Consider the following 103,457-nt stretch of genomic DNA (forward strand, 5'->3'; position numbering starts at 1 on the left):
AGGCACATTGGAGGTATGGTGTTTCAATGATGCATGCGTCCTAAGAGTCCAGAAGTTGTGCCAAAGCCATGCTCCAGCCCTTCAGGACTGGAGCGTGGCTTTGGTGTGGCTTCTGGACTCTTAGGACGCATGCATCATTGAAACACCATACCTCCACTGTGACTCGAAGCAGCTTTATTTTGGCTGTCTGTAACAGGCCATTGATTCAATAGATAGTCCTTCAGAACATTCTAAAAGGTTATACAGTTACTTTAAATTTGGAACTTCCATCTGACTTGAGATGACGTTATACTTTAAAGTCAATCTGAACAACAAGCTCACTAGCTGACCAGGCATTCACAGGTTTGCTTATTTTCTGCAGCTACATATTTTTGCTAGCTTGACAGTTTTCTCTTCAACATTCCTTTTTAAAATCTGATTTTTCAATGAAGGAAAAAAGCAGAATAAAATCACTGTTAAGTATTTTCTGTGCCTCTATTTATCATACAGAATGACAACTGGTGACACCATGCAAGTGGCATGCTCCTCTTATTCAAATTATTTTTACAATCATGGAACAGGAAATCGGTTCTCCAACTGAGCATTACTGCTTTCCCTCATAGAAAATAATCCCTTTGCTAATTCTAAGCAGACCATCAAATAGTATTTAAAGTTTGGTTAGCTGTAACTGACCATTATTATATGTCATCCTATTTTAAACACAAATTTAGGACTTTTGTTTAAAAAGCAACAGTTGGCATTCACATTTTAATAATCTAAGTAAGGTGCACTACAAGGGCTACAGGATCCAGCATAAGAAGGTATGTCTCCCCCCCCCCCCAAGAAGCCACTCACCCTGGCAAAGTGTGGTGAAAGATAACTATTAATCAATGCTGAAAGAAAATGTCCTGTATAAATCACACACAACAAAGAAAAAGAATAGCCTGTAAACATGTTAAAATTACAGTGTCCTTCTTAACTGTGGATTATACCCACTAGGAAACTACTTAAGAAGCCCTTCCTGAGCACATCTACACTTTGTTCATCTATGTGGTGGGAAATAGTACATAACCTTTATACTCGCTGTTTTTCCCTTTGGGCAAGAGCTTGACTTGGAGAAAGGTATTGCTCTTTTTGCTGCTGAATAATACCCCAGCATGCCTGGAATGGCACATAAGTCCCAGGGAACCTGGGCTTGCTTTTAAGTCCTCAAGGCTTCACCCCTGTGAGAAAGGACTTGCTAGAAAAGCAGCAATTTACAGCAACATTTCACTTTTCCAGGCTTTAGGCAGATCGATACGTACAGGTTATTTTGTTTGTTCATTCTGATTTTAAAAGGAAGGATGGACTAAAAGACAGTGGACAAAAATGACCATTATTGTATCAGCTGCCTAAATAAGAGACACCAAGAGGCTATTTGTAAACAGGCCCCTTTCAGGAGAATAATCCCTGCTAGTGGATTTTCCTAGCTTTTTATTTTCTTTTGACAAATTATTATTTAGAACACATATAATATCCTGATTATTCTGCTGGGATCTTTCATACATTAAGATCTGCTTGCTCAAAGGACATTATCAATTTGTCAAGTTTTCCAAATGCAATGTTGAGAGTAGGCAGTTCTCTAACTATGGTATTCTGAAGGGGGCTAACTATTAAGTCAGAACAGCCTTTCATCTTTCAATGTATGGACAAACATTTGTAGAGTGCAAAAACAGTGAGCAACAAGCTGGCACAATTGACATCATTTCTATGAAATGTCAACTATACATTTTAATTGCTCCACAAGGGCAAGATTATTCCCCTCCCTCCACAATACAAGTTTCACATGTCAAATTTTATGTTAAGGAGCTGGAGCAGAAGAAGAGTGATGGTTCTTCATTTTCTCTTATGGTGACAAAGTAAGGACTTTTCTTCACCAGAAGTGCGTTCATGTAGAGCTTCACAATCAGCCTTCAATTGAGGGAAAACGAAAGACCTGATAACAAACACAATGAACATAATGAATGTGAAATTAACTTCGCAGTAATATATACAAACATTTTATAAATATTTAATACATGTAATACATGTAATTTCTGAATGATGTTTCTGTTGTTCCAAACTGTTTTCTAGCAAGTCTCAGCATTAACTGCAACAATTTATTCCTACCCCCTGACTGGGTTAATTTTTAATTCCGAAATATATCAGAGGAAAAAAGTCTCTTTTTCCTCTCCTTTTTTATTTCCCCCCCTAAAATATCTTAAGTTACAGTGCATCACTGAAATTACACTTTTGCATTCTTACTCTATAACTCTTTAAAAAAAAACTTTTGAAAGTCCTACTCAGACCCAAGAAATTGCTGAGAACCCCCCCACCCCAAAGAATGGAATAGGTGGACACAGAGGTGAAAAGCCAAAAAACAAAACAAAACCTGAAGAACTCCAACATGTTATATCACGAGGATGCACACTTCTTCAGATCAATCTGTAAGAGTCCCATAAGTGCCATTTGTTAGGAAATGACATGTATGTGACCACAAGATAGAGCTGTGGTGGAACCTATTGCAGTTCTGGTGGCAGTTGACAGTTGACACTTGAATTATGGAATGTTGATGCTGCCAGTCCTTCTGAGGGAGAGTGTCAGATATGACAGTTGGTGTAAAAGTAACTGCCTCTCTGTTTTGTGGTTATGGTTGTTTGGTTGACAAAGTAACTTATTTATTAAAGCCTTCGTGTAGAGTGAAGGCTTGAAGTGCTCTTGTTGTTATTTCTCAAGCCAGGAACTCAAGGCCGTTTGCAGTGGTGAAGGAACATTTTCCTTCTTGGCCTGAATACCGTTGCAGATATCTCTTCAGATTCCTTCTCCCTGGCGTCCTATCGACATGGTTCAACTCTGCAGGTGGTCGTGGTGGACACAGCGAGGCTTTCCACACCCCAACACCATTTAACACCTCTGGGAAAATCATTTTGCAGATGAATCTTAAGATATTGCCAAAAGAAGGAACATTGCTTTTATATTTATCCTAAAAGCCATGTGCCAATCATGGCAGTGGTCTTGTTCACTCTGAAACTCATCAGTTGACATGCATTCGCTACTGAGCCTCATGAGTAGAGGAAATCTCCCACATCTTTACCCCCAACAAAAATTGCCTCATGGTGGAAAAGTAGTTGAAATAAATGAAAATCTTGGCCAGCGAAGGTAGATAAGCATGGAAGTGAAGTCCACATTTTATATATGTGGCACCTGAAAGACCCCTATTAACCGCGTAGCAATGTATGGCAGTGATTAAGATGAGCTGGAGCTCATCTGCTATCTCATGCAGAACAGACCAAGAGCTTCTTATTGTAGGCATCAATATATATGGACCCAAATATTGCAATGGAATAAAAAGACAGACTCAGGAAAACTTCAAGTAACAGACAAGAGTTTTATGAAGCTGCTATCAATACTTAGTGATGTCCAATCATTTGAATATAAATAACCAAGACTACACATATGTGTCATGAGAGGACAGTAGAATTTCTAACATTAGATTCCTTTTCTATGAGAATATTCGTATTTTCACCAAGAGACCTAAAAACCCATTTGTCAAGAATTAACAGTGTTTCAGCTTTAACCCATCCTTTTCATACTTACAGTTGCGTAATACCACTCTTGTTTCTTAGGTTCCAATTCTGCAAGTGAAACCACAAGAATATTTTTCCCTGTGTAAGAAGAGATTAAATAGCAATTAAAGTTGTACACTGGAAGCCTTCAAGAAGGCATTGAAAACCTATCTCTTCCGGTTAGCATACCCTCCCGTAGTATTCCCCAACTAGATTAAGACACTTACCCACAACTGATAGTCTTCACTGTTTTAATTACTGTTTTTAAAATTATTCCTTATTGAATTGTTTGTAATTGTTCTTATATCGTATCTGACATGTGTTATATAGTTTTACTGTATGTAAACCACTTTGATCTGGAGGAAAAGCGGTATATAAATAAAAGTTGTTGTTGTTGTTGTTGTTATTATTATTATTATTGCAGCTCATTGCCAACATGTGAAAAATCATACTAGATAACAAAAAGCAAATTTAAGAATTTTCCGAGAACTGTCTGTTAGGGTGTATTGCAAAACATCACAGCAGAGTCATGGAGCCAACAATAATACACAACAGAGTGTAAAGCAAAAAAGACAGAGCAAAAACTAAGCAATATGGCTAGACACAAATACATACAATGCAAAAAATAAATCAGCATAGCATAACTTCTTACATACTAGCAGTACTACAACTCCCTAGCAAGGAGAGAAAACATACTTCCCAGAGATGAGGAGAGCAACAGGCTCCTGGCCAGCATGGAGTGCAATAAGCTCTCAAAAGACCAAGCAGATTCCCAAGGCAGTTATACTCTGCTAAGTGGCTATCATAACGACCTGGCCTAATTGGCTGATTTCATGACCAATTACCAGTGCAGGCTTACCATCATGGACTTCACCTGCCACTTTGCTATACCCTCATCCAGTCACAACTTAGTATGCAAACTGACATACCCTGACACTGTCTGCCCCTTTTCTGGATGGAGAAGTTTCTAGTTACTGCTTTAGAATTGTGAGAATGAGCCTAACTGACAACAACACTTCAAAAAATATATATTTCTGTTCATTAGTACTCCAAAGAAAAAGATGAGGACCACTGATTTTTGCATCAGGCTTAAAGTCAAGTTTAAAGTAATAAAGAACATTCTGTAAAAATATATTTTAAAGATTTTAGTATGGTCTCTTTCACACAAGTTATCACATTTTGACACCACTCTAACTGCCATGCCTGCACCTTACAGAATCCTGGGATTTGTAGCTTGTTGAGGTATTAGTAGAGTACTCTAATAAATTGACCTATTGCTAACATATCAGTCATTTTTCATCAGGGGGAAGAGAAACTAACTGGAAATTAAACAGTTCCTCCATCCACCTCCTGTTAAGATTTCTGCTTCTTCTCCATACAGGGGATTTATCATTTTCTTGGCATGCTCTAACCAGATTAAAACACAACATGGGCCAAGATCCTGCAAAGCAGATCACAAAGGTTCTGCCAGCCATAGTTGAGTCCCCACCCATGATTGATTTACCTGTCTAAAAGCTGGGCACCCTTCCCCATGGCCAATCATTGACCAGGGAAGAATGGGAGGATGATGAGGGACAGCCAATATGCCACTTAGCTGTTACTGTAGCCATCTCCAGGAAGATGATGTCCTCTTCCCAGACATCTGGAGGATGCTTCCCACCCCACCCTTTCAAGCAACTGAAAAAACAACTGAATGGTTGCCTAGTTGCCTTTCATCCTTCCATGTTAATGGCTGTGAGGAGGGGCACCTAGCTACAGGCAAGTAGATGGTTTGGGGAAGGCCTTGTAGCAGATAAAGTTGGTGGACTCCTCTATCTACCAAAAAAGTACATACACAGACATAACGTTCCATTACACCTGTACATGTCACTAACAGGATGCCAGCCATAAACTCCATTCCAATAATGTCAACAAGCAGCAGGTCAAGCAATTCCATGGCAAGAAGACACTTACCTTTTTTCCCCATAGCTACACAGATCATTTTATCACCATAAAGTCTTGACAGTCACTTTCTGGTAGTGTAGTTTTCTTCTTCAGAATGTCAATCAATACGGTGCATGTCAATCAATACGGTGCATACACAGACCTGGGAGTGGGGAGGGACAAAAGAAGGGGGTAAAGTCTTAAGTTCAAACCATTTTATAAAAAAAGTTATTACTTTCTCCTACATCAAAACAACTGAAGAACTCCATACCAAACCATGATACTAGGCTCTGAGAATAGTAGGGAGAGCAGGATTATCAGCTCCTTGGTCTTTCCCACTGGCAAACCAAGTTTGGTTGGTTGTAGATTTTATTTTTACAATCTTCTGAGAAATTGAGGTTTTTAAAGAAAGGACTTTTAAGACCATGCTGTACTGTTTTGATTTACTGCTCTTAAATTGCTTTTAGTTGTTTTTAACAGGATGTCTTAAACTGGTTTTAATTCCATTTTTATGTTTCCTTTGTATGTATTAAAACATTTTAATTTGTAAGCAATCCTGAGCCCAAATTTTAGAGGAAAGTAGATTATAAGTAAAATTCAAAACAGTAACAACAACAACAACAATAATGATATTATACAATTTAAGTTATTACAACTTAAACATATGTCTCTGGCCATCTACTTCAGCCTTTTATTTTGCCTACTGAACACTTTAATTGTATACACCGTAACAATATAATCAATGAGATTCTTAGTCTTAGCATACACACTTTTTCTCCGTCTGTCACACAAAAGCAACCAGAAGCTTCTAATCATGGTCTGTGGCAAATCATAATTTGCATACCCCTCTCAATCTGGCCGTGGACACCACTATTCTCCTCAGTAAAACGTGCATCTGAAAGAGCCATGTGCACTCCCAAACCTCGGGCATGAACAAAAGACTTGCAGTTCGTCATGACTTCCTGCCACATTTCAACAAGACATATTGTTGGAGACATATTGGTCTTCATCCTCTTACCTCATCTTTAGAGTTGCAGGCCATAGAATCATAGAGTTGGAAGAGACCACAAGGGCCACCACATAAAGCAAGAAAATGCATTTAATATGAAGGCAAAAATCAGCAAAGTTCCTCGCTTAAGAATACCCAGAAACACAATGTTTAAATGAACGTATTTTTCATTCATATTCTGCTTTTGACTATTGGTAATCTCAAAATTGGGCAGCAAAGACGCCTACCATACATGGAGCAAGAAATCCCAGTGGTGTTAGCTGGATTCAGGAAAGGAAGAGGCACTAGGGATCACATCGCAAGCGGATAACGGACCATGCGAGAGAATTCCAAAAGAAAATCTACAAGTTTCATTACTACAGGAAAGCCTTTGACAGCAGATCATGGAAAGCTATGGAACTCTCTCAAGGAAATGGAGTACCACTACATTTTATTGTCCTGATGTTTAACCTGTACTCTGCAAAAGAGGCTGCAGTCAGAACTGAATACGGAGAAACAAAATGGTTCCCAGTCGGCCAAGGGGTCTGGCAAGGCTGCATTCTATCACCATATTTATTCAACCTATATACAGAACAAACTTAGACTCAGAAGCTGGAGGAGTGAAGACTGAAGTAAGGAACATTAACAGTTTAAATTATGCAGACAACACAATACTACCAGCAGAAACCAACAAAGACCTGAAGAAGGTCAGAGGGGAAAGTGCTGAGGTAGGCTTCATGTTAAACATCAAGAAAACAAAAATAATGACCATGGCGAATATACAAGAATTAATCCTAAATAATAAAAAACTTGAAACAGTCAAAGAATTCCCTTATTTGGAATGAAATATTGATTGGAATGTTGACTGTAATTAAAAAAGATTAGGATTGGGAAGAGCAGACATGAAAGATTTGGACAAGATCCTAAAGTGTAAAAGATATAATTCTGAACAGAAAAGTGAGGATCGTCCAAGCCAACCTATTCCTATGTATTGATGTGACAGTGAAGAAAGCCGATGGAAAGAAAATAAACTCATTTGAGATGTGGTGCTGGGGGAAAGTGCTGAGGCTACCATGGACAGGCAAGACAATAAACAAATGGATTCTAGAACAGATCAAGCCCAAACTCCTCCAGGAAACCAGGATGACTAAACCGAGGCCAACATACTTTGGCCACATCATAAGAAAGCATGAATCATTGGAAAAGGGCAGTAGAAACAGAGGAAGACCTCATTCTAGATGGTTAGACTCAAACAAAGAGGCCACAGGCTTGAGCCTGCAGGTTTAAAGCAGAGCACTGGAGAACAGGGGGTCTTGGAGGTGTCTCATCCATAGGGTTACCATGAGTCAAGGCCAACTCAAGGGCAGCTAACAACAACTTATTTATTTGCCACCTTTCTCCTAGCCTATTCAAGGCAACTTACAAAACTTAAGACTATGTAGAGTTATTGTAACACATCTGAGACTAACTGAAAGTAACAAGTTAGCAGCTTGACCTTTTGTAGACCACCAATGCATCTGAGGAAGTAGACTTAAGTCTACGAAAGCTTATGCTGCCAACTGCTTTCTTTCAGTTTGTCTCAAATGTGCAACAAGATCTCACTACACACTGAAACACAGCTATATATTTGCATTCTACACCTTAAAACAGCTACAGCTAAAAGTTTAACTCCTATAAAAGTTAAAATATAATTAAATTAAACATCAGTAGAATTAAAAGCAATTTTAAAACATGCCAATTTAAAAAAAAAAGGGGGGGGGGATTCCATGCAGTAGTACATTACTAAAGGCTGTTTCTTGATGAACAATGAGTCTTCAAAGGTTTGCAAGGCAGGAAAAAGTCTCCATCAATCTATGAAGGAAAACAAGGAGGGCTCCAACCTAAATAAAGGAGAGTTCCAGAGTCTGGGGCAGTCCCTAAGAAGGCACTCTCCTATGTTCCCACAAGAGGTACCTATGAAAGCGATGGGGCAGAACTGAAGCTCTCAAAACATGGGTAGGGTCATATGGGAGAAAACAGTCCTTCAGATAAGCTTCCAGCCTCAAGGCTGAATCCAGAAGTACATCCAAACTGCAAGCCCTCAAGGGAAGCGTAACTCCATCCAACATTTAAACCCATTTACCGTTATAAAAATGAATGCAGCCGTAAATGCAGAAAAGGATGACTTCTTATGCAACTGATGTCTGTCTCATCAAGTAATCTTAATTCTTGGTAAAAGAAGTAAATGTCTTCAGATTCATGTAATCAGGAAATCGGAGGGTTGATTTTTTTTCTTCAGCTCCACTGAAGGAGATGGAGTCAGGTCTCAAAGATGCAAAGCTGACAAACCCAGGAGCAGAATGATGGATGGCCTGCCTGCAAGTCCGCTTCATTATACAGTGCTTACACAATTAAAACACACACATCCCCAATATGTACAAGCTAGAGCATTCTGGTCCTTATTATCATGCTCCTGCAATGCGGAATTATCTTCAAAGGCAAGAGGGGAAATCAGCACACTCAGCAAGTCTTAGCTCTTTAGGTTTATTGCTCTTTCCAGCCAACACATATAGTGAAGCTTGTCCTTAAATTTTCACAACACCCTGCCCAGAGATTTTACATTTCAAATCAAATCGCACTGACTCCTGATTAAATGATTTTTAAAGCCAAGGTTGTACCACTTACAATTGCTTACAATTCCCATGATAAATTATTGTAACTGGATATTTCAGATACCTATTTAATGAAAGAGCAGCGAGGGAAGACTCACCAGGTACAAAACTTCTATTCTAGTCACCTTTACATCTCTTGAGATATTTACTTCTGAACAAAATTACACCTGATTTTCAATGGGACGAATACCAACAACTACCACCAAATAGCCACAGAAGGTGAAGGGTGCAAAGCAATTTTCAAACCAAATAACAGGATAGTAAGGAATCTTAAAAATCAGTCAACAGTGAAATTATTACAATAAACCTGATTAAGGCTTCCTACTCACTAGGTTTGTAACAGGACTCTTCAGTTCCTCCTTCTCCCAAGCAGCAAACAGTCTGATAGATTAACTAACTGTTACAATACAAACATGTTCTTGCATAAAGAACAGGACTATTTTGTAAAGCAAACTGATTTCCAGAATAGCTATGCTACATTTCCTGTTTTTTAAATTTGACATACAAAACCCCAGTACTATCAAGCCCAGCAACTCAACGGAGGCAGTGAGAGTGCCCCTTGCCCCTTTAACATCCAGGACCAAGGCAGCAGCACAGCTGGAGCGAGGAGGGTGTGTCCAAGCGGAGGACATATGAGGAGGACATAAAGACCACTCCCACCACCTTAACATTGGCTCCTGGAGCGTTGGCATGGCGGAGGCCTTAAAACCTCCGCCTTTGCCTTCCCCGCCACCCACACCACCAATCACCTGTGGCCCAGGCGGCGGAGAGATACTGAGACTTATCATCAGCCTGGAGAGGAGAATATGTTCCTGAAGTTTTGCTCCTTGTTCAGCACCAACAAGGGCCTTCTATGTGGCCCTAAGGAGACCCATAACCAGATTTTAGTACTCTTGATGCTCCCTCTAGAATCACCTCGCCATCACCCAAATAGAGGAGCATGGACATTGACATCTGCATTCCCGTGGAAGTCCACTGCGAGGCAGGCAGACGTGGAAACTAAGTTTGACTTTCTATTGAGCCTTGAACTAATTAGTTGTTTTTTTATTAATTACAAAGAATTGTATTTTATAATGTCTTTGAGGATACATGGACTATCGTCCTTGTTATAACTGTATTACTGTTGCTTGATATTTAGTATATTAAATAAATTAAAACAATATATATATATGTCCCCTTCTAGCTAGTCGATTATTGTTAGCTGATTATATGCTATGTTATACTTTAACTATTATTATGCTATGTATTTTGTAATTTGTATTTTTTCATACTTTCTTCCTTTTTATGTTAGTATTATGATATAATTTTAATTTAATTTAATAATTTATTTTATTTATATACCGCTATTCCAGAGATCATAGCGGTGAACAGCAAGTAAGCTAATTTGCAAGTAAGCTAATGTTTGTATTTTGTTTTAATTTATTTAATATTAGTTGAGTGGAGTTGTGCTGGGGAGGGAAGGGATTAATTATGACCTTTGTTGATTTGTAATGTATTATTTTCATATTGTTTGAATTGTGTGTTGGCGCAGTGGTTAAATGCCTGTACTGCAGCCACTCACTCACAAACACAAGGCTGCGAATTCAATACCAGCGAAAGGGCTCAAGCTCAACTCAGACTTGCATCCTTCTGAGGTGGCTAAAATGAGTCCCCAGACTGTTGGGGGCAATTAGTTTACACTTTGTAAACCGCTTAGGGAATGCCCGAGTGTACTGATAGGCAGTATAGAAATGTACTTGCTATTGCTATTGTACTCCTCAATTGTTGTAACCCACCCGGATTCCATATGATTGGGCGGGATATAAATAAATTTGTTTTATTATTATTATTAAAATAAAAACGAGACTCAAAAGATAAATTATCTTCCTACTCCGTATTATTTTTATATCAAGTACACTTCATATTATAGCCTACCAGATGAAAATATGACATGGTTGCTATTGTTCGGTGCCTCCAAATCAATTCAGGCTTTGGTGACTATCACAGGATTTTCTTGGCCAGGTTTCTTCAGGAGATTTGCCATTGCCTTCTTTAAAGGTTGAGGGAGTCTAAAATGCTCAAGAGACATGCAGTGAGCTTCCATGACTGAAGAGTGATTCAAACCCTGGTCCAACACTCAAATCATGAGTCTGGCTCTTTATTCATTTACATCTCACTTTCCCCCAATACTTGGACTCAAGGAGGCTTAGAAAATATTAATACCAATACAGTTTCAAATACAAAACTATTTGTATATAAAAGCTACTCCAAAATGCAAGTCCAGTAATCTACTAAATTAAAACAAATTATTTAACAATTCATTGAACAGAAGATGAAAACGAACAAGACAGAATATGATTAAAATTGCTGCAATTAATAACTAAAAGACTGTTAGAAGAGAAAACTTTTCAATTGCAAGGTGCAAGCATTTGGCACTGGGAGAGTGCCAAAATCTGGGAAAAGCCACCAAGAAGGCCTTTAAAGGGGTTTGTTCTGCTATTTATAGAGAGTAAACAACAGTGTGTAACTAAAGAGCTTCAAGAAGTGATAGAATTTACTTCACTCTCATTTTTTAAAAACCCACAGACATTGCAGTAGACTTGGACCTAAGCCCAGGCACAACAATACAGAAGCCATCATCTCTGTAAAATGTCATTTGTGCTCCTTTCCAAAGACAGGAAAAGAGAGATGGAAGCAGGATGGGATCAGCTCCTTTTTAAAGTAGATGGAACTAAATTCAGAAAAGCCAAAGAAAGGCTAACCAAACATATTTCTGTGGAAAAGTGGAAATGAAGAGTAGACCTAACATCAAGAAATACATGGGGTGTTTGTGTGTGCTAGGGTTGTCACCCAAGAGGAAAAGGGAGTGGTGGCCCAAAAAAGTTTTGGGACCATCGGTTTAAAGGCATCCTGGAATAGCAGCATTCAGTGACATCACACACACATACACCCCTCTACATTTTGTACTCTTTTTATTAGAGAAGTATAGTCAAGTACAGTTCTGTGTAATGTCATTAGAAGATACTCTTTCCAGGATGCCTTTACATAAATCATGGCACCCACATCTGCATACTTCTTATTAGCCCTTCTCTCATAAATCTTCAAAGGAATTGCCTAACAAGGACAAGAACTGGTGACTGGCCTTTCTTTTTGGCTTGGCCAGTAAAGTAATCTGGCATATAACACACTTTGAACAGGTCCTTTTATCTCTGCAGCTTTTCCTTCTCTATTCAAAGTCACTCTGGCAACTAAATTAACAGAATTCAGAAGTATGTGGTTTAATATTTCAGCAATATCGGCTTGAATAGATGCAGCTGCTCTGAGCATATAATAGTGAATACAGTATATTTGAATTAATACATTCAAAATGCTTTCCAGGGCCATCTGCTGAAGCTCACAAACAATTCTGCATTAGATCTGTCACTTCATTCATGCTAGATGTTTCAGTGCTCCCCACCCACAAGATGGTCTATTATATTGCACTGCAGATGGGTTGATACTTTGATTACCATTCTGGAAATGATGAAAAGGGGCATGTCTGTCTCCACATGCCTATACATAGGATACTTGGACCTGTCCCAGTCCCCTGGAAATCCTACATTCTCTTCCCAGGCTGGACAAGTGTTAAATCTTGAAGAACTAACAGAACATTCAGCTCCAAAAAGATAAAGGTATAAAAGGAGAGGACCAGACAACTTTCCTTGCTCAATTCAAGAAGGGGCAAAAGGTGGGACAGACAGCAATGGAATAAATATCCAAGCAGGAGGCAGAGAACTGCCCAGGAGCAAATAACGGGTGTGGTTTTTTAATGATTTCAAAAACATGTAGTTGATCAGGAAAGCTGGCATATCTTTTAATAATGCATTTGTGAAAGCAGGAAAGGGGTAGGAGCCTTCTCTGCAAACAGGAAGAGCAACAGATCACCCCCCACTTTTCAGGACTATGGCATTTCTGTAATACAGCGAGAGCAGCAAGAAAGGGCACTTTCCAGAAGGCATCAGATCACACAGCTATAGAGCTGGAAGGCGCCTCCTAAGCCATTACTCAGGGCAGGAACTCCAGCTAGAGTACACCAATAAAGAAGCTGCCCAGCTTCTGTTTGAGGGTGTCCAGACAAGGAGACCCCTCTCCCCTTTAGGCAAGTGGCTCAACGGCCAAACCACTCTTATCATTGAGACATTTCCTCTACTGTTCAGTTGAAATCTACCCTCCTGCAACATAGGTCCAAAACACACTGCAGAAATAATCCAGTTTGAGACCTCTTTAATTGCCCTGGCTCAGTGCTAGGGGATCATGGGAGCTGTAGAGCTCTCTGACTGAGAAGGGTAAATATCTCACCAAACTACAGTTCCCAGGGTTCCTCTCTCTGAGCCAGGGCAGTTGAAGCAGCCTCTTAAAGGAATCCTGGTCCTAGCGTCTGATGGAGCAGATAAGTTGGGGCTGTCCCAATCCCCTAAAAACCCTAAACTCTCTTTCTGGGCGAGACAAGTGTTAAATCTGGAAGAACTAACCTGCCTCCTCCTCTTTGGCAGCCCTTGGCGTCTTTACAGAGTGCGATCAGGGCGCTCCTCGCTCTTATTATTATTAACATTATACTTTATTTATATAGCGCTGTACCTGCAGACAACAAAATCGATAAAAATGAAACCTACCAATGGCACACATTCTACAAAATGCATATAAAACAATAGATGATAATAATAATAATAATACAAGGTAGAATTAGGGCCTGAACAGACAGGCCAAAATAAAGCTGCTTTGGGTCACTTTGGGGGTATGCTGTTTAGCCACCAACCAGCCTTCAGCCACCATCTTGAAGGGAGAGAGAGGCAGGCTAACTCCAACTGCCTGCCTGGAAGAAGACTAGCCCTCCCTTCAGCCTCCATCTTGAAGGGGAGAGAGGCAGTCTAGCTCCACCAGGCCTGCCTGGAAGAAGCAGAGCCCTCCCTCCGGTCCATCTGCCTTGGTCCAGGCCTCAGAGGGAGAGAAGAATGCTGGACCTGATCCCCTCCCCTCCTCACCATTCCCTTCTCCTTTTGTGTCGTGTCTTTTAGATTGTAAGCCTGCGGGCAGGGAACTGTCTGGTTAAAAATAATAATAAATGTAAGCTGCCCTGAGAGCCATTAGGGCTGAAGGGCGGGATATAAATACCTAAACAAACAAACAAACAAATAAATAAATGACACACGCATCTTAAAGAGGCCAGAAGCTGCACCAAAGCAGCACTCCAGTCCTTAGGTCTGGAGCATGGCTTTGGTGCGGCTTCTGGCCTCTTAGGAGGCATGCATCCTTTAAACAGCATACCTCCAAAGTGACCCGAAGCAGCTTTATTTTGGCCTGTCTGCTTGGGCCCTAATTCTGCCTTGTCGAAAGGTATTCTCCTTTGATTTTTCACCTTTCGTTATTCACTGATCTCTTTAAGGGACTTGTGGGGTCTTTTAGCCACAGACCTGCCTCTGGAAGGAGCTAAGACCCAGGAGCTCTCTAGGACCTGATTCCCACTACCTTTTAAACTGGATTGCAAATCGGTTTGAACCGGTTCAAATGACCCTGGTTCCCACTTGAAGCGATTCGGAGAGCAGGGAACACGCCAGACCCATTTAACCACATCTTTCTGACACTGATGTTCCCCGTGTCTTTTTCGATGAATCGATTCTGCGCAAGTGTGATCCACCAGCGGATCGGATTACGTCTCACAATTCAGTCTTAAATGGATCACTCCAGCGCAAGGGTCGGGAACCGGTTTATTATGAGATGCAGTAAAGCGGAAACAGGTGGAACAACCAATACTATTCAAACCGATTAGTTTCCCAGCGTGAGCCACAAGTGGGTTTAAGTGGGACCGATTCATGCGTGAAGGGGAACCACAAGTGGGTTGTTTTGAGGCGACTGCATGGCAGACAATGCGGCAAACGCAGCGGGAACCATGATCTGATCTGGGACTGATCCACTGATTTGGATTTCTCTGCAAGTGGGAATGAGGCCCAAGTTCCAAGATGTCTGCAGGACGGAGGCATGGAAGTTAAAGCAGCGTCCCTCAGAGGAGGCTAAGGGCCTCGCTGGAACTACAAGTCCCAGGATCCCCAGGATGCAGGCATAGAAGTTAAAAGGGTGAATGAAGACCTTGGCAAACTACAAGTCCCAAGGTCCCACAGATGGAGCCATGGCAGCTAAAGCAATGCCCTTGGAGAAAGTTAAGGACCTTGTATAACTACAGATCCCAAAGGATGGGGCCATGGCAGCTAAAGCGATGCTCTCAGAGAAGGCTAAGGGCCTTTCAAACTACAGATCCCAAGATCCCACAGGATGCAGGAATCGCAGTTACAGACCTTGCCAAACTACAAGTCCCGACATTCCATAGAGCGGAGCCATGGCGGTCAAAGCCGCGTGCCTCAGAGGAGGCTAAGGGCCTTATCAAACGCTACAGATCCCAAGGCCCCGCGGCGGTTAAATCGGTGCCAACCCGCATTATCCCCGCAGCGGAGACGCTCCCAGAGAACAAGGCGGGTCTTACAGGGTTCGGGAGGGAGGGAGGGAGGGATTCTGCGCCCAGGAAGGCCCTGGGAGAGGGTCCCGGAGAGTGCGCCCGAGAGAAGCCCTTCCTCCTGTCCCGCCCGACCGCCAGCGCTCACCTGAGAGGAGGCCTCTCGGGCCGCAGCCCTGGGCTCCCGCTCCGCTTCCTCCCCTCACGCCGCCATCTTCCCTCCTCGCTTCAGCCGCTCAACGGCCGCTTCCTCCCATTGGCTGCAGCGCCTGTCCTTCACCTCTCTCCTTTGGGCTCTCATTGGACGCCCGCTTTCCTCGGGGCTCCTGGAATCCGATTGGTCAATCTCGATGGGGAGGAGGGGACTGCGGGGAAACCACGCCCTCTCCCTGAGGAGCCACTCAGGTGATAGGAGAGGGGCGTGGCGATGAGGGGATTGGCGGGAGGAGCTGTCCGGAACGCCTCCTCCTCCTCCTCCTCCTCCTCCTCCTCCAGGGAGCCTGAGAGAGGAGAGGGGAGGGGAGGTTGGAAATCCCGGTGGATGGATCCAGTGTGAGGGAAGGGACGGGGGAAAAGGAAATCCAGGAGTCTGGATTCAGCGTGAGGGCGGAATGGGTAAATAGGATTATTATTATTATTATTATTATTATTATTATTATTATTATTATTATTATTATTATTATTATTATTATTATTATTATCATCGTCATCGTCATCGTTATTGTTATTATTATTATTAGGGCACTGCTTTAACTGACATGCCTCCATTAGATGGAATTACTTATTAATTGTATTTATACCCTGCTCTTTAGAAATGCTGTTTATTAGACAGTTCCCTGCCCTCAGGTTTACAATCTGGGAAGAAGGCATGTGTGCCCCTTTCCCAGGACAGGTCCTACATTCCCAACCCTCTCCAGGAGGAATCCCAAAGTCCCTTCCATTGTGAGCATGGCGAGGAAGCAGGGATTGGCCATTCTGAGGGGATTGGCCTTTTTTGGCGTAATGTCCTACATATTTTCCCCTGTGGCTTGCATCCATTGCTCCCTCTTCAATATGACATCCTTTCAAATATTTAAACAGGGCTATCATATCACCTCTTAACCTTCTTTTCTCCAGGCTAAACATCCCCAGCTCCCTGAGTCGTTCCTCATAGGGCATGGTTTCCAGACCCTTCACCATTTTTGTCGCCCTCCTTTGGACACATGGCTCCAGTTTCTCAATGTCCTTTTTGAATTGTGGTGCCCAGAACTGGACACAACATTCTAGGTGGGGCCTCACCAAATAGGAATAGAGTGGCACTGTTACTTCCCTTGCTCTAGACACTAAACTTTTATTGATGCAGCCTAAAATAGCATTGGCCTTTATAGCTGCCGCATCACACTGTTGACTCATGTTCAACTTGTGGTCTACTTGGACTCCCAGATCCCTTTCACATGTAGTTTCATTCAGCCAGGTGTCCCCCATAATCCTATATCTGTGCATTTTATTTTTTGCCCTAAGTGCAGTACCTTACATTTCTCCGTGTTGAATTTCATCTTGTTAGCTCTGGCCCAGCTTTCTAAGCTATTCAAGTCATTTTGAATCTTGATCCTGTCCTCTGGAGTATTAGCTATTCCTCCTAATTTGGTGTCATCTGCAAATTTGATAAGTATGCCCCCAATTTTGTCCTCCAAGTCATTGATAAAGATGTTGAATAGCACTGGGCCCAGGACAGAGCCCTGTGGGACCCCACTGGTCACTTCTCTCCAGGATGAAAAGGTGCCATTGTTCATCATATTAGATTTCTGGATCTGAGAGGCTGGAATATGAGAAGCCTATTTTAAGATGGGTTTTATTTGCTAAGTGAGTACAGTGGACCACATTAGCAGAATTCCCATTTTGTTAGCTTCGGCCCAAGTACCGAAGTACTTTGTAATTGATTAACTCAGCAGAGGGAGAGGCTATAGGGGGGCAAATCTTGCTTTTCCCTATAGTCTACTCAGGCAAAAGCAAACCGCTGCAGCCTCTCCTAGCTTGGCTGACCTTCCTCACTGATAGCCTTTGCCATCTTGACCAAACTATGATGTTGCTCGGTCTGTGAAATGTTGGAGAGTATGAACCAGTTCAGTCCAAACCAAAATCTACAGATGGATAAATAATTCATCCTTGATGAGAAGGTTGACCTAGTTTCTGTCACTGAAACATGAGTGGCAAAACTGGAAGAAAGGTAAGTCTCCCATAGCCTGGGTTTTTAATGCAGCATCAACTTAGGCTGGATAGTCAGAGTGGATGATAGAGTTACTTTTACCTCATGGAAGACTCTTTCATTCATTCAGGACAAGATGGGAATTCTGCTTATAAATTAATATCCACCATTCAGTTCAAGATTCTCAGATGGTTCCAGCAAAAATTTGGAAACGCTCCACAAAAAAAATATATGAAAATTCTCTAGGCAAAAAGCTTTCAAAACATTCCTAGAAATTACACAAAAAAGAAAACGTAGAAGAAAAAGTGACAGTAGTTCCTGATTGTAAAAGAACAAAACCTGGTACAGCGTACCCTTGTTATACGCTTGGGTTTGGTTCCAAGATCCCCGTGGATGACAAAATCCATGGATGCTCAAGTCCCATTAAATATAATGACAGAGCAAAATGGTGTCCCTTATAAAAAATGGAAAATCAAGGTTTGATATTTGAAATTTATAATTTTTTAACATTTTCAAACTGCTTGAATCCATGTATAAAAAATCACTGTATAAAAAGGACCGACTGTATTTCCTCATCTGGAGGCTCCTTTTCACCCCAACCCTGAAATAGTTCTCCTTTCCCCCCAGGATTGTCCGGTTTTAGAAAGAGCAGGCTCCTGTGAGTTTCCAAATCCTGCAGGACCTCCTAAGCCCATGGGAATGTTATGATGGCAGGTCAACAGCCATCTCCAAGTCATGTTTTTGGATTTCTTTCACTGCCAAGCTGAGCACATTGCTAGGTCTGGAGTGGGAAGCACAGGCACCAGTTATACTTGATACACACAAACACAGACATTTTGTATATAATACGGGGGCAGCATGTTTGACAGATACCAAGAAATATGGAATTTTTTCATGTCCTGTTTAACGCTCATAGAGGACAAGGTTTCTGGCCCTCAAGTAAGGGATGTCACTTACAATAGGCAACTTCTGGCCATCCTATTTGTTGGGTGTAGAACAAGTGATCTCTGTTAATGTTTAACCTGAGAAAAAACTTGAAAATTGGTAACAAATAGTCTTATCCTATCTACTCCAGCTGGGCTAAGTTTGGGCACCTATTGAGTCCAGATGGAGAGCCCCGCGAGTATGTTGTACTAAAAACAATCTTAAGGTTAAGATTAATAGACATCTTATTGCATAAGTTTTATATAAATTGGAGTTCACTTCATCTATAGCAGCCGTTCCCAAACTTTGGTCCTCCACATGTTTTGGACTTCAGCTCCCAGGATTCCTGACTGTTGGCCAAGTTGGCTGGAGCTTCTAGGAGTTGAAGTCAAAAACACCTAGAGGACTAAAGTTTGGGAATCACTGATCTAAAGCAAGTATGGCTATATACTGTGACATGATTTACATTTTTTTCTCAGTTTATATATTATGATTATGATTATTATATTTAATTGTACTCCACTTGCCCTCCCCAAAAAATGGGATTCAAAGCGGCTTACAGTCTAAAAACACAATACAATTAAAAACTTACAAAAGTGACAATTAAAAGGAATGAAACTATTACAATATTAATATTAATATTGTAATACAATATATACAAAGTAAAGCCCTGCCAACAAGCTGCCCTGTCTGCATCTGATTGATTTTTCTGTTAAAGGTTTATCAGCCATAATAAATCTCTTAGACCAGAACTCAGTTGAGGATTTAGGTCTTGGTAATTGGACTTATTATGACTTTGGGAAATAGAATTGAGCTGTTTTATAACATCCATATTCAGAAAGAGGATGCTGCAATGTTAACACTATATAGGGGAGACAAGAAAGCGACCAATGCGCAAATCTAGGCATTTAATATACATATGATTATGATAGCACATTATGATACTGCATATTATCAACTTTCATATCAGACACCATAAAATCATCTTTAATAACAGACAATATTTTATTGAACAATTCTATTTACAATACAAAAGGTTTAAAATGAAACACTACTGTTGATTTATTGCAGTTTGATGGCTCAGTTTTCAATTTGTACTCATATAAAATGCAAAATAATTTAACATTCAAGAAGGAAGCACAAATTTCCTTACTTGCTGAACCTATAATAGCATTTACAAATTAAACTTGAGAGTCCCAGAATGCAACCCACTGCATTTTATCAAGGTGTTTATACAGTACAAAATAAATTTTAAAAAACACCCCTTTAAGAGTTTCATCTTACCCCAAGGCATTAACCAAGGAGTACCGCTCTTGTTATACATGATCCAAACTATACAACTTCTATGTGTTTAGTGAATATGGCTAAACCAAAGTACCAGTGACCTTTCCCACAGATAACCATTTTCACCTTGTTCTATAAAACAGGTTGCTGAGGAAGGTTACCCACAGAGCAATACTAGATGTTTACATGACCTTTATGATGAAGCAAATATATATATATATATGGTAACAGATTTGTCAATGTCCTTTTGAGAAGCCTTTCAAATTCTACAAAGACTCTGACTTGGAAAATGTTGTGCAGGATCTACTTTAGATACTACAGGATATCTTGGAGTAACTAAAAACTTTTGATAATTGTGAGCACAGTTGGTGCCAGAATGAACTGAGAGGCTTCAAACAGTGGTTTTTTTCCATATCATGTCACATTTGAACAAGGCATTGAACTAGAAGTAAGCCATGTAATGTGCTACTTGTGTAGTCCACCTGTGAGGAAGGTACACAATTCTCCTGTTACTACAACTCGTTTCTAAGTGAGCAAAACAAGATGCCGGTATACTATCTTCTTGGCTTTAATCCACAAGGAAGAGAAAACAGAAACAGTAATGAACTCACCAGTAGTGCTGTCGTGCGCTGAGCACCCTCATTTTCTTCCAATATGAGAGCAAGAGGGAGAAAAAAGACTAGCGCCTTTCACAGTACATTTCTAGATAATAAGTATTGTACTAACAGCTGCTGTTCTGTGACCTTTCTCTTTTGAGCAGAAGATGGCCTGGGGATGCACAAGGAGCAGGGCTGCAGAGAGAACAGCAGAAGCTAGAAGATCATTCCACAAGAAGAAATTTTAAAATTTTCAGTTGCCTTAACTCAGACTTTTATATTTGGACTGAACGTATGTGCAATCTAGTACACGTAAATTTAAATATTGCTTCGTTGTGACAATGTTTGCATCTCAGTGAGTATGCTCTAGGGCAGGGGTAGGCAAACTGCAGCCCATGGGCTAGGGTGACCCCTGGGGTCATTTCTGTGTTCCCCCAGGGGAACAAAAACTATCCTGCAAATACTCCCTAGGGACCATAGAAGGAATTTTCACAGTATGGCAGGGGGGCTGAGACATTCTAAGCTCAGGAGAGACACTTTTTAGCAAACAGAAAGTGACTTCCAGTAACTTCTTGGGTATTTTTAAAAGGCTTCTCCTAGATGGCCCAGGGCAAGAGAATCATGGCCAAAATGTTCTCAACAGCCCCTACAATGTGTTCGGGGAAAAAATAATTAAAAAACATAGCTTCCCACACTTGCTTGTTCCTACTTTAGAGTATGTGACCAGACAAATAATCACCTGCCAACACTTGGAGCAAAAGATCTGGCCCCAGCAAATCCAAACTGGGACACTAAAGGGATGGGGAAGGGGAGAGAGCATCTTTTCTAAACACCTCTGGTGGTTTCAGCCTTTGCATCCCTAAAGCCATTTCTGTATGATCAGGAAGGGTCCAGAAACAGACGTTATAGGGACACAGGTTATTTACTGGAAGTTACCAATACGACTTTTTCTTTTCCCAGCAGAGATAGCAGCATCTGTCTTGAACAACCAGGAAAAAAGATAGCCAGGGATAGGCTGCCAAAATAAAGCTGCTTCGGGTCTCTTTGGAGGTATGCTATTTAAATGATGCATGGGTCCTAAGAGTCCGGAGGTCGCGCCAAAGCCACACTCCATTCCTAAGCACTGGAGTGCAGTTTTGGTGCAGCTTCCAGATTCTTAGGATGCATGCATCATTTAAACAGCATACCTCCAAAGAGACCCGAAGCAGCTTTATTTTAGTAGTCTGTAACAGGCCACAGTCAACAAGTTTTCCTCTAGGGTACAAGAGTAAGCATAATGGTGCTGGGATGGCCCACTGTCTCATCAATGGACTTGCTATTCTATTCAACTCCTGGTTACTTTAAAAGCAATTTTAATGTTCAAAATAATATATAATGAATATTTTGAAATAAAACCTATCTTAGGATGCCTGAAACCCCAAAGAGAGGAAGCTGCCTTATACCAAGTCAGACCTTTGACTCATCTAGCCAAGTACTATCCAATCTGAGTGGCAATATCTCGCCAGGGTTTCAAACCAGATTCTTTCCTAGATCTTCCTTGAGCTTATGGTACTTTTCCATCCAATTACTAACCAAATAAAGACCTGCTTAGCTTCAGAAATCAGATAAGATCAGGTGTGTTCAAAGTGGTATCATGGTGGGCACATTTACACCTGCAATTTGTAATGCAAAAAACCCAAAATTGAAATAAAATAAAAACCATGTTTTGTGATGTTCTAACAGTGTTTCCATTAGTATTATTTATCCTAAGCACTTGTGTGATGGCATAGCACATTAGATCATAATGTAACTGAAAATCATATTCAATACAAAATTTCTATTAAAACTGTTTTTATGCCATAGGCCAATGAAATCAAGTGATCACACACACTTTGGGAATTAATTCATCAGCTTCAAAGAGAACTTATTCCTGAGAAAGGGCCTTATAAATGTGACCCAAATTTTGGATACTCAACATGTAATGATGCACAGGAGTCAGAAATGCATACAATTTCAAATTGAAAAGATAGAAATGTAAACCCAACTCAGAACACATAAGAGCAATGATTCAGCTATGGTGCACTACAGAATCAATTTGCATTTTAAAGCAAATCAATTATATTGTGCATATGAAATAATTCATAGGGTGGCATTCATACATGCAGAACAGAAGTTACCCTTCCTCTTTCCTGCCCATCCATGCCCATTTTTACCAAATTGCTTCAGAAAGATTCATAACCCGTTATAGAATATTTTAGGGTAGCTATGGGGGCTGTGATGGGAATCTATTCTGCACTAGATGCAGATGGAGGGGAGACATTCTAGAATTATAGAGTTGGAAGAGACCGCAAGGGCCATCCAGTTCTAATAGGATACTGTCTACTTTTTAAACACTTGTATACTGTGTGATTCCACTGAAGCAGATTTCCAAGTTCTCAAACACAGAACTAATATTCTTTCATTCAAATGCAGCTTAAGCAATGAAACATAAGTAAAAAGGGGCCAAGACACATGAAGAATTCATGTATATCTGAATATAAATAATACTGAAAATTGAGAACATAGTTTAATTTCCACAGAAGCCAAATTGAATTTAATATATTGGACCATGGACATTTTAAAGCCCTAAATGTTGTTCATCACAACTTTCACTTTTAGGAACAGAAAACCGGAGAAAAGGTCTTCACTAATATTAGATTTCAAGTAGATTGCAATTAAATCAAAGTGAATGACTGAGATTTGGTAGCGAGTCCCATTTTAATGTAAAATGTGAAATTTTATTAAGAACTTTTGCTTATAGTACATGGGTACAAATATACAGAAATGACTATTTTGTATCTCTAATGACACCAGGGGTAAAAAGCTAAGAACCCAAGTACCATCTTTGTGCAAATTTTGTTTTGAGCTCCATGTGGATAAATTATTAAAACTGCATGAAAATAAGCCTGCTTTTCATGTTATAATTTGAGTTATTTTCATGCTGAATGTTCACATATTAGCATAGTCAAGCTTGAATATGACCTTAAATGTGCAGGCCTATTAGAAGTATTTTTTGGTGTTGTAGACACCAAAAGCAGTCCAGAATTAGTCTAAAACATTGTTTTAATGCAGAATAATTTAATACCTTAATACTTTTAGGCAACAGTGGTGGTGATGGTGTGTGTTTCTTTAGAAGTGATCCAACAAAATTAAGGCAGCAATCACATACCCATTTTCTTAGGAACAAGCCCCATTCAACTCAGTAGGATCTACTTCTGAGTTAAAATGTATAGGACTGTGCTGGAAATGGCCAAAACCCCATTAATATCTCACACACCATCACCATTCAGGTTTGGAAAATTTGTAAATCCATCCTAATGAATCCAAATCTCTGCAATATGAAAGAAAACACACACACACACACACACACACACACACACACAAAAAACCAACCAAGACTTCTTAACATGTTGCCTTTCATGAGAGTTATAGCTTCTGCAATGGTTTCTTTTCCAAAGAAAATTCACTGGGGCCTTTTGGGATTTGAATCCTCTGCCTTTACATATGCTATGTAAGGGGTGAGGAGATTAAAGCTTCACCTCTCAAGGCACGGTGCAAGTCATTCTTACAGGCAGTTTTGCAAAAGGAATTCCTGGAATTTGTTTTACCATGAGAATTGTGAACCAATAGATTTTATAAGAATCTTTAAGAATTAAAAGCAAGTGTTTCATTATGAAACTTGAGTGCTATCTTCTTATAGTGATACAATATGGGTATAAAGTTATGGTTCTGCCTGGTATTTTTATTCCTTATGTTTGGCAGTCTTGTGAGTCTTGTTTTCCCTCCTTTATCCTAACACCTTCAGTACAGGAAACCATATTTTAAAAGGTTATCAGCCACATTAACTGACAAAAATTAAAAGTTGTATGCTCCAAATTTCAGGGGCCTACCCAACATGAGCATTTATTGTTATGCCTCAAACTTTATGTTCAATATGACATACGGTATATATTCTAGTTCTCACTGCACATGAATTCTTTTCAGATCTTCTCTGTGCCTCAGGCTGTTGTTGTTTTTAAACGAAATTTAGTGCGTCCTATGTAGCTTAATTATTTGAATGTACTGTATTATCTGAATCTGAATTGTTCTTTGAATATGACTTAATTACATAGGCTTGGTATGAAAAAACCTTTTACAATACTGTAGCTGGGGTTTTTTTGAGTGCTGAATTTGAAAAACACAGTAAAAGCACATACAGTTTTTTTTCACAAATTCAGTATTTTATCAATTCAGATGTTACTCAGCTTCAAGCACGGATGCTGATTTTGCAGTGCAGTTTCTTTTAGTGCTTTTGAATTGATTGTGTTTGAATTAATGTATTTTGAAAGTCTATTAGAAAACTTTAACCCCTTGTTTACTCTGCAGGATCATTTCATTCAATCAAATATTACAGCACAGAACATCAAAGCAAGTTGTGTAAAAACTGTATGTGAGGGAACAAATCTGAGGTCGTTTTTCAGATTCAGTAATCCGTATACAAATTATGGATTAAAGTATTTTTTATTCATAAAATCAGGATACATTTTTAAAAAGTTTTTATGACCCTTAATTTGGAGCCTGCATTATTTTTGTTTGGGAATATCAGACTGAGAATGCTTTCATTCTTAATGCATGCCTGAACATCTTTACTAGGTCAAACTGTCCAGTTCTGACCTTTTGGTACATTCACCTGTTCTGTTTCCAAAGTACAAGCTACGCCAAAGCGCAAATAAGTAACCTCTACAAACAGGACTTAATTCTTCAAAATTATACAGCCAGTGACAGTTTATACATTTCATTTAAACTGTTTGTTTATAAGGGACAAAGTTCCTTTGAATATGCACAATCAGAAAAGAGCATATACCACTTTCATTTCTCTGTAGGGAAATAGTTACCACTCAGCATGAAAACTATTCAGTATGCTATTGCACACTGAACATACTACAGTGGGATTTCATGTGGGACCTTGTGGCTTCTAGATAACTGGTACTTTGGGGGCTTTAACACAGTTTTTCTGGATCCAAACTCTGCACAGTTCCTACTAACATTTGATTCTGACCCAAGTGTGCTTTGACCTGAACAAGGTCATAATTTTCTTTAGTAATTTCAAATTTCTTTATAATTAAGGCCAACAAGGGAAAAGCAAACTGATGCAGAATACTGTAGTGTTCCATCACACACTCCTCAAACTGAGAAGTCTTCTTACAGCATTTGATCAGGCACCTGTAAAAACAGATTATGCTGGTTAGTATTCTGCATTTGTGTTCCATATTGGAACTGAGATATGTAACAATTCTCAACATTAAAAAAACCCTTGCTTCACTGTATCATGAACCAAATCTAAGAGCCTATTTCCAAATATTAGTTTGTTTTCTTACTTAAACTCGAGGTGGACAGGCAATAAATGGAAGCTCACAACACAGGAAATATATAAATATATTCAAGTAATTCACCTGAACTCCCAACTAATCTACAGCCATATAATGATTTCTGAAACATTTAAGCATGAACCTATATGTTCATTTTGGTTCTTCCATGTTTGCTCAGTGCTATATTACACTTAATGATGTTTACACATGAACATACATGGGCTTCACCTCTTTTTAGTACATATATGTTCATAGCAACAAAGTAAACATGGAGGTAGTCTGACCCATCAGTGTAAAATTAAACAGAGTAATACAAGACAAATTTCCCCAGGTTATTTTTAAATAGTGGTAGAAAGAGATGAGACAGAGTAAACAAAGTAATCTTGCTAGTATGCAATCTGTTAAATGCTCTGCAGAAAAATCAAGAGTTTTGTGGCACCATACGTTCTTGTGGATCTAGTCTTCTTCAGATATAAAAACCACAAAAAGGTATGCCATAAAAATTCTATTATCCTGCAAGGTGCCACAAAACTTGGCTCTTTCTGCAACAGCTTTGCATGGCTGCCCCTCTGGGAATAAACAAAATCAGCACTCTGAAATTAAGTAGCTCAAGTGCTGAAGGAGACCAAAACTGGGGACCCAATATAAGACTTGCAATTGTGAATACACCATTAGAAGAAAGACCATGTCTGTACCAGGAGACTCTTTAAAAGAGTACTGCATCCCTACCGTGCAAAACACAGATATCCCACATTTAAGGATTAGATAACAGTTATTAACCTAGGAGTGTTAGAACCTTCTTAACTAATGAAGTCTGTGGAAAGTGATTAAAACCTCTAGCAATGATTTGGGTGTCATACTGGCTGGCAAAGCAACTTCCAAAGTGGCAAGCTTTCCAAATATACTCGACTATAAGTCAACCCAATTTATAAATCAAGGGCAGGTTTTGGGGCCAAAATTATGGATTTTGATATGACCCCTGGATAAGTCGAGGGTAAAACTTAGTGGCATGTAACAAAGGATGTAAAGGATGATGCAAAGGGAAATGATGCCAAAGAACTTAGAAAATTCTGGCAGGCATAACTGTTTGTGCTCATCCTAAAGGCTGGATGGATGAGAGAGTAGAGGGGATCCACGCTTCTTTTTGGTGCTCCCAGGATGGACTAAGCTCTTGCCTTTTATTCAGAGATAGGGGATAGCTCCTATATGTGTGTGTGTGTGTGTGTGTGTATCTCATACAGTATAGGACTTATATTGACCCACAGATAAGTCAACCCAGGTTTTTGGGGTCAATTTTTAAACTAAAATTTATAGACTTATATATGAGTATATACAATACATTACTAAAATGGGAAGAACTCAGCAAATGAACTGATTCTTGGCTAGCTAATAAAGGTATTGCTGTTCTATGGATTTTGTATTTTTGTTGTACAGTCGTCCCTTCCCTTATGCGGGGGATCCATTTCAGACCACCTCGCGTAAGGGAAATTCCATGTATGCTCGAGCCCCATTTAAACTAATGGGGGTTGTGGGCACACATGCCATTAGTCCTTCTAGCACGGCTTCCAGCGTATGACGCGGGCGTACTGTATTTTGCTGCATTGCCAACACAGTTACCCCTGAATATCAAGGCAGCCATATGCCACTACTACAGCCATGTTGTATTTCAATTTCACTCAATCAGGTAAAAAGCCAAAATAACAAGAGGTCTCTCCAAATTCCCTGACTGCTTTCCTAAAGCGAAGATGGTAAGTTAAGGCATTCTCCTTTGGAACCTTCATGAAAGGATGTAACCAAGGGAGCATAACTGCTCAATAGAGCAATGGTTTTGCCAGCACATCACAGCTGATGCAGCCAAAAGTATCTAAAAGCTCTAAGATCAACAAAATTATGTTTTAGTTTTCTGCCAAGCTCCTCAAGCAAAACCACAAACAAATGAGTCAAATTCTACAAAATTAAGATTTTGTTGTATTTGTCTACCTTAATCCTTCTGGATTCTTTACTCCTTAAATGGATGTTACTGCATTTCTTTTAAAGTCCTTCTGATATATGTTTGGGAGAGCTCATCTTATATTTTTTATATGTGAATCTAGTAATCTGTTAATATCATTGAACTTACTTTCATCATCTGAATCGAATCCAAAGAGTGTCCGACACTTCTTTTGTGCAAGGTGAAGCTGAAGTGCTTCTGAGTTACAGTAGGTGGTCAGGCATTTGCTGCATCTTAATCTCTCTGATTTGATACCAGTTTTATCTTGCTCTGAATGGGAATCTACTTTCTCAGTCAACATTTTTCTTCGTTTTGGCATGCTAATATATCGTTCATCAAGATAACTCGGAGGCAATGGTCTAACATAAGGTTTTGTTGAAATTAAGCCATATGAAGTATTCTCCAATAACTGATTTGGTTTCGAAGGCGACTGAGAAACTGTAGCGACACTGTTTGGTGGTATATCATTACAGTTCTGTAAAACAGGGGCAATGGATTCATTTTCTGTCCTTGTTTTGTCTGTGTTTGTCACCTTTTCCAAATCAGCATCCAGTGAAGTTGAAGTAGCCTGTTCCAGTTCACCATGCCCATTGACGAGTTGATCACTAACTTGACAGTTATCCAAATGTGGCTCTACTTCAGGTATCGTTTGGTCTATCAAGTTAACAACTGCAGGAGTATCATCACATGTATTTTCATTCCCATTCTGAATTAAAATGTTTATTTTTTTCTCGCTCTGGATGTAAGTCTTTGGTTCTGTAGAATCTTTCCTTGCTTTCCAAGTTGGAACTGGTGCATCTATGGGAGTATCCTTTTCATTACTACTACTTTCCTGTTCCTGGATGGGAACAAGATGGGATTCTAAAACTGTATCTGAAGAATTATTATCATGGATTTCTTCAGAATTAGTTACAGTGATTTTATCTGAATAATGTTGAGACTCATGCTCATATAACAATGAAACATCATCAAAAAGCTGACCACACTCTGCAAAGTTACACTGAGCTTTAAATTCACTGTGAATTTTAATATGCTCTGCAAGCTCGGTGGATAGCTTAAATCTCTGATTACAGTTAAAATGTAAACAATAGTATACATTTGGATAAACATGTTGCTTTAGATGATCAATAAAATGCTGAGAATCTGAGAATTTTCTCTGACAAAACCGACATTTTCCCTTATTCCACTTCATTATGTGCTCCTGCACTTTCAGATCAGTGGGATGAGCTTTTCGTGCATGTTTATTCAGAAACCCAATCTTTTTAAAAACTCGAATACATCCACTGGCTGGACACTTGAAGTTACCTGCTTGGTCCATAATGTCCCAGTCATTTTGAGAGCATAGCACGCCATTTACTTTAGGAGGTATAGGGAAATCTTTATTCAGGTTGCTATCACTTTCTGGCAATTCTTCTGTAGTTTCACAACCACCATTTTTAATAACATTAATATCCTGGCAACTAATGTGATTTTCAGTTACATCCAACATGGGTTCAGAATTCTGCATCTCCTGATCAGCAGCTGGAATGACTACCTCTACACTGTTTACTTCAGAGGTATCCAAGTCCCCATTTTCAGGAGAAACATCTGCATCAGAACAGCTTATTTCTTTTACATGACTGTTTTCCTGATCATGACAAGTAGCAGCAAGATGATGCCTTGTCAATTTCTTGATGTGATTCTTCAAGTGCTTAAGCATGAGTCCTTTTTGCCTGAACCTCCTGCGACACATTACACATGAAAAACTGCCTTTTTTTTGATGAGCTTGTGCATGCCTCACAATATGACCACCAAGAAATTCCTTGTTACATAGCACACAACGATGCCTGGGTACATTGTGATCAATTTTAGATGAACCAAGGGCTAAATGGTTCTTCTTCAAATTACTGTGGCATTTAAGTTGTACTCCACAAGGATCCTCATGGCCCATTTCTCCATTGTTTACATCAGCTATACAGGCATGTTCACCTCGTGATGCTTGCCGCGTCTTTGGTGCATTTGCTGAATGCTTCAGTGTATTTTCATTCTTTTCTACGGATGCCTTTTCTTTTAGTAGTGCTAAGCAATTCTGTTTGATCATCAAGAAATTCCAAAACTCAGGATCAAAAAACAACCCCTTTTTCAAAATTGGAAGCAACTCAAAACGTACACGATTCTGAACAGAACTGGTTTGATCATTGTATTCTTCATCCGCATATTTGTATAATCGTTCAACAGTGTTATATGACTCCAAGGTGCGCTCAAGAAAAAAGATAGAAAGAGCACATATTCGGACAATCTCCAAGTCATTTGGCAAAAAGTGAGCAATGGTTTTGTATATCAAACACTTCATTCTGGGATCATCACGAAGATCCAGTTGGAGAGCACTTCCACAAATTTCTACAGAAATCTGCAGGCCTTCCTTTCCAACCTGTGGGAAAGAAATATGTGACACAGTATATTCTGTCAATATATTTTAAGAATAAACTGAATTAGCTTTAGGGACAGAGAAATGTTCTTAAATCCTCCATTGTGACATGCACATCTGAGGTGTACCTACATTATAGTGCATTCAAATGAGTAATAAGATGTTATTTAAAATGATACTTTATACCATGGTAATGTAGAGCACTGACAATTAGTACTGTAGGAAAAGGTATTTTAAAATATTTATTCATCCCGTTGTACATGTACAGCACACAAGTACATATGAATCCCGTCCCAGAAGAAAGGTGGGGTATAAATTCAAGAAATGATAGAAAGATAGATAGATAGAATAAAACATACTCTATATACTAGATCCAGAATTTGCTTTCACTGACAGAAGAAGGGAGGCCACCTTTGTAATTTCCCCTTCCCACTGTAGCACCTTACACCTTCTGAAAATCTCCCTTGGAGGGCCGCAGAATCCTGCATTAGTGTGGGGTGATGCTTGAGATGCAGGCAAAAGTGCCATCACCAAACATTATCTCCCCACCTTTCCATTCTAAACCTCTGACAGGATATGAAGCCTTCATTTGATGGACAGAGCTTCCAGTCACAAAAAGTGAAATTCGTATCAAAATTCCTTGTATATACAGACTTCAAAGACATTTTAAAATACCAAGTGTTGCTATGATCCTATAAAGATTTAAGTACTACAAATCATGGTTATCAATTGGTTCCAGTTAAGGAAACCATCTTAAGAACCTGAGCCACGGTTAAGACCTGGCTACAGAACAGATACTAAATGATTATTTGTAATGGAATTACAAGATACTTTTCTTTATCTTTCTGCTTCCAAAATGGCAAGGAGGTATTACTGAACCATGATTACATAGTATACTTGGAACTTTGACCAGGAATCAGTTAATAAAATAATTATGATTAACCTGAACCATGGTTAAGCATAATGTCTGCAATGGTTCTATATATCAGAGGCACATAGCAAATTGTTATTATTTGCATTCCTGAGGCACCATCTTTTCCTGAATCAATAGAAGAAGCACAAATAGCTGCTATCATCCAATTTTTACTAGTGGCTTCTCTTTGCCAAATATTACCAAATGAGCTTTTAGAGTATTATTCGTCCCAGAGAACTGGATAAGCAATAGGACAAAAGAAGCAGAAGAAAAAAGAAAGAGTCCTACAGAGCACATACCAGTTGAAAAGAAGAGATAAAGTGCAAACCTCAGTAAAATCAGGTCCTGATTAGGGATATCTATATATATTTTGCATCTATACAATTGAATTAACAACACTATAATGTTTCTTGCTCTTTCCTCCCAATCCCTTCTATAGATCCTGTGTCTTCTAGACTATACATTTGAGGGCAGAGTGTCTATATTTTTATAAGCCATATTTGGAGGTGAAACAAGGGGTAAAATACTTTAAATCAATTTATTATTGCACCTTGATATTTAAATTCTGTGTTTTATTGTATATTTGTACTCCTTTTACAGTAGTAAACTGCAGAGGCAATGTAAAATGGAAGTAAAAGAAATGAAATACCACTACTTACTTCATCCCTAATGACTTTCATGAAAGGGAAAATAACTCGTATGTTTGTAGCTATCCTCAGAAGATGGTAGCATTGATCTACAAATACTTGCTTTGATGGATTAGATTTAAGCTGAAGTTTACTCCAAATAAAGATCAACTCCCTATAAAACATAAAGTGGATTATTAATGTAAAGCTTAAAACAGTGTGAAAGCAGGTTGTATTTATGTGACAGAATGAAGAACATTACTGTAATACATAATGCATTATGTATACTCCAATATTATAAGACTGACTTGAATAAACATGCTAATATTCTACTTTCCCTACACTTTGCTATTAGGTAAGGAGATCTGGTACACATAAATACAGCATGTCTAGATGGTTTTAAGTATTCCATACAATTTCCAGAACTACCTGGGTAGAAAAGAGTCTTCCTCAATACTTTAAGCTTACTTCAGAACCAAAGTGTATGGCTTTTCTGATACAAAAAAGTTTTATTCTAAGAGTTGTTTATAAAGTCACAAGTTTCACCACATTAAAATGTAAAGTAAAAGCCATGAATGATCCAGTAGGTAGTGCTCTGAGCATTGGACTATGACTCTATTGACCAGAGTTTGAATCCCTTCTCAGCCATAGAAACCCACTCGTGACTTGGGCAAATCACACTCTCTCAGCCTCAGAGGAAGACAAAGGAAAACTCCCTCTGAACAAATCTTGTCAGGAAAACAATGTGATAGGGTTGACATAAGTCAGAAATAACTTGAAGGCATACAACAACTTTTTAAGTTAGAACTTCTTGCTAAACAGCTTCAAAGTCTCCTTTCAAGGAGGAAGAAAATTATGGCCATTGGTTAATTATTTGAATGCAAATAGCTCTTGGAACTACAAGAAAATATAATCTGTTTTTTTAAAGATTTGTAACTGTCCCAAATCTTTTCTGTTTCTGATTTTCACTAGCATTAAGAAGCCAGTATTTATTAGTCAGTGAAAATGGCTCCAGAATTTGTAGGGAATCTTCAACATACATTGATCCTTAAAAATAAATACATTACTCATTAGCTAAAAGATGGAAGCTTTGCTAATTTTAACTACAAAAATTAAGAGTACATCTACCAGTTCTTGGAAGCAATATGAACCTGTAAATATTTCTGTATTACTAAAAAGAAAAAGAGTTTACCAGATGCAATACATTTCTCCTTTTTTGAGCTGTGGAATAAGAAATGATTCACAAAGATATAGAGCTAAGGCAGTCTTCCCTTCTTTTGCAATGTTGCAGATGATTTCAATGCCATTCTTGCAATCAGTCCGCAGCAGGTGCTATAAAATCAAAATGAGATCAATTAAGGCAAATCTAGTTACAGAAAAGTCAAACGGTTAACAATAATTTAATTTTTGATCTGTTGTTACAAGGTTATCATTGAAAAATATAAAGATCAAATTTCTTTTGGAATAGGACTGGAAGTGTTATGTAGATATTTATAATAGCAAGTGAAACTAAGTTATTACAATATTATATTACTCATTAAAAGAATAAAATACAGTTTAAAAAGGTAAGTGTTTAAAACAGTTTACTTTAAAACAATACAACACCAGCCCATTCTTTAAAAAACTTTATGTGAAATCTGATGTCAGTAAAATACACCACAACATCCCATGTGCAAGGGATATTATGTACTACCAACTGGCAGATAACAGAAGCTATCGACTCAAAGCATTAACCTGAAACTGTTTCAAAATATATGTATCTTTGTTCAGTCTAATAAGATGTACCAAGTGTAATTCCATTTAAATAGTTTAATAATGGAATGTTGGGGGAGGTAAATGGCATGAAGTATGATGGAAGTTTCTATGCAAATCTGGGGACTTAATGGAATTCGTTTTTGTACAAATAATAGTTCTTCAGGCAGCTGAAGCACTGTTTTGTAACCATCACTGCTTTTGGATGCAGCTATGGTTCAGTGGTTTTCTACCTCTGCTGTGAAATTCCAGCAGAAAACAGCAATAGAGTTGGTGTGGGGGGAAATATGACCTGCTGAAAGTTGTTCACTCCTGTTGTACCCAGTTGTAGTATTTACTACAGTGAGGATTTTTTTAAAAACAACAACAACATGTACTTTTCTTCAACAACACACAGGATACTGTAGGCAAGACAAATGTACAGCTACACAAAACAGTACCTCTTGAAACAGCTGATCTTCCAATGGTGACATATAAAGACACGTGAAGTATGCTTGATGGAAGTAAAGGTCTTTGCTAATATCAGGATGATTCATGCAAGATTTGATAAGAGCCATTGCCTCTGGGATGCGCTCACAGGCAATGAGGTATCTGGCACGTAATTCAAAGAACACTGGATTTTCAGAGCTTAAATATTTGTTAACTGGCAAAACAAGAAGACAAATAATTAGATTATAAAAAGGCCACCTGTACAATACTATTTAATTTAGATTAAAAATAAGTTTTGTAAAGGAAAATGAGAAGAGTTTCTGCTGAAAAAAATAAATTTTAAAAAATCTACAGCATTTGTTTTTGTAAAAGTCAGAACAAATAACTGAATGAGGTCAGTACAAAAGTTTGTATACCAACAGCTTCAAATGCTAGCAAATGCCTAACAGAAAATGGCACTCAGCCTCCACAATAAGATTCCCTCATCTTAAAGTAGCCCCTGTGATTGTTTAATGGAAACCATAATAGTGAATATTCAAAGACATAGCAGCGTTAATCTGAGTTAGTATGCAAAGGGATAGTGCAGCACCTTTGAGTCTAACTAGAGAGCCAAGCTTTTGAAGACTGGTGCTACATGCACACTGTAGAAACAATCCAGTTTGACACCATTTTAACTGTCATAGCTCAATGCTACAGAATTCTGGGATTTGTACTTTTGTGAGATATTTAACCTTCTCTGTCAGAGAGCTCCACAACAAACTACAAATCCCAGGATTCCATAGCACTGAGCCATGGCACTTAAAGTGGTGACAAACTGGATTATTTCTGCAGTGAGGATGCAGCCTGGTTCCACTTCAAAAGATGTAACAATGAATGTTTTTTAGAAATGTGTTCTTCAGTACATTTCCACTTCAAATTCACACAAAAGGAAAGGCTTACCAATTCGAACAGATATATATCTCTGGTTGATTATGTATTATTCTGCTACACACATCTGTGACTGTATTGTTTTTATCTAATTTGACTTGATTTTCAACTACCCTAGAGGTACCACTAATGAAGCGAGTAGATATTCCCTACATAAATAAAATGATAAATGTTAATATAACATTGATGATTCTAATCTAAAGCCAGTGGCAGATAAAACTCTGCAATGTGCAAATGTGTCTATAGGAAATTATGAGCAAATATCACAGTACAAAACAATTCACTATGCTACAATAGTAACATTAATAACAAAGGATTAGTACCTATCTCCTGAGAAACGGGCTTTGCTTTAAGAACAGCTTGTAAAACAGGATCCTCCCAAGGCCCTCCATCTCTGATAATTCGAGTCACCAACTCCAAGTTAACACTTCCATATCTGCTCAAGAGGTTCTGACATTCCTGAAAAGGAAGTATTTAAGCAACTTAAATACAGACTGGACTTTTTAATTTTATAAATTAAAAAATATAACTTTTGAGGAAAATTTTACATTTTCCTGCATTCTGCAAGTATTCAATGCTTATCTCTCATGTAAGCCTATTAGCATTCTTATTTTTTATACTTGCATGTCCATAAAATAAAATAAAGTAAATAGAGCCTCCCCTAGTTAATGAATGGATAATATCAAGAATAAGGTCTGAAAGCAGGCAACAAATATGAAAAGTATGCTGAAATAATGGCCCAATACAGACAGGCCAAAATAAAGCTGCTTCGGGTCACTTTGGAGGTATGCTGTTTAACTGATGCATGCCTACTAAGAGTCCGGAAGCCACGCCAAAGCTGCACTCCAGTTCTTAGGACTGGGTCATGGCTTTGGCGTGGCTTCCGGACTCTTAGTACACATGCTTCATTTAAACAGCATACCTCCAAAGTGACCCAAAGCAGCTTTATTTTGGCCTGTCTGTATGGGGCCAATGACACCTTATTGGTAATGGCTGACTGAATGCCTACCCACCATATCTCAACCAAGAGAACTGTTGCTCAGATGGGAGCAAAATCAGAGCAGGTCAGTATAGTAGCTCTCAGCTTGTCCTCCTTAATGCCTCCTCAGTGCTTCTGTCAAGTATTGCTCCACAGCAGCACAGTAAGAATTGGTGGTAGAAGTGGCACACCATAAGAGAGGTCCAAGGATATTCCTCAGCTAGCAATAAAACTTCAGGAAATTGAAGAGTTGCAAAAGGGCAAGAGATTCTTTTGCCCTACTTCCTAACTGGCCCTTCTCATTTAGTTCTAGATGGTAGCCTTCAACTTGCCCAGTAAGCTTACTGGGAAAGTGAGGATATAAACACTGACCACTGCAAGATCCAAAGTCACAGAGTGAAAAAAATGACTATCATCATTGTGCCAGAGGAATGTAGTGTTAAAGCTAATCATACTGCTTACATCAGGATAGTCAAATTGCTGCTCATGTGCAGAATGTAGCCCTTGGGTCCCCAAAATGCATCCCCTGAAACGACCCAAACTCCACATTTTTGTATTCGTTTTGGGGCAATTTTCTCCAGAATGCCTGCCGAGTCAACCTCAAACTGGCCACAAATTTGCCAGCTGTTTATTCCCTCCCCAGATCCAACCATAAAATGTTGGATATAATACTTAAATTTAAATTCTTTAAGAGCAGAGAGTATTTTTTTTCATGCATGGCACACAGCACCACAAACACTGATAACACTCAATAACTGGTATTTCCCAAATGTACAAACAATAGGCAGTTACCTGTATTGAACCTAGTATGTCTTTTAGAGGATCTTCATAGAATTCATCCTTTCCAAAGAACAGCAGCAATTCAAAAAAACTCCTAAAAAATAAAGCCACATCGTTTATAAACCACATCAAAAATGAAAGCGTATTATTAGTCAAAGTTTTCAAATTCAGAATCTCAGTTTGTATCAAACAAGCACCTTTAACTGCAGAAGAAGCTGTGGCATTGTATGTTATCGCTGAAGCACCCAATGCAAAAATCATTCTCTGCATCAGATGACACTTTCTGTCTTCAAACATAGCTCCAAAGTACTGCCATGTCTAACCTCAAAATTACTAAGTGCAAAGGCTTTTAATGATGGGATAGCTGAAATGATCATCACTTCAGGGATGAATCATAGGGCCTGAACACACAGGCCAAAATAAAGCTGCTTCGGATCACTTTGGAGGTATGCTGTTTAAATGACACATGCATCTTAAGAGGACAAGACCTTATAGGGCTGTTCAGGTCCTATGATTCAGGCCCAAAGCTGGGCTCCAGTCGTTAGGGCTAGAGCATGGCTTTGGCATGGTTTCCGGCCTCTCAGGATGCATGCATCATTTAAATAGCATACCTCCAAAGTGACCTGAAGCAGCTTTATTTTGGCCTGTCTGTTTGGGTGCTTAGAGACTCTTATAATGAAATCTGAGTGGTAACTAAAAGCTCAAATAGTTAGTGCCTGTATCCATCTCTCTTCACTTGCACAGCATAGGACTCACCCTTCAGCATTAATCCAACATTGTCAGGAGTCAACTTCTACCCATTTACAAGCAGACATGTCAAGTGTACAGACAAGCACCTTAATCCAGAGTACAAAGGATGTTACTATCCAATAATTGCCAGGCAAAAAAGCCATCCAAATCTGTAAGTGTAATCGCAGGTTTGGAGATCAAGAAAATCTTCAAAGTGGTCACAGGAAACTGTAAAACTATGAAGTCGAAGACTTTCATAACCGACATCCATAGATTTTTGTGATATTTTCAGGCTATGTAGCCATGTTCTAGAAGAGTTTATTGCTGACATTTCGCCAGCATCTGTGGCTGGCATCATCAGAGAATGAAGATGAAGATTCTCTGAAGATGCCAGCCACAGATGCTGACGAAACGTCAGGAATAAACTTGTCTAGAACATGGCCACATAGCCCAAAAAAAACAACAAAAAACAACTGTAAAACTATTCTCTTCAGAGGTTTAAAATTCCCTGAAGGTACTCAGAGCTTCAGGCTGCAGATTCCAACTTCACCCTTCAAAGCCAGAAAGGCAAGGGGATGAACTGCTTGTTTTAGTTCTGCATGGCAAAGCTCTTCAGCTCCATCCAGCTACCCAAGAACCCCCAGCCTTCTTCCTAATTTTGGAGCTGGTGAGTTGGCAAGAAGTTGTCAGGGCAGGTTTCCAAGCTAGAGGAAAAGCTAACTGATTGTCATGCTTGCCAGATTCACCATGGCAAGTGTAAGTACTGAAACCTGATTATCTCAGTAACTAGGAAAGCTGCATAAGCAATAGTAACACAGAGTAGCCTTTCCCAAACTTGGTGCTCTTCCAAAACCTTTAACTACAGTTCAATCTGTCCTTGCCACATAGCCAACGAGCAGAGATAGGAGTTGTAATATGAATCATCTGGAGGGCAACAAGTGGGGAGGGTAGCTGTAGATCTCACCAGCTATAGATATGCACTGAATTCCAATACACTTTTTATCTGTTATTATTTTATATTCTGCATTTCTGCCCCATTTTTCCACTAAAAAGAGCTCAATGTGGCTAACAATAATTGAAATACAAACTAAAAACAGGCTGGAACAAATTTTAAAACCATTAAGTTATAACAATTAAAATAAGTAGCAATTAATTACAAACAAGAAAAGGACACTTAAAAAAATGTGTTGTCAAAACATTTCTTAAAGTGTGTAAATGGATCCCAAATCTAAGGGGAGTATATTCTATACCCTGGAAGCAACCATAGGAAAAAGCCTTCTCCACTGGACCTATTAAATGGGTCTCTGCAAGCAACAGTATTCACAAGAGGAGTGTCCTGAAGATGTTAATATCCAAAAATAGCCATGTCGCAAGCCTTTTAGGTCTTTAAACATTGAAATTAACATCCTCAATTGGATGCAGAAAGAAAACAGAAACTAGCAGGGGTCTTTACTACTGGGGCAACATGATCTTAATACCGTTTATCACTAAGCAGAGGTGTGCAATCAATAAATGGGGTTGTGCAAGTGCACTCCTCACTACTGCTGCAATCTGGGGGTCCAGCTGACAAACTGCTTCTGTTAGCAGAACATGCAGCCTCAAAATTTACTCTAGAGGATTGAGAAATCCTTCTGATCTTAGGTGGGGGGGCAGTAGAGAAGAAGAAAAAACAGAAAAAAGGAAGAAGGGAAGGAGGGAGGCTGAGTCGTATTGCACAAGCATAATTGTAACCTCCACCCACAAAGCTTTTCATTTGCCCTAAGGAAGAGAGTGATTATCTAGGCAGCATCTATCCAAGTTTCTCATAACAAGTCTGCACCAACTAACAGATGCCAGCTCACTTTCACGGTCAAACAATACCGTTGTTAATGCTGATATTGGTTGACACATAATAAATAAATAAATAAATAAATAATACAAAATTTATTTATATCGCCCCGCCTCTCCCTACGGATCGAGGCGGGGTTACAACCTGATAAAAACATAGAATACAATCATAAAATCCGACAGTCAATTCAATAAATACATCAATGGATTATTTACACATATCCAATAGAGACACAGAAGGGAGTGGTGGGTAAGACATCATTATTATTTCAAAACAGAGTAAAGCTGAACACAACTGTCTACCAGAAGTGGCAGATAGGACAAGATGTTGTGTGCTCTCAAACTGTTTCCAGTTCATGGCAACCCTCAGTAAAACACATCACAAGATTTTCTTGGCAATGTTTGTTCAGAGAGGGTCACTTCTTATTAGGAAAAAAGGTCCTCTCCTGGACCTAGGGGAGGCCTAAAAACATAGAGGGCATTAGGGGGACGTTTGGGTTGACTTGGTTTGAATTGTTTTAACATTTTTACTGTATAAAGTTTTAAACTTTTATCTGTGAGCCAATTTAAACTTTCTGGGGAAAAGGCGGCATATAAATGAAACCAACAAACAAATAAAAATATTAGACTTCTCTGTGGTGGGGGAATGTGATAGTGGGGTGCAGTCCACCAAGGTCTCCTAGGGGTAATGTGGCTCCCTAGTTTCCCACAGTTGCCCAACCCTGTTATAGAATTAGTGTTACATCAAATTTGTTTTTGTATGTTTGGGAAACAGGGCAGGTTTAAGCATTTTGCAAATTATTAAAGAAATGTATAAAATTAAACAGTCATCAAAGTTCATTTGTTATTAAACAAGTTAGCACAGAAATCGAACAACTGGAAAAGCAAATGTTTACTTACAAAGCTAGGCTACTCAACACATACTGTACATGCTCACATTCGGCTGGAAATGATATGCATGCGGATGTGAAACAACAGAGTGCTGTCTGGAGCACTTGGAGCTGTGGCAGAGGAACCTGCCATCTTCCAGCATAGTCTTCAACAACCTAGTTGAAAGAAGAAAACAATAAATAAGCCAACAACAAAATGTATTGGAGGTACTTCACAGACACAACCTGCCTTGAGCTGTTTGGACAACAAAGTATGCAATGTCTCAGGAACAGTTTTCCATCAAAGGAGAAGAGACAATCTGTATTTGCTGAGAAATTATGGTAAGGACAAGACAACTGTATCCAAAATATATGCTGCATGTTTACCGACTGTCCTTTTTGACTGCTTACCTTACCCTTCTCTCTCTCATATATTCTTAGTCTTTGTGCCGTCCCTCACACATTTTTGACAGGTGTGGGCGAGTCTATACTATGGGATAAACAGGACATTATGTCCCTTATGGAGGGTTGTATTCTTTATCAAGGCATTATTCACCATTAAAAATGGTTTTTCAAAGGAAACTGCTGTGGAGTGGTTCAGAAATGCTAGATTTCCTTTGTCAGCCTTGGTGAAAGAGAGGTCAATATATGAAGCACTACATTTGGGTGACTCTGAAATGAAAGGGTCATAATTTAGTGACAGAACACAGATTTTGAATGAAAAAAGACACCTCTTTCAATCTCTGCCATCTCCAGATAGTATGGGGGAAAGCCCCTTATTTGAAATCTTGAAGAATCACTGCTATTATCTAAACTGCAATGAACTTGAATAACCAGTTGTATGATTTAGCATTCAGTTTGTTTGTTTTTGATTTTCAGGAGAACCTTTACTTTGGGAGATGCAATGGGCAGATAACTAAAACTAGCACATTAGATCTCAGTTGTCTAATATCAGGAATGCATCTCTGGGTGCTTCATGTGCTTTTTTAAAGAGCTTATCATGTGCTCCATTGTTCTGGTGCTGACTTTTAATTTTTAAAAAGTCCAACTTTTTGAAGGAATGGTTACTCCAGGGGTTGGAGAGGGCAGCAATTGGTGGGAGCAGTAGTTAACAGATGGGGCAACCCTGTGAAGTTGTATTTTCTAAGTACTATATACTAAGCACACAACAATAATTGAGTAATACTTGCCACAGAGCAGGACTGCTGCTGGCATAATTCTATCAAGGAAGACTAAACACACTTACTCCCATCTTTGCTAATGAGGCTTGAGCTTATGTTATATTACTACTACAGGCTGAGCCTCCCTTATCTGGTTTTCCAAAATCCAAAATATTTCAAAAACCAAAACTTTTTTCATGGGAGGCTGAGAAAGTTCAATGTACACAAACTTTGTTTCGGGCACATAATTATTTAAAATGTTTTATAAAACTACCTTCAGGCTATGTGTATAAGGTGTATATAAAACATTAATGAATTTTGTGTTTAGACTTGGGTCCCATCTCCAAGATATCTCATTAGGTACATATATATACAGATTGCTATATGGGCCTTTCCTTAGGCTTTCCATTCCACCAAACAGATCTGAGAAAGTTGGCTCAAGTCTACAAAAGCTCATGCAACCAACTTTTATCTTTCAGTTAGTCTTAAAGGTGCTGCAAGATCCCTTTGCATACTGATATGCAGGTGTTCCAAAATCTAAAAATATCCAAAATCCCTCTGGTTCCAAACCTTTTGGATAAGGGAGACCCAATCTGCACTTTCACTGATACTGCACCTTTCCACCAATGACCCTAAGATGATGAGTATGATTCTCTTCCATCCCACTTTATCTTCATATCCAAACCGTGAGACTGGTCAGACCAGAGACAGTAGCAGTGCTGAGGTCACCAGTCAGTTTCATAGCTCAGTCCATCTAGAACCTGGACCTCCCAAGATCCAACCCAACAGTCTAATACAAGGGTATGAATTATGTAGAAGTGTGGCTCCCATTACTGCTGCTCCCATTACTCCTTACTATGTAGCCTGAAGCTACTGAGACTTGAAATCAAAAACATCTCAAGGACCATGAGACACCCTCCCCCCAACTCCTGATCTAATGGCTGTGCCATACTTATCATTGTGTGCTTTCAAGCCATTTCCAACTGATGGAAAGTCTAAGGCAAACCTATCACAAGATTTTCATGGCAAGGTTTCTCTGAAAGGATTGGACACTGTCTTCTGCTGAAGCCAAGAGAGCAAGACTTATCCAAGATCATCCAGTGGATTTCCATGGCCAAGCAGGGATTTGAACCCTGCTCTCCCATTGTCCCTGTCTAACATTCAAGCCACTGCACTACACTAGGTTCTTGCACTTTATGGTTCACAAATGACGATTTATAACCTATTTCCACCATTCCCTAGTGACCTCTGAGTTTTAATGGATAATGTGAGATTGGTCAAAATCAGTATCAGTTGTTATTGTTGTTGTGCGCCTTCAAGTTTTTTCTAATTTATGGAGACCTTATGGCAATCCTATCACAGGATTTTCTTGACAAGGTTAATTCAGAGAGGGTTTGCCATTGCCTTCCTTTGAGGCTGAGAGACTGTGACTTATCCAAGGCCACCCAGTGAGTTTACATGGGGAGTCAAACTCTGTTCTCCAAAGTCATAGTCCAATGCTCAAACCATAACACCACACTGCATCTCAAAATATTCAGCATCTCAGTGTAAATAGCAAATACTTTTTCAACAAAATCAGTAACTTATTGTTAATTTTTGAATGGCTACACCAGCTGCATGAGCTGTGATCAACAGAAGTTACGGAATAACATATTCCTCACTCCAAAAATACCAACATTGAGAAATGGGCTAGAATACTTGCAATTTTCAAATGAAAGGTAGACTGCCAGCTGATTCAGCTGATCTTGTATGTAAAATTTGGAAGGTTGTTTTATTTTAGCACTTCACATGCAAGCAGAATTTCACATACACACCCAAACCACTGTATTACCATACCATTACTGTGGAACAGTCCTTAGGAAACATGGGTTTACATAGAGAGTCAAGGCATTATTTCGACACTTGTAATATTAATCTGATTTATTTCTCCCTTTTCTACTTCCTTATCTGCTGAGCCAAAGGGAGATTAGATAGACATGCAAAGAGTTGCTTTTCTATATGAAAAAAACCTATTCTTACTCTTCAGGGGGATATATATATATATATATATATATATATATCTCAGGTGTGAATATCTGAATAGAAAATTCTACTCAAAAACCCCAATATAAATGAACACTCTGTGACAGTATATATGATTAAATGGAAGAATATTGTGCACCTGCCATCACAAGGGAAGGCAGAAAAATTTAACGTATTTCTGAACCTATGATAAGATGATTATTGATTTCAAATGTCCACTTAACCTGTGGATTTATCTTTTTAAATTACATGAAAGATCCAGCACCTACTGGAGAAAAAGTAATGCAGCAGAGTCACAGGACGTCCTATGACATTAAGTATAGCTGACTCCTAGGTAAGTAGGGACAAGATTGCAGCCATAGATAGATAGACAGACAGATAGATAGGATAGATAGCTGTTTTCATCGACACAACACAGAAAAACATGTAGTCAGTATTAATAAAAAAGGAATATTTAATTAACGTAAGTATAATTGAAATAAAATAAACTTCCAAATAGTTAACATTACAGTTCTTAGAAGGCATATCTCAAATGCAGAATTCAGGATATGGAAACATATCATATTGAGGAGGGAGCAAGCTTGTTTTCTGCAGCTCCAGAGAACAGGACCCGGAGCAATGGATGCAAGCTCCAGGAAAAGAGATTCCACCTCAACATTAGGAGGAACTTCCTGACAGTAAGAGTTGTTTGACAATGGAACACACTCCCTTGGAGAGTGGTGGATTCCCCTTCTTTGGAGGTCTTTAAGCAGAGGCTGGATGGCCATCTGTTGGGTATGCTTTGATTTGGATTTCCTGCATGGCAGGGGGTTGGACTGGATGGCCCTTGTGGTCTCTTCCAACTCTACGATTCTATGAACGTATCTTGCACTAAACTGCTTATAGTTAGAATATGTTTACATTAAGTAAATATGATTTGAATACATAGTTTTAAGATGTACAGTCATGCCTGTATTTGTGATACAAAACTGCCTCCTAGCTCCAGAGTTGTATGAAGACCTTTACCTACAAACATTTGTCATTCAATTGTGAAACTAATGCGAGAGCTTCGAGTACTAGTTGCTTACACAATGACCAACTCAGGACAACTAAAATCATGACACAAACAAAAGTTGAATTATAGCCATGCACGGAACATGATCATTTCCATTTTACTATTGTTGTCTTTCAACAATGCCAACTCTCCTTTTAAAATTAAAGTATCAGTTTGCTTGAGGAGGAATACTTTTTTACTTTTACTGCAAGCCACTGCATGTCAGTACATGTATATGACATTCAGACGCCACACAGAATGTACACATAGCCACAACTTTTTCTTTATCAACTACACACCTTATGTATGTGCTACTGAAATATATACTGTATAGTTTATTCTTTGGTATTCATCATTCCCTCCTGGGTTTGAAATTCAAAAGCCCAGTAATACTTTGCTAGCTCTACCTTTCTCCTTTTAACTATTCAAGACCAACTAAACACACTTACATAATTACTGTACATATATTGAGTATACAAATAGGAAGTAAACTTCAATGCTCTCTGAATAAAATAAATTAAGCCCTTCCATACGGAAGGGCTTAATTTGTATCCCCCTGATACAAAAGAAGAGAAAGTCTTATTTACACAGCAAAGGAGATGCTGTATATGGAAGATAACAAAGAACACAGTGTATAAAAGAAAAGCCAGATTAAACAGAAAATGGTCAGCATGAAGGAAAGAAAGAGAGAAAGCAATGTTTAAGAAATTTTAACTAACAGACTCTTTGATTTGGCAGAAAAGCATAAGCATTATCAATGAAGTTTTGTTTTAATGTTAATATTCAAATTAGATTTTCACTAACAAACAGCTTCCTTACTATTGTCACACTTAGTCATACTCTACAATTTTACACACCAATTTAGGCCCAAAACACACTACAGAAATAATCCTGTTTGAGACCACTTTAACTGCCCTGGCTCAATGCTGGAGAGTTCTGGGAACTGTAGTTTTGTGAGACATTTAGCCTTCTCTGTTTCAGAGAGTTCTGGTGCCACAATAAACTACAGCTCCCAGGATTTTCTAGCACTGAGCCAGGGCAGTTAACATGGTCAGAAACTGGATTATCTCTGCAATGTATGACATGAACCCAACTGTGTTCAATAGACCTATGGTATTCCTGTACAGGACTGCAAACAATTAAAACATTTAATATACAGTATGTACAGAGACTTAAGTCTATGAAAGTTCATGCTGCCCACTTCTTTCTTTGGTTAGTCTCAAAGGTGCTACAAGATCCTTCTACTACGCATTGACTCCACAGACTAACAGAGCTATATCTTGAATTTAACATACAGGCGAATCTCAGTTTATGTCAGGGCTGCATTCCTGGATTTGAAATCTAAAGTGATCCAGACATAAAAGGGAGGAACCAATTCCATAGGGAACCACTGGAGTTGATGCTGCCATCAAATAAGGCCCCCTCTATCTTCTCTTGGGCTCTTGCTCCCACCTTCATGTCCTGCTGCCCCTCTTCCCCCTCAGCATCACTCTTTCTTTTCTTTGACACTGTTTCCCTCTATCTCCTCCTCAGTATCTCCTCCTCAACTTCTGTCTCTCCTCTGTCTCCTCTTTTCCTCTCCAGTCTCGCTGCAGCAACTCTGCATTCATTTCTTCTGCCCCACTTTCTGCTCATTCCTCTAAGACTCACCCTGTAGCTATTGCTCTCCTTACTTCCATCCATGTCCCTTTTTCTCTTGCTTTTTGTTGCTGATCCAACCTTTCACATTCCTCCTGTACTTGACCATCCTTCCATTTTCATCTTCCCTGCTCTGGTTTCAGAAATTTGAAATGGGGGGAGACAACATAAATTACAATTCGCCTGTACCAGCAATATGCAAGGAACAGTCCAGGTAAAGTTATTGCATTGTTTTTGTTAAAATCATATGAAAGAGTACACAAAACAATGCAAAACCATTTCTATCCCCAGAAGTCAGTCCAATTTATTTTAATGGTGCTTACTTCTAGGTAAATGAGCACAATTACCATCCAAATAATTTATTGGACTTACAGGAATACTGAAGTGCAATTCAATGATCACAAAACATTGCCTTTTAAAAGAAACTGAAATCCTAATTTTACACTGAATATTGACTTTGAATTGTAATCCTGTCAATGATGAAAAAGGACAAAAATGTAACCTATGTAGCCACAAGACTTACAAGTTTCATTGGTCCAAAACTGACTGCAGAAATAATCCAGTCTGAGACCGCTTTAACTGCCCTGGCTCAGTGCTAGGGAATCCTGGGATTTGTAGTTTATTGTGGCACCAGAGCTCTCTGACGGAGGAGGCTAGATGTCCCACAAAACTACAGTTCTCAGGATTCCTTAGCATTGAGCCAGAGCAGTTAAAGCGGTCTCAATCTGGATTATTTCTGCAGTGTGTTTTGGACCAATAACAACTTTAGACTGCTTTTTGTATATTATATCTGCACCCCCTTTTTCAGGTCTGTAAGGCAGACTGGCAATGTTATCCCTTCTGTGATAATTAAGCAAGGGAAGTGAGTACACAAAGAAATGAGAATGTAATCCACAACTTGTTATCTTCGTAAATATCAGCATATCACATTTATTAGGTAATTCATTAAAACGCAGTTTAGAAATCAAAATGCAAGGAAAGCAACATGTTTCTAGCTGGTATACGCTTCATTCTTTGCAGTAGACAATTATTTTTAAGATAAGTCTCCTTTTTTGAAACGCAGACACATGTTTAGCTTGGAAATGTTTCACTGATTATCATGAAACTTATTTTCAAACATGACCAGGGCTACTTTTAAGTGTCATAAGAGACAGCCCATGATATTTGGCAGAAAGGAATATGCATGGAAGTGCTAAATATTTAGGACCAATGGTAGCTTGTTAATAAATTAAGGCCAGTCACACAAACATACAGCCTTCAACTCATCAACAAATCAACCTTCCCAGAGAACAGTCCAGGCCAGGTTCCCAAATAGCAGCTCTATTAGCAGAAACAAGGCAGGGCTCAGATCATGGACACTAATTCATTATCACAGGCCAGTTACCACACTGAGCCTCAATCAGTTAAAGTGAACACATAGTGCTATATTTGTGTTGTCTGAAAAGGCCGTATGTGGGGCGATGAGTAGAAGATAGATCCCTTTCCTCTCTCACTCCAAGATGGCAACAACACCAAGGAAACTAAGACTCATCATTAGTGACAAGGAGAAGATTCAAGGTGGATGGGAAACCAATGGGTCACAGTTAGGCTCAGCCACTTGAACCAAATAAAAAGATGAAGTAATAGTGCCACTATATTCTGCTCTGGTCAGGCCCCACCTGGAATACTGTGTCCAGTTCTGGGCACCACAATTTAAAAAGGACATTGAGAAACTGGAGCCATGTGTCCAAAGGAGGGCAACTAAAATGGTGAAAGGTCTGGAAACCATGAAACCCTTTGAGGAACGACTTAGGGAGCTGGGGATATTTTGCCTGGAGAAGAGACGGTTAAGAGGTGATATGATAGTCCTGTTTAAATACTTGAAGGGATGTCATATTAAAGAGGGAGCAAGCTTGTTTTCTGCTGCTCCAGAGAACAGGACCCAATGGAGCAATGGATGCAAGCTCCAGGGAAAGAGATTCCAGCTCAGCATTAGGAGGACCTTCCTGACAGTAAGGGCTGTCTGACAGTGGAAGACACTCCTTCCTCGGAGTGTAGTGGAGTCTCCCTCCTTGGAGGTGTTTAGCCTGGAGAAGAGAAGGTTAAGAGGTGATATGATAGTCCTGTTTAAATACTTGAAGGGATGTCATATTGAGGAGGGAAGAAGCTTGTTTTCTGCTGCTCCAGAGAACAGGACACAATGGAGCAATGGATGCAAGATGAAGGAAAAGAGATTCCACCTCAGCATTAGGAGGACCTTCCTGAGAGTAAGGGCTGTTCGACAGTGGAAGACACTCCTTCCTCGGAGACTGTGGTGGAGTCTCCCTCCTTAGAGGTCTTTAAGCAGAGGCTGGATGGCCATCTGTCAATGAGAGGCTTTGACTGGGAGTTCCTGCATGGCAGAAGAAGGGGTTGGATTGGATCAGGGCCCTTATTTGGGTCTCTTCCAACTCTAGGATTCTATGCTTCTCGGATGCCAAGTTTTGGGGGCAATGAAACTGTTTCTGTGCCTCCCAGTTGCCTCCTTCTTACAAGAACCCTAAGGCCACCCTCTCACAGGGTTTCCCTGCCAAGATTCATTCCCAGGGCTTGCCTTTGCCTCCCTCTGAGGCTGAGAGACGGTGACTCTCCCAAAGTCACCCGGAGGGTTTCATGGCTGGGCCAGGATCCGAAGCTGGGTCCCCCGGGGCCCAAGGGTCTGCGCAGCCTCTGAAGGGCCAAAAGGCAGCCCCTGCAGCTGCCTCCTGCCGTGGCATCCTGGGGCTTGTGGCCCAGAGAGGCCCCAGGTGACTCCTGCCATAGGCAGCCGAAGTGGGATAACAGCGCCGTGGCAGAGAGAGTGTGGGACGGGCCTGAGCTGGGGCTGCCTCCAGCGGCCTCCTGGGGCTTGCGGCTCAGCCAGGCCTAAAGGGCCCTCTTCCGACTGCAAATCCCAGCAGTTAAAGCGGGGCCAGAGCGCTGTCGTCCTCCGAGGCCTCGGCCTGGGACTCTCTGGGGCACTGAGAGCGTTGACCCGGTCTCCTTCCCGGGAGGCGGGGCGGGCGGGCGGCCGGGTCTCACCTGGCAGAAGCGGTAGCAGTAGTACTGGCTGCTGAGGGAGGCGGAGAAGCCGGCGGGGAAGGCGGGCCCGGCCAAGGCCTCGAGCTCCTCGCCCAGCCGCTCCGACTCCTGGTCGCTCTCGTCTTCCGCCATGCTGCTCCGGACGCCCTGCGCGTACCGAGCCCCAGCGCCCCCTCTCCGCCGGATGGCCCGCCCCTCCGGAGACAGCCCTCAGTTCCGGCACCGCCCCCGAGCTGCCTCCCCGTTGGACGGCCGCCGTGTCACTCAAACGCCGGCCTGTCAACCTCGGATGCGGAGCGCCTTCCTGCCTAGATACCTCCGGCCTCTGATTGGGCAGAACCTCCCGCTGCGCCTGCCCCGAAGTTTCAAGCTTACTTTTTGATTGGTCGGCGGTGGCATCGATCTCTAAAGCCCCGCCTCCGCTTTTGGCCATTGGGCCCCCATTTCATCCTTCAAAGTAAACATCTCCGCCTCCCGGTTGCGTGCGGGCTGGGACGTCGCAGCGGCTTCCGTCCTTCCTGCCTCATGAGTGGTGAACAGCCCCATCACTCACATTACAACCAGCCAACCAGAGCGGCCTTTTCTTGTCCTCTGTTCTCATTGGCAGTCTCCCCGCCGCTGATGCTCTGATTGGCGGAGGCGTTGCCAAGGGCTACGCCCCGCCTCTCAGGTCTGGCCAGAGTGAAAGGAAACAAGCACCCCTACAGCGTCGACTTTCGTCCTTCCTGCCTCATGAGTGGTGTAGAGCCCTGTCACTCTGCTTATTCCCAGCCAACCAGAGCGACCTCATTTTTTCCTTCATTCTCATTGGCTTTCTCGCCGCCTCTAACTCTCTGATTGGCGCTGGTGTTGCCAAGGGCGACGCCCCGCCTTTTGCATCTGGCCAGAGTGAGAGGAAACAAGCACCCCCTCATAGAGTCTACTTCCGTCCTCCTTGCCTCGTGAGTGGCGGAGAGCCCCATCACTCTGATTATTACCAGCCAACCAGAGCGGCCTTGTTTTTTTCCTCCGTTCTCATTGGCTTGCTCGCCGCCGCTGACGCTCCGATTGGCGGCGATGTTGCCAAGGGCGACGCTCCGCCTCTCGCGTCTAGCCAGATTGAGAGGAAGCGAGCTGCCCCTCACGGAGTCTGTCGGGGGCTGGAAGGAAGGGGCGAAGGTGGAGCGGGGCGAGGAGGCGGAGGCGGCGGGGCCTTCGCGGGGACGGAGCCTGGCCCTGTCAGGAGGAGCAGTAAGTCGGGAGGAGGAGGCCGGGGAACGGTTAGGAGGCGATGAGGAGGAGGCCCTTCCCGCCCTTTTGATTCCTAGGGAGGCTGGAGGTGGGCCGGGAAGGAGGACTGGGGCAAGATGGCAAGGGAAGGGAGGGCATGCGGAGGAGGAGGAGGAGGAGGAGCAGGGTTGTTTGTTTGTTTACTTGTTTACTTAGGATGATAATAATAATAATAATAATATGGGGGCTGGAGACATCATGGCAAGGGAGGGCAGCAGCAGGAGGAGGGTTGTTTGTTTGTTTGTTTACTTGTTTACTTTAGTTACTTTTTGTCATGGAAGCAGCCCTGAGGCCCAGTTTTAGTGAAAGGGCAGGATATTATTATTATTATTATTATTAACAACAACAATAATAACTGAAGGTTATTTATATTCATTTTATCTTTATTATAAAGTACATACTTATTTAGCACCATGAATTTTACACGGCGCTTGATAGGCATCCTCAAAACAGCATATAACCTTATATAGATTACGTTATATTATATAATAAAATATGTTTTATATATATATATATAGCATACAATCTAAAATTGCCAATATATAAAACTATACAGAATTAAGTCATGCAGTTAAAATACAAAACCGTAAAACCAGATAAAAGATGTAGTAAAATCTCCATTGTGAGACAATAGGGAACTAGAGCGCTGACTGCTTCTGAGAATGATAATCATATCTCTTTATTTCTATGCCACCTTTCTCCCAGGACTGGGCCCAAGGCGGCTTCCATAACAGCAAAGTTTAAATGTTGCAGCACCTTGGATACTAACTGCATTTGGAGGTCTTTAAACAGAGGCATTCAGCAGTGCTTTGATTGTGACTTCCTGCATGGCGGAAATGGTTTGGGCTGGATGGCCTTTGGGGTCTCTTCCAACTCTATGATTCTTTGAACTGAACTTCAGTTAGTCTCAGAGGTGCTGCAAGATCTCTCTCTATGCTCTCTATACTCTAATATTCACACAGCTAGTGTCTTCAAATTCTAACAAAATTTAAAAACAGTTACCAAAAAACGTATAAAGTTTTAATTCAGAGACTTGCGGTGGAGTGGAGCCGGTGTGATGTAGTGGCTTGAGCGTTGGACAGTGACTCTGGAGACCGGGGTTCGAATCCGGGCTCGGCCATGGAAACCCACCTGACCACCCTGGGCAAGTCACACTCTCTCAGCCTCAGAGGATGGCAGAGGCACACACAAGAATAGCAGTAGCCCAGCAGGGTGACCAGATGTCCTCTGACCACTGCGAAATGTAGGACATTGCAAGGGAAAATGGAGTATATTTACCAAAATAAACTTTAAAACCCCACTTATATAAAGGTAAACTCATGCTTCTTAGTCAGTGCTCAAAATGGAGGCTGTTTTGGAATTCCTCCTGGACAGAAGGTTGAAATGTAGGATGTGTCCTGGAAAAGGCGGTCATTTGGTCACCCTGTAAGTAAATCAGTACCAAGGATCCAAGGCAGCTAATAATATATATTTTTAAAACCTAAGTAAAGCATTACTTTTGTTGTTGTGTGCCCTCAGCTTGTTTCTTGGGAGCTAAGTAAGGTCAGCCTTGGATGGGAGAGCACCAGTGAATACCAGGTGCTGGGGCAACCTGGTATATATTTCAGTACACCTTGTCTAAGAAAACCCAGTGAAATTCCTGTGGCACCATAAATCAATGGGTGATTTGAAGGCACATTGTTGCTGTGTACCTTCAAGTCATTTCTGACTTATGGCGACTCTATGGTGAATCTGTCATGGGATTTTCTTGCCAGGTTTCTTCAGAAGGGGTTTGCCACTGTCATCTTCTGTGGCTGAGAGAGTGTGACTTGCCAAGGATCACCCAGTGGGTTTATGTAGCCGAGCCAGGTTTCGCTCCTGGTCTACAGAGTCATAGGAATTAAACGGCATTAAATAACGTCAGTATTATTTAAAACATGATTAAAACAGCTAAAATGCTATAAATACTTAAAATACATTAAAAACAGATTCTGTGTGTACCCACACAGACAAAGCACACCACTCCACACACTGGGACTCCATAGTTAAAATTCAAAGGCCTGCCTAAATAAGATTTGATGCCATTGCTTCCTCTCAAAAATGGCCTAGCATTTGCCCATTACCAGCGTTGCCAATTTTGGGGGAATGCCCCAAAATCCGGGGAATTTAATTAATTTCTTTCCGGCGATTTTGACCAAATATTCCAGTAAATATTGGGGAATTCCTGGGATTTTGGATTTTAGTAAAACATTCCGGAGAATATCTTTGAGGCTTGTTGGCAACACTGTCCATTACCCATCTTTTCCAAAGCATGTATTCACCAAATACAAAAGTTCTACTCTGTCTGCTTTCATGGTTTAGACACACTTGTAAACACCATTTTAGACTTAAAACACATTGAAAGTTATACTTTGATGAATTATTTAATGCCCCCCGCCCAAAAAAAGGATCAGAAACAGAATAAAAGGCCAGCTTCCAGCTAAACCCCTTCCACCAAACACAGAAAGCAAGGTGAGGATGCTGTAACAAGCCACAAAAATTTCCCAGGAACTGTATTCTAGAGCCCATTCTAAGCACATCAGCTGCACTCCACAAAGGAGCCCAGAACATGCATTGCCCACATAACCCAACCTCAGATTCCCCAGTTATGCAGGACTCTAGGGTAAGGATGGGAACAAACACAAATTCTACAGAAACCATGTCCTCAAACTTGTTCCGGCCACATCTGTATTCTACGAAAGACTCTTGAATGCCCACTTCCCAAATACCTACCCTCTCCAAATTCTTTTACAGAATGCAGATGTTTTGCCTGTAATGGGTACTGAAGGTGGTTCCTGTGGGATTTCTGAGCTTTTTTCCATCATACCCATGGAGTCCTGGATGGAGTGTAACAGGTACTAGAAAGTTCTTCCTGCGGGGTTTCTGTGCTTCCCCCCTCCCCGTCATTCCCCTGGAGCCATGCCTGACTGGTGGATTTGGCAAGGGAGGGTATGTGGGCAATGGGTGTTCAGGGCTCTATTGTGGGACACTGTTGTTTTGCTCAGAACACAAAGCTTTATTGAAGGCTTCTTATGTCAAGTTGACTGAGTACTACTGCAGTTTTAGAGTTTCTTACTAGGTACACAGCAAAGACATCATTTGGCCCAGATTCTACCTTTAAAAAAAGCTTTTTAGTAAAGAAGACAGAAATCGTGTGGACTGTGTTGTGTTTAGTACAAGAGGGAAAAGTCTGTTCTTTTCATCTACCCTTTCATTATGTAGGTCAGTGACAACAAGATTTGATACAAAGAAGGAAAAGTTGAATCTATGAACTTTTTGTGAACTTTTTAATTTACAGTGGTCCATCCACATTCACTGGGATTAGGAGTGAAGGACCCACATAAATGTGGGAAAACCACAAATAAAAAAACACAATTTTTATAGCTTTTTGTGGAATTTTCGTGTTATGTGGCCATATTTTGGAAGAGTTTATTCTGACGTTTCACCAGCATCTGTGGCTGACATCTGCAGAGAAGATCTCTGAAGATGCCAGCCACAGATGCTGGCGAAGCATGAGGAATAAACTCTTCCAGAACATGGCCACTTCGCCCAAAAAAACCACAAAAAACTATGGATGCAAGCCTTGAAAGCATTCAACTTCACACTCTTCTTTTTACCTGAGTGAACACTTCTCTGGGAATCTCCAGGTCTTCCAGTACAATTCTCTGATCATCATCTGCCAGAAGTTGATCATAGAACTGTGCTGGGAGGACCTATAAATGCCTAGAGAGGTGTTTTCTGTATGGACCTCTAGGTTCTCCTCCACAACTCTAGGAGATTTGAGCTGGAGGACCTAGAGATTCTTAGAAAGCACGTATTAATCAAAATCACAAATAATCAAATCCACAAAAGAAAAAGCTGCAAATGTGGAGGTTCAACTGTGTTAAACAAATCCCCCAGATGCAGTCATTCAAAGTTCACATGATCGCTCTGAGTCACATCAGAAAAAAACATTAGTCCAACCCTCTGATGTAGGGAGATCTCAGAAATGCATTCCTGCCAACGCATATTATTGTTGTTACAAACAGACTATGAAAATCAGTTACTTATTATAAAATTCTTACTTGTATCCACAATCTACTTTAAAAATACAGACATGTGATACATAGACTTACTCAAGCATCATATCAGGGTAGAATGAACACATAAGGAGGGGGTGGGGACAATCTTGACCTTTCCCATTTGTTTTTGTCAACTTCTGTACATGGGGAGTGATTTAACAGGGAAAGCCTCCTCTATATGTGGAGGATGTTGCAAATATGTGAGTATAAGCCAGGCCTGTGCTCTTCTTCTTTGCACATTTATGAACACACTTAGAGACTCTCAGACATATCTTTCTCTCTCAGACATATCTCTATTTTTAGTACTGGAACAGGAACTTTTGCAGAAATCCTTTCAACATGAAAATCTATCCCTGTTTTTACAAAACATTTATTGAGTTCAGTCTCCTCCTAAAGATGAACAAAATGGTTGGGTTTTTTTGTTTTGTTTATTGTTAAATCTTGGCTGTTTGGAAACCTTTGCTCATCTTGTGCAAATCACTGTCACATACAATGGATTTTGATCTGCCTTAGACCACACTGATCCATAATGCTGTTGTCATTAAGAAGGCCTAGTTTCACATGATTTTTACCCAGTTACTGTAGATAGCACTGCAAAAGAAGACAAACAGAGCTTCTTGTGACAGACCCATGCTACAGAAAAACATAAGAGCCAAGCTAAGGATCATCAGAGAATCTTGATGGTTTTATAGGCACATAAAATAAATCTGCTCACCAGTCATAATTCCCATTTACTCTGTTGCTCTCAGCTGCAAGGTTAGCCACAGAATGTATTTGCGAGCACTGTTTGAAGACTTCTCTCATTGCTAAGCCTCTCACAAATATTAGGAGCCATACTAGGAGTATGGATTTCCCACCAGTCTTTTCCTTCAGGCCATGTCTTCCCTGATTTTGTGTGTAGTGCACTATGCACTAAATCTGAAAAAGCATCCCTTGAGAAAGGAAAATGGGGATGAAACAAAGGTTAAGTGACTTCTTCTTTTGGGTTCAAGGGCAGATATTAAAACACAAGACCTGCAGGATAAAAATGATGACACTAATGTCAGGATCATTCTCTTAATATATTTGACTCTGCTGTTCTGATCTATTATTTTGCAAATGTGAGTTATATAATGTCACACTCTCAAGATCAATACAACCAGGGCAATAAAATAGTTTTAACGCAGATTAAAATTCCCACTTTGCCTATATACATACATTGAAAGAGGTGTAATAAATCTCTGCTATCAGTGCAGTCATGAAAGCAAGTTTATGTGCCTTGGGGATAGCTACTCTGTATTAAGTGATAGAGTAGCCACATTACAGGCACAGATAAGCAATTCATTGGGGTGATTTGCTATGTACTCTTGTTATCTCGGAGTGTTTGCGAGAGATCATTAAGAGCAGCTGGATGTCTGCAGCCTCCCTTATGACTTAGATCAAGTCACTTCTGCTCTGTCACTTTTTAAACACTGGCATAATGCTGTACTTGTTCATTAGAGAATTGTCCTATCTATAGAGATTTAAACTTCAACGGTAATGCCACCCTGCACTTCCCCATTACACTAGTGATGCTATCAAGTGGGTGCCATATACGATTTATTTATTTTATTTCAAGGAGTTCTGTCCCACTTTCTCACACAATGGAGTTCAAATTGATGTCCACTTGCAGTTCTGGAGGTTGAGAGAGCCTCTAGTACAGCATATGGAGTGATATGATCCTCAAGGGTAAAGCAAGATTGGCATCACATTTCCTTCCTTCCTTCCTTGAGGGGTCATATCAGTGCACAGTACAGCCATTTCTTCAAGGGTGAGGAATTGTGTGCATTGGGACCCATAGCATTATGCACTGGAATAGTCCATCCACTTCATAAGTAAAATCATGTTGGTAGAAGAAGAAAGTGGCCTGACACTTTGAATACATGGCCTATGATTCAGACTTGGAAGAATATGCTGGAAGTCAGAGTACATCTTGACCTACAAATGACTAGACAAGGATTTACTGTAGTAATAATCGGAAATTTGTTTCAGGATCTTCAATTGCCCATCTGTATCCACATATTTTTTCTCCACAGCTTCAAGCATCCATGACTTGAAAATATTTTAAAAATAGATAAATTCAAAAAAAAAAAACAAACCTTGGTTTTGCTATGCCATTGTATTTAGTGGGAGCATCCATGGATTTTGATATCCATTGGGGGGGGGGGGGGGGCTGGAAGCAAACCCCAGCAGATGCTAAGGGCCCACTGTATACAGTTGACTTTCCCTGATGGCTGTGTCCAGTGTTGAAGGTTTTGCAGTTAACCAGCTCATGCTACTAGAGAAACTGGAGAAGGGAGCAATTATGGACTGAATGTGGGTTAGGTGCCGGGTGAATGAACCAAAGGCCAAAGTAGACATTCACCTTCTGAAAAATCTTAATTTCTTTGCTTTCTAAATATGATTTTCAAATCAATATTTGTAAATGCTATTTGCAAATGGATAACAGGTAGGATTTGTTTTGCTGCTAATGCCAGACTCAGAATAGGCCACTGGGGGTCATCTTTTACTATTCAAAGAGTTTTTACTTTATCTGTTGAGCTCTCATGGATCTTCTGTGTGTTTTAATGGTTGCTTGTTTGGTTGGCTTTAGTTATTCTTTGCATCTAGGCTTACAACTAATAATGTTATTTCATTCCATCCTTCCAATACGTAGTTTTTTATCATATTTCAATAAACTGCTGAATAACCATTGTTGAAAACATTAGTTTTCTATCTTGATCATTCAGACCTGGGGTTCCTAGGCTTTTTGACTCATGGAGCCCTTATTTCTATGGAGGAGCCTCTAAGTGGCCCACTCTGTGTCTTACAAGTTAATGGTATCTAGGAGCATATATAAAAATATATTCTTATTCTTTAATTTCATTCAATTTTTATTTCTTTCGTTTTCTTGGAGTGGCCTTGGAGCACCTGGGAAGTGCACACAGAGCCCTAGGGTCTCCTCGGAGCACAGGTTGGGAACCCCTGATTCAGACTATAATATTAGATGTTTTTCTCCTCATTTATTACAGGATATCAAATAAAGGCCAAGATGGGGAAAAGACTCAAAGGTAGTTTGTGCAAATTGTGGGTAGATTTTGAGAGTAGAAATGTGAAGGCTTAGGGGAAAAAACTCTGAAAGAAAGAATATCTCCCCCCCCCCCCCCCCCAAAATCCATACTTTCTGGTAAAACTGAAAAATAGCATTATGGGATATATATTTTTAGAATGATGCATTAAACGCTTCATACAAAACCTATCATTTCCTGTTACATTTTGGGACTGCACAGCTTCAACATAAATCTAATACATTTTTCTTACCTTCCCCCCCCCCCAAAAAAAAATCAGTTTACTGAAGACAACAATGGATCGATTTGATGTGAAGCCCCCTCCCTCTCGGAGCCGTTCCAAAACTGCTTTGTATGTGACTCCTCAGGATCGCGTCACTGAGTTTGGCAGCGAACTGTATGAAGATGGGGGGAAGCTGTATTGCACTTTCTGCAATGTGGTCCTGAATCATGTCCGCAAGTCTGCGATCAACGATCATCTCAAATCCAAAACTCATACCAAGCGTAAGGGGGAGTTTGAAGAGCAAACTGTCAGGAAGAAACCAAGGACTCTGACTGCCTCTCTGCAGTGCAACAGTGCAGCCCAAATAGAGAAACCCAATGTTGTCCAGGACTTTGTAAAAATGTTTCTGGAAGCCAGCATTCCTCTTGAAAAGGCCGATCATCCAGCTGTACGAGCTTTCCTGTCTCGTCATGTGAAGAACGGGAACTCCATACCCAAGGCAGATCAGCTAAGGAAAGTCTACTTGCCTGATGGATATACAAATCAGCTGATCAAATCTGAAGACCACTGAGGGGTAGTCCTTGGCTTTTAGGTGTGGAGTATTACAATTGCATAACAGTGGTGTGGTTTATCTTTATATTAATTCACTTGCAATGTTAAGTTGTGGTTTTTGTATTGTAAAATGACAATCCGTTGCAGAATGCAATGGTGTATAACAAACAGTTGGTAATTCTGGTGTTACAGGAAATTGATTCTAAAATAGTGAGCTGCTGTGGTTGGAGGGGTGTCAGAAAAGTGCCTTATTGCTGAATTTGTTCAGTCCAGTGCTAAATGAACAGTATAGAAAAATTCTTATTCCTTCTTCTACAGTATTACTAGGTACATGCAGATGAACAAACTGAACATAGTGACACCAAACAACCTTAATTCCTGGCTTTAGTCATAAATATATACACATAAAATCCATGGTATTTCCATATCCTCAGCATAAATGTATGATTCTGTATTCTGGTGTTCAACTCTACTTCATGATAAACAGGTCAGGGTTTTTAAAAAGGTAGGATTGTGGACTACAGCTCCCAGAGTTAGCAGAGCCTTGAAATCTCAATAAATTCTCTTATGATATTATTTTCCAGTGTAGCTGAAAGTCAGCTCCTGATCTAATTTAGGGACACCACTCTATAATCTTGTAGGCCCAATTTTACCTATTTTGGAAGGAAGACCGGAGTATAAATTAAATAAAATGCTTGGATAATTTAGATAGCAAATTTCTAGTTCAGATCATTCACTGTGCCCCACCTTCTATTTGATTCTGTCTTTCTGACTGCTGGTTTGTTTTTGTGTTTAAGTGGCACGTAGATGCACAACTTCTAGCATATCTAGCAGAGGTTTCAAGAATGCAGATGCATAACCCAGTGAAAGCAGAGTGCCTACATCTGATTCTCATCTGCAGCTACTCTCAAAATAGCAGTGGGATGAGAAAGACCTTGTTCCTGTCAACATTTTAACCGACCTTGAATCCCGTTGTGGGAAGAAGATGCGCTATAAAATGTTTTGAGAAGATCTGCAATGGAAATACATCTATTGTCCTCTGCAGTAGCAAGGGGAAGGGTTGGTAGAGGGTGCACCTTGTGGGGGGAGGGGGATTGGCCCCCATTCCACATCCAGTGGTCCATTAGACTGTAGAGTCCAAAGGTGGAAAACTCATATAGGCTTAATGTGTTCCCACAACCGTTTTTAGTGCCCCCTCCCACACCCAGTGATGGTTAACAGCAGGTACAAGAATAACACTGAACTTCAGCAGCTGCACAGAAGAAAACTCCACTTCCCCCTTCTCTTCCATTAGGGCAAGAGATTCTGTAGGGAATGTGTCTCTGGGCTTTTTAGTATAGGAAGGTGCTTCTGTTGCTTACAGTCACTGCAATTACCACTGAAGTTTGGCAGCAGCAGCAGTGTGGTCTGCATGGAAGGGAAAGCAAGGGTGTTACAGAATTCACTGGTTTCAGAAAATTACCCATTCCTGCTATATTAGCTCAAAGAAAATTTGCAGGCCTTTGAAAGGAAAGTTGCACAGTCAGCAGCCTATAAATGGGATTGTTTTTACAAACAATGTTTGTTCTGTGTTCTATGGCGTGCTTTTGGTCTTGTCTAACAATTTGTTTCTATTTCTGCCTAGGGTCAACTTGAAAGCTGGCTCAAGTAACTGGACTTTTTATCCATGTGAATATGGAATGTTTTTGAAGTTTGCTCAGTCCGGGCCTTTATAGTATGATTTCCTAAAGAGAAGCAGAGTTACTGGTTCCTTTTGCTTTTATATACATTGTTTTATTTTTCCTTGACATTCTTTCCAGGCAATGCAGTATTCTTGGGAAGTTGTCATGCCTGATTGAAATATTCTTAATGCATCCACAAAGAGCTGTGCAGAATATTCTTGTCTTTCCTATTTTTATGTTTATTTTAAATACTCAACTTTGGATATTTGCCTAGACTACACTCTTGATACTTTATTTTTTCCTAATGCAATTTCAAAAGCAGAAACATAGCTTTAAACTGCTGTTTTTTTAAAGTGCCCAAATAAATGGTGAATGGGGCTGGGAGTATGGGAAATATCACCATCTCTCTTTGTACTAAAATTAGAGATGGAGCAGAATAAAGAAGGAGCCCTTTAAGGAAAGGGCAAGCCTTCCAAGTTCAAAAGACCCATAGAGTTTTTATTAGCAAGTGTTGGCATTGGTGAATGCAGTCCAGGACCTAAAGCCTAATAGTCTTTTTAAAAAATAAAGCCAAAATCCTGCAACATAGACGTACATAAGTATGTATCATCTTATAACCCAGTTCCATAAATCTGCCCTAAAAGCCAGCACTGAGCAACAGACTCCTGTTCTGCTGACGATTGGTGTATACCAGGATGACATTTCCACCAGCGATCTGCAGTGTGATGAAGAGTTGTGACGGGTCCTATTTCTGATTTTCATGCCACAGATTAAGAGGACGGGGCTGGACACATTCTTCTGCAAGTAGAGCAGACCTCTGTTGTTTGATGCAGCTGCTGATTGTTATGGTAGATATTGTGGGGGTAAATTTGTAATGTGGCAGTAGTACTGTGGTTGTAAACATGAATACTGTACAGTTACAAATGTGTAAGTCTGTTTCATGCATTTGTGACTGCTCAGTAGGATGCCAACCAATAACTTTTGGTATGCTTTAGTTGTCATATTGAAAATGGGAAAATATGGGTAACATCGGTTCTACAAGTTGAATCCAGATTTAGTGATATTTATAATAGACTTGTTGAAGTTTTGACTAAATCCTGTTGACGTTAGTCCAGCTGTGTCTAGTTACTGTAGGACTGGCATCTCCATCTTCCCTTCTCTTTCAGTCTGCCTTTCCCTTTTCTTTTTGTCCTTATATCACTGCATTCCTTACAAACTATTCTGAATGTTCCAAACTAAATATTGCTCTTTTTCACCTTTAGCCTGAAACAAATATAATGTTATTTTTCTTTGGCTGAACATACTTAGACAAAATATCATGGCCTTAATAATCACTTCTAAGGCAAAATTAGTTTAGCACCTTTTACTTATTAAGAAGAAAGTTCAGTATAATAAATTAGTTTTTCAATTGTGGCCTGTTTTCTATTGAAAAATGGTATAATCTAAAAGTACCTGTGCTTTGGGCTTTTTAAAAAAGATTTTACCTTATATTAAAATATAACATTACTCAGCAGTCTATCTCACTTGAGAAGAATTGGTAGAGCAAGTGAGTAGTTCCTATTGTTCATTTTTTATAGTTATTTTTGCTTATCTACTAATTTGTTTGTATTAGTTAAAATAAGAGACCATGATGTAATGCACTGCCATCAATACATGTGTATTTCCTATCTTTCTCACTGATAGTTTGTTCTGTATGATGTTTTGCGTGTGAGGTAATGGGAAGTACATGTGCTATGTTTCAAGGGTGGTGTTTTTTTGTTTTGTTTTTTTTTGTGCTGGTCCTCCACTTCTGCTGGTAGGGCAGACTCACACAGAAAAACATGCTTGCAGAGGGCATGTGGGTGCACATTTATTTTTCACACTTCCAGTTTATGTGCAGAGTAGTAGTTTCATGTGTCTCGCTGTGCATCTGAAAGCTACACATTACAGCACCAAGGTAACAGTTTATCACTTGGCGCATTACACCATAAATATGAAAACTCACCGGCTGTCAGCCTCAGGGGAAGGCAATGGTAAACCACCTCTGAACAAATGTGCCAAGAAAATCCCATGATAGGGTCACTGTAAGTTAGAAATGTCTTGAAGGCAGACATCAACAGCAAAAGAACATGTGCAAGTATGCTGCTTGGAGGAGAGGGAGCTGGACAGTTTTACCACTGAATGTGGTAAAGTGGGTGAATCATGCTAAGAAGCAAATCAGTTTATACTTTTAAATAATTACCATTTGGACTGTACAAAAGCAAATTGTCACTGAAAGTCAAATTTCTTTTGAGTTTTGGAGTAGATAGTGTTGACTTCATGTACTTAATTATTTTCTTGTCATTCACATGTAAAATTAGCACAGAAATAACTAGTGGCTGCTCAGCCAAGGTAGTATTTTGCAGATTATTCATGTTTTACAGCTAACTCTGAGTGATTACATATTATAATTTGGCTGTATAATAGACTAAGGCAAAGTTCCTCTGTGTGTATACTTGAAAGCAAGTTGTGTTGAATTTTTTGGAACTTGCTTCCAAGTAAGATGAACAAAATTGAGCTGTACAGATGCATTTAACAGGTAAAGAGCTGACTCCTAAAAGTTACCACCATTATTTAATTCGCTGCAGTGAACAGAAGACCTCTTCTTTGTGAGGTAGAAATCTTTTAAAGCTTTCTTAATGCTAAAATTGAGTGTGTTTGTGTATGTGTGTGTGTGAGGGAGAGAGCGGGGCATCATGTTAGAACTTCAGAACATACTTCTAGTTTTAGATGTTGACATGTCATTCAGACCATCCAGATTATTAAAGGTGAGGGATTAAGAAGTGGTACTAATAGTAAATGGTTGAATCCAGATTAAGTCAGTTATAGTTGGTTCCCATAGAAATCAGAGGGACTGAACTTGATTCAATTAAGCCAGATCAGTCCTATGCATGTCTGCTTGGAGTTCAAGTAGACTTACTCCTAGGTAAATGAATGAATGCCCATGACTTCAGGCTGCATACAATCCAGTGTGTTGCTGTTTGGGGGGTTGTCTTTCATATTTGGTAAAACACACCTACCAAATTACCTTTTAAAAGAGTTTTCACTTAATTTCTAAACCTCAAGGTATTTTTACACTCCACAGTTACAGCACTACCGTTCCACTTTTAACCGCCTGGCTTGTGTCCTATGAAGTCCTGGGATTTGCTGTTTAGAAAGGCATATTTAGAATTCTCAGTTGGAGAGCTGTAGTGCCTCACCAAATTATAAACCACAAGATTCCATAAGATGGAGCCAAGGCAGTTAAAGTGGAATCATAGTGCTATAACTGAGGAATGTGAAAGGGTCCTCAGTCTTTATAAACTGGTAAAATTCAGATATTCACCTTTATCATTATTGTGGATTGAAACTGTGTGATTCAGCCAAGCCAATCTATAAAAGCAAGCCAATTGGGTTTTGCTGATTTGTAAATGTTCTTAAGAGTATTCCAAATTTTCCAACTTCAAAAGCATCTTTTAAAGTTTAGTCAGTTGTAACCATGCAAAATTAGATAGGAAAGCACTTAAACTGATTTTGTGTCTACTTTGTAACCCCTTTTTTACTAAGTGAAATAAGGAATATAATGTGCTAATGATTACCATTTATTTATAGATGCACATTGTATGGATAATCTCGCTCTCTCTCTTTTTACTATTCATCTTTGAATTTGCTGCTAGGATTCTTTTTTCTTTTCTTTTTTGGCTTATGCATGTTGGGTATTCGTTGTCTTCATTTTTTAAAAGTTACGTGTTAACTTCACAAAATAAAACATTTTAAAACAAGGACTATTTTGAAGTAAAGTGTCATATTGCAATTTGTAAAAGATAAATAATAGATAGTATACCATGTAAAAAGATAGTTGTGATTATTCTCTTAATTCCTGTTTGTTTTGCTACTTTGTGCAGATAGTTTTTTAATACCCAGTTGCATTGCTTCCCTATGTAACTTAATGGTTGTAACTATTATCTTGCTTCCTTATTCTCAGGATGACTTGAAGGTGTACTCCATAACCAGTGGACTATTCCCTTGTGTCATTATTATTATTAACTTATTTATAAAGCGCTGTAAATTTACACAGCACTGTACATACATCTGATTAAGAAGTCCATAGTTCTTAATCGTTTCATCTGTTGCCTCCTCTGTCTCACACTCATATAATCCTCCTGCCTTGCTAAGTAGCTGAGGTTTTCTTTGTCTCTTCCTCTCTAAAATTGTATTTTGATTTCCCTTACTAAATAGATTGGGGTTAAAATGTAGAAAAGTATGGCATCAACTGTGGGTGATTTATTAAAGAGAAAAATGAAAGGTTCCAGAGCTGAATGAAGACATAAAGGAGTCATGCTTACAATTAGAAAAGAAGAAAAGATGAAGGGCAAGTTGGCCCCCCAAACCACTCCAATATCTGCAAGTATGCATATAGAGCAAGAAAATAAAACAGAAAATAAAAATAACTCAGGCCCTGCACAGACTGGCCTTGAAGCACGTACTGAGTATGTGCTAGGGTTGACTGGGAGTGTCCTTTTCAGACGCTCCCTAACCCTAGGACGTACTCAGTACGTCAAAATGGCGGCGCCCTGTCTACATGAGCGCTGCCACTTTGACATAACGGCTGCATCGCTCCAAACGGCACAGCCGTTACGTCCTGGTGCTGCGTCAGGCCGCTTGTGGCAGCCTAACCATGGCGCAGGAAAGAGCTCCGAAACGGAGCTCCTTCCCAGAGGGCACCTCGTTTCTGCGGCAACTAGTTTATTGCGGGAACAGTGCCAGGGGGAAAGGGGCCAAGCGGCCCCTTTCTCCCCTGGCTGCGGCTCCCAGGGTGTCCTGGGGCATGAAACCCAAGGACACGCCTTTTCGAGACCAGGGAAGAGCAGCATTTTGCCGCTCCTCCCTGGTCCCAAAAAGCGCCGTATTGGGGCGTTTGGGCTGCGGCTGCCCTGGCTCCAATACATTGCGCAAAGGGGCAGCTGTAGCCTGCCCCAAACTAGCGGTCTGTATCCCGCCTCAGTTCTTCAGTTGTTGAGAAGCATGAACAGTTTTTGAAATCAACCATGAGGAATATTTCATCAAGTGAGAACAATTCAGAGTGGCAATCTCGACAGCACTCAGATTAAAATGCAGCAGAAAGCCCTAAACAGCACTATTCTAGCAATGTTTAAAAGGAAAAAGAAAAGATTAAAAGGGAGACAGAGTTAAGCCTAAGAACCTATCAGTTCAGTCTCCATAGGGAGAAAAGTGTGACACTGTTCATGAGTACAGTCCTGTCACTGCTGCCATCTCTCAGATCTTATTAGCCATTTGCAGCTATTCCCCATCTTCAATGTTCACAAAAGACTGCTTCTGTAACATCAGTTTACATAACTTCTATTATGAGTATAGCACCTGTAGTCTCTGACTTTGGAGCTTCATACCCTTTCTGGTCTCAGAATGGGTAAACATATCATTTCTAGTGTTTACCACCATCTTTAATTCTTCTGCAGTGCCTGTATGGACTCTTTCCTCAGTTCCTCTACCAATCTCTACTACAGCCTTGAAACTGGCTTGAGGTATGCCATTGCCATGAGTTGCATGTACTCGACCAGATACATTGCCAGTTTGGAAAGGGCATACATCATCTGTTGTGGATTCTGATATTTCCTCTATAGCACTCATCTTCTCCAGTTGCATTCTCTCCCTTGGAGGAGGAGGAGGGACATATGGCTCCTTTACCCAATAGAGCATCCTTAGAACAGATTTTATGAATGGCTCAAAAGGTGGTGCTGAAGGACCCCTGTTCGATGCCCTGGCTATTGGCCTGTGATGTCCCACAGGGTTCTTTTTTGTTCCCCATGCTGTTTCACATCTTTATCAAACCTCTGGGGGAGGTATTTTGGAGGTCTGGATTGCAGTGTTAACAACATGCTGATGACACCCAACTATCCTTCCTATTTGATTCCAAGGAAGCTGTTTTGATGCAGAACCAATGTCGCTTCAGTAATAGACCTGATGCGAACAAACAATTGAAATTTAATCCAGACAAGACAGAGGTGCTCCTGCTCAATAAACAGGCAGATGAGGGAATGGGGACTCTGGCTGTGCTGGGTGGGGTTACACTTTCTCCAAAATCTCAGGTTTGCAACTTAGGTATTCTGGACTCAACCCTGAGTCTGGCTATCCAGGTTTTGAAAGTGGCCAGGAGTGCATTTGACTAAAACATGCACCAGCTGCACCCATTTTTGAGACGTCAGATATGGCTATAATGACACATTCCTTGATTTAATCCTGTTTAGAATACTGTAATGAATTCTATGTGTGGCTGCCTTTGGAAACCGTTACGAAACTTCAGCAGGTTCAAAATGCTGTATTCAGTATGCTGACTGGGTCCAGTTATAGGGCATGTGTAAACCGCTTGTAAAAACAGCTTCACTGGCTACTGGTTCATTTCCGGAGACAATTCAAAGTGTTGGTCATGACCTCTAAAACCCTATACGACCTTGGTCCAGGTTATCTGAAAGACCGTATCTCTCAGTACTAAGCTGCCAAAGGTTTAAGATCTTCAGGGGAAGGCCACCATCACAGGTTGCTTGGTGAGGACCCAAGAGAGAACTCCCTTCCACATGAGGGTAGGCAACAATAGCCTTGAAAGATATCCAGGTGTTACAGTATCACCTTGCCTCCTTCCATGGTGAAATACAAGTATTGCTGTACAACACTGGCACAGAAACAGTGCTTCAAGCAGGCCAGGGGGTGGCACAATTTATTTGTGAATAATGCAGCATACCTATGATACAAGAGGCAGCTGGCCCTGGGCATCCTACTGGCAGAGAAAGTAAGGGGTTTGGGTCCACAGACCTCAGTCTAACCCCTGGACAGAAAATATGGGTGGTTTGCCCAAACCAACCTAATAGAAAAGGAAAGATTATTGGAAAAGGACTTGGGGCTACATATTGAGTGTTATTAGCTAAAGACACCTCTCCTGTCTGCTTAGATACTGACAAGTTGGAACATTGAGAGTGACTGACATACCTCCAGACCCCATTTCAAATGGCACTGAGCTGAGCACACTGCCAATTACATATGAGTGTAAACCTGTATGGACACACCTTTTTAGGAATACCAGCTGAAATAAGGGAAGAATAGAAATGGAGGGCTCTAGACTGCAGGCAATGCCCTCATAACACTCTTCTTGCAGCTTGATCATGGAAATGTCAACTAGAGAAATTAGCACAGTGGGCCCTTAGTATCCACTGGGGGTTATTTTCAGAACCCTTGGATACCAAAATCTATGGATGCTCAAGTCCCATTAGAGACAATGGTGTATTAAAATGGTGTTTCTGTATCAAATGGAATCAAGGTTTGCTTTTTAGAATGTAGGTATTTTAAATTGTTTTTCAAGGCATAGATGCTTGAATCTGTGGATAAATAATCAGTGGATATGGAAGGGCAACTGCACCAGTGCCCAGTCCTGGTGGCATTACATTCAAGAATATATCCAGAATGGAATGGTGTTTGGGGAGTCCCAAATATAGTGGGCCCTTGTTATCTGCTGAGGTTTGGTTCCAAGACCCTTGCCCCCATGGCTACCAAAATCTGTGGATGCTCAAATATCATTAATTACAATAGTATAAGAAAATGATGTCCCTTACATGAAATGGCAAAATCAGGGTTTCCACACACACACACACACACACACACACACACACATATATATAATATTTTCAAGCTGTGGATGGTTGAATCCATGGATAAAGAATCAAGAATCTATGGATACGGAGGGCTGACTATATATAATTCCTGTACAAACAAGATTCAGGAAAGGAAAAGAAGCACTAGGGACCATATTGTAAATATAAAACGTGAAAGAGATGAAAGGATGACTGACACATGGGCAGAGGAATTGTGCAAGGATGAACCCCAAATTCTGGAAAGTGAAGTGAAAGCTGTACTCAAAGCAATTGGGAAGAATAAATCACCAGGAAGAGAAGGCATGCCAATAGAACTACTACAATCAACAGAGACAGAATAGTTCTAACTAAAATCTGCCAACAAATACGGAAAACAAAACCATGATCCACAGGCTGGAAATGATCCATATACATTCTACCCAGGTTCTTATTCGAAGCTGAGGCCAACCCTGCCATTAGGCAGAGTCAGCCATTGCCTGAAAGTGCTGTGGAGCAGCACTGAATTATAAAAAAGGGGGAGGAAGACAGAGGTTTGTGTGCCATGAAGAGTATCCAGTGCTCTTGAAGTATCCCGTTGTCTTGAGGTGTGTTGGAAGATTATGTCTCTTCAACAGTCTTGATGGAAGATTCAACTGCCAGTCCAGTTAAGCTGACCTTTCTGCATGAAACAATGGAAGCACTATCTTGTCCTTTGTCTTAGGACAATCTTTTGGGTTGCCTGTGTTCCAAGCACAGCAAGGACACACTCTGACGCTATCATCTCTAGCATCATTGTTCCATGGTGTGACAAATGACCTTTATCTACAAGTGTTCATCTTTTGTCTGATAGACCTTTATTTCAGTTCCCCAGCTTGTAACCGGCGTTAGCAGCATGGACTAGCAGCATTACATCTCTGTACCACAAAATCAGATTACACAAAACAGATAGTAGCAAAATGTTTTATACAAAGGGGAAGGGAAAGTAATAGCGATCTTGCTGAAAATGAGAATCTTACTTTCTGTATCTCATTTTGTTAGAAAGCACATCAGGTCAACCAGGTTCTTACTCAAAACCAAGGCTGGCCCTACCATTAGGCAGAATAATGAGAAGGAATAATGTGTATGCAGAAATTATCCAGTTTGATACCGCTTTAATTTTTATGGGTTTTTCAGGCTATATGGCCATGTTCTATAAGTGTTTATAGAACATGGCCACATAGCCTGAAAAACCCGCAAAAAACTATGGATGCCAGCCATGAAAGCCTTCGACTTCACACCATTTTAATTGTCATGGCTCAGTTCTGTGGGATTCTGGGAGTTGTGGCTTATTATGGCACCGGAACACTCTGACAGAAGGCTAAATGTCTCACAAAAGTACAATTCCCAGAATTCCATAGCATTGAGCCATGACAGTTGAAGCCGTGTCAAGCTGTTGTATTTCCACAGTGCGGACACAACCTGTGTGTGCCTTCAAGTCATCCGTTGACCTATGGCGACCCCATGAATTTCCTATGGAGCCCTGGTGGCGCAATGGTTAAATGCCTGTACTGCAGCCACTCGCCCACAAACCACAAGGTTGTGAGTTCAGTTCCAGCCAGGGGCTCCAGGGTCAACTCAGGCTGGCATCCTTCCTTAAGTTGCTAAAATGAGTACCCAGCTTGTTGAGGGCAATTGGCTTACACTTTGTAAACCACTTAGTGAATCAGTAAGCAGTATAGAAATGTACTTGCTTTTGCTATAGGAGTAATAAGGAAGCACTTTTAGCACTGTGTCACTTTTACAGATGGAGAGGGTCCTGGGAAATGGTGCAGAAGATGACCAAGGATTAAATGGGATTGTTTCTGCCAAATCAGGACAGTATGGCAAGCTCTTGTACCTGTCCAGACTACAAACTCCAGGATATCATAGGATGCAGCCATAGCAGTTAAAATGAAATCATGGTGCTATAATTGTATAGTGAAAAAGCCTTAGGAGATGGTGGCTGGGTTTCCACTGCCAAGAATACTCTGAGAGGAATATTCTTGCCCTGAAGCTGCTCCAAATCCCTTGTTACCTACACTTTCTGGAGCAATCCCAAGTAGTTGCCCATACACTTGTCCCACTGCCACCGGGTGCCCCTGCTGCCAGTGCGAGTCACTCCCTCTGAGGTTCAAAAGCAAGGTGCTCAGTATGGATCGCATGGCTGGATGTCTCATTGTGACTTTAGAGTAGTGACTCATGGAAGAGGTCCCAGGTGGCATAATGGGATGATGTGTAAACAGCCATCATGTGTTGCTCTGGAGTACTCTGGGAAGATCTGGACAAATGGTGAGGTTTTTTGTTTTAATTGCTTTAATGCAGGGTTGACACAATCTTGCTGCAGAAATGCCCCTTTGCACATGAAGACAGTCCATAGTTGAATCTGGCCTTGCATCATGAAGACAGCGGGGAGAAACCGATGCAAATATCTGGTGTAGACATAACTGGTGAGTCAAAGTGGGTAACAGACAAGATCATAAAAGGATTGTATAAATGATAATTCAGAGAACCCCCTTCACCTCTGGTTAAACAGTTTTTTCAGGTTTTTTGAAATGCTACCAAGCCTTGAAAACTATGATTGACCACAGATAATCCACATGTGACAAAGAAATGAGTATGTGCACACACTGACACCACAAGCCAAAATGACAAATCATTTTTAACTTTCTGGAAGGATGGAAGAAGAAAAAGAAGGCTCCAGTGAAAGATGAGCAAGCAATCTGTCAGCAGAGTCCAAACAGATTGTTACAAGTTAGACCAGCGACAAATGATGTGAGGAGTATAAGAACAGGACTGAAAACCTCAGTGGACACTGGATGCTGATCTTAAGCTGGTAAATTTAGAATCATGGAATCATAGAGTTGGAAAGACCCCAAAGGCCACCCAATCCAACCCCCTTCTCGCATGCAGGGATACACCATCGAAGCACTCCTGACAGATAGCCATCCAGCCTCTATTTGTAAACTTCCAAAGTAGTAGACTCCACCACACTCCACACATTCTACTGTCCAGCAGCTCTTTACCAAGAAGTTCTTCCTAATATTAAATTTTTTTCCTAATATTTAGGTGGAATCTCTTTTCCTGTAGCTTGAATCCTTTACTCCATGTCCTGGTCTCCAGGGCAGCAGAAAACAAACTAGCTCCATCTTCAACATGGCATCCCTTCCATTATTTAAGCATGCTGTCATATCACCTCTTAACCTTCTCTTCTCCAAGATAAACATCCCCAGTTCCCTGGTCTCTCCTCATAGGGCTTCGTGGTTTCCAGACCTTTCGCCATTTTGGTTGCTCTCCTCTGAACACGCTCCAGCTTGTCAATATCCCTCTGATGCCCAGAACTGGATACAGTATCCTAGATGAGGTCTGACCAAAGGAGAATAGAGTTATTATTTCTCTCACAGTCTAGACACTATACTCCTATTGATGCAGCCTAGGATTATATTGGCTTTTTAAATTGCTGCATCACACTATTGACTCATGTTCAGCTTGCGATCTGCTGAGGCTCCTAGATCCTTTGCACATGTACTGTTGTCCAGCCAGGGGGTCACCCATCCTATACCTGTGCCTTTCTTGTTCTTTTCCCCCCCTGCCTAACATTTCTCCAAGTTAAAATGCATTTTCTTAGTCTTGGCCCAGTTTTCTAATCTGTTACGGTCATTTTGAATTTTGATCCTGTCCTCTGGGGTATTAGCTACTCCTCCTAATTTGGTTTCATCTGCAAATTTGATACACATGGCCAATGATGATGGTGGTGGTGGTAGTGATAATAATGATGATTTATATCCCGTCTCTCCAAAAGGATCTAGGCGACTTACAATAAAATACATAATACATACTTACATAACTAAAAATTACATAATTCCCTTAACCCTCAACCTAAATATAACACTCTAAAACACAGGTTAAAACCAATTATGATAAAAATAATTGAAGCATCTTTCTAATCCAGAATCATGCTCTGAAAATCTTATTTATTATTCTGGAAGTTACATTTTTATCCTACCTTCCCTCCAATAAGCTCGAGGTAGTGTTTGGGATTCTTGCCTCCCCCCCCCCCAAGTTTATTTTCACAACCAGTGTGGTGTAGTGGTTGGAGGGTTGGAGTCTCTCTCTCTGGCTTTACTTCGCGAACGAAGATTCAGGAAGGACACATCCCGCGCTTTGTACAAGTGTGTTGGTGACTAAAAAGGCCAATCTGAGATAAACAAGTCCAGATGCAGAAAGCACAGCAGAAAGTCTCCTTGAATGATGTTTCCGGGTTGTCCTTTCTGCGTTGTCATTTCTCTTCGAGACTCGTTCGGCGTGAGCTTTCGAAAAAAGCTGCAGCATTGTGGATAGTGCATCTCCATGCCTCCCAATGCAAGGCCAGGGCAAACCATTGTTGGTGATCAATTTGGCCGAATCTGAGATGTTGTTTCAGGGAGTCCTTGTATCTCTTTTTTGGGGAGCCCCTCTTACGCTGACCCGTGGCAAGTTCACCGTAGAATACTATTTTTGGGGGGCAATGGTCCTTCATCTTAGAAATGTGTTCTGCCCAGCGCAGCTGCGTCCTCAATAGCATGGCCTCAATGCTGGTGGTCCCTGCTTGCTCAAGGACAGCAACATTTGTCACATAAGGTTGGAGTAGGACTCTGGAGACCAGGGTTTGAATCCCCACTCAGCTTTGAAAGCCCACTGGGTGACCTTGGTCAAGTCACACACTCTCAGCTTCAGAGAATAACAATGGCAAACCCCCTCTGAAGAAACTTGCCAAGAAACCCCCATGATAGGTGTGCCTTAGGGTTACCATAACCTGGAAATAACATGAAGGTATACAACAACAAACAAAGCCTGAAGCTCAAAATAAACTGAAAATTGGTCCAAACTAGTAAGTGCAAACTAGACTTTGGGATACTTTTGAGTTTTTCCCCCAGGATATTTTCTGCCTCATAGCAATGACACACTGCGGGTGGTACAGGATGAAAGCCAGTCAACATCACAGTTGTGAAGAATCTAGTAGCTGGATCTTGTTGTTGTTGTTACCTGCCCTCTAGTCAACCTCAACTCATGACAACCCTGTGGGTGAGACATCTCCAAGACCCCCTATCTTCATCCTCTCTACTCAGGTCCTGCAGACTCATCCTGTGGCCTCCCTGACTGACTCCAACCATCTGGCATTCCTAATACAAGGAAAGGTAAAAGGTAGTAGAGAGAGAGAGGAAAACTATAAGCCAGATGGCTAGACTCAAATCAGGGAGGTCATGGGCCTGAATGTACAAGATTTAAGCAGAGAAATGGAAAAAAGGAGAGCTTGGAAATGTCTCATACATAGGTGCACCATGAGTTGTGTTTGACTTGAGGACAGTTAACAATAACAACAACAATAATGTGCAGTCTTCTTCTTCTTCAACTACCTTCTACCTTTCCCAGCATCATTGACTTTTCCATTGAGTCATGCCTTCTCACGATGTGGCCAAAATACAACTAAATTGTCATCTTGGTTTCCAGGGACAGTTCAGGCTCAATCTGTTCTTTGTCTTCTTGGCCATCCACAGTATACTCAGTACTTTTCTACAGAACCACATCTCAAATGGGTTGACTTTCTTTCTGTCAGCTTTCTTCACTGTCCAGCTCTCACATCCATACATGGTGACGGGGAATACCATGGCATGGGTGATCCTACCTTTAGTGTTCACAGTTATGTCTTTTCATTTTATGATACTGTCCAGTTCCTTCACAGCAGCTTTTCTAGCTTTCTTCCTATTTCTTGACTGCAGTCTCCATTCTGATCAATATTTTATCCAAAGTATGGGAACTCTTTAACTGTGTCAATTTTCTCAGTATCTCAGATGGTTTCTAGTAGATCTTCCATGGTTGTTATTTTTGTTTTCTTAAAGTGCAACCCCAAATCATAATCCAGTGCCGCAGCCACTATACCATGCTGGAACTCACATTCTGTATGAGTAAAGATTTTGGAGAAGGAAACTAAAGTGTGCTTCTAACTGTAATAATTCAGATAGAATGAGTAACATTGCAACTTCTATTATCAGATGTTTGGGAAACATATATATGCCAATGAAAACCTTTTCCTGGATGAGTCAGAAAATGTGGTCCAGTTATTACTACAACTACTCATGTAATCCTTTGGCAAGTGACAAAAAATTTTGACAGAACATTGGGCAGAAGACAGATCCAGGATAGATCCATGGATGCTCTTCAGTAGATCAATTGACTTCCACTTATTTTACAATAGCAGAGGCAAAGGACTTTATCACACCAGGCTCGTAAGGTGCCACAATTGCATTAAAATGCAAATATACAGACTTCCAAATCTCCACAGTACTGCTTCTGTCCCAGCCTCCGTCTTCCACATGCTGGCCTCCATAGCCTTGCCTCCCTGTCCTATGCCCTTCCCAGCATGCCTTTCAGTCTGTATTTATTTTCATTTACAGTGGGTCCTTGGTATCTGCTGAGGTTTGGTTCTCAGGACCCCCTGGGGATACCAAAATCCATGGATGCTGAAGTTCCATTAAATACAATGGCATAGTGAAATAGTCACACATAGACTTTGCTTGTCGTGAGCGGATAGTTGCTCGAATTGTGTCCAGTTGGCAGGCCAAAGCCACTCGCAGGATGCCAACCGCACAGGGAAAACCACTTCCTCTAAACTGTGGCTAATCTATATGGTACTTTTTGTATGTGTGTGTTTTTTAAAAAATATCTAACTTCCTGGATGAGTAGTCCTCACACCTGAGGAGAAGAGTTTCAACTACACAGAGGTGGAGGGAGGGGAAGTTGAAAAGAGATTCTGATCAAACTCGAGACAATAAACCATTATCTAGGCTTCTTCCTGTGGTCCTGCAGTAGAAAGATTCATTGCCTCCCAAGCAGTTGGTGGAATAAAACCCCGAAAAGAGCCTTTTACGTCTTTAAAAATACTAGAAGATATGAGCAGCTTCTGCACTGGATTTGGATTAGTCTTGATTTGGGGAGCATTCCAGTCTGCATTAGGGGCTGGAAAAGGTAAGTAGCAGAACCTTGCAGTTGCCATTTGCTGATATTTGGGGTATCTAGGGGGTACAGGATGAACTGGGTGACACCTCAGAGGGAGGTGTCTGCCTTTCAGTGTACAATGTACTGGGCCACCTCTCGGCTGATAGAACGGGACTCCCAGAGAGCGAAAGTCCTGGGAAAGACCCTGTCTACCCAACTAGAGCTGGCAAGGAGGCTGGCAGAGACACTGTTGGCACATCACCACAAACTCCTGGGGGCCTCTCCCTTCCACAAATCCCAGGACTTCATTTGGTGTTGCCATGGTAGTTACAGTGAAATCAAAGTGCTATAATTGTGAAGTGTAGAATGGCCCCCGATGACAATTTGAGTTGTATTTTACCAGTATCTGGATGGTTGCAAGCTTTGCAAAACCCCTTTTCAGATTTACAAACAAGGTCCATGGACCAGAACAATCTAGGACACACAATCCCTTTGGCTATTGGCAGCGTGTAAACTGGAGTCTTTCTCTTCCACGGTGGCCTGATCTACAGCTGAGGGACCATTGGCCTGGTTGCTCTGAGCCTTGGGGTGACAGCAGTAGTTGCCTATGATTTCACAATGGAGGGGTATTTAAACCATATCCTCCAACATTTCACAGATGAAAACTGGGGAATATGTGACTGAACAATATCAACGTTTGGTAAAAATGGCAAAAAAATTTAATGAATAAGCACACACAAGCTAGGACTTTGCTTTTGGAGCAGTTTGCTTTTGCCTGAGTCTACAAGGAGGAGCAAGATTCCTCTCCTTTCTCCCCTCTGTTTAGTTATGTAAGTGCAAACTACTTATGCACTCTGAACTTAGTTTGTAGCTACTGAAGTAACCTGAGTGGGAAAGTGGGGAGAGGAGAGAAAAACTGTGACATTTTAAAAGCTGACAAAATAGGATGATGGAGGATTATTAGTAGGGTATCTGCCATATCATGACAGCTGGAGGGTATGCTGAACTACACACCCTAGAATTCTATAGAATGCAACCATGACAGTCAAAAGTGGCCCACTAGTACTTCCTCTGTGCGGTGTGAAAAGTCCGCAGGGTGGAATCATGCAGCCTCCAAACAATGTTGTACTTTGCGCTCCTGGTAGAATCATAGATTTGGAAAAGATGATAAGGGCCATCGAATCAGTCACCTGCCATACAGGAATATACAGCCAAAGCTCTCCCAGCATATGGTCATCCAGCCTCTGCTTAAAAACCTCCAAAGAAGGAGACCCACCACACTATTGCTGTCAGGAAGCTCTTCTTGATGTTTAGGAGAAATCTCTTTTCCTTCAGCTTGAATCCATTGCTTTGCACCCAAGTCTCTACAGCAGCAGAAAACAAGCCTTCAATACAAGATAGAAGTTCTTTTTTTAAAAAAACAGTTCTCAAGGCATTTGTGGGTTCTCTAGCATGATTCTATGTTCAGCTTCTGGCAGATGTTGACCATGGAGTTGCACTGGAAGAGCTGGAGATTCCTACAGAGGTGTTCTCTCAGGTAAAAAGAACAGTGGTTTTTTATTTGCATTTTTTCCACATTCACAAGGGTCCTTCACCCCTAACCCAGCGAATGTGGAGGGACCACTGTTCAAGAAAAGATATGCCACCTAAACATTAGGAAGAATGTCTTGACAGTAAGATCTGTTCAATAGTGGATTAGACTACCTCAAAGGGCAGTGGACCCTCCTTCTTTGATGGTCTTTAAACAGAGGTTGGATTGGCATCTTTCAGACGTGCCTCAGGTGCGTATTCTTGCACAGCAGGGGGTTGGACTACATGGCCTTTTCAGTCCCTCCCAACTCTAAGATCCTATGATTCTGTGAATACTCCCCTCCTTTACAAGTAGGCTGTGACTGTTTCAGATCTGCTGTAGTACTGAAAATAGTTTAACCACACTTATTAGCCACAGATTGTAAAAAGAGTGAACGGTGATCATACCAAAACTCCTTGTACTTGCACTTTCTCTTAAAGCCAGACACCTCAGGGTGAGTATTTCAAACGGCTCTTTAACGGAACCAGGAGATGGAATCTCGTTTGAACTTTCAGACCTTTCAAAGCTGATATGCCACGAAGCCATCCCCCCCTCCTTGCCCAAACTGCTAGTTGTATAGGGCAGTTTCAGTCAGATGACTCACCTAGAAGACTCATATTTCAGTTCTGAGATGAAATGTTGTTTGTTTGAAAGGTAAGGGAGGCCCATGAAAGAGGACAGAGTTTCCATACCTTTAACAGTTGGACAGAAAAGGGAATTTCAGCAAGTAACAAACCATCCATGCTGAAATTCCTTCTTCTAAACAAATCTTTAGGGTACAGGAGTCTGGAGATCCAGTGTAGCATAGTGGTTTGAATGGTGAACTATGACTCTGGAGACCAGGGTTTGATTTCTAGCTCAGTCATGAAACCTGCTGGGTGATTTTGGGCAAGTCACACTCTCTGAGCCTCAGAGGATGACCATGGAAAACTTCTTTTGAACAAACCTACCAGGAAAACCCCATGATTGGCTCACCTTAGGGTTGTCATAAGTCAGAAATGACTTGAAGGCACACAACAAGCACACAAGAGCCCTGCTCTTTTTCCACTGGCCACCCTGTCTGAAGGGCATTTAGCAGCTTTAATTCTTGAATCCTGTTGGCTACTGTGACAGTGGGGCAGTACGGAAGGAAGTAGCATCATTGCAGGATCACATTTGCAGTACAGACTTTTTTGAAATCTTTAGCCCAAGATGATCAAACTGAGGCTGTTGTACTTCATCCACATCATGAAGGCACAACTCATTAGAAAAGACAATAATGCTAGGAAAGGTGGAAGGATGTAGAAAAAGAGGAAGACCCTAAACAAGATGGATAGATTCAATTAGGGAAGTCATGGGTATCAATGTACAGGACCTGAGCACAGCAGTGGAGGATAGGGAGTCTTAGAGATGTCTCATCCACAGGGTCACCATGAGTTAAGATTGACTCAAGGGTGGTTAACAACAACAACAAAATCTTTTCCAGTTTTTGTGTACTGTCTTCCAAAGTTGTCAATTTCTCATTCATCTGTTGCATCTCTGTAGATATTTGTGCCAATGAATTTCTTCTGTTTTTCAGTTCCATCTTTAACCCAACTCTCAGACAATTTTTCAGACCCTTCTTCAATTCACTCTTCAGGTTCATGCTCATCTGGCTCACCTCTCAACGGATTATTCATTTGTGGTCCCTGTGCAGATAGAGCTTGCCCACTTCTGGCTCTTGTCCTCTAGACATTTTGACAGCTGTCAAACTACAAGAGGAAGTGAATCATTTCTTTGCCATTACTCCTCTTGATGTGTCACAGTCTCTTTTTAATCTTTTAGTATCTTCACAGAGCTCTCTGTACTTTTGGCCAGAATCAAACCTCTTCTTTTCATTTCTTCTTTAACCTTCAGACTGTAATGAACATGTTTATTCTTTAGATCAGGCAAATAAAATTCCTTTCTTAGAGTCTGCTTTTTAACCCCTTCAGTCCTTTCCGTCTTAGCATTACTTTATATTGATGTCAGGAGTGTCTTTACTTAGGCAACTTCCGACTGAAATAGTGCTCTCCAGCAACCTGCACTGGACATGGTGTTTGCTGGTTTAAAGGACAGCAAAGCAGCTAAAAATGCTTCCCTGATATAAGAAGCTAAAAGGACTGTTCCTAAAGGTCCAGTTCCCATTCCTGGTGTGCAGATGACATAATGCATTCTCTGAAGGTGCCAGACACAGATGCTGGCAAAACGTCAGGAATACACTCTTCTAGAACATGGCCACATAGCCTGAAAAACCCACAAAAAACTATGGATGCTGGCCATGAAAGCCTTCGACTTCAAATCACCAACAAACTGTTTAGAAGAAAAATGGGAACCAGAGCTTTAACATTTGCTTCAGTCATTATTAAAGACATTTTAACCAGCTAGCGCTGAAGAGCTTTAAAAGACTCCAAAACTCTGACGTAAACTGTAGGTGTGTTCTTCTAATCTCCAGAGCTTCCACATCATGAGAGCCTTCTGTCTACACACATCTTGTTTCCCATTTCAGGAGAATGCCCCACTCCCAAGACAATTGGATTTGCTGAGTACTTTGCAGAGTGGTATGTCGTGGGGACGCGTTTACGGTATGAATGTCAGGCTGGTTTTAAGAGGCCAGCAGGCAAAGGCAACAATATTAACTGTGAGAATCGATCTGCCCAAGCTCAGTGGACCTGCCGTTCTCCTCCTGTTTGCACAGGTAAGAAGTTACATTTCTGGAGGAATTACAGTGGGCCCTCCACGTTCACTGGGGTTAGGAGCACAAGGGGAATAACTGCAAATAACAAAAACACTATTTTTGTTTTAACCTGAGAAAATCTCTCTCTAGGAATTTCTAGGTCCTCCAGCACAACTCTATGATCAACATTGGCTAGAAGTTGACCATAGAATTGAGCTATAGGTCCTACAAATGCCTAGACGAGAAGTGCTCTCTCTAGAAATATCTCGGTTCTCCAGCATGACTTCTGGCTGATGTTGACCACAGAGTCGTATCGGAGAGACTGGAGATTCCTAGAGAGAACATATTAATCAAATCTATGAATAATAAAATCTACAAAAGTCAAAGCTGCAAATGCAGACGGCCAACTGTAATAGATTTTTGTCTTCTGTTCACTTTTTTCAGATCTGTTGGCAGACATTTTTTTTTGTATTGTTGACACTTTGGTTTCTAACATTTTTAACAATGTGTTGTTTTTGTAAAGACACCGAGTCTTCTAATACATTTCGTATTCATGTCTGATAAGTCATGCCAAAGACAATCTTCTTTGAAGACATGTGTAACCTATTTGGATATTAACTGCCCAGAGCTTGGGAAAAGTTACTTTTGAGGGACTACCATGGCATGTTGGCTGGGGGATTCTGAGAGTGGGAGTCCAAAACAGGACATTTTCCAAGCCTTGCAACTGATTATGGATACAATAACAGCAAAGAGGAAATTCCAAAAGTGCATGTGGAACAATGGATGAAAGGTCAATCTGTTCTGAGTTAGGGAACTTTTCTTTGGGAACAGCTAAACCAATTTCATAAGAAGGAAGCTCCTGTCTTCAGAGCACAGACACAAAACAACTTACATCTGATGAACTTCCATCATCTACAGAGCTATCATTGTGATGTTCTTACCTTACTTAAATCCTACTTCTGCTTGCCAGGCAGATAAGAAAAGAAAATCTTTACCTGAACACAGCTGAGAAAACCTCTTCTCACATTCTGTTCTCCAGACCCCCCTCATTGAGAAGATTGACTCTTATTATTAAAGAATGGATAGGGAAGTTAGTAGACATAGCACCAATGGGGAAACAAGTTGAAAAAATTAATCCAGACAAGACAGAGGTGTTCCTGGTCAGTCAGAGGCAGATCAGAGAATACAGATCCAGCCTGTGTTGGATGGGGTCACATTCCTCCTGAAGACGCAGGTTCACAGTTTGGGGGTACTCTTGGACTCAGCTTTCAACCTGGAGGGCCAGGTCTCTCCTGTGACCAGGAGTGCTTTTGCACATTTAATAATAATAATAAATAAATAAAAATTTTATTTCTATACCGCCCTTCCTCAGATCAGGGCGGTGTACAACATTTACAAAAAATACAATACATATTAAAAACAAGACAAAGCATTAAAACAAATTACCATAAACAGAACAAAAAGCCCCGAGTTAGCTGGTCCCTTTGCTAGAGAGGCGGGAAGGAGGCACATAGGGCTCTTAATCGGGGAATGCGCTTGTAAAAAGGAAGGTCTTTAAATCCTTTTTGAATTTGGCCAGGGAGGTGGCCGAGCGGAGCTCCATGGGCAGCGTATTCCAAAGGGCCGGGGCGGCGGTGGAAAATGTCTTCCTGGAGGTGGAGACTAGCCTAGCCCCGGGAACCCTGAGTAGCTGCTGCCCAGATGTTCTGAGGGTGCGGGACGGAATATATGGGGAGAGGCGGTCCTTCAGGTATCCTGGGCCCAAGCCATTTAGGGCTTTATAGGTCATTACCAACACCTTATATTGTGCCCGGAAGCGAATGGGCAGCCAATGGAGCTCTTTTAATACTGGTGTTATATGGCTGGCCCTGGACGTGCCAGTGACCAGCCTGGCTGCCATATTCTGCACCATTTGTAGCTTCCGGGTTTGGTATAAGGGTTGCCCCATGTAGAGTGCATTGCAGAAATCCAGTCTTGAGGTTACCAGGGCATGTACCACAGTTTCAAGGTCCCTCTGGGCCAGGTATGGGCGCAGCTGGCGGATAAGCCGAAGCTGGTAACAGGTGCTCTTGACCGTCGCATTCACCTGAGCAGTCAGGTGAAGGGACGAATCAAGAAGCACCCCCAGACTGCGCACGGAGTCCTTCACAGGGAGCGTGACCCCGTTCAGGACAGGTGGAACCACCGCCATTCCTGGACCAGGGGAACCTATCACGAGTACCTCCGTTTTCTCTGGATTCAGCTTGAGTCGGTTTTCCCTCATCCAGCCCATTACTGACTCCAGACAGGCCACGAGAGGAGAGACGCCATCCTCAGTCACTGCATCAGTCGGAGACATAGAGAAAATTATTTGGGTGTCATCAGCGTACTGATAACCCCGCGCCCCATGTCTCCGGATGATCTCTCCCAGCGGTTTCATGTAAATGTTAAATAGCATGGAAGACAGAATGGCTCCTTGAGGGACCCCAGTTTTAAGGGCCCTCTCATCGGAGCACACGTCTCCCAGCTGCACCATCTGGGACCTCCCGGAGAGGTAGGACCGGAACCACTGGAGCGCAGTGCCCCCGATTCCCACCTCTGCCAGGCGCCCCAGAAGGATACCATGGTCTATGGTATCGAAAGCCGCTGAGATGTCCAAGAGCACCAACAGGGACACGCTTCCCCTGTCAATGCCCAGACGGAGATCATCGACCAAGGCGACCATGGCCGTCTCAACCCCGTAACCCGCCCGAAAGCCAGTTTGAAATGGGTCTAGATAATCCGTTTCATCCAAGACCGCCTGAAGCTGGATTGCAACCGCCCTCTCGATCACCTTTCCCAGAAATGGCAGCAGTGACACTGGCCGATAATTATTATGTACCAGGGGGTCGAGGGAGGGCTTTTTCAATAAACTTGTTTGCCAACTGTGCCCATTCCTTGAGATGCCTTGGTTATATCCCATTTGGACTACTGCAATGTACTCTACAAGGGGCTGCCTTTGAAGAGTGTTCAGAAACTTCAGCTGGTCCAAAGAGCTGTAGCCAAGCTGCTAACGGGCAGGTTATAGAGATCATACGACGCCCCTCTTGAAACAGCTCCACTGGCTGCCAGTTTGTTTCCAAGCACAATCACCAGCACTTTGATGACCTATAAAGCCCTATATGGTTCTGGTCCAGACTATTTGGCAGACTGCCTCTCCCTATATGAGCCAGCCTGGGCTCTGAGATCCTCAGGGGAGGCCCTTCTCTCCGTCCCACCACCAGTTGGTGGCAACACAAGAGAGAGCCTTTTCCATGCCTGCCCCTAGACTCTGGGACTCCCTTTCCGGGGAGACCAGAACGGCCTCTTCTTTGATAGCCTTCCACCGACAGGTGAAGACCTTCCTCTTCAGATAGGCTTTCGAAACAGAAAGTTTTTAAAGTATGGCCTGGGGTGCTATATTACTGTAATGTATTTTAAACATTTTTATCTTTTAAAAGTATTTGATATTTTAATATGTAATTTGTTTTAATTATTGTAGTAATTTAATTCTATTTTAATGTACTTTTTTGTATGTTTTTAATTGTATTTTTTTTAATGTTGTAGGCTGCCCTGAGTCTCAGTCTTGGGGAAAGGATGGGATATAAATAAATTGATGATGATGATGATGATGATGATGATGATGATGATGATAATAGTTTTTGGTGGGTTTTTTTGGGCTATGTGGCCATGTTCTAGAAGAGTTTATTCCTGACGTTTTGCCAGCAGCTGTGGCTGGCATCTTCAGAGAATGCCACAGATGTAGGCAAAATATCAGGCATAAACTCTTCTAGAATATGGCCACAGGGCCCAAAAAAACCCACAAAAAAACAATGGATTCTGGCCATGAAAGCCTTTGACTTTGCAATAATAATATACATTGAGAGGATGACTCTTATTATTAAATACAAAAAAATTGGACTAATGAACATCATATTTAGTTAGAGCTTGGAAAAGTCACTTGGTTGCATTAACTACAACTGCGATTCTGGGAGTGGTACTTACTTTTCAACCTCTATTTTTAATGTTAGTGCTCCTCCAAGTGGTGAAAGATGTCTGTTTATTGTAGCATGTGATTTTCCTCATCTATGTATTGATTTTCATGTCTGATTTCAGGTTCCTTAGCTATACTTAATTTGCAAGTGAAATTGAGGAGGCATGTGTTGCTGAGAAATCCCACTGTGGGAGGGGGAACATGTTAATTGCAGGGAAGAAGAATTCTGCTCAATGATGAGTGTGATTGTTATTATTAACCATTATTTATGAAGCACTGTAAATTTACACAGCGCTGTACATAAAATCTTTTTAGTTAGACGGATCCCTGCCCTCGGGCTTACAATCTAAAAAGACATGACACAGAAGGAAAAGAGAGTGGTGGCGGGGAAGAGTAAGAGGTCCAGCAGTTCCTCTCTACCTCCAAGGCCTGGACCAAGGCAGATGGACTGGAGGGAGGGCTTGGGTTCTTAATGGATGGGCGCTCCTGGGTTTCAGACAAGAATTCTTCCAGCCCTAACCAGAGATGTTATCTATTGAACATGAGACTTCATATAGACAAAGCATATGCTCTACCACAGCTACAACACCACCCGCTAATATGTGACCCTGAGAAAGTGGCTCTGTAGCAGACCACACTTTTCTAGATCACACGGAAAGTTGTCTTAGCTGTTCTGTCAACTTAATTGTGGTTAAGCCCAGTGTTACCAGGAAATCCAAGGGCTGAACTGATAATACTGGGCTTAACCACAGACACTTTTGGGTTGCAGGCAAACATCTTCTTGTGGTATGCTATCCTCTGGCTCCTGGTTACCTGAATCCACTAGTATCTTCTAAAATGTCCCTTTTGAAAACCACCCAATCTCCTATCATTTTAACCACAGCTTGGCACACAGACATTATCCAGCAAAACTCTCTGTGCCAGGGGCTTTTGTCAAAGGCACGAAAGGAGCCAAGGAGGGTCATTTAACAACTGGGGAACCTTTTTCAAAGCTTTACAGAACTGGAGTCGCCATTAGTCAGAAACGACTTCAAGGCACACAATAACAACAACAAAACCTGAATCCATACAATTGAGTTGTGCAGGCTACATGTATGTGCATACACACACCAGCTGTTTTTCTAGCTCCTGCTGTCCTCATTGGCTTCAGTGCCTGCTGAAATTGTCAGTGCTGCCACCATTGCTGCTACAACCACATGCCTGAATTTTGGCAGCTCCACAAATGGGAAAAGCACTCTTCTCCCTCCTTAATTTCTCTTTTGGTGACCCTCAGGGAACTAGTCTGCAAAGTTCTGTGCTATGAGAGGGCACTCTGCCATCCTCCGATACCATAAAGAGCCACTGTCGTTGCTACTGAATTTTGTTTCTTTTGCCAGAATTAGTATTAGAGCATTACGGCTCTCATCATCATTATCATCCTAATTTGTTATTGTTATTGTTTGCCTTCATGTCATTTCTGACTTATGCTGTCCCTAAGGAGACCCTGTCATGGCAATATTTGTTCAGAGGAGGTTTGCCATTGCCTTCTCCTGAGCCTAAAAGCATGTGATTTGCCCAGGGTCAACCAATGGGTATCATGACCGAATGGGGTATTGAACCCCAATCTCCTAAGTGGTAAAATTCAAAGATATAGCCGTGTTAGTCTGTAGAATCAGTATGCAGAGAAATCTTGTAGCACCTTTGAGACTAACTGAAAGAAAGAAATTGGCAGCACGAGCTTTCGTGGACTTCAGTCTACTTCGCAAGTTGTAGTCCAGCATCCAAACCACTGCACCACACTGGCTTTCATAATCAAATTTACTTTTCTAGACAGCTATTATTTATTGGTTTCACAGGATGAGTCTACAGTGGCTAGAATATGCTGGGCTGTTCCTGAAGTATTCTGCCCCCGAAGCTGCCCTAAATCCACCCCCCATTACCTGGGTACTCCAGGGTGACACCAGGCAGCTGTTCACACATGTACCCCACTGTGCCACCTGCTATCACTGGCATGAGTCATTCCTTCTGAGGTAAAGAAAATAAGGTGCCCAGTGTCGATCATATGGATTGATGCCTCATTGTGACTTCAGAGAGAGTGACTTGCAGTGGCACTGTGGGAGGTATTGTAAACAGCCATCGAGGGGTCATTCCCACTTATATTTAAACTGGTGTGTGATTCACCTTTGCTCCATGTTGGTAAATCGATTCCAAATGGTTTGTCATTCCCACTATGAAAGCAGATATTTTCATTATCCCCTTGTAATCGCTTCTTTTTTGGCATGATTGTTGTCCCTACTAGTTTGCACCACTTCAAAATGCATGTCAATCATCTGTGCGTCATCACTGATGTAAGCAACAGCCCAGGCAGCCTGGCCAGTGAAATAGATAGATAGATAGATAGATAGATAGAAGATTTGATTGATTGATTTTGCAACTACATGCAATTAGTGAGGCAATTGGTTGCAAAACCAATGAATCAAATCTTCTATAAATTTTTTTCTTTAAAAATTGAATTGTCTATTATTTGCTTATAGGTGAGGGTTTTTTTTAACACTGGATTAAGGCAGGGATCAACTCATTTGAGACGTGATGCTGGAGAAGATTGCTGAGGATTCCATGGATAGCCAAAAGAATAAACTAATGGGTCATGGACCAGATCAAGCCTAAACTATCCCTGGAAGCCAAGATGACAAAGCTTAGGCTGTTGTACTTTGGACACATCATGAGAAGTCATGAATTCTTGGGGGGCAGGGGACAATAATGATAGGAAGGATATTGAAAGAGCAGAAGGCTGCATGCTAGATGGATGAACTCTATTAAAGGTTTCAGCAGTTGGACAGGGAATCTTGGAGATGTCTCAACAGCAGGGTCGCCATGGGTCAAGATCGACGCAAGGGCAGTTAATAACAACAAAGCCAATATTCATTGCAGGGCTGCCCTTCCCATGCAAAGACAGTCCACAGTTAAATTGGGCCATTGGCTCTGCCTTGTGTAGACAGGACCACACCTCCACGGAAACAACACCTCCACTTTGTTAACTCAGGTATAGCTGTCTATTCCTTCGCATATGTATTTGTCCTACTTAAATTATGTTTCTACACAGCCGCTTCGGAGTTGATTCATCGCTCTGCACAACAGCCTTCAGTCGGAGACTGTGAGGGAAGTTCCAACAGCTCCCAAACCCCAACTCAACAAATGATGAAAGGTAAAATAGACTCTTGTTTTATTTGTTTGTCAATTTAATAGATTGTCTTCTCCCTGCCCCCTGATATCAGTGTGATATCTGATGAGACCAGGTTGGGAAACAGTAAATGAAAAACAGTGTCAAAACCATGTTAGCATGTTTGAGATTCATAGAATCATAGAGTTGGAAGATACTGTTTTAACAGTTTAAAACAATTCAACGTAGTCAAAGGATAAAAGAATTGACCATGATGTCTTGTGCAGGTGTCACAAAAAAGTGGAAATATCAGGGAGATCTGCAAATACAAGACTAGTATAAAGAAATATGGCAAATGGCAATTAATGATAAGTTAACATGTGAAATCAAGATTAAAAAAAGGAATAATGAAGAGAAATGATTTTGAAGCAATATGGAAAATATTTGTACAAAAGGTTTTAGTAAAAAGAGGAAGGTGGTTTACCTCAATAGGAAGAGTTACAATTTTGGAGGGTAGAATAATATGAAGACATTAAGCTCTGGTGATGGGGAGCATTTGGGAAAGTGAGGGGGAAATGAATTAGTGATAAATTAATAGTATTACACTAGTGGAGTTATGAATAGTATATGATGAAAAGAAGACAGAAGAATGAAAATATTAATAATAATTTTACATGTTTTGTTTTTAAATTACCGGTTTAGTTAATAGTAAATGGTTTAATATGAATAAGATTTAGGTAAGGTAGTTAAGAATGGATAATTAATGTGATTTCTTACATATTGTATGTGGAATACTATGTAAAAGATATTTTTAAATACTATTTTATGTAGGTAATAATAATAATAATAATGAACAAGGGGTTTTGGTCCTTTGTCATGTAAACAGGACACAGTGAGCCCAGAGGGAATTTGGAGTAAATCACACATGTAGACCTGGGAATGAACAAACAAATGAAATGACGCATCCTAGCAACGTATAGGTGAAAACCAAACTTAGTACTAAATGGAAGTCAGCATTGGTACTACAGTGGTCCCTCCACTTTCACTGGAGTTTGGGGCACAAGACTCCTGTGAAAGTGAGAAAATGCAAATAAAAAAACTCTATTGTTTTAAGCTGAGAGAATACATCTCTAGAAATCCCTAGGACCTCCGGCACAATTCTATGGTCCACATCTGCCAGAGGGATACATAGAATCGTGCTGGAGGACCTACAAATGCCTAGAGACGTGTTTTCTCTAGGTATCTCTAGGTTCTCCAGTGTGACTGTATGGTCAACATCCAGCAGAGTGACCTAGAGATTCCTAAAGAGAATCTATCAATCATATATATATATATATATGAGAATAATCAAATCCGAAAAAGCTAAAGCTACAAATATGGAGGGTCAACTGTACTTAGATTTCATAGATTCATAGAGTTGGAAAAGACCACTGGAGCCATCCAGTCCAACCCTTTGCTCTTCAAGAAGACACAGTCTAAACAATCTGACAGATAGCCATCCAGCCTCTGTTAAAAAACCTCCAAAGAAGGAGATTCCAAGGCAGCGTGTTCCACTCTCAAACAGCTCTTACCATCAGGAAAGCCATTGCCCAAGTGTGGATCATTATATAGCCAAAACAGCATCATCTGTGCACAAGAGGGCAATAGCAGCAGACTGAGGAAAAACTAAATTGGGAGATCTGGTTTCTTGTCCCCTACTGCAGCATAAAGTTCACAGAGTGATCTTGGGTTAGTCAGAGTCCCTCTCTTAGCCTGACTTACCCCAACAAATTGTCATGAAAGTGAAATACAAAGAAGAGAGCCATGCATGACACCTTTGGTTCATTGAAGGAATGGCAGGACATACATAGAATAAGTAAGGCATAGATTGGAGTATCCTGGCTAAAATCCTGAACAGGAATATTCCAAGCTGGAGTATTTTCTTGTAAATGCATCTTCTGCCTTGGTTGCAGATCCAGTTTGATCTGTACTGTGATGGCTAAAGTATGATACACCCCTGTTTTGGGAGAGCGGGGGGTTCTCAGGTAAATTACAATATATCCTGAACTGGCATAGCTCCCTGTAAAGATTCCTGACTGCTAGCATTTCTAAGTTGAAAATTAGAAGGAGGGGATGGGTGCAGATTTGGTACAGACTGGTACCAAATATAGACACACATGTAGACTCCTCATCACCAAAAAGAGACTTTAAGTAGAACAAAGAAAGAGCCTTAAATGCTACCACATTCATTGTGGCTTCAGTTTTTCTAGGCCAGAGAACCCACTTCCTCAGACATAAAGTGAAATCCCACAAAAAGCATATGCTGTAATACATACAATTAGGGGGAAAACAGATGAAGGAAAAGTCCCTGTTGATTGCTCTATCCATTGCTATAATTCTCAGGATACAGGTTGAAAATAAGTATACAGTCCTCCCTCCGAATTCAAAGGGGGGATCCATTCCACCACCACCCCCGGTGAATTTGGAAATTCACGTATATTCAAGCCCCATAGTTTTGAACGAAAACGTGCTCCTGCGTGCAGCCATGTGCACAGGTCACGGGCGTGTGCACCATTAACTTTAATGGAGGTCGCCGCCTGTGAATAATCAAAACCGAAGACCTCAAGTCCGTGAAAACAGAGGGGCAACTGTACGACATTCTTTTTTTTCCACAGAATATCCAGTGCTTTGCCAGTGCTAAAAAGAATGGCAAAATGCAGCTCCTTTTAGAACCAGCAAAAAGGCGCCCTTGCCTCCATGGCGAAGAATTTTCAATGCTCCCTTGGCACAGCGTGTCTAAGCATTGTGCCAACAGAGTACCGTAATGCCCTGTGTGGTTGGGCATAGACGCATGATGCCAGCATGGGGGTAGCCTGCATGCATATGCCACACCCCACATTGCCCCCACACCAGTGTGTAACGCCAGTCTGTTTAGCCCCTAACTCTTCTTGAAAATAGTAGTGTGAACCATAAAACTCTGTTCACAGTGTCAAGCAAAGAATGATGGCCTGCATTTATCTTTGGAATGGAATTGCTTCCTCTGCAGCCAAAAGGGATAATTTAAATTGCCTTGACTGAGACATTAATTAAAATTAATGACTGAGGCACTGTTAGTTTTCTTACTTAAACAACAACAACAAAAAGTCCTGAGCATCAAACCTCTCACTGAAGTGCCTGCCCCATTGCTTTTTTTGCAAATGAGGTGTCTGCAAATTCTCACATCTTGGTCGGACAGGGGCCAAACTTCAGAGCTCTTAAATACTTGAGTTGAGCACTGAGAAAACCAAAACCAATACTTCAGGCTATGCCCAAGCAAAGTGTGAAAACAATGTTTCATGGCTGGCATCCATAATCTTTTGAGGGTTTTTCAGGCTATGTGACCATATTCTAGAAGAGTTTATTCCTGACATTTCACCAGCATCTGTGGCCGCAGATGCCAGCCACAGATGCTGGCAAAACATCAGGAATAAACTCTTCTAGAACATGCCCACACAGCCCGGAAAACCTACAAAAAGCTATGTGAAAACAATGTTAACAAAAGTCAGCATCCTGATAAACCTTTAGGAAGCGTTTTTTCTTCTGACATAAATTATTGTATACATAAGCAAAGTGAACACCGAAATATTGATGTGTCATGGAAACCCACTGGGTAACCCTGGGCAAGTCACAATCTCTCAGCCTCAGAGGATGGCAATGGCAAACCCCTCTGAAGAAATTTTTCCAGCAAACCTCCGTATAAGATCACCTTTGGGTCACCATAAATCAGAAAAAAATTGAAGGCACATAACAACAACCAACGTGCTAAGAAACCATGATCTCTCTTCATACCTCTCCTGACTAAAAGCTTGCCCATCTTTCCCCCTGCATTTTACAGGTGTATGTAGAGTTCCCAAGCCACTCAAACATGCCACAACCAAAGTGTTTAAATATGTAGTGGGACAAGAACTGCAATACAGATGTCTTGATGGATATCGCGCATGGACCCCCATTTCTGAAGTCATCACCTGTGAGGATTCCAATGGAAGAGTAGAATGGTCCAAATTATCACTGCACTGTACAAATGACAGCAGTAGTGTTCCAGAGGGGACAACCAAAACACTGCTCAGCTCAGGTAAGAAGAGGTTAGGAAGAGTAAGAGAGGAGTGGCAGGGCGCATACCTACCTGTAGAAAGTTCTAGGTTCATTTCTGGGCCAGGTTAGTCATGTCAGTGGCCAGATTGTTCATGTCTCAGTTATTGTGGCCTATAAGACCAGCAATGGGAATCTGTCAAGTTCAGCAGGATACCAAATTCAGAAACCAGGCTTCAGTAGTTAAACCTCAGAAAAAGAAACTATAGAAACCAGGGACGTTCATTGTCAGAACTGACCAGCAAGCATTAGAGTTGTCTATTTAAACTACACACAGTTTCAAATTTCAGACAAGCTTAATTCCAGGAGCCTTATCACGTTAGAAACAAACCTGACAGGCAAATGGAGAGAAGCCCATTTCGCTTTCTGTCTCCACATGACATTGAAGCACTTTCATTCTCTTCCAGTCGTAAAAACGTGGGAGGTGGTTATAAAAGTGTCCCTTTTGCCAAGCTGGAAAAATCCATTTGGCAAAAGGGCCATTTTAACCACCCTCTCCTATGCTTTTACAACTGGAAGAGAACAAAAATGCTTTGACATCATGGGGAGAAAGAAAAAGAAACATGTTTCTCTCACTTTGCCTGCTGAGTTTGTTTGTGGTGCAATAATTCAATATAATTAATTAACACATTTCTCTTCTCTTTCCCATATTGGCCCTTTCTGTGTTGTTATAACCAGATACGTTCAAAGAAATGACCTTGTTCAGGCTTGATTCAAGCTTATCCCATTTCCGTTTTTATCTCAATACCTTGGTCTGAGCTCACCACTTCTCAATAATACTATTTCTGCTATATAACCCATCATCATATAGCCCAACATATATTGTCAGGACAAAAGCATATGCAACTCCTGACAGAATCTCTAGTCCAGAAGAAGTCCTAGTAGCTGGCTGTTATTTCTGTGTCGCAGTTCTCAAGAAGTTTGAGTTCTCAAGATGTAGCTCTGTCAGTTTTGCCAGGTTCTGCCTATTGTTGTCATTTCCACAGTCATTCATTTCATATTTTGGAAGTATTCTTTGTAGTCATTTCTTGGATGAGTATTAGGACTTTGCCAAAGTTTGTTTGTTTGTTTTTAAACAACAGGGACATGGCTTTTCTGAGGTGGCCTTCTGGTTTGAAAGACAAATTTTGTCTTCTCTGAATTAAAAAAAATCTTATCATCATTTGAAACTAGGGGTACATCTTCATTGTAGAAATAATGCAGTTTGAGACCACTTGAACTGCCATGGCTCCATCCTACAGAGTCTTGGGATTTGCAGTCTTGTGAGGCACCAGCAAAGAGAAGGCTTTGTAAACTAAGACCTTGTAAACTACAGATCCCAGGATTTTATCGGATGGAGCGACACTTAAAGTGGTGTCAAACTGCATTATTCCTACAGTGTAGATGCATCCTAAGAAGAAGAAATTTCTAGCATAAACTTATGTAAACATAGTGGAATTATGGTAGACGTTTCTTCTTCTTGGTTTGTCGCACATGCCTTTATGTCATTTTGTGCTAATACAGACTAATATGGCTAGCCCTTTGAATACTATTAGAATTATAGTGTTCTAAGGCAAATGAGCCATTTCACTAAATCCACAAAAGCTCACGCTAAAAGAAAGGGAGTCTTAAACGTGTTGCTAGCTTTTTCCTTTTTCCTTTTGGTGCTCACACAGCTGTCTGAAAACTGAATTGTTGCTTTTTTAAAAAACTTAGATTTCTACACAATTCTTCCAGATTTTGCCTCTTTGCCTCCAAACTACTCTTCAGCACCTGCAAGTGAGCAAGTAACGAAAGGTAAAATGCACTCTTATGAATTTGTTTATTCATTCACTCATTTATGGCAACACATCCATCCCATCCTATATCTGTAGATCTCCCAATGAGGTATTGTAAATAGGGTCAATGTTAGCTGGCCGGGTAACTGCCTTGATCCCTAACATTAACTGGGAAGGCAGGACAACAGTTTAATAGTAAAAAAGATTTGGAATATTGAATGGAGGGGAGTGATCTCTTAAAGGCTTACCTTTTTGTTCCTTCTTTTAGCATTTGTGTTCAGTGCTGCTGTAATGGCTGCTGTCATCATTTTATAAGGAATCCTCATAAGATGTGCATGGTAAGGGGCAACAAGAGGAGTTTTTCCTGTGTATTGGTTGGTCTAATTTATATTCCATTTTTTTCCCAAGTCTGGGACACTTTTTACCTTATAAAGCTATTTGTGTGTTAGGTGCCTTCAAGTCGTTTTGTTTTGTTTTGTTTTCCCACGTTAAAAAAAAACTTTAAATCCATTGTTGTCTTAATTACACATAGTCTACATCTCTAATGCAATCCTTTCCATATCTTCAATCCATCTATAACTCAGTACTGTGGTATGTGCAATACAATATTAACAATGTTATACCAACGTATATTTCCCCTTACAGTTGTTTCTGATTTACGGTGACCCTAAGGGGACCTTATCACAGGGAGCTGCCTTACTCTTCCAAACACTTGGGCCATCTCTGAGGTCTAAGCCACTTTTACTTCATATGCACAAACCAGCACCTTAGTAACAACTGCTATAATGTTTTATGCAAAGATGTAATATGCAGTTGTGTGTGTGCCTATGTGCCTTCAAGTCGCCTGTCAACTTATGACAACTCAATTAATTCCATAGGGTTTTCTAAGGCAAGGAATATTCAGAGGTGGTTTAGTCAGTTCCTTCCTCTGAAATATGGCCTACATACAGCACATGGTATTTATTGCCAGTGTCCCATCTAAGTACTAAATAGAGCTGACCCTGCTTAGCTTCCAAGAGCAGACAGTATCTGGTGCCTTTAGCTGCTTTGATTCCCTATGTTCTAATTCCTAAAGCACTGTATAAATCTACAGTGCTATATAAATAAAGCATAATAATAATATTAACAATAACAATAATAATATGTTGGGAGAAAGGCGGGATATAAGAAAAGAAAATAATAATTTAGGGTATAGAGGCCTCTTAATACTTGGGGGAATCATCACAAGTGGAGATGTGTAGTCTGATGTCAAAAGTAGAAGATAGAAAGGTGGAATAACAGATTTTGAAAGGATGTTCTTGATGGCATGCATGTTGAAAACTTTTAACTTAATGTATCCTTACAAGGTAAAAACATACAGCTGAAGATTGTGAAAAGGCTGCGTTGGTCTGTATGCTTGCTAAACCAGAAAAAAACAATGTCCGTCCAAGGCGTCTGACGCATGACCCTACATGTGCATTGATATCTCCTCCAAGGTCCTGCTTGGTGTTCCTTCACCATCCGAATTACAGTGGGTAGCTATACTATGGGGCCTTTTCAAGAGTGGCACACAGTTGTAGAACTTTTTCTCTATACACATTCACTTTGCTTCTTCCATATTCACTCTTGCATGTCAGGCTGTCCTCTCCTGCAAAAGAGTCCTTTTCCTGTTTTTCATGATTCAGTTGCTTTATTCGTTCTTCTCAATTTTTAAAAATTTAATGTTATTTGTATGATTCTGTATAAGTTGATTTATGTCTGAAGGAATTAGAATTGTGTAGTTTTGTAACGTCATTATCCATTAGAGGGCTGCTGTTATGTTACATAGAATCACAGAGTTGGAATAGACCCCAAGGGCCATCCAGTCCAACCCATTCTGCCATGCAGGAACTCACAGTCAAAGCATCCCCAACAGATGGCCATCCAGCCTCTGCTTAAAGATCTCCAAAGAAGGAGACTCCACCATCATCCAAAGGAGTGTGTCCCACTGTCAAACAGCTTTTGCTGTCATGAATATCTTCCTAATGTTGAAGTGCAGTCTATTGCCAGCTCTGACTGCAAATTCTGCCATGCAGGAAGATACTATCAAAGCCCTCCCCGTGACCAATGGCCATTCAGCTTCTGCACACACAAAAAGTGACTGTTGCACAATGGGATTGGTGTGAAATGAGACCAATGTATATTGGGCACCAATGTGCATCAGTCCCAACGTGTATCTATCACTAAGGCACATCAGGCACTCTTGCCAGTGTTCTGGTACATATTCTTGCAATTGATCAATAGCACCTTTGCTATGTAGCTAAGTATATAAAAAGTTACTTAATATAGATGGTGATAAAGGATCCCAGCCTGTGTCTGTACACACCTGTACAGTTCAGGCTTCAATAAGCTGCTCCCTACACCTGGAATTGCCTCCCTGAACATTTGCAGAATGCTCCATCCCTCAATGCTTTTAAACAGCAAGTTAAAACTTTCTTATTTCTACAAGTTTTGGGATTTTAGCTTAAGATGATTTTATCATCTTGTATATTTTGGTTATATGTATTTATCAGCCTCCACTTCTCTGATGGGTTAGGGACTGTCAAAAAGTAGAATTGGCTGAAAAGCAGTCTTTTTAGCTTGAAAATGCAAGACTGAACACTAGATGGTGTCAAGTCGACTGAGAGGAGGAAAAAAACAGTATGTGAGTAATGATCAAAAAAGTAGAGAAGATGATGTATGTGATGCATAGGTGTGTATTGTACTATATGTTTAATATGTTTTTAATGATACATCTAATAAAATCTCAATAAAGAAAAATAAAAAAAATAGAGAAGGGGTCAAAAGTGTGGTGGCTTTAATTTAGATCTATCAAAACAGTAGAAAAGAGAGGTGCCTGTATTAGATTGCTTTTTCTTATTTGCATTTTTATCTGAATAATTTGTTTTACAATTGTATTGCATAGTTTTACATTTGTATTACTCTTTCCTCTGTCTGTGTGTATGCATGTATTAGATTGTATGCCTTTGGAACAGCTGGCTGTCTTGTTTGTTTACTTGTAAAGCACCATATACACTGATGGTGCTAAATAAATAAATAAAATTAAGATGATACTGATGAATGAGAGGTGGATATCTCCAGTTAGGGATCGCTGGCTGTCTCATCTTGGTTGGGCTGCCCTCTGCTTTGATTCATTGCTGTATACCTGAGACAACTTGCTGTCTGGGAAGGATGTTTTATTCTTGCCAGTTGTTGTGTGCATTCAAGTTATTTCCAACTTACAGCGACCCACAGACAGACCTACTATGGGGTTTTCCTAGCAAGAAAATGGAGTTTTCTCTTGCCTTCCTCTGAGGCTGAAAGAGTATGGCTTGCCCAAGATCATCCAGTGAGTTTCCATCACTGAGCAAGGAACTGAACCTTGGTCACCAGAGTCTTTGGCCAACCATCACAGTGGTTTGTACTTGCTTTGCTGCTGTTGTGTGTTTTCAAGTCGTTTCCAGCTTATGGTGACCCTAAGTGATTCTATCCCAGGGTTTGCTGTGGCTGAGAGTGTGTGACTCACCCAAGGTCACAGAATGGTTTTCCATGGTTGAGCGGGGAATTGAACCCTGGTCTCCAGAGTTGTCCAACACTCAAACCACTACACCATGCTGTGCTTTCCTACAGTTGCTACACACACACATATGTATTGCAATTTATAAAGTATATATGTTATATGCTGCATCAGCCTACTAGTCCATTTTGTCAAGGCATGGGAAGCTGTTGCTCTCCAGACACTGTGTAACTCTGACTTCCATAATTCCTGGCCGTTGTCACTGTTCACTCAGGCAGACAGGAACTGAAATCCAACAACAGATTCCCCCTGCTGAGTGGCAGCCGATGGTTCCTGTCAGTGGGTGCATCTACACTGTAGAAATAACGCAATTTGACTTTAAGTGCAGCAGCTCTATCCTATGGAATCCTGGGATTTGTACTTTTGCAAGGCCTTTAGCCTTCTCTGCCAAGTAGTTCTTCTGTCTCACAAAACTACAAAATCCCAGGATTTTGCAGGATGGAGCTATCGCACTTAAAGTGGTGTCAAACTGTATTAATTCTACAGTGTAGCTCCATCCAAAGGCACAGTGAATCCACTCTAGCTATTAATCAAGCTGTTAAATCAATACATTGAAGAAGTTCACCACCCTGGACAGCTCCTTGAGAGTTCAGAGAAAAACCTACAGCAGATTTACAATCATGCTGACATGGAAACCATCAGCTCCAAATGCCTTGCCCTTGTTCTAGCCTTTTGTAAGTTCAATTGCTCTTTGAAATGCTATTTTTGCAATGTGGAATTGAATCGATATTCCTGGGAAGTGGAACAAGTTGGACTCTGCATGGTTTCCTGTTGTATAAAGACTTGCACTCCAAGGTTTGAAAGATAAGCCTTCACTATCTATTATTTAACCATTATCTGCATGTATAGGTTGAGTCTCCCTTATTCAAAGCACATGGGACCAGAAGTGTTTGGGATTTCAGATTCTGTTTGGATTGTGGAATATTTGCGTATACATGATATCTTGGAGATGAAAACCAAGACGAAACATATAATTCATTTATGTTTTGTATACACCTTCTACACATACCTGTAGCCTTATACCCATAACTTATGCATAATATTTTTAATACTTTTGTGCATGAAACAAACTTTGTATATACTGAACGTTCTGAAAGCAAAAGTGTCACTAGCTCAGCCACCCATGTGGACAAGTTTATAGTATTTTAGATAAGGGAAACTCAACCTGTATTTTATAGATACCAGCTTGAAGAAAATGTACTTTTGAAATGTAGTCAGCTTGTATCAATGTGTATGTTTAACCCTTGTTCCTATCCTACGTACCTTCCCTTCCTTTTTCCTTCCTCCCCCCACCCCCATTTCCTTTATGATTCTTTTTTCTCATCATCTAGCTGCAACAACCATCCTAGATGGAGATCTTCCCTGGCCCTGATAAGAATTTTTCACCAACAGCAATATTTTAGGTGATGTGCTTGTGCTACTGAAAGACACTTCTCATAAATAAGATTGCTGCATGGTGGTGCCAGCACAGAAAATACCCAATTGCTCTCTTACCATTTGGTTATTGTAACAGGCTGCAATAGTTCCATCATCTGCTAGAAAATTCTGTATGTATGTGTACGTACAATATATAACTCATAGCTTCTCATAGGCCATGCCATCATCAGATCTGGAAGCCTTAATTTAAACGACAACTAGATTTTCCAAAGTAAGCATTCATAGGAAACACAGAGATGCCTGAAGAGTTATGCCCATCCTGCAAAACTTTACAGCCTCTTGCCTTTAGGTGATGCAAGCACATTTTCAAACTGGTTTACAATCTTTATTCAGCTTGGACTCACAACCATCTAGTGAGGTAGGTCATTTTACATACTCGTACCCATTTTACAAAGGGATCATTTAATGACCTCAGCCAGAGTTCCAGAAACATTATAGCACACATCCCATGTTCCTCTATATAACATGTTTGACTATTCAGGGCTTGTCTACATGGGTTATTAACTCCACATTCCCCCCGGACCTGTTGAATCCTGTTTGCATGATGCAGGGCCAAAACCTCAAATTGGGTGCAGACTCTTCAAGATCTCTGCACATGTTTTAACCTTTCCTCTCTTAACCCAAATTTAAAAACTTTACCTTTTGCCCCAACTTTTTGGCTCCCTCCACAGTGATGATGAGGGGGTGCCTTCCCAAGCAATCTGACATCAGAACGAGGCGCCCAGCATCTGCAGTATGGCTGGCTACCTTGTTGTGACCTCAGTGACAGCGATGGGCAATGAACAGGGATTATACAAGAAGGCAGTCACCCATCATTGCTGTGGTGAGATCACAGATAATGGAGGGAATTCAGGAGGAATTCAGGGCCAGAATATTCCAGGGGCAGCCAGTGAAGACAAGTTTTCCATTGAGGGGCATCTCTGCTTTAAAGAAAAGGAAAGAAAAGAAAAGAAAAGAAAACCTTCCTTGACTAACATGGAACCCTTTTGAGGCAATGAAGCCACAGGGGTACATTGAAGTTTTTGTACATGTCAAGAATTTCTGGATCATGGCAAAGGCACCTATTGCAAAGGCAGGGACTGGCATCAGTGGAGGCCGAAGGTTTCTGTGCCAGAGGGGACTTGGTCCACTCTAGGTTTTAAACCAACAATTTTAACAGATCAATCCACAGTGCTGGACTCCATTTCCAAACAAGTTCAGCACATGAAAGCACTTATATAAAATTCCAGCTTAAACCTGGAATAGAATTACTTCCCCACTGACATGGCAACCATCAGTCACCACCCTCCAGCACTTTGGCTATGTTTTACCCTTGGCTTTCTCATTCTGTTCTATGTTCAGAGCAATTAAATTTTTGAAATGGAGCACTGTTGACTAGCTTTCAGTCTGTCATTTGGCACCTTCCAGATTCCTCTGAAATGCCCCTGAGTCTAATGTTTTCAATCCCGGGGGCAGTCAGTGTCAAAGAGAGAGATGTAATTCTGATTATAGAACTCAGCAAGCTTCTCCTCCAGTTGCCCCAGAGTAAGAGAGTGGACTATATTCTCATCATTCCTGGCAATGATGGCCCAGGATCTCAGGTGATTGTTATCTATGACACAACAAGCTGCTGACCAGATATAGCTGGGCTTATTCACCCTCCCTCCAGCTATGTAGTTGTTCCCTGGCACTGCTCCCACCACAGCGAATGTCTCGTTGCATCCTTCCGTGTTCTTCGCCATGGTCGTTTGCTCATAGTTGTTCCAGGCACCGCCATTGAGCTTGATGTTTTGGGGCACAATGTTGGTCAAAGTGAAGGTGGATGCCTTGGCATCTCGATCAGGCTGGTGCCCATTGGGGTTCAAATGTCCCCGGTTTAAACCAGTCAGGTTCTTGTAATCGTGCAAAATGGCCTGGCTGTTCTGAAGGGCTTCTTTTTTGGAATCGCTCTCATACAGGAGGGCTCCTTCGGTTTCCATTTCATTTTGGAGCATTGAATCAACAAGCTGTAGAGGAGAGATAAGAGGCACACACACACAAAAGGGAGCTAAATGAAAAGCAAGAAAGGTTAAGTCAAAGAGGAGATGACCAATAGGGATCCAAAGCTTGAAAGAGTAGCTTTACATGATTATAGACCCCCGTGGTGCTAATTTTCTTCCTTTATCCCTCTACTCTAGGGCCATGTAGTGGCCAGTGGAGAATGGAGGACGACTAAGCATTTGGCTCTATGACTACAGCCAGATGTACAACAGCATTATCATTTTCTAGGAAGTCCTGGAGGATGGCTTCATCTCTTGGTTGTAGCCATAGCCAGACACTTCTCAGATTTCCCCTTACTCTCCACCAGCCATTCCATGGCTGTGAAGGAGGGTCTCAGGAGGAAGTTCGGTTGTAATAGGTTTTTGGTCTATGTACCGGTATTCCTTAATCCCCAGATTCTGGTTGATACTGGGATCTGTACTTCAAAGAAGTTGGGATTGGTTTCGTTGGGACTAACAACTGAATTTAGTCTTAAGACATGTACAGTGGACCCTTGTTATACTCTGGAGTTTGGTTCCAAGATCCCCTGTGGATAACAAAATCTGTGTATGCTCAAGTCCCATTAAATATAATGACATAGCAAAATGGTGTCCCGTATAAAAAATGGAAAATCAAGGTTTGATATTTGAAATTTATACTTTTTTTGTGAACATTTTCAAACCATGTATGCTTGAATCCATGTATAAAAAATCGGTGTATAAGAAGGGCCGACTGTGCATAGTATCAGTAATGTGGCAGAGGGAGTAGCAAGACTGATAATGGGGAAAGAAGATGGCAATGGCAGGAACAGCATCTGTCCTTCTGCTTCAGACAGTGAAACATCTTGTGCAAACATGGTTAACACACACACAAGTAAAAAACAGACAGAGGCATTTGGCCAGAACACTTTGGAACCCATGCTTCCTTTCTTACCTGGGGTTCTATCATCCAAGTGCTTGGCCTCTTTGCTGTCCCAGGGTTATAAATGTAGGCTGAGTACACTGGGATGCGATTGTCTTTGTCGTACAGAGTGGCATAACGGTACTGGTTCTTGTAACGCTGGCAAATCCGCGCAGGCCGTGAAGGGTCAAGCCCAATGCTTGGTGGGATTCCTCTGAAGAAAAAGTGGGGACAGGTGTCTTCAAAACAGGTCACCACCTCACCGTTCCCTGGAGCATTGTGCCACCACACGCAGATGAGGAGCAAAACCAACAGCATCCTGTGGACTAATGAAGTAATATTTAGAGGAAATAATGGTTACTTGGCTTCAAAAAATGGAGCAGTCCAACAATAGCTAGAGTTCCAGAGCAGCCTGTGTCTTTTCCCCTCCTTGTAGGGTGGCAGCTAGGAGGCTTTGGAGAGCAGGAAAACCGAAATGGCTCCAACTTAAGGTGATCCTGAAAAGAACGTAACCAGTCCTAACACGATACATACTTCCCAAGTGATGCACTCATGCACTGGCATGAAATCTGCCAATGGATTTCACACTTTTTACTAACAGAAACGCTCTCAACCCACCTAACCTAAATGTGGGGGAAATGTCACATGCAAAGAAAACCTTTAGAAACAGCAAATTTTATGTGGAAGTTGAAAGCTGAGTGAAACACAATGCCTTCAGCACTCTAGATTGGGCAAACATGCCAGTCTCTATGCCAGAGGATAAAATAACATAATTCAGATATTAGAAATGGGAATACACAAAGTCCTGTTTCAGGACACATCAATCTTTCTGGGCATTCCTTCTCTGACCTCAGGACAGCAGTCCTTGAGAGAGAGAAAACTACAAAGGAAGATTGGAAAGAGCAACAGCTGAATTAGAATAGGTTTACAAACTCCAAATCATCAAAAGTTGGTTGAACAAAGGCAATGGCTTCCTGGCGCACTACACATATTATAACACTGGTTAACACCTCAGCCTCATGAGGATGCTCTTGGCCAATTTATCACATCTCCTTTCTGTTTCCCAGCCTGCACACACTACATCCCAAAACTCCTACCACCATTCATGTGGTCTTCCACCCACCATGGCCTTCACCAAGATCTTTCCTTTTGCCTTTGACCCTCAAGGACCATAGTTAAGACTGAACTTGACACCTTATCACCATATCCACAAGTTTTGCATTTCCATGGCTACTCATACAGTCTGATTATAAAAATCTTTCCTGGGCATCAGTTTACTCCATGCTTCTGAGGAAGTAGACCAAGTCTACAAAAGGTTATGCTACAACTTCTTTTGCACAGTTAGACTCAAAGGTGCAACAAAACCCCTTTACATAATGATATTGCAGGTTAACACAGATAAGTCCCTAAACACAAATCAATTGTTTGTTATATGTCTGGAATAGGAAGACTGGTAGGAAGAAAAGGAAGAAATTGAACTCAGTAGTATAATACATGTAGGGGGCCCAATATACAGTCCTTGGTATCTCAAAGTACTGCTCAGAAAGAGCTGTGTTTGCTTGTATTTAATCAGCCATTCATTAATATACTATCTTTTTCCCAACACGGGATTCAAGGTGGGTCCCAACTATTTAAAACAAAGTACAATTTTAAAAAAACCCTATTAATACAAAAGATAAAAGAGAATTAAACCAAAGTTCTGCTTAAAACCTTAGGGTTGCCATAAGTTGAGAATGACTTGAATGGACACAACAACAACAACAACAACAACAACAACTTGCTTCTAGCACAGCAACGATTAAGCCTTGGTGCTACAAGGACTGGAAAGGAAAGGATAAAGTTAACCAAGTATATACATGGAAACCATGAAGAGTCTTTGGAAGATGTAGCAGGCTGATGCTCTACTAGGTGAGTTGGAGTTTTGCACAGAGCCCTTTCCTCTTGTCTGGAGCAAAGCCCACCAAAACTGGAGAATTTACACACTCATTTCCCACTTGGAGATGACCCATGGAAACTGCAGTCTCAGGACCAAGCCCTGCAACCTGGCAATGTAGTCTATGAATGACAACAAAAACTGGCTGCTTGACAGGCTTGTATCATCTTACACAACACTTGGAAGGTTTGTGGCCAGCAACACAACTTGTATCTCATTACATTGCTCCCTCCTCCACAGATATACCTTTTAAAAATATATATTTATACATTTTATGGTCCGTAATACAACATATATAATAAAACTTTACAAAATATTATCATTATTAGGTCACATAATTTCCCCTTCCCCTTCTCCTCCCCCCTCCCTCCTCCCTCTCCAATGGCTATCACTAAGGAAATTAGTACCCAGTACCCATAATGTGGAATATTTTATTAATAATTTCTCTAAATTCATTGTACCCCTTTTCAGCTTTAACTTTCACGATCCAACAACCCCATCATTCCCACCAGACCATTTCATCTATTTGACCCTTATATTTTTATTTTCTTTCCCTTAAATATTAATATAAAAGATATTCTGCAATATAATGTGACCAATCCCCTCCCAATATTGTTTATTTTTCCATCCCAATGCTATTACAGCATGTGTGGCCCTTAACAGGTTTTTTTATTATGTAATCTTCTGTTTTATTCAATCTGAATTTGCTCAGATTCAGAGTTCCTCCATGGATATACCTGAGATCAGGATATTATACTCCATGAACTTATCTGAAGAAAGAACTGCAATATCAAGTTGACACAAAACAATTTATATTCTTCCCAGCCAGACAACATCCAGAGTTCAGTAATACCCTCTGTGTGTGTGTGTGTGTGTGTGTGTGTGTGTGTACCTTAAAGTTGCCTGTTGACTTACAGCAACCCCAGGAATACTCAGAGATGGTTCTGCCAGTGCCTTCCTCTGAAATAGAGCCACCAGGAGTTGGTATTCATTGGCGGTCTCTCATATAAATACTAACCAGGGTGGACCTTGCTCAGCTTCCAAAATCAAACATTACAGGAATTCAGGGAGGTTAACAAAGGCACGGCCATATAAATAATTTATTTGCAATTAGTGCTGCATCGCGGCCCAGAAAGCCAACAAATTAAAACCTGTTTCCCAAGTTGTCATGAAAAAAAAAATGGGCAGGAATAGAATATCTGTAGATCTGATCTATCCTAGTAATTGCTTATAGGGTTTCTCCTCAACCAATCTCCTTTTCAGAATAGCAGTGATACAGATCATTATGTGTATTTCGTCACTGTGTTCCACCAAGTCCAAGGTCACCCAGGGCATTTCATGGCTGACTAGAGGCTGAAACATGGATCTCCACAACTTAAAACAGGTCTCAAGGCTGCAAGTCCAACAGGCAACACTAGATCATAATGAGAAGTACAATGGACCCTTGGTACCTGCTGGAGTTTGCATCCAGGACTCCCTATGGATACCAAAATCCATGAATGCTCAAGTCCCATTAGATGCAATGAGGTAGTAAAATGGTGTCCCTTATTTTAAAAATGGCAAAATCAAGGTTTGCTTTTTTATTTTTCTTTGCAGGGGGGGGGGAGGATATTTTAAAGCTGTGGGTGATGGAATCCGTGGATAGAGAATCCGTGGTTAAAGAGGTGACCATACAAAGTATAAGACTATAACCATACAAGTGCGGGCCCACAAGCATCCATCAACAGCTGTGCCTTCAGACCTCAGTCCCTCCAGATTCCCTGGACCATTTTTTCCCCCCTGGCAAAAGCCTAAATAAATAAATAAATATGACTTAGTTTCCCTATAAGCCTTCTAAA

General features: G+C 40.9%; 4 protein-coding genes and 1 long non-coding RNA gene across 7 annotated transcripts; 2 read left to right on the forward strand and 3 right to left on the reverse strand.

Annotated features, from left to right (window-relative positions):
* Positions 1-204: 204 nt before the first annotated feature.
* On the reverse strand, positions 205-15,843 carry LOC149311617 (uncharacterized). The gene is made up of 4 exons (XR_016281470.1): positions 15,737-15,843; positions 5,517-5,649; positions 3,595-3,662; positions 205-1,954 (listed from the first exon to the last, which is right to left on the reverse strand). It is a non-coding gene; the product is annotated as an uncharacterized LOC149311617 (long non-coding RNA).
* A 3,936-nt stretch (positions 15,844-19,779) lies between these two features.
* On the reverse strand, positions 19,780-49,571 carry ZNF654 (zinc finger protein 654). Of its 2 annotated transcripts, none has more exons than XM_089527474.1 (9): positions 49,439-49,571; positions 40,203-40,348; positions 36,759-36,840; positions 35,311-35,446; positions 34,072-34,274; positions 33,072-33,211; positions 31,913-32,054; positions 28,063-30,343; positions 19,780-25,797 (listed from the first exon to the last, which is right to left on the reverse strand). In XM_089527474.1, the coding sequence occupies exons 1-9, from the start codon at positions 49,460-49,462 to the stop codon at positions 25,790-25,792; spliced, it is 3,162 nt and encodes a 1,053-aa protein (XP_089383600.1). In that variant the 5' UTR covers positions 49,463-49,571; the 3' UTR covers positions 19,780-25,789. The 2 variants fall into 2 exon arrangements, with proteins under 2 accessions (XP_089383600.1, XP_089383599.1); XM_089527473.1 differs by lacking the exon at positions 49,439-49,571 and adding an exon at positions 49,064-49,235.
* A 657-nt stretch (positions 49,572-50,228) lies between these two features.
* Positions 50,229-63,682, forward strand: CGGBP1 (CGG triplet repeat binding protein 1). 2 transcript variants are annotated; one of them, XM_089527475.1, is made up of 4 exons: positions 50,229-50,293; positions 53,105-53,205; positions 57,757-58,291; positions 59,876-63,682. In XM_089527475.1, the coding sequence occupies exons 2-3, from the start codon at positions 53,126-53,128 to the stop codon at positions 58,268-58,270; spliced, it is 594 nt and encodes a 197-aa protein (XP_089383601.1). In that variant the 5' UTR covers positions 50,229-50,293; positions 53,105-53,125; the 3' UTR covers positions 58,271-58,291; positions 59,876-63,682. The 2 variants fall into 2 exon arrangements, with proteins under 2 accessions (XP_089383601.1, XP_089383602.1); XM_089527476.1 differs by lacking the exon at positions 53,105-53,205 and having other exon boundaries at positions 50,232-50,293.
* Positions 63,683-74,493: 10,811 nt separating this feature from the next.
* Positions 74,494-93,204, forward strand: LOC149311620 (interleukin-2 receptor subunit alpha-like). Its single transcript, XM_089526659.1, has 7 exons — positions 74,494-74,569; positions 78,616-78,804; positions 85,857-85,973; positions 89,767-90,003; positions 91,716-91,796; positions 92,046-92,115; positions 93,124-93,204. The coding sequence occupies exons 1-6, from the start codon at positions 74,494-74,496 to the stop codon at positions 92,090-92,092; spliced, it is 747 nt and encodes a 248-aa protein (XP_089382785.1). The 3' UTR covers positions 92,093-92,115; positions 93,124-93,204.
* Positions 93,205-98,227: 5,023 nt separating this feature from the next.
* On the reverse strand, positions 98,228-100,004 carry LOC149311621 (endonuclease domain-containing 1 protein-like). The gene is made up of 2 exons (XM_089526661.1): positions 99,720-100,004; positions 98,228-98,773 (listed from the first exon to the last, which is right to left on the reverse strand). Exons 1-2 carry the CDS (start codon positions 100,002-100,004, stop codon positions 98,228-98,230), a joined length of 831 nt encoding a protein of 276 aa, XP_089382787.1.
* Between the last annotated feature and the right edge of the window lie 3,453 nt (positions 100,005-103,457).

The sequence above is a fragment of the Sceloporus occidentalis genome, unplaced genomic scaffold (assembly GCF_023333645.1).
Source record: "Sceloporus occidentalis isolate IW3139 unplaced genomic scaffold, rSceOcc1.0.p SCAF_5, whole genome shotgun sequence".
In the NCBI taxonomy this organism is placed as follows: Eukaryota; Metazoa; Chordata; class Lepidosauria; order Squamata; family Phrynosomatidae; genus Sceloporus; species Sceloporus occidentalis.

What these genes read in the sequence shown, in the direction of transcription:
- ZNF654 (XM_089527473.1), bottom strand. Translation starts at nt 49,195, where the DNA reads ATGGCGGAAGACGAGAGCGACCAGGAGTCGGAGCGGCTGGGCGAGGAG. An exon ending in GTGTTGAGTAGCCTAGCTTT is followed by an intron (nt 36,841 to 40,202) that starts GTAAGTAAACAT and finishes TTTATTTTTTAG; the next exon opens with GAGTTTTTTTGAATTGCTGC. An exon ending in TGAAAGTCATTAGGGATGAA is followed by an intron (nt 30,344 to 31,912) that starts GTAAGTAGTGGT and finishes TCTTTCCCACAG; the next exon opens with GTTGGAAAGGAAGGCCTGCA.
- CGGBP1 (XM_089527475.1), top strand. Translation starts at nt 53,126, where the DNA reads ATGGGTACTGAAGGTGGTTCCTGTGGGATTTCTGAGCTTTTTTCCATC. An exon ending in TCCTGGATGGAGTGTAACAG is followed by an intron (nt 53,206 to 57,756) that starts GTACTAGAAAGT and finishes AAAAAAAATCAG; the next exon opens with TTTACTGAAGACAACAATGG.
- LOC149311620 (XM_089526659.1), top strand. Translation starts at nt 74,494, where the DNA reads ATGAGCAGCTTCTGCACTGGATTTGGATTAGTCTTGATTTGGGGAGCA. An exon ending in TGCATTAGGGGCTGGAAAAG is followed by an intron (nt 74,570 to 78,615) that starts GTAAGTAGCAGA and finishes TTCCCATTTCAG; the next exon opens with GAGAATGCCCCACTCCCAAG. An exon ending in TTCTCCTCCTGTTTGCACAG is followed by an intron (nt 78,805 to 85,856) that starts GTAAGAAGTTAC and finishes GTTTCTACACAG; the next exon opens with CCGCTTCGGAGTTGATTCAT.
- LOC149311621 (XM_089526661.1), bottom strand. Translation starts at nt 100,004, where the DNA reads ATGCTGTTGGTTTTGCTCCTCATCTGCGTGTGGTGGCACAATGCTCCA. An exon ending in CTTGGATGATAGAACCCCAG is followed by an intron (nt 98,774 to 99,719) that starts GTAAGAAAGGAA and finishes TCTCCTCTACAG; the next exon opens with CTTGTTGATTCAATGCTCCA.